Source organism: Dromiciops gliroides, chromosome 1 (genome assembly GCF_019393635.1).
Source record: "Dromiciops gliroides isolate mDroGli1 chromosome 1, mDroGli1.pri, whole genome shotgun sequence".
In the NCBI taxonomy this organism is placed as follows: Eukaryota; Metazoa; Chordata; class Mammalia; order Microbiotheria; family Microbiotheriidae; genus Dromiciops; species Dromiciops gliroides.
Genome location: NC_057861.1, coordinates 412,650,401 through 412,780,330, shown reverse-complemented (window position 1 = coordinate 412,780,330; position 129,930 = coordinate 412,650,401). Strand labels below are relative to the sequence as shown.

Genomic DNA, 129,930 nt, shown 5'->3' with positions numbered 1-129,930 from the left:
GTCTTTCCTGCATTACCCTCATTTCTCTTTCCATTTTTTCCTCTACCTCTCTAACTTTATCTTCAAAGTCCTTTTTGAGTGTTTTTTTGGAGGTTTTAGCTATAGGGGCCCTGACATTGACATGTTCCTCTGAGGGTGCACCTCGATCTTCCTTGTTACTAAAGAAACTTTCTATGGTCCTCACCTTTCTCTGTCTGCTCACCTTGCCTTTCTTTTACTTACTTTTTGCTCCTTAAAGTGGGGAACTGTTTCCAGGCTGCAGTATCCCAAGCTTAAGAAGTCCCAGGTGAGGGGCAGCTAGATGTCACAGTGGATAAAGCACTGGCCCTGGATTCAGGAGGACCTGAGTTCAAATCCGGCCTCAGACACTTAATGCTTACTAGCTGTGTGACCCTGGGCAAGTCACTTAACGCCAGTTGCCTCACCAAAAAAAAAAAAAAAAATTAAAAAAAAAAGAAGTCCCAGGTGGTATGATTTAAGGAGGATCAGGTTCTTCACTCGCCTGGCATGTTCCCTGGTTCATAGATGACCTCTGACCAACTTGTTAATCAACCAGCTTTGTGTGTTGTGGTTGTCAGTTCCAACGAGTCTATGCCCCTTGCCCATCTGGGCAGGGGTGAAAAACCCAAGTTCTGCTTCAGCAGCAGCATAGACCCCTATAGTCTCCCCCCTGCCAAGGGCTCAGCCCTCTCACCAGACTGAGCTTAATTCCAGATGACACTGGTACTGCCGCTGATTCAGAGGCTTTGGGGGGTCTCTTTCTCTGGCAAGGCCTTCCTGGGACTGGATCTTTGTCAGGGTGACTGTGGGGTTGGGCTTCACTCCTTTCTCAGCACAGTAGCTCCCACCTTCAGAACATTCTTCTGTGGGTTTTGCTGCTTCAGGAATTGTTCTATGGCATTATTTGAATGTTTTTTGTAGTGATCGTGTCATGAGTTCGAGAGCTCACTGCCTATCCTCCTTATTGTTAATTCTTTTTAAAAATAAAAGTATTTTATTATTTTCCAGTTACATGTAGAGACAATTTTCAACATTTGTTTTTATATGATTTCCAATTTCAAATTTTTCTTGCTGTCTCCCCTCCCTCCCCCCTTCCCCTAGCCCATTGTTAATTCTTAAAGAAGACCAAAATGACAACACTGTGTTGGGGTGAAGATACAGTGTGTCCAACTGTGGCTGAGCAGACCATTACAAGCTTAGAAGGCCCTACCACAGGTCAGGCACAAATGGTCCATACAAACATTTGAAATGGACATGTCTCTAAACTTTGCATCTCATGTTTCTTTTGAGCTATTGAAACTCTGCTTTGCTCATAGAGTACAGCATCTTCTTTGATGTGGGCACACCATGTTGGGCAGTCCTGTGCTAGTATCTTCCATGTTTCATAACTGATTCCAAAGTTCTTCAGAAAGACCTTAAGGGTGTCTTTATATCACTTCTTCTGACCTCCATGTGAACACTTGTATAAGTTTTCCATAAAATAATCTTTTAGGCAAATGTACTTTTTTTTTTTTTTTAGTGAGGCAATTGGGGTTAAGTGACTTGCCCAGGGTCACACAGCTAGTAAGTGTTAAGTTTCTGAGGTCATATTTGAACTCAGGTACTCCTGACTCCAGGGCTGGTGCTCTATCCACTGCACCACCTAGCTGCCTCGGCAGCTATACTTTTGGCATTCAAACAACATGACCAGGCCACTGGATTTGGGTTTCCAGTGTCTCAGTGTCCAGTGCCTTATCTTGCCAGGTGATCTTCAGAATCTTCCTAAACAATTCAAATGGAAGTGATTCAGTTTCCTGGCATGGTACTGGTACTGGTGTATACTGTTCAGATTTCATGGGCATACAACAATGAGGTCAGCACAATCGCTCAGTACACTTTCAGTTTTGTAGGTAGCCTCTTCTCTCCCATACTTTCCTTCAGAGCCTCCCACATTGAGCTAGCTTTGGCAATACATGTGTCAACCTCATCAACTATGTACACATCTCTGAAAAGTATATTGCCAATTAAGGTAAGTGGACTTATTCACAGCATTCAAAATTTCTCCATTTGCTGTAACCTATGGTTCCATGTGTGGATGGTATGGTGCTGGCTGGTGGAGAACCCATGGTTTTTTTTTTTTTTTAAGTGAGGCAATTGGGGTTAAGTGACTTGCCCAGGGTCACACAGCTAGTAAGTGTTAAGTGTCTGAGGCCGGATTTGAACTCAGGTACTCCTGACTCCAGGGCCGGTGCTCTATCCACTGCGCCACCTAGCTGCCCCAGAACCCATGTTTTTTTGATGTTATTGGGAGGCCAAAATCCATGCATACATGGTTATATCTCAGCCTAAGAGGCTGCATTGAGTGTAGTCATTTGTGAACAAAAAGTCACACACTTACTTTCCCTCCACTTTAGTCCTTTTCAAGTTAAATAATTTACCAGTAGTATGGTAGCTGACCTTGACACTGTTTTTGTCTTTGCTGAAGGCATCTGATAAAATCACCGAAAACATCATGCCAAAAAGCACGGGAGTAAGCACACATTCCATCGGTGACTGGGAAAGCATGAGAGTGTTATCCATTATCCAGAACCCATGCAAGCATGCCATCATGAAACTGATATACAATATTGATGAACTTCTTTGAGCAACCAAATTTTGCCATAATTTTTCACAAGCCCTCAAGACTAATGTTATCATAGGCCTTGGTTAAATCAACAAATGTTCTGTACATACAGATGTCTGTTCTGCTCCTGGCTTTTCTTCTGGAGTTTTTGAACAGCAAACACCATATCAACCGTTCCTCAGCCCTTTCTGAAGCCACACTGGCTCTCAGGTAGATGACCATCTTCCAGGCAAAGGGTCAGCTTATTAAAGAGGCCTCTGGCAATATCTGGCCAGTAATGAGTAAGAGAGAGACCCCCGCTCCCACCCCGTGATTGTCATAGGACAACCTGTTTCCCTTGATGGAGATGAACATGGAAGCCTCCTTCAACTCCGCTTTCTGTATACCTAGAAAATTTTAGTTAGCTTTTGTATGAGCAGTGAATCTCCTGCTTTGTAAATCTCAGCCTGAATAGAATCAATACCAGGTGCTCTGCTACATGAAAGGATCCTAATAGCATTCAAAACCTCTTCTTCAGTTAGAAGTTTGTCTAGAGAGGGGTTGTTTTAAACCTGAGGTATATGGTCAGTGTTTTTAACATTGACTGATTATGGTCTGTTAAGAACACTATGGAAGTGTTCAGCCCATCTCTCCAGGATTATGTCCATATCACTAATGACGGTGGCTCCATCAGTACTGAATAGCTTAGATGCAGCATAAATAGTCTTTGGCCCATCAGTAGTCTTCAAGGCATCATAAAAATGCTTGGGATTGTTACTATCAGCATAAAATGGAATTTCCTTTTCCTTCTTGCTGAGCTAAGAATCCTACTTCTCTCTAAGCTTTGATGGAGTTAAACACTGCCTTCTTAGAGACAAATGAATTATCCTGCTGGTAAACCCTGTGGAGTTTTAGTTTTTTTTTTTTATGATAAAAATATTTTATTATTTTCTAGTTATGTGTAGAGATAGTTTTCAACATTTGTTTTTATAAGATTTCTAGTTTCAAGTTTTTCTCCCTCCTTCCCCTCCCTCCCTCCTCCCCAAGACAGCAAGCAATCTGATATAGGTTATATATGTACAATCACATTAAACATATTTCTGCATTAGTCATGCTGTGAAAGAAGAATCAGAGTGTACGGGGGTAAAATTCTAGCTAGTCTGTCTAAAATATCTAATGAGTGGTCGCCAATAAATTATAACCTTTAGCAAGAGTTAGATTTTAAGCATTTATTAAGGAGAATAAGAATTTGGTGAAAAGAAAGAGAAAGGCCTAGATTCATCTATCTATTAAAGGGAGAGTGCATTTCTAGCTCCCTTCTCCACCCGAGTCCTGAGGAAAGAGAGCAAGAGAGCCAGCCTCACCCCCCTCTTCCTCCCACAAGCAAACGTCACTTCCTGACACCAAAGAAAAGCTGCATGGCCTTGCCCTCAGAGGCCTTTTCCTCATGATGGAGCTTTTCTACAGTAAGTCTCCATCAGGTGGCATCATTCCAATCATTCCAAGAGCAAAAGGGAAAAACTTCAAAAAAAGAAAAACAAAAAAAGTAGAAACAGTATGGTTCAATCTGCATCTAGATTTCACAGTTCTTTTTTTTTTTTTCCTTCTGGATTTGTAGAGCATTTTCCTTCATGAGTCCTTTGGAATTATCTTGGACCATTGTATTGCTGAGAAGAGTCAAAGTTTATCATAGTTCATCAACACACAATGTTGTTGATACTGTGTATGATGTTCTGGTTCTGCTCATCTCAGCGTCAGTTCTTGTAAGTCCTTCCAGGTTTCTCTGAAATCTGCCTGCTGGAGTTCTAGTTTTTTTACTTAGCAGCTTCTGAATTTCCCCATCATTTTCATCAAACCAATATTTTTTTCTTAGTGTTCTGGCCCAGATACATAAATGCAATGCTGTACACCAAATTCTGAAAGCTGCCTACTCCTTTTCTGCTCTACTGCTGCTAACCATGTATTGATTCGGTTTTCCCTCCAAGTTAGCAACAAATTGTTCCCACTCTGAGATGTGCTCTAATCTGTTGAAGCTTCTGGTAGTTGTCTTGCCTTGGGGCTGCTGCTTTTGTTGAATGCAAATGTTTAGTTTGGAGAGGATAAGTCTGTGATCAGTACAGCATTGTACTACATATCACCATCACTCTCACATCTGGTCTGTCTCTTTTTACAATGTTATAGTTTATTAAATGCCAATGTTTGCTTTGAGGGTGCATCCATCAAGTTTTATTGCATTTAGGAAAATGGAAGACAATGTTGGTGATGAGAAAATTGGGAGATGCACGTTTTCAGTAGTAAGTGGACCATTGCTGTTCCTGTTTCTGACTCCATTCCTCCCAAGGACTCCCTGTCATGTCTGATAATCTGCCATTAAAGTCACGTAGAAGTATGAGCATGTCCTCTTCTGGAACATTCATGATGAGGGTCTCTAGGTTTTCATAAATTTTTTCTTTGACCTCATCAGGGTTTGTCATGGTGGGAGCATATGCACTGGCGATGGCGGCAGGGTGCTTTCCTGGAAGAGGCAATCATGTTGTCATGAGCCTGTCATTCACTCCTTTTGATAGGCATACAAGCTTGTTGACTAGATGAGTTTTGATTGCAAAACCTATGTCAGCCTCATGGTGCTCCCCTTCACTGTGGCCACTCCAGAAAAACATGTATCCAGCTCTGACTCCAGCAAGCTGGCCTTCATTTGCCAGCCTTGTTTCATTCCAGGCTGCTATTTGAATGCAATACCTGCTGAGTTCTCTTGCAACAAGAGCTGTTAGTCTTTCAGGTCTACTGTATTTTGTGTTGTCCATAAGCACATGCAGATTTCATGTACCTGATGGTGAATGGGATCATCTTTGCAAAGCTTGTTTTACTTTTTTTGTGTTTCAATTACAGGGTGGTTTCCCTGCCTGGCTTGGCAAGCAGGCTCCAGTTGGGTGAAGCAGACAATTTAAGGGCATCTTTTCTTATTCATTCATTAATTTCTTTCTTTCTTTCTTCATTCATTTATTTGTTTGTCTATTCATTTATTTATTCATCCATTTATTTATCTATTTGTTCATTTATTCATCCATCCATCCATCCATCCATCTATTTATTTATTTAGAATTTTCCCCAAGTTACAAGTATAAACAAATTTTCACATCAGTGTTTAAAACTTTGTGTTCCAAATTCTCTTCCTCCCTCCCCCCCAAGCCCTTTAAGAACTCAGGCAATTCAATACAAGTCATACATGTGTAGTCATGAAAAACATTTTCACATTAGTCAGGTTGTGAAAGAAAACAGACAAAAAACTTTAGAAGGCATTACTAACAAAAAAAATTATACTTCACTTTGTATTCATCTACCATCAGTTCTTTCTCTGTAGAGGGGTTATATTTTTCATAAGTCCATCTGATAGCATCCTGCTCATCATCTCTTACAGCACAATAGTGTTCCATCCTAATCTCATCCCAAAATTTGTTCAGCCATTCTCCAATTGACGGTCATCACCCCAATTTCGAATTCAACTTTTTAAAAAATCTCTTAGGATACCAACCTAGTAGTGGTATTTCTAGGTCAAAGACTATGCATGGTTATATATCCCTTTGGCCGTAGTTCCAAATTGCTCTACAGCATGTTTGAATCAGTTTACAACTTTAACAAGAGCATATTAATGTCTCATTTCCCCCATATCCCCCACAACATTTGTCATTTTCCTAAGGGCATCTTTTCTGACCCCTTCCTCACACCAGAAGGTAAGCTGTTCAGACACCCAGGGAGGCTGCTTCAATCCAATGAGAACATGATCCTATGGCCTGAGCCACCTTTGTGCAGGGCTATGACTACAGCTCTCAGTGTATCTACACCTGCTGCTTCATTACTTTCTTGTCACTATAGGACTTTGAGGTAGGTAAAAATGGTAAGATGGTATGGATGATGTCTTTTGTCTCACATAAATTGGATTTAAGTGAGGCAGAGTTGCTTAAAATTGTCAGCTTCATTCTCTTTTCCAAAGTCATTGGAGTCCCGTGGCAAGACAAAAGTCAAGATGACTGGTGATGGCTCAGGATGCTGTGGATGGTTTTGGTGTCTTTGATGTCTGACCAAGCTCTTAGTGCTCCACAGCACCTGCTTCAGCTGCCTTGATGGTCATTGGAACAAAATGTTCTCATCTGCTCATTCTGCCAAGGGAAGTCTTCATGTGCTCCCTAACTCACTGACAGATCTGAGACTCCTTAGTTACCCTCAACCTGATTTAGCCCATTTGTTGAAATGATTTATTGGGGTGTGGCTCCTATGGCTGCTACAGCTTCTTGGAATCACAAGTGGGAGTGAATCAGGTGAACACCAAAGTTTGAAAGCAGCTCTAACACAGTTGACAGAAAGCAGCACAAGTGATGCCTATTATCTTTTGGTGAATTTTTCAGCTTTACTAGTACAAGCCATCCATACCAAAGAATGCGAATATCTCTATTCTAGAGAGTTGGATATTCTGGTATCTATTTGTATCTTGCCCAGTGTAGTAAAGTGAAAAGATCACTGAGTCAGAGGACCTCAGTTCAAATCCCTCTTCTGTGGTTTATTAAGCTATGTGACGTTGGGCAAGTCACCTGAACTTGAGTCCTAGTTTTCTCATTTGTATAGATGACATTTGAGGTCCTTTCTAGCTCTAGATCTGTGATCCCAGGCTGTCTGGCCCTTATTAGATTAGGAGAGGCAGATTTTATTACAACAAATACACAAATAACAGCCAAATCTACAAATAACTCTCTGCGACCTACAAGTCCACGGGATCATCAAATGAATGTCTCCAAAAGTTAAAATATTAGCATAGGGGCAACTAGGTGGCACAGTGAATAAAGCACCCACCCTGGATTCAGGAAGACCTCAGTTCAAATCTGACCTCAGACACTTGACATTTACTAGCTGGGTGACCCTGGGCAAGTCACAACCCTCATTGCCCTGCCCCCCCAAATATTAGCACAGACTCCAGCATACTGCAGACCCCTGTTCTCTGCTTTCAAGGACTTTGCTCAGCTATTATTTGATCCTCTCTGACCACTGCTCTCTTCCTCTGACCACATTTTCCTAAAAGGTGTTACCTTCCCTTTATCCTTAAGCCTTTCCTCTTTCCTTACTTTCCTCTCCCCTGCTATCCCCTTATAGCTTTATCTCTTTGTTGATGCCTTATTGTGACTCTCATTATGGTTTTTTGTTTGTTTTTGGGGCAATGAGGGTTAAGTGACTTGCCCAGGGTCACACAGGTAGTAAGTGTCAAGTGTCTGAGGCCGGATTGGAACTCAGGTCCTCCTGAATCCAGGGTTGGTGCTTTATCCACTGTGCGACCTAGCTGCCCCTCTCATTATGTTTTGACAAACTGAGCATATAGCAAAGAGAGGGACGGGAACTGGACCTGTGATTTTATTGGTATAGGGAACTTCCTGGTAATGTGCCTTCTCTTCAATTTAAAAATCTTGAGAGTCTTCAATAGTAGAGCAAAGTTAAGTGACTTGTCCAGGGTCACACAGCCAAGTATGTATTGGAGGCAGAACTTAAACTTAGATCTTCCTGGCTTTGAGACCAGTTCTCTGTCCACTAAAGCAGGCTGACTTATGTGGGACATGGAAATTAGGTGGATAGGTGCATTTATTTACTATGTACATTTTGTTTAAAAAAGTTGAATGACTTAGCACTCATCTTCCCTCTCCTGCCTTCTTCTTCTTCTTCTTCTTCTTCTTCTTCTTCTTCTTCTTCTTCTTCTTCTTCTTCTTCTTTTCCTTTGTGAGGCAATGAAGGTTAAGTGACTTGCCCAGGGTCACACGGTTAGTAAGTGTCAAGTATCTGAGGCTGGATTTGAACTCAGGTCCTCCTGAATCCAGGGCTGGTGCTTTATCCACTGTGCCACCTAGCTGCCCCTCCTGCCTTCTTATTTTTATTTTTTTTTGGTGAGGCACTTGGGGTTAAGTGACTTGCCTAGGGTCACACAGCTAGTAATTATTAAGTGTCTGAGGCCAGATTCGAACTCAGGTCCTCCTGAATCCAGGGCTGATGCTCTATCCACTGTGCCACCTAGCTGCCCCTCCTGCCTTCTTATTAACCATACAAAAACATTGTTTTGATCATGCAATTTTCTCCTTTGAAATCTTTTAGACCTTCCTTCCCCCCACTTTTTTTTTTTTTTTGCGGGGCAATGGGGGTTAAGTGACTTGCCCAGGGTCACACAGCTAGTAAGTGTCAAGTGTCTGAGGCCGGATTTGAACTCAGGTACTCCTGAATCCAGGGCCCGTGCTTTATCCACTGCGCCACCTAGCCGCCCCCCTTCCCCCTTTTAAAGCAAAAGTCCATAGTCTTTAGCCTGACACTTTTAACCCTTCACTGTTGGGCTTTGACCTTCCCTTCTTATCCTCTTTACTACTGTTCTTTTAAATGAACCCTGTTCTTCCATAAGGGATCACTTGGACTCTGCATTTCTGCCTTTACTGACATAGTCTCTCCATTTCTTTCCAATCCTGCCCCCCCACTGCAAATGTCTTCTTCCTTTCTTTTGTATTGAAATCTTTTTCATACTTCATGTGCAGCTCAAATATCACCTTCTACGTGAAGACTTCCTGAACAGCTCAGCTAGAAATGTTCTTTGTTTCTGATCTCTCTGGGACCATTAGCTTGAAAGCAACCTTTACTGCCTTTCATTCTTAGTTACCTCTTCATATAATTGGACGTGTATTTAAAAAAAAATTTTTTTTTTCTAAACTTAACCCCAAATTAAAGGACATTTCTTTAATTATAATAGAACAGGAGAGGACTGCACATGAAACTGCAAATTTCTACTGTGTAAAGCTTGCTTTTATGAGCATGTTTTATTTGCCCAACTATGGTTAGATATGGTTAGATGTTTTTTTGCTGGGCAATGAGGGTTAAGTGACTTGCCCAGGGTTACGTGTCAAGTGTCTGAGGCCGGATTTGAACTCAGGTCCTCCTGAATCCAGGGCTGGTGCTTTATCCACTGTGCCACTTAGCTGCCCCTATGGTTAGATATTTTGTTCCCTTCACACATAGTAGGTGCTAAATAAACATTTATTGATAAACCTAGTCTACCTTTGAGTAGCTTATTTATGACTAATTTATTCATCCCCCCCCTTTTTTTTTTTTGGTGAGGCAGTTGGGGTTAAGTTACTTGCCCAGGGTCACACAGCTAGTAAGTTGTTAAGTATCTGAGGCTGGATTTGAACTCAAGTCCTCCTGACTCCAGGGTTGGTGCTCTATCCACTGCGCCACCTAGCTGCCCCAGCCACCCTTGTTATCTTTTCATATTTTTAAGAAAGTTTGGCAAAAAGGAAAAGACAAATCATGGACATCTTAAACTATTTAAAATTGTCAGTTTAAGGAAATGCATTTTTCCCTCAAGAAAAAGTGTTATTCTACTGCCACCTTCTGGACAATTTAAATAACTACACAATAGTAAACTAATAAGGAATTATTTAGGAAAATTTGTTATTTATAAAATTTATTTATAATCGATCTATATACCTTCTTAATGTAGTACTTACTTTGATACTGTGGTAGAATATTGATTTCTTGGGTGGTCCTCCTGCCGGTGAAAACTCTTTTACATTGCTTCATCTTAGATAAACAGATAAAGCACTTATCAAATCTGTAGCTAGGCACTGTGTTAAGCAATGGGTAAAACAAACACGAGCAAGCAGAACTCTCCCTGCCTTCAAGGAATTTATAGTCTAATTGGAGAACATCTCATAACAAGTTTGCTGAACAGTGGGGAGGAGCTATATTGTGTCGAGATATCTCAGAAGTATCTAGAGGCCTATTCAGGGCAAGATAAGGTGAAGTACACCTGTCAGAGTTGGACTTATGTTTCTTGTTAATTTCTTTCCATTTCTATTATTCATTTATTATTATTTATTATTCATTTCTATGAAAAGTTATCTGTTCATAGAAGAGCTAACTAACATGACTCTTTTTTTTTACTAGAGATTACCAGAATGCCATTTGTTGCTACTTCTCTGCTTCTTATAACAGTCAGACCATCTCCTTTTCCAGACATTTATATACATCCTTAGTCTTTCATGTCTCTTCTAGAGGCATTGATTGTAGCACACTTCAACTTTTTTTATTCCTACCGTGAATTTTTGTTTTTGTTTTTTGTTTTTGTGGGGCAATGGGGGTTAAGTGACTTGCCCAGGGTCACACAGCTAGTGTCAAGTATCTGAGGCCCGGTTTGAACTCATGTCCTCCTGAATCCAGGGCCAGTGCTCTATCCACTGTGACACCTAGCTGCCCACCCCCATCATGAATGTTTCCATTATTCCTCAGTTTATTTGTTATTTTGTTTCTTTCAAGAATGTCATCTGTGATTTCTAGCTGTATAGCACTACCTGGTTAAAAAGGCAGTGTAGGAAAAGGTGTTCTTAACCTGAACTACTGCCGTATCTCTGCCAAGAAAACTCCAAATAGGGTCAAAGAGTCAGACATGCCTAAAAAAACAACTGAAAAAAAGGGGTGTGGGGATGTTGGGAACTTCAGAAGTATAAAGAAGCTTTGCAGTAGTCAGTTGTGGGTATGTGGGTGAAGGGAGTGCTAAGGAATCAACAATAGAAATAAAGTTTCTCAGAATTGGAGAGTTGGGAGGGATTTCAGAGTCCATCTAGTTTAAACTTAATAAACTTAACAGGAATTTCCTCTCTAAAATTCTGGATGAGTGGTCAAGCCGCCTTTTGGAAACCTCCGAAGAGGGGTACCTACTACTTCCAAAAGAAGCCTGTTTCACTTACATGTAGCTCAGATTGTTAGGTGGTTTTTCCTTATAAGAAAAATCTTTTCTTTTCTGCAACTTCCACTTCATTGCTTCTTGTTCATAGGATCATAGCCTAGAATTATAAGGCAGCTGAGAGGTCATCTAACCCAATGCCCCTGTTTTACAGGTGAGGAAATTGAGGCTCATAGAGATGAAGTAGCTTGCCTAAGGCCAAACAGGGAGTTCTGCCCTTTGAATAATAATAACTATCATTTACATAATACTTCAAAGTTTCCAAAGTGCTGTAACATGTTACATTTGTTCCTCAAAACAACCCTGTGAGGAAGGCGTTAATACTATTCCAATTTTACAGATAGGAAAATTGAAGCTGAGAGAAGTTAAATGACTTACCCATGGTCACACAGCTGGTGAGATGGGATTTGAACTCAGGTCTTCCAAGTCTAGTGCTCTTACTGTACCACCTAGAGGTCAACTTAAAGACTTTTCCAAGGTCACATAAGTCAGTGTCAAAGGGAAGATTTGAACCCAGGTCCACTGACTTCAGAGCCAGTACTCTTACTATTTTAATAGAAATTTATTTTCCAAAATATATGTAAAAACAAATTTTGATATCAATTTTTAAAAAACGTTGTGTTCCAACTTCTCTTCCTCCCTTCCTTCCCACCCCTTACCCACAAGAACTCAAGCAATTCAAAATGTTATACATGAGTGGTCCTGGAAATCATTCCCACATTAGGTAGGTTGTGAGAGAAAACAGTTAAAAAACCCTTCAGATTAAGGAATTGTCAAAGAAAAAACAATTTTAAAATGTGTTTCCATCTGTTTTCAGATACCATCAGTTCTTTCTCTGTAGATGGATTGCCAGTACTCTTTCTACTCTGTTAAAGTCTAACCCTTCTTCCACGTAATATCCCTTGTAATATTTGAAGAGAGCTATAATGTCCCAAGTATTTACTTCCTTAAGCTAAATATCCTCATTTTCTGCAATTGGTTCACACATGACAGGTTTCTAATCCCCCTCTCCACCTCCTGGTCATTCTTCTCTAAATGCCCTCTTGCCTGTCAGTGTCAATAGGCCAGATGTAGCCTGTGTAGGGCAGGGGACTTTGAGACAATCACATCTTAGTTCCAAACCCTTTGCCTCTCAACACAGGCTAAGATTGAGTCAACTTTTTTGGCAGTACACTATCGACTCATTTTGGGCATGTAGTTTGAATGAACTATTGTCTTCCTAAAGTTTCCCTGTGGTATATTTATTTATGAACCTGACTTTTTGAATCTAAATACAAGACTTTACATTTGCTCAAGTACACAAGTGGGTCTGTGATCTTGTTGCTTTGGTTGTTTTCCCCACTGGAGAATTTACATTTATTCCTATTAAATATTAGCTTATTAGATTTATCCTGTTGTTCTAGCCTTTTTCATGATCTTTTTGGATTCTGACTGTCACCCAATGTATTAATTAGCTGTTCAAGCTTCATGTCATTTGAAAATTTTGATAAGCATGAAATTTATATTTTCATCCAAGGTATTGATTAAAAAAGGTTGAATAACGCATGGCCAAGGAAGGATTCCGGGAGAAGGACAGACCTCTCTACAAGGTGACAGGCAACATGGTATAATGGATAGACTTGAAATTAGGAAGACCTGTGTTAAAATCCCACTTTGACACTTATGACTATAGGTAAGTCACCTGAGGAAGACAACAGTTCTTCCTCTTACTATGTGCCAGGCTGGAATACAAATAAGAAAAAGATAGTCCCTGCCTTTGAGGAACTTACAATGGGAAAAGACAATATACAAAAGGAAGCTGAAAAAGGGATGGCATCCCAGAGGGTATCCTGTGAGGGAGATGTTATTATTATCCCCATTTTATGTTGAAGAAACTGAGGCTCACCAGGAGTAAGTGACTTGAGCAGGGTTACACAGTGTGAGAAAATAATGGGATTTGGCAGCTATGCAAAGGCTCACCTGGAGATTAATCTAAACTGATGAATTAAGTGAGAGTGATTGACTTTGCTGATTAGCCTACTTCAAGTTAATTAGATTGTAACCACACTTGGCTGGCCCTTAAGGAGGTATTGTTCTCAGAAGCTAAGGACTTTGAACTCAACTCAAGACCACCTTCAAGTCCAGTGAACCAATGGATTTGGATGATGCCTGCCAATCAGCTTGAAGCTGTGTGTAAGGACCGCCTCTGCTCCAGACCTATAAAAAGCCTCCACACTCAGTTTGAGAAGAGTTCATGGTTGAAGCTGACTAGTGGCAGAGGACTTGAGGAAGAACCAGACTAGGATGGAACTCTAGGCTAGATAGACCTTTTCTTAACTCCTTGTGTTCTTTTTTCCTAAAACCTAGTATGCTTTAATAAATGCTTAATGCCCAAAGACTGGTGCTAAAGCTTCTAATTTAAGTCTACCATACATTAGATTATTTTAGAAAACAGATTTAGATTTTAAACATCACAACAGCTAATAAGTGTCTGAGGCTGGATTTGGACTCAAGACCCACTGGTCTATCCATTGGGACACAAAGCTACCTCTTATACCTTAACCTTCAGTTTCCTTATCACAGGGCTGTTTTGAGGCATAAATAAGATAATGCATATAAAAGGTTTTTCAAAATGTTTAAAGTGCTCTATTGCTTATTATTATTATTAATAGAACTAATTGTGAATCCACCAAACTCCACTTCATTACTATTAAAAGGAGAGTGGTGGTAGAAAAACTGGAGCTGCTCCACTTTACTTGTCACTGGGGTTGTTTTGATCAGCTATATCTTAATTCCAAGCCATTTGTGGGTTCATTTTTTTCCTTGGCAATTGGGTAGAGTACAACTTCATTTATGTATCTTTTTTTTTTTTAAGTGAGGCAATTGGGGTTAAGTGACTTGCCCAGGGTCACACAGCTAGTAAAGTGTTAAGTGTCTGAGGCTGGATTTGAACTCAGGTACTCCTGACTCTAGGGCAGGTGCTCTATCCACTGAGTACAACTTCATTTTTATGAAGCAATCTAGCTTATAGTTTTCCATCACTCTCACTGTCCATTGTAGTGCCATTCCTATGTAATGCCAATGGTCCAGACTATGACACACTCTTGGATGACTAGTCCATCTGGGGAAAGCATTGCAGATGGATAATGGGTTGGACCCATAATTAAAGAGGAGGAAGAGAAGGGCTGGATTTCATTTGGGAAATTGAATAGGTCTTTTAAGGATCCCCAAGCTACTCTCTGGCACAAAACTGTCTTTTAAATGCAGATGTTCTGGCAATGGTATACAGCTGTGGATTTTGGAATACCACATTCTTTGAGGAATCAGAGTTGCAGTTGATACAAAGGCCAACACAGATACATGGTGGGTGAAAGTAGGTTGTACTGTATTTCCAATGATGACCTATGATCAAGAAGTGGCATAAGGAATATTCATTTAGGGAATAAGACTGGAAAAGGAGGTGGGCCTTTCTAAGATAGGAGTGAGAGATAACTCTTACATGGTAAGATGGTAAGAGTACTCAGTGGTAAGAATGAGGGATAATAGATAACCAAAGTGCTGGCATACCCAAGAAATGTGGAAAGACTAAAAGAACACCCCCAAAATGTTGGGCAAATTCTTTGTGGAATATGTATGGGAGAAGATGAATGACAAATGCACAGGTTGAGAAGGCATGAATGGGTTGTAATTTGCACCAATGGAAGGAATAACCATATTTATGATACAGTGAAGAAATTTTTCATCATTCTTTCTATCATCATGATGTCATCTAGTACCAAGATTTGACAGTTTGGTGGAACTTATCAACCTTTTCATATAATTTCACTACTTATTCCTTTGTGATGGTTGTCTATTTATATTTGTTTTAAAATTTAAAACATTATATGCTTTTTCAATTGTCAAAAATCTGTCTTCTCATCCTTCCAATTCACCCTGCATTTTATTTGAGAGCTAAAAGAAAACTAAACACCATTACAAACATGTATAGTCAATTATATTGATCCTGCCCTATTTTTTGTTTTGTTTTGTTATGCAGTTTTAGTCCTTCAAATCTGTTTTAGGAGGCATCATTAGTCCTCTGGAATCATGGTTGGTAATTAGGCTGACCAGAGTATGTAATTCTTTCAAATTTGTTTGCCTTTACCATATTGCTGTGCCTTTACCATATTGCTATCATTGTATAAATTACTCTGATCACTTCACTCAGCATCATTCACTCAAGTCTTCCCAGGTTTCATTAAAACAATCCCCTTCATAATTTCTTACAATAGTATTCCTTCACACTGATATACCATAACTTGTTTGTCAATTCTCTAAAGGAATATTTCCTTAGACTCCCATTCTTTGCCAGCTCAAAAGAGCTATAGATATTTTTCCTACATCCTTAGTATTTGTTTTATTTAGGACTAATCCCTCCCTTAATTTACCTTACATCTAATTTCCCCTTCCCCTTTTCCTCTTTCCCTCCTGTTTCTGTATTGAATGAAATATATTTACTTACTCAACTGGGTATGTTCACATTCTTCCTTTAACAAGTTCAGATAAGAGTGAAATTGAAGTGTCAGCAGCTCCCTCCACCACTTCTTCCTTGTTTGTATAGATGCTTACTTGTACAACCTAATTATGTGACATGCTTTTTCTTATACTTCCTTTCCCATACCCTCCTCCCCAACCCCAGTGTATTCTTAATCCCTTCTCTTACTGTTCTTTTCTTAAGATAATAAAGACAAAACAGAACTACAACCTTGCCTTGCTTAATTAGACTCCTTCACTGACCCCTGATGATTATACAGTTAAGAGGGAACACAAGTATTATCTCCCCATAATTGAATGTAAGAAATTTATCCTTGTCTAGTCCTTTATTACTGTTCATGCATGTTTACTTTTTATATTTCTCTTTACCCCTGTGTTTGAACTTCAAAATTTCTATACAGCTCTGGTCTTTTCACAAGGAATAATTGGAAACTCTGTATTTCCTTAAAGGTTCATTTTTTTTTTTTTACCCTGTAACTTTACACTCAGTTTTCCTGGTAAGTTATTCTTGATTGTAAGCTCATATCCTTGGCTTTCTGGAATATCATATTCCAAGTTTTCCACTCCTTTACAGGGGTGTTTGCTAAATTGTGTGTGATCTTGTAGCTCCTCAGTACTTGAATTCTTTCTTTCTTTCTTTCTTTTTTTGTGGGGCAATGAGGGTTAAGTGACTTGCCCAGCTAGTAAATGTCAAGTGTCTGAGGCCAGATTTGAACTCATATCCTCCTGAATCCAGGGTCGGTGCTTTATTCACTGTGCCACCTAGCTATCCCCTGATCATTATTTCTTTCTTTTTTTTTTTTTAGACTTTTTTTTTTAGTGAGGCAATTGGGGTTAAGTGACTTGCCCAGGGTCACACAGCTAGTGTTAAGTGTCTGAGGCCGGATTTGAACTCAGGTACTCCTGACTCCAGGGCCGGTGCTTTATCCACTGCGCCACCTAGCTGCCCCTGATCATTATTTCTTATAGCACAGTAGTAAATTGAATTAATTTTTAAAGACAATCTAAGAACTGCATGGTCCTTAGCACCCTCTACCCCTGTTTCTGACATTTTGTTACCCAAATTTTAGAAATGGTAGGGGACAACACAAGACTGAGGGTGTTTTTTCTCTCCTTTGACTTGGCATGCCTAAAAAAAGAAAAAATTTCGAATCTAGTGGTCAACCCTTTGGAGATTATCTTCTCTTTGTGTAAGTAGAATGGTCCTCAGACAATAGGCACACAGTTTATTGCACATAGTTTATCTGTTTTAATGGGTGGAGTAGTCAATAGTGAACCATGACGTAAATTATGGAGACCTAAATAATTTGTAGATAATTTAAAACTATTTAAATGATTAATAACATAATGTTAACTTTATTTAATTAATTTTATACTATCTATATTTAAATATTGTTATTTTTAAAAGTAAACACAGTTTCTCTGTTGACCTTTGATTGACTTTCCACCTAGGATGGTAGGAGGAAGACCCCATGCTTTAGATTTTTTGGACCAGTCAAAATCATCATTATTATTTTTAAAAAGCACTTACTTATTGATTTAAAGGACTTCTTTAGGAATAAATAGGAATACCACCCCACTCCCACCCTGTTGTATGGACTCAATTTTTGTTTTAAGGGGAAATTGCTATTAGTGAATCAAGGATAATGATGCTTGGCATTTTGAGGTTTTCATAATGTGTTCAATAATGTGTTATTTGACCTATAATTAGAAAGATGATGTCAAAACTGCTTAAATACCATTCTCATATATTTGAGCAACTTTCTCCCAAATGGATTAAATCTTGACAGGGAAAAGGAAACAAGATCCTAAAATCCCTAGTTTAGCATGCAAATAAATTTGAACAAAAACAAAGGGTAAACTAAAGAGCCCAAATCATTGTTCTTTACCCACCTAACATAGATTCCTGCCTTCATTATGCACATCTGTCAGCAATAAAGCCTGATTATTTTGGTGCTAGAATAAACCTTTAGTTTCATTATATTGGGTTTTTTTTGTTTGTTTTTGTGGGGCAATGAGAGTTAAGTGACTTGCCCAAGGTTACACAGCTAGTAAGTGTCAAGTGTCTGAGGTCAGATTTGAGCTCAGGTCCTCCTGAATCCAGGGCAGGTGCTTTTATCCACTGTGCCACCTAGATGCCCCAATTTCATATTGGAATGAGAAAACCAGTTGGGGTAATGAGAGGGAGGGAGAGAAAGGTAGAGTGATATGGATTTGGAAACATGTATAATTGAAGGGGTAATTCACTGTGATTTCTTTCTTTTTTTTTTTTGTTTGTTTTTTTTTTAGTGAGGCAGTTGGGGTTAAGTCTTTCTTTCTTTTTTTAAAAAGCATTTTATTTTATTTTGTTACACTTACATGTGAAGATAGTTTTCAACATTCATTTTTGTAAAATTTTGAGTTCCAAATTTTTCTCCATCTCTCCCTTTCCTCCATCCTCTCTAAGACAGCAAACAGTCTGATATAGGTTATATAGTATAATCATGTTAAACACATTTCCACATTAGTCATATTGTGAGAGAAGAATCAGGACAAAAGGAAAGAACCACAAGAAAGAAGAGACAAAACAAAACAACAAAAAAGTGAAACTAGTATGTGTAGATCTGCACTCTCACTGCATAGTTCTTTTTCTGGATGTGGATAGCATTTTCCATCATGAATCTTTTGGAATTGTCTTGTATCATTGTATTGCTGAGAAAAACTAAGTCTATCACAGTAGATCATCACACAACTCTGTTGTTACTATGTACAATGCTCTTTTGGTTTGTGATGAAATAATGAGATTTAGCAGATACTCAAAGACCCACCTGAAGATTAATCTAGACTGATTGACTCAAGTGAGAGTGATTAACTGCTGATTAGCCTACTTCAAGTTAACTGGTTGTAATCACATCTTGAGAACACCTTCAGAACCAATGGATTTGGATGATGCCAACCAATCAGCTTGAAGCAGTGTGTAAGGACTGCCTCTGTTCCAGACCTATAAAAAGCTTCCACAATCAGTTTGCTAGAGAGAGTTTGTGATTGAAGCAGGCTTGTGGCAGAGGACTTGAGGAAGAACCAGACCAGGCTGGAACTCTAAGCTAAATAGGCTTTTTTTCTTAACTTTCTGAACTCCATGGGAATATCTGTATGCTTTAATAAATGTTTAATGCCCAAGGACTGGTGCTAAAGCTTCTAATTTAAGGTGACCACAATTTAGATTTTAAACATCACAGTTTGGCAACCACGAAGGGATTTGAACCCTCAATCTTCTGATCTTCACATTGGGTAAGAAATTTTATGTTTATAAGTATGTTAATGCTTCATTTTTGTGGACTTTCTGTTTTGATTTATCTTTACCTGCTTTTGCCTTTAACTAATAACTTTATAATGCATTGGTATTATGAAAGAGAAAATAAAGGGGTTGAAGAAAAACAAGAGAAACTTTATCATCATCATATTTCAAGAATCTGCCTCTATTGCCATTAACTGGCACATATTTTGCCGAAATGTAGAAGTAGACAGCAAGGTATTAATATGAGATGTGGAGATTTTAGATATCGAAATAAAAAATGCTCTAAATTCACTCAGAGAAATAATGTCAGTTCAAATATTACATAAAGATTTCCTTTTTATGCCATTGTATCTACATTTTGAAATTAATAGTATGAGTTTGTTTTCATAAAGATTTTCATTCTTTTAAGATTGGGTTTTGTTTTTCCAACTGATTATTTGATCAAATTATATAAAGTATTTCCTTGGTAAATTGATTACTATGACAAATATAAATTAATTCTAGAAATACTATTTTTGCAAAAAAAATATTATTTGGAATCATTGTACATTGTAACTTATATTCTGACTCAAAGCAAAATCACAGTTTTTGTGATCATTTCACATTTTTTGCTATCATTATTATTCTCAAATTTTAAAATCCATATGAGACTTGGATTATGGGAATTTACCATTTAAGAAATTAATTGCCTTTACCCATGAGAGGAATACATAAAAGAGCAGGCATTGAACTCTCACAGAAGGGGAGACACTTATGAAGTCCAGGTACTGCACAGATGGCTGGAAGTTTTCATCCCACCCATCTCATTCTACACCTGGCTTCTATTCCCCTACAATATGCCTGATGTCTCATTCCCATGCATCTCATTAAGCCTGACTCAGTTTCCTCCAATATGTTCGGTGGCATGGACGTATATCCCATCCACCTATTTTAAGCCTGGCATACTGCATGTGCTGTATATATTGCTCAATGGTAATCCCCATAATTATCTCAGATGTCATGATAAATACAGTGTTGGATTTGGCCTTGACATCTGTTACCAATTATATTAGATTTAAAATTTCTCATAATGGCATGAGGATAATTAGGCAGATGATACAAAAGGTGATGAAATGAAGATTAAAAAAATTCTTGTCTTCCCAATTCATGTTTTTAAGAACTTTCATTGTTTGATTTGATTACTGGCAAAGCTATTTTTTACTGTTTCATCAAGGAACACCTGTTCCTAGGAGAAACAAAGGGGGGAATGTGATGAAATAATGAGATTTAGCAGATACTCAAAGACCCACCTGAAGATTAATCTAGACTGATTGACTCAAGTGAGAGTGATTAACTGCTGATTAGCCTACTTCAAGTTAACTGGTTGTAATCACACCTTGAGAACACCTTCAGAACCAATGGATTTGGATGATGCCAACCAATCAGCTTGAAGCAGTGTGTAAGGACTGCCTCTGTTCCAGACCTATAAAAAGCTTCCACAATCAGTTTGCTAGAGAGAGTTTGTGATTGAAGCAGGCTTGTGGCAGAGGACTTGAGGAAGAACCAGACCAGGCTGGAACTCTAGGCTAAATAGGCTTTTTTCTTAACTTTCTGAACTCCATGGGAATATCTATATGCTTTAATAAATGTTTAATGCCCAAGGACTGGTGCTAAAGCTTCTAATTTAAGGTGACCACAATTTAGATTTTAAACATCACAATCCACTTAACATCAATCCACTTAAGTCTTTCCAGGTTTTTCTGAAATCTGACTGCTCATCATTTCTTATAGCACAATAGTATTCCATTACATTCAGATATCACAACTTGTTCAGCCATTCCCCAGTTGATGGGCATTGCCATAATTTTCAATTCTTTGCCATCACAAAAAGAGCAGCTATAAATATTTTTGTACATGTGGGTCCTTTCCCCCTTTTTTATGATCTCTTAGTGATGGAGACCTAGTAGAAGTATCACTGAGTCAAAGGGTATGCACAATTTTATAGCCTTTTGGGTATAGTTCCAAATTGCTCTCCAGAATGGTAGGATCAGTTCACAACAGTTCTAATTTTCCCACCTTTCCCAACATTTATCATTTTCCTTTTTTGTCACATTAGCGAATCTGATAGGTTTCACTGTAATTCCTAAAGTAGCATAGGCACAAGGTCTGGAATAGCATGGGGATCAGATAGGGAAGAGCCCCATATGGAAACAAGGAAAGGTAAGAGGTAGGGAAAATTAGTTTTCTAGATTCATGCTCAACAGACCTATATTTATTGAATTGAATTTAATAAGGATTGAATTAGAAAGGGCTTCAGGGGACCAACATCTATTCTAAGCCTTATATTTCTATACCAGGAGCTTAGGGGTAAGGGAAACAGATTCTGGAAGGCTGAAGCACCATTAAATCTTGCCAACTCTACCAGAAGAACTAGAAATAAACTAATACCAAGGACAAGACCTGACAGAGGATCAGTAAGAAGGAAAGAAGGAGCTAAAGAAAGAGCAAGTTTTAGGATTCTATAGTATAGAAGAGTGGGATTAAAGTTCAAGAACCTTTGTAAATCATAGAATTTATTCTTTCTATCTCTTATTACCTCTTCTTAGAGGTAGCCAAGTGGCACAAAAGGCCTGGAGTCAGTAAAACCCAAGTCCAAATCTAGCCTTGGACACCTACTACTTGTGTGACCCTGGGCAAGTCACTTCATCTCTGTCTGCCTTGGTTTCTTCAACTGTTACACGGAGATAATAATATTACTTACCTCTTAGGGTTGTTATGAGGATTAAATAAAATCTTTTCTTATTGTACTTTCCTTTTGTCAAGATTTCTGTAACAAATCTCTCTAAAACACTAGAGGGCAGTCATGTACAACTTTTGGGGTGCAGGTACAGGAACTTGGAGGAAAATGTCGCTAAAAGAGGAGGGTGTTAGGGAAAAATAGGAAGTAGGGGCAGTAAAACTGCACCAGGTTAGCTAGCACCAGAGGATGCCAGGAAGCCAGGTCTTGGGGCTACTAAAATAGGGGCAATGGAGAGATTAGCAGCAGTGAGTCCCACTTCTTATAGCAAGTAAAAAAATAGTAACAGTAATTCCCATATTTATAGCATTTTAGTCTTGCAAAAGATCTTGATTTTATCAGTATTAGGGAACTCTCTCTACCAAGCCATCTATGATTTAGTTGAGAAGTCTTAGAAAGTTGCTTAAAGCATACAGCACATCTAGAGATCAAGAAAAGGTTAATTATAGTTAACATTTAAAGAGCACTTGAAAATTTGCAAAATGCCTTACATATATTCTTTCATTTATCTTATCTGCTCAGGGTCACTTAGTTGGGAAGTGTCAAGAGATAAGATGTTTCCTTAGTTCTGCTTTATTTGTTTTCATTAGTTTGTATATGTTTTCCCAAATATCTCTGAATTTCTCATATCTATTGTTTTGTACAGGGCAATACTATTTCATTACATTATATATACTAAAAATATTTCATTACATTCATATATACCACTCTTTATACAGCTATCCCCCTATGGGTACTCGCTTTCCTTTTTTTTGCTACTACAAAAATGTTGCTATGAATATTTTAATATAAACAAGGCCTTTCCCACTATCTTGGATATTTTTTTGGGGGGTGGTATCTATATCTCTTTAATAAGTCTTCAATTTATTTCCCTCTAGTGGTTCCTTTCCTTTTGCCTAAAATTTAATTCCATCTGGGGGCAGCTAGGTGGCACAGTGGATAAAGCACCAGCCCTGGATTCAGGAGGACTTGAATTCAAATCTGATCTCAGGCAGTTGACACTTAACCCTCATTGCCCCAGGGGGAAAAAATTTAATTCCATCCAACAAACATTTATTTAGCTTCCTGACATAAAGCATATTTTAGTTGGGAGCTACAACATGAACACAAATAAGTAAATGTAATATAGTTTGAAGACAGAGAGGTCATGAAATACTGGGAAGATCAGGGAAGGCTTCTAGGAGGAGGTAGCACTTGGAGAAAAATAAGGACTTTGAGAGACAAAATTGAGGGACTCATGATTTCCCCTCCTTATTTCAGTTGTGGATACCACCATCCTCCTACTCACCCAGGATTATAAGCTTGGGATCATCCTTGAACCTTTACTTTCCTTCAATCCCCAAGTCAAATCCATTGCTCAGCCTTTCATTGCTATCTCTGCAACATGTCCTGCTTTTGTGCCTTTGCAAGGGTTGTCTCTGATGTCTAGATTGTATTCACACTTCATTCACCCTTTGCCTCTTAGAATCCTTGGCTTCCTTCAAGTTTATCCTGTTCTGAACCCCCTAGCTGTTAATGGTCTCTCACTTCTCCAATAAAGGTATATATATTTCAATCCTCTAAGTAGAAAGTAAGCTCTGAGAGAGAGAGAGAGAGAGAGAGAGAGAGAGAGAGAGAGACAGAGACAGACAGAGACAGAGACAGAGAGAGAGACAGAGACAGAGACAGACAGAGACAGAGACAGAGAGAGAGAGAGAGACAGAGAGAGACAGAGCCAGAGACAGAGAGAGACAGAGAGACAGAGAGAGCCAGAGAGCCAGAGAGCCAGAGACAGAGCCAGAGCCAGAGCCAGAGCCAGAGAGCGAGCCAGAGAGAGAGCCAGAGAGAGAGAGAGAGAGAGAGAGAGAGAGAGAGCACCAGAACCAGAGCCAGAGAGACAGAGAGAGGGAGACTTTTTTTTTTTTTGGTATGCCTAGCACGGAACCTTGAATGTAATATGCACTTAATAAAGACTTCTTGGATTGATCAGATTGGTGTACCAGGGGGCAGGTAAATGATACAGATGTTTGGAGGGCAGAACTGCAATGTCAAATTTAAGTTAATACTACGGTTCAGTTAGAATTTACAAGAAGGGGAATAATGTGAAATGTCAAGAAATGTAAATCCAATCTAGGAGAGTATCTTAAACATTAGGCTAAGTTTGTCAGAGCTCTCCTTTAAAAAGACCCTTCCCTTCACCCTTCATATCATCCTCTCAAGGTATTGTCTTATTTCTCTTCCCAACTTCTTATTGGACTTCTACTTCCTTACTACTCACGCCATACTCTCTCTATTTCTGTAGATAGAATAATCATTCTCCCAGTTACTTAGACTGGAATTCTCTGAGTCATTTATGTTTTTCCCCCATCAATCAGTTGCTAATTTCTCTTGAATCAATATCCATAGTACTTATCCCATACATTATCTTCTTTGTTCCCACTGTCACCCTCCTAGTTCTGGTCTTTCTCTCCTCTTGCTTAAAATATTGTAATAACTTTCTAACTGATCTTTGTGCCTCTAGTCAGTGCCTTTTCTTTTTTTTTTTTGTTTTTTTTTGGTGAGGCAATTGGGGTTAAGTGACTTGCCCAGGGTCACACAGCCAGCAAGTGTTAAGTGTCTGAGGTCGGATCCGAACTCAGGTACTCTTGAATCCAGGGCCGGTGCTTATCCACTGTGCCATCCAGCTGCCCCATCAGTGCCTTTTCCATTCCAATCTTTTTAAAAAATAATAAACATTTTTATTTAAAGTTTTGAGTTCTAAATTCTATCCTTTCTTCCCTCCCTCCCCTCCCTCCCCCCGAGGCAGAAAGCAATCAGATATAGTTTGTACATGTACAGTTATGTAAAACACCATATTAATCATTTTGTTTAAGAAAGCCTGAATAAAAGAAAAAAAACAAAAGTGAAAAATAGCATGTTTCAGTCTGTGTTCAATCAATATCAGTTCTTTCTTTGGAGGTGATAACAAATAAGGCAGATTTTGAAAAAAAATCTCAATAAGCAAAGATTGAGGGAGAGAGGCTAGGGCAGCACATTTCAGGTCCAGAGAACAACATGAGCTAAAAAGACCTCTATATGTATTGTCTCCCCATTAAAATATAAGCTCCTTGAGGGCAGGAACTGTTTCTTTTGTATTTGAACCCCCAGTTATTAGTGCAGTGTTTAGTGCATAGTAAACATTTAATAAATGCTTTTCATCCCTTCACTTCTCTAAGACTGTTTCCTCATTCATAAAAGGAGCAGGAATCCACTATATAATGCTCAAGATCCTTTCCAGCCTTAAACTTCTCTGTAAGCAGAGGGTAGATTGGAACTATACTGTGGAATTCCTTGAATGTCAATCTAAGGACTTCAACTTTATAAATAATGGGTAGCCACTGAGGTTTTGGAGTAGAGGAGTGAGGTGATCAGAATGCAGTGTTTGGAAAATTAATCTTTCAGCTCTATGAAGAATGGAATGGGGGAAAAAGAGAAAAAGACTATTTTGTACAAAAAAAAATTTATTACAAAATTTTATAGATGAAAAAACTAAGGTCAAGAGAGGTTAAAGGGTCTCCCCAAGATCACCCAGCTGGTCAATGGCAGGGCTAGGATTTTAGCTCAGGTTTCCTGACCCTAAGTTCAGAACTCTTCAACCTAACTTTTATTGAACTACAGTTTCTTCATCTCTAAAATGGGAATAATCATACTTGTATGATTTCAATAGTGATACTCAAATGAGGCAATGTATGTTAGACTCTGTGACCAGGAGGTCTGGGTTACATAAATGGGGCAATGGAGGAAACTTTTGGTGCAGTTTCTTATATTAGAATTCCAATTCACCTTAATTGGCCAATTCCTTACCTTCTTTTCTTAAGAGTATTTTATTTTCCAATAACATTTAAAGATAGATTTCAGCATTCATTTTTGTAGTTAATTTTTTTTTGTGGGACAATGGGAATTAAGTGACTTGCCCAGGGTCACACAGGTAGTAAGTGTCAAGTGTCTAAGGCCAGATTTGAACTCAGGTCCTCCTGAATCCAGGGCCGGTGCTTTATCCACTGTGCCACCTAGCCGCCCCCTTCAGCATTCATTTTTATAAGATTTTGAGTTCCAAAATTTCTCCCTCTCTTCCTTCCCTTCCCCTTCCCCAAGACAGTAAGCAATCTGATATAGGTTATATATATAGTACAATCGTGTTAAACATATTAAACATATTAGTCGTATTGTGAAAGGAAAATCAGAGCAAAAGGGAAAAATCACAAGGAAGATAAAACAAAAAACCCAATAAAAATGTGAAAATAGTATGTTTTGATCTGCATCCAGACTCCATAGTTCTTTTTCTGGATGTGGAGAGCATTTTCCATCATGAATCTTTTGGAATTGTCTTGTATCATTGTCTTGCTGAGAAGAGCAAAGTCTATAACAGTTGATCATCACACAATGTTGCTGTTATTGTGTACAATGTTCTTCTGGTTCTGTTCACTTCACTCAGCATCAGTTCATGTAAGTCTTTCCAGGTTTTTCTGAAATCTGCCTGCTCATCATTTCTTACACCACAATAGTATTCCATTACATCATGTATCACAACTTGTTCAGCCATTCCCCAATTGATGGGCATTCCCTAAATTTCCAATTTTTTTTTTGCCATAATTCCTTATCTTCTTAATCAACTCTCAAAGTGCAAATTAGGCATTCAGCATCAATTACTTATAGCCACATGGGTACTATTTATTGTGGCATCTTCTTCAATTCAATGTTTCTCAGCCTTTTTAAAAAAAAGTCTAACATATACTTTTCATATGTACTGGGGGCGAGAGGGGGGAAAGAAATTGGGAAAAACAGAGAGTCTGCATTTGAACAGGGACAACCTTCTGTAGTGTAATTAACTACAACAACAACAATGATATCTAGAATTTATATAGGACTTTAAGGTTTTCAAAATGCTTTACAAATATCATCTCATTTTATCATTACAATGACCCTGGAAGGTAGGTGCTATTATCTCCATTTTACAGATCACTACAATGAGACTCAACAACACAACAAGAAGGCAGTTAGAGATGTGTCTTGCCCAGAATCACATAGCTAGTAGATGTCTGAGGCAGTATTTGAACTCAGGTCTTCCTGGCTCCAAATCCAGCACTCTATCCACTGAACGATTTTGTTGTCTTTCCCTACTATGAAGTCCTTTTGTTTCCTTGCCTCCTTTTTCTGAGCTCTTTGCTCACTTTCTGGAATCCTTCCTTTACCCCTCTCAGCACTCTCACCCCCTTGAGCATCTAGGCTCATTTTGCCTGGAGAGAAGTTACTTAACTGCAAGAAATACAGGACTACTAAGAATAGTGTTATGGGAAGATTATGGGCCCCGTCACCCCAACAGTTCTCTGGGGAGGTCAAGGAACTTTTTCCTTGAAACCTCAGGAGTTTTCCCTTGAAATCAAATAGGCCTCTCCTTGAGCTCAATCAAGGACATACACACCCAAAAGAGATAAGCGGCATCAGATTGAACTGATCATGCTCCAGGACCACCACCCCACATTCCAGTCCTCCTGAGCACCTGGATGAGGTAATCTGTTGGGAGAGGCTACCCCAGGAGAAGACCACCTGGAACCCCCCACCAGCAGACTGCTTAGACCCATCAGGACAAAGTTAACGCCCATCACCAGATTGCTCACAAGTGATCTCTCCTACCCCAGTGCAAAGCCAGAGAACCCCCAGCCCCTCATGCAATAAGGGACACTCTTACCCCCGCCATCTAAACCCTATAAAAGGGTGCTCCTGGAGCGCTCCTGGAGGAAAGCATTTTGTTTCTCCAAAACCTTCCTCCCAGCCAGTTTCTCTTGTACCCCAATAAACCTGTTCTTTTATTCCTAATTAGGTCTTGTGCGAGAGAGTAATTCTTTACAGAGGAATCCTAAGGACCCATGTGCTTTCTCCCCATATCAATAGAATGCCAGGTTTTAAGAAGTTGGGGGTGGTCTTAGATGTAGAGGAAATTAATCAATCAACAAACGCTTATTAACTATCACCAAGTAAGTGCCTGGGTTTGAATTGAACATCAGATCAGAAAAATACAGTGTAATAGCAAAAAAAAAAAAAATTAATGTAGCAGGAGGTTCAAAGGCCATTTGCATAGAATTCTCATCATTGGTAGAAGTTGATTACTCAATGCTCTATGCAAGCAGGAAGGTTGAAGTTGGTAAGCAATTTGGAGAAGAGAGATCACGGTCTTCTGGATTTTAGCTTTGAGAGAGAAAACACATTGTTTCAGATTTTCTTCAGGTCCCTAAAGGGAGAGAAAGACTCTGGGAATAAGCCTATATGTAGTGGAGCCATCACTTGGATCATGTCCCAATTCTCAGCTTACTACATGATAGACCTTGGAAATTTCTACTTGCGTAAGATCTGAGACTCACCTGGTTGATCTGAGTTATCTTATTCCCAGTGAAAGACCTCATTTACTCTGTGCATTTGCTCTGTCTGGTGTATCTTGTGGATACTTTCTGGCTATTGACTTGGATATTCTCAATTTGGTAAACACGTTGATTGTGAAACTGGCATTTGGCAGGAGGGGAATTAAGCTTTGGATAGATAGCTTGGGACACTCCCCATTAAATGACAGTGAAAAGAAGCAGAACTTGAAACTAAAAATGATTTCCCCTAGATGAACAATATATAAAGGAGCAAACAGTTAGGCCAATACCCTCTCTCCCTTTCTGAGGAGAGCAGAATGGCCAGCTTCTGGCCCCAACCTTCTGCATCCTCTCCGGGAAGTTATCAAATTTACCTTGGAGAAGGGGGGTGCAGGGGCAGCTAGGTGGTGCAGTGGTTAGAGCACCGGCCCTGGAGTCAGGAGGACCTGAGTTCAAATTTGGCCTCAGACACTTGACACTTACTAGCTGTGTGACCCTGGGCAAGTCACTTAACCCCCATTGTCCCGCAAAAAAAAAAAAAAAGAGAAGGGGGGCAGCGAGGAGACTCTAGAGATAGCTATTTTTGCGTCTCTTTGAGCAACATCTAGATAGACCCATATAGACACACATAATCCTTTAGATGAGCCACACAATGCAATAGATGACTCACCTCCTTAAATTAAAGATGTTGGAGAATGATTAAATGGGCAACTCACACTTCTAGTAGCATGGGGAGATCTGGAAAAAACTCTTCAACATGGCCTTTTTTATGGGGATCTTCTAGCATCATTGGCTCAGTCTGGATGGAGGCCTTCATGAGTTAATTAGGGCTTTGCCTTTTATTTACATTACTCATTGGTATGCAACCTAGAGAGTCACATAGATCAGGTAAGCTTTTTGTTTGTTTTTTTTTAAACAGAGTCATTCTGTTGGTCAGTCTCTGGCTGAGCAAGTGTTACATATGGTTCTGATAATTAGATTCAGACAGTGGCCATTATCATAGCTGAAACCAAGAAACCCTTTTTTCACTATTTCTTTCCTTTTATTATTTTTTTTTGCAAGTTTCCTGTTTCTACAAATGCCCGCTATGTGCCAGGTATGATGTCAGGTACTGGGGATACAAAGACAAAAGTGAAACAGTCCTCAAGGAGTTTATATTCTACTGCAATGAGATTCCTTAAGCTATTTAACATCATGCCTATCTTAATTGCTTTAAGGTAGGTGGACCTCATCCAGGATCAAGAAGTCTCCCACTTAGGGAGGTGTAGGAGGCAGCATGTGCTGGGAAGGTCAAACAAGCACTATCTCCTTGAAAATCTTCTCCCCTTAGACCTTGATGTAGATAGCTCTGGATCCTGAGACCAAGAGCCTTGGGAATAGCATTGTCCCCCAAGCCACTAGCCTTGTATCCTGCTAGGCCATGCAGCCATCATTGAAGGGAGAAATCATTGTGGAGAAGGAGCCTGCCTTCCTTATTATTATTATTTTTTGTTGTTGTTTTTTTGTGAGGTAGTTGAAGTTAAGTGACTTGCCCAGAGTCACACAGCTAGTAAGTGTTAAGTGTCTGAGGTCGGATTTGAACTCAGGTCCTCCTGAATCCAGGGCCACTGCTCTATCCACTGCACCACCTAGCTGCCCCCCCCCACCTGCCTTATTACTACCAGCAACGACTACCATGAGTTGGCAGATGAGAATAAGAGTCCTGGGAGGGGCACTACTCCCCAGAACCCCTGTTCTGCTTCCTGTCCAGCCCTCATGGCTTTCATCTGAGGAAACATCCTGTGGAGAAGGGTCCCCACTGACTGCCAACCAATTGCCACTCAAAGGGCTGGTGGGCCAGACAAGCCGAAGCAGGGGAGCAATAAAAAGCTCAAGCAAGTCAAACCACTACTGTCATCCATCATCTTGACTATCATCTCCCCTCAGACACTGATGAATGCATCCAGGAGTCTTTGGAATAGCAACACTTCAATTCTAGTACCTATAGCCATCATCCTGGGATGTCACTCCTACAGAGATGCAGTTTGGCAACAGCTCTTGCATGTACTATACCTACATCTGTTGAAGACATAGAAAAGAATAGGGTTTTTTTCTGACCAAAGTCTTTGGCATTGTTAAATGATTCAGCACCAGAAATTGTTGTTTTTCTCAGTGGAAATGTCAGGCTTTGTTGCTGCACTCTAAAGATCATGAAATTTTTCCGTCTGATTTGCCGCTGAAATCTTCCATGTATGTTCTCTTCTCCATTAGAATATGAACTCTTTGAGAGTAGAAACTAACTTTTTTATTTGTCTTTCCAGTACCTAACATGGTGCTTTTCACATAGTAATCACTTAAATGCTTGCTTGCTTGCTTCATTCATCATTCATTCATTCATGAAAACTGGTGTAGGGCATCGAACTGGTGGAAAGAGAGAAGAGACAGAGGAGGAAAGAGGTAGTAAAGAGAATATAGGAGACACCCGTGAAAATGTTGCAATGCACTCATTCGGGGTCTGCATCTGGCCCATTGGGAAGCCCTGTTTTCTTTACAATCCTAAATTGGGCCTGAAAGAATCAGGCTTCCATCTTCTTTCATTACTTATAGCATAAGCTGCATTTTCTGCTTTTTTTTTCTATTTCAAAGACTGTTTACACAGGACATTTTGGTCTCATTGAAGTTTATTCAGGCCAATATAAGGAATGTAAACTATGTTTAAGAAGCTCAATTCTATTTTGGTCCACAGCTACATTCCTATTGCATGGAGTGAATAGATGGATGGGTGATTTTTATCTTTTTATACCTAAAGGACACACACAGCAGAATACCTACAAGTTATGTGAATGGCAATAATAATAATAATAATAATAATAAAATATCTTTCTCTGCTGCGTGGAAATGACTGGTTTAAGAAATTGTAATGTACTTTCTTCCCTGGGAACAACCCCAATCAATATTATTATTATAGTTCCTTACTGGCAGCATTCATTAATTATAGATCAAACACTTGGGAGAGATTTTTTGAGTGCTGGAGAATATTTTTTTTCCAGATGCAACACCGTGACCTTGTGCTATATCTAATAATGCCTCAAATCCTGTGCAATATTATTTTCTTTTGATATAGTATTCAGATGGTAACTCATTGGTTGCACAGTGGTCTGGCTGGATGCTTCATTGCAAAGGGATCCAGGGGAAGGTGGAACAGAGAGCAGAACTGTTTTGGTGCTAGAATTTCTATTTAAAATAACAAATATTAAAAAATTATAATTTAAAAAAGAAATTAAAATATTTTTATTGATATCTTTTGTTTCTTACATCATCTTGTTATCCCCAGCATCCTTCCATCTCCATCTCCCAGAGAGGTATCCCTTATAAAAATAGTATTTTTTTATAAAGAAGAAAAAACCTCAGAACTGATTGATCATTGAAAAAGCCCTTAAACATATGCAATGGGTCATATCTGTGGACCTCCAGCCTCTATAAAGGAGAGAGTTGGGGTTGTCTTCTTATATGTCTTCATCCAGTTCATAGCTGATTTTTATAATTTTGTTACATTCACTTTTGATTTTTTTTTTTTGCTGTGAGGTTCTTTCCATTTACATTGCTGTAGTTATTGTGTATAGTTTTCTTGGCCCTGCATACATGCATCTGTTCATGTAAATCTTCCTATGCTTCTGTGTAGGTATTATGTACATAATTTTTTGAAGCATAGTAATATTCCGTTATGTTCACATGCTACATTTGTTTAGCTATTCCTCAATGTATGGACATCTACTTGGTTTCTACTTATTTATTATCACAAAAATGGTGCTATAAATATTTTGGTTGTATGTGGAAACTTTCCTCTTATCAATAGCTTTCTTGGGATATAAGTCTAATACTGGTGGTTCTGGCTCAAAAGGTATGGACATCTTAGTCATTTTATTTACATAATTCCAAATTGCTTTCCAAAATGGTTGTACCATTTCACACCTCCACCAACAATGCATTATTTATTATGCCTGTCATTCTGAAACTTCTCTAACATTGAGTATTACTTCTTTGGGTCATCTTAACTAATTTGTAAGGTGTGTTGTAAAAACTCATTTGTTTTGTTGTGCAGTTCTCTTATTATTGGTGATTTGGAGCATTTATCTATGAGATTATGAAGACTTTGCAATTCTTCTTTTAAGAACTGTTTGTTCATATCCTCTGACTACTGTGATGTTTAAAAAGCTTGAGAGACATAGTTTTTTTGGTAATTTAATAATTTTATTAATAGGACAAGCATGTTTATTAAAAAGATGATCATTTGGCCATTTCTCTTAGACTAAAGACCCCTCATGGTGGCCGGCTCAGTTTACATGGCCTTGGAAGAGCAGGTGTTCCTGAGGGTGGTAATCAACCTGATTGGTTAACAGTTAATGAGAAAATAAATATAACAATGAGAGGCTGGGCCATAGAACAATAAGGGTATTGGGGCAAGTGACTTGGATCATCTAAATCTTGGTCAAAGAGACTTATCAATGTCCATATCACCTGTCTGACAAAAGGGAGAATCAACATCTTCCCAGACCTGTCTGGATAAATACAATGACTAGCCATGTGCCCATTAGCCTAAACTTAGAATTCCTTTTACTGTCTGATCAGATCTTGGCCTGGCTAAATCTCTGAGAAGGATTTCCCACACTGGTTGATTTCTGGATGAGGAAGTAAAAAAGGGGAAAAACTTTGGTCCTACTACAATAATTTGTTATTAATACAAGAGAGAATTATTTCTCTACTTACATATTGAGGAATGGCTATTGGTCTCAGGCATATTTATTAATTGATTATGTATGTTAGGTACAAAACTCTTATCAGAGAAATTTGATACACTCAATCCTCAACTTTTGCTGGAGTAAGGTTCCTAGAAAACAGCAGGAAAGTTAAAAATGGGATGTTGATATATTGAATGCATCTATGGGAAACAGGGGGTTAGGTTCTTGTGACCACCCAAAACTGTAATCTTTCATGACATTGCTGAAAATTTTGCTTACAATTCTTTTTTTTTTTAAGTGAGGCAATTGGGGTTAAGTGACTTGCCCAGGGTCACACAGCTAGTTAAGTATTAAGTGCCTGAGGCTGGATTTGAACTCAGGTACTCCTGACTCCAGGGCCGGTGCTCTATCCACTGAGCCATTTAGCTGCCCCTACAATTCTTTATAATAAAACATTAATTCTGATAATATGCACTTTTTCTTTTATATATATATATATATATATATATTTTTTTTTTTGCGGGGCAATGGGGGTTAAGTTACTTGCCCAGGGTCACACAGCTAGTAAGCATCAAGTGTCTGGGGTCGGATTTGAACTCAGGAACTCCTGAATCCAGGGCAGGTACTTTATCCACTGCGTCACCTAGCAGCCCAATATGCACTTTTTCTAATGCAGTTACCATGAAAAAACTCACACAGGGGAGAGGCGGGGCAACATTGATGGGAGGGGTAAGAACAGGAATAGTGATGTTAGAAGAGCCCTGAGGTGAAAAAAGGAAAGGGGTAACCTACTGTGTCTAATCTCCCTTTTGGCACTGTTCCTGGATGAAAAGCACACACCTTGGACTTGGCCCCTTGTCTTAACTTGGATCTCTTGCCTGCACTGGCCTGGGATGTCTGGCACACCAGTGCACTTGAGAATTTAGTACTTTTTGGAGCAGATTCATGAACTTTTCCCCCTCTTTTTTATGACTACTTACTTTCCTCTTTTTTGTGTGTATATAGACTTGTGCATTTATTTCACCTCATTTTTTCCCTCTCTAATGGGTGCAGTTGCCAAAAGGAAAGTGAAAATGAGGTTACTAATAAAATTACTTGCATGCTCGAAGTCACAAAAGTTAAAAAAAGGTGAATGTTCAGGATTGACTGTAAAAAGATTTTTTCCTCATTCAACAACTTCCCTTCTTATTCCAAGTTCATTAATATTGTCTGTGCAGAAGCTTTCAGGTTTTTTTTTTTGTGATCCAAATTATTTAGTTTATCTTTTGTAATTGCCTCCATCTCTTGTTTGGTTAAAATTCAACTCCTATCCATAGTCATGAGAGGTATATGATTTGTTTCTCCTCTAATTTTTTAAAGAATATAACCTTTAATCTTAGGGTCACATAGCCATTTAGAATGGATTGTGGAATATGGTCTAAGTCTAATTTCTGCCAGACTGCTTTTTCATTTTCCCAGCAGTTTTGACTGAGGAGTTTTTCCCTAGGTAATTAATGTTTTCCATTATACCAAACACAGGTTATTGAGTTCCGTTCCCCACACCCCCCCCCCCATTCTCCCTTGTATAGTCTGTTTTATTGACCTATATCTATTTTTAAAATTAGTATCAGATTGTTTTGATGATAGATGCTTTATAATATAGTTTGAAGTGATATTAATCTCCACTCAACCCTATTTTTTTTAACTTTTGCCTTGATATACTAGAATTTTTGTTTTTTTCTAATGAATTTTGTCATTATTTTATTAAATTCTGTAAAGTCTTCCCTTAGTAATTTTATTGACATAGCATTAAAAATGAAAATTAAGTTTGGAAACACTGCCATTTTTATTATATTGGCACAGGCTAACTATGAGCATTGCATTTTCCTCTATTTGAGTTGTTTTTTCTTTAAGGAGCACTTTGAAATTGAATCTATACAAGTCTTTTGTGTGCATTGGTAGGCTAATCCCCAGATATTTTATGCATTTTATAGTCATTTGGAATGGGATTCCCCTTTCTGTTTTTGCTTCTTGGGTTTCACAGAGGTAGCTAGGACCCACAGTAGATAGAGTACCAGATATGGAAGCAGAAATGCCTGAGTTCAAATACAATCTCAAACATGTACTAGCTGTGTGGCCATAGGAAGTTAGTTAATTTTGTTTGCCTCAGTTTCCCCATCAATAAAATTAGGATAATAGCAGCAGCTATCTCCTAGTACTGTTATGAAGATCAAATGAAATAATACATATAAAGTGCTTGGCACATAGTAGATACCATATAAATGTTAGTTATTATAATATTATTATTAATTATATAAATAGTCAATTTTGAGGGTTTATTTTGCAGCCTGCAATTTTACTGAAGCTATTAATGGTTTCAGTATCTTTGCTGATTCCCTAGAATTTTCTGAGTATTCTTTCATAGCTAGTAGGGATAGTTTTATCTTCTCCTTATGCTTTTAATTTCTTTCTTTTCTTATTACTGTTGCTAGCATATCCAGAACTATATAAAATAATAGTGGGGAGTATGGGCATCCTGACTTCACTCCTGTACTTATTGGTATGGGGACCAATTTGTAATTGGGGAGTGCTAGGTAAGCGGCTCGCCGCAATATTGGGGCAAGGAAGGAGACTGGCAGCCTCCCTCAAAACAGAACAAGATTTATTTTAACAAGAACGAACTTAAAAAAAAACAAAACAAAACCACAAACAGGATCAGTAGGATCAAGGGAAAGGAAATAAAATGGGGAAAGGGAAATTATAATACCTGAAAAAATACCACTGCCCAGGAATCAGCTGAAAATGCGCAGCAGAATGCCTGTCGCTTTCCAGCTTCCACCTAGAATGCCCAATTCTCCTCCCCCAAACCTAGAAACACCCCACACAGTCCCAGCCATTGGGATGGCCGCTCTGACAGTCACATGACTGCCCTCACTAGGCTTCCAATCATTATAATTTTGCCAGGCCCATGTAGGCGTCAGCGAGTGGTGATGACGTGAGGTGCCAGAGCCCTGGCAATGGCTACAACCAGTGGGTGGAGCACCGTGCGGTTTGCCGAGCCCCTGGCCAGTGCGTGCGGAGGCATAAAAACCTCAAATAACAATTAATTCTTTACATTGGGAAAGGGTCCAGTGTATCCCCATTGCATATGATGCTTGCTTTTGGCTTTAGATAAATGCTTTTTATAATATTAATGAAGGTCCCTCTATGCCTATACTTTGTAATATTTTTTAAGCATAAAAGAGTGCTGTGCTTTGTTGAAGGCTTTTTAGGGGATATTTACTGAGATGGCTATGTGGTTTTGGATGTTTGGTTTTTACAGGATTGTGTTATTAGTTTTCCTAATGTTGAATCATCCATGTGTAGCAAGTCCCACCATATGTTGTGAGGACTGTCTGTTAGCATATAGTATGGGGGGTGTCATGTAGGGCTCAAAGGGAAGCAGAATAGGCATCTTTAGTCTCTGCTCCCCCTACCTTTCTCAAGGAAGAATTTAATTCCAGCTAGAAGGGGAAGCAGGAAGTTGGGGTCAGCAGCTACCACTCTGTTCTTCTCAGAGAGAGGAGATACTTGGCTAGATTTATCTCTCTCTGTTCCCTTAAATATTATTAGTCTAGAAAGTATCACCCTTGGGTTAAATCTAACTTCTGATCACTCTTTCATTATTGGAAGAAAGGAGGACCCCAAGCTTTATGTTCAAGGCTAAAAGCCTTTCCCACCAAACAGAAGTCAGAGAAGGTATTTATAGGGGAATATGTACTGAACAATATACAGTAAAGGAGTTCTCCCATTGGGAGCAAGGTAACTCAACCCAATGGAGAGAGTCCCAGGTTTCACCTAATGGGAAATTCCTTGAAGTCTCTTGTGTAGCAAGCTGGAAACAGGGACATGATGGAGACTATCAGCTGTTCTCATGTCTTTCTAGAGTCTTCTCCTTCAACAACCTGAAGTGGGATTGGCTCTGGCCATCTGGCCTTTTAAAGCTGGAAGCCAGAAGTACCCAGAGTGAGTGAACAGCCCAAAGTGACTCAAAACTTGAAGAGAATTTGAAGAAGACTGAAAGAAAATGGAAAAGAACTCTTGCTCCCATTCTTGCCAATCCTATCTTGCTGGCGGGGGATTCTACTCCACCAATGAGGAGAGAGTCCCGTAACAATGGACTTTGAGAATGGAGTTACACTTGCATTCTTGGTATTCTTGATCATAATGAATGATTTCTTGGATAAGTCACTGTAATTTGACAGGGTTTTGTTGGAACATTCTGAGTCAATGTTCATTAATGATATTGGCCTGTAGTTTTTCTTCTGTGCTTTTTCCTTTCCTGATTTAGGTATTAGGACTACATTTGTCTCATAAAAGGATTCTATTTGGATACTTTCCCAGTTTTTGAGATTAATTTATGAAGTATGGGTACCAGGTGTTTTTGAAAGGTTTGATAGAATTTTCCTATGAATCTATCAGGACCAGGAGTTTTCTGTTGTCTTGGGTATTCACAAAGCAAATTACCTCTTCAGGTCTTATTTTCATTATAAAAATATTTCAAATGTCTCTGCTATTGAACATCCATCTTTTTTCATTTGATTAAGCTCAGATTTGCAAAGTAGGTCATCCTGGGCTGCTTCCTGAGCTCTATTGCTATTCTGAACATACTGTTCCATTCCCTCCTGCATCTTCTGGTGGGTGCAGAATAGTCTTATGTTATTCAAATTTCCTTTCCTTTTAATTTTTAGGTCTTTCTTCTGATGCCTTGCAAAACTTGTTTCTGAATTAAATTTCTAAATTTAACCACTTTTTAGAACCACTTAAAACTTTTTTTTTTTAGTGAAGCAATTGGGGTTAAGTGACTTGCCCATGGTCACATAGCTAGTTAAGTGTTAAGTGTCTGAGGCCGGATTTGAACTCAGGTACTCCTGACTCCAGGGCCGGTGCTCTATCCACTGCGCCATCTAGCTGCCCCCACTTAAAACTTTTTAAACCACATTTTAAAAATATTTTGGATTTTTCAAATTTTTTTTTGTAGGTGATCTATGAATTTTTTCAATTGGTATTTCATTTTCTATTTTAAGAAATTCTGGGCAGTTCTTTTATAATTATTTCCTGCATTATCGTGTTAAGGCTTTTTGTCTCATCCTGTTCTTTTGGGAAACCTATGATCCTTAGGTTGTCTCTATGCATCCTTTCTTTGAGATAACTATGTTTTCCTGGATTAGTGAGAATATTTTCTTTTAATGTTATTGTTTTTTGCTTCTTTTCTTCTATATTGTCTTTCATTTCTATTTATTTGTATAACCAATCTATTGTTTTCTCTTTGTTTCTTTGGAATTGCCACTGCAGATTTCAGTTTTTCTATGTAGCCTCTTATATTTGCTGTGCAGGCCATGATTTCTCATCTCATAATTTCTTTTTTAAACCTCTCAGGAATAGCATGTTGTGGTTCCATATTCTCCTCACATTCCATATAGGCCTCTGACTCATCAATTGCAATTTTCTTTTTTTTTTGTGGGGCAATGGGGGTTAAGTGACTTGCCCAGGGTCACACAGCTAATAAGTGTCAAGTGTCTGAGGCAGGATTTGAACTCAGGTCCTCCTGAATCCAGCGCTGGTGCTTTATCTACTGCACCACCTAGCTGCCCCTGCAATTTTCTTTTGCAAAATGGATTCATGGAGTCCTGAACTCATTTGCTAGATCTGGAAACCATATTTGTTTCAGTTATTATTTTCCCCATAGATTTATCTGCTTATGTTCAAGGTCTTTGAGTTTTCTCTTTCCTTAAATCCTTGGTGATTTCAGTCTTTTTCCCCCTCTTATTTTCCCCTATTGCTCACTTTCTGACTTCTTCTCCTCTGATTGTGGCTTTCCTAGGGGCTGCATCTCAAAGCATTTCAGGCTTTCCCCTTACTAGACATGATTTACCAAGTGACATGTGAATGGATAGAACTGATTTCATCTGTATGCTGAGATCTTCCCCTCAAACTTAGTGGAGTGCCGCATTGTTGTTGTTCAGGGGTTCAGTTGTGTCTGACTCTTCATGACTCTGTATGGGATTTTCTTGGCAAAGATACTGCTGTGGTTTGCCATTTCCTTCTCCAGTGGATTAAAGCAAATAGAGGTTAAGTGACTTGCCCAGGGTTACACAGCTAGTGAATATTTGAGGTCACATTTGAACTCAGGTCCTCCTGAATCCAGGGTTGGTGCTCTATCCACTTTGCCACCTAGCTGCCCCCAGAATTTTTAACAAGTTAAACTTGGTCTTAAGAAGCCTGTGAAAGGGAGGTAGGGGAGAATGGACAGGTGACAAATAAAGGCAACAATGTAATATAAGTAAAAAAGAAATCCAGAATAAAGGATTCAAAGGGAGGAGGTTAGGGAATGTTTTTACTCTTCAATTCCATCTCTTAGACCCCCTGCCCCCTACTTTTTTCAAAGACTAGCTCAAGAGCTACTTCTGTAATGAGGCCTTTTCTGAAAATAGTCCTCAATAAATTACTTTGTACATATCTCATATTTACTTGTAATGTACAATAGCGAATAAGCTTCTTCTTCTTTTTTTTTTTTTAGTGAGGCAATTGGGGTTAAGTGACTTGTCCAAGGTCACACAGCTAGTAAGTGTTAAGTGTCTGAGGATGGATTTGAACTCAGGTACTCCTGACTCCAGGGCCGGTGCTTTATCCACTGTGCAACCTAGCCGCCCCAAGAAGAGGCCTTTCTTTCTTTTTTTTTTTTTGGCAGGGCAATGGGGGTTAAGTGACTTGCCCAGGGTCACACAGCTGGTAAGTGTCAAGTGTCTGAGGCCGAATTTGAACTCAGGTATTCCTGAATCCAGGGCTGGTGCTTTATCCACTGCGCCACCTAGCTGCCCCCGCGAATAAGCTTCTTGAAGGCAGGGACAGTTTAGTTTTTGTCTTTGAATTCCCAGCATTTTAGACAGTGGCTGGCACAGAATAGATGCTTAATAAGTGTTTGCTGCCTGAATGAAAAAGTGAATGCCTAGGGTTTTAGGGCTATTCTGAATACTCAGAAGTCCTATAAACACTCCTACTTTAAGCTTCTACTTTTAAGAATTTCCTCTTCCCTTCTGTACTGGGAGAAATGAGGTCAGTCTTAGCAATAGCTGCTGAGATTCTGAGAAGGGGGGATGAATGTGGAAGATAATAATACAAAGGGCTCAATCTGGGGTGTTTGAGGAAATGAATGTGAAATTTGATATTCTCTCTACAAAGCTACCTGGGATTAATACTCAACCTTGTGCTTTATTTTAATGGCAAATCTTTGGGCTGAACAAAGTGAAATCTGTAGTGTATGTGACAGAAGATATATTTCTACAGATGTTGAAAAATCCAGGGAAAGATTGTGTAATAAATTAGCAAACACTCTTAAGATTTATTTAGATGGGTAGGTACTCTATGTACCCATACTATTTTCATTACTCTGGCTTTTTCATATGAATGATATGGCTTGGTTTTCTAAAACTATAAGAATCATCTCTTAAAAGGAACAGGAACCTTTTAAAATTTATCTTTCTATCCATTTATATTAATTCAATTTTATTTTCAGTTAGAATTCTCTCCCTCTTTTTCCATTCAAGTCAAGGAAATCAAAGCCCATTACAAATATGTATAGTGATGCAAAACAATTCCCACATCAGCTATGTCCAAAAAAGGGAAAGGAAGGAAGGAAGGAAGGAAAGGAGAGAGAGAGAGAGAGAGAGAGAGAGAGAGAGAGAGAGAGAGGAAGGAGGAGGAGGAGGGGGAGGAGGAGGAGGAGGAGGAGGAGGAGGAGGAGGAGGAGGAGGAGGAGGAGAAGAAGAAGAAGAAGAAGAAGAAGAAGAAGAAGAAGAAGAAGAAGAAAATGCTTTGACTTGTACTCTCTCTCTTTTTTTTTTTTGGTTGGCGGGGCAACGGGGTTTAAGTGACTTGCCCAGGGTCACACAGCTAGTAAGTGTCAAATGTCTGAGGCTGGATTTGAACTCAGGTCTTCCTGAATCTAGGGCCGGTGCTTTATCCACTGTACCACCTAGCTGCCCCCCTTGACTTGTACTCTTGAGTCTATTACTTCTCTACCTGGAGTTAGCATATATAATCATGAATTAGGGTTAGGGTTAGCCTTTCTAATCTATATTGCTATCTTCTTCCATTTTATGGGTGAGTTCATCCCATTTACATGCACAGTTAGGATTGCTAACTGTATATTTCCCTTCACCATATTCTATTGTATTTATTATTCTCTTTTTTTATCCTGTCCCTTTCTCAAGAGTTTGTTTTGCTTCTGAACACCACCATCTTTAATCTGCTTTCCCTTTTATTCCCCCTCTTTCCCTTACCTCTTTTCCTTTTATTTCCCTGTTACATAAGAAATTTTTTTGGGTACCTAACTGTTTATGTATCTGTCTTCTTTCCTTCTTTAACCAGTTCAAATGAGAATAAGGTTCAAGTATTATTCTCTCATCCCCAATGCTTCCTCCACGGTAGAAAATCCTTTTTGTGCACATCATTTATGTGAGATAATTTCCTCCATTCTTTTCCTCCTTCCCTCTTTTTCCCATGCATTCCTCTTCCCTACCCTTACATTAGTCTTTTTTTTTTGGTGGGTCAGTGAGGGTTAAGTGACTTTCCCAGGGTCACACAGCTAGGAAGTATCAAGTGTCTGAGGCTGGATTTGAATTCAGGTCCTCCTGAATCCAGGGCTGATATTGTGCCTCCTAGCTGCCCCCCCCCATTATTCTTTTGAGAACTTTCAAACATAACAGAACCACATCTAGACCCTCTAATTAGACCTCTGTTGATGATAATGTTCTGAGGGGTTTTATATATATATAATATATATAAATATATATATATATAATCACCTTCCCATATAAGAATGTAAACAATTCAACCTCATGTAGTCCTGTATGATTTTTTGCTCATGTTTACCTTTATATACTTCTCTTAACTTGAATTTGTATATGAAATTTTCTACTCATCTCTGGTCTTTTCTTCAGAAATGCTTGGAAATCCCATATTTCATTAAAGTTCCATTTTCCCCCCTGTAGAATTATACTAAATTTTGCTGAGTAAGTTATCATGATTTGAAAACAGATTCTCCAAAGTCTCTGCTCCTTTATAGTGGTGACTGTCAAATTTTGTGTGATCCTGACTGTAGCTCCTCAGTGCTTGAATTCTTTCTGTCTTCTTGCAGTATTTTTTCCCCCCTTGAACTGGTAACTCTGGATTTTGCCCCTTCCATGTGGTTTAAAAAATATTTTTGCTCTTTTTTTTAAAGCTCTTGCTTTAATTCTTCTGAACATTCTTGTTGGGTTTATGTTCAAGTTGCATTTTTTTGAGGCTTTGCATGTAGATGCTTTCAAGTCATCCTCATATGTTTATGTCTTGTGCTTTAATGTTATCATAGTAGCTTTTTATGGTAGGGTTCTTTTTTTGTTTGTTTATTCTTTGAGTCTACATCTTGACTTTGGACTATATGTTAATGCTATGTAGATTCTACACACAACTGTGGGGGATCTATGGCTTGAAATTCTATCCTTTTTATGTCCTTTTGCTGCTTTTACAACTCAGTTTTGGGGCATGTAAACTTTAAGTGCTCCAAAAGCATGTGATCTAGAGAGAGAATTCTATTTATCTCCTTCCTGTTATGACCTCAGCAATTTCCTGACCCAGGTTTGGGTCTTGTGTGAGATTGAGGATTTCAGTAGATTGCTCCTAGACTAAGTCTTTATTAACCTGCTGGGAAGCTCTGCAGATTCAGAGTGATTAAACTGCTGGCTCCTCCCTTGGTAAGGAACTCCTGCCTTAGTTATTCCACTGCAGGGTTAGATACTGGGCTAAAGACTAGAACTGAATTACCATTCTGCTCCTGTGATCAAAGCTACATAGCTATATTTCAAGAACTTATTCCTTGTTTATTATGCTGTTGGGTCCCACACTTATAGCCACTCCTCTCCACTTTGCATCTATGACGCAGAACTGGGTAATGGGTGACAGAGCTTCTGAATGTACTCATTCCATCATCCAGAAATAGTTCAGGGATTCCATGAAATCTTTTTCTTCTCTGGTCCTTTGTGCCTCAAGTCCTTTCTCATCCCCCTTTTCAACCCTGGGCAATAGAATGCTCTTCACCAAGTCTACTCCTGTCTAGACCTCATCTCTATAGTCTGTAGACTTCTCTGTATGTCTCTCTAAGTTGAAAGAGGCTGGAAAATTTATTGTTATTTTTTCTTGGCTTTTCTGATTAGAATTCAGATTGACATGATTTTTAGATCATGGTGGAGAAGGGATAGTGGTGAGCTAGGCTCAATTGTTTCCTCTCACTCTGAAATCTTGAGGGAAGCTTTTTGAAGGTGTAGTCAAGACCTTAATCAAATCAGGAATTTAGAAGTGTTATTCTATTAAGGGACACACTGGCTGTAGGTATAAGTCCTAGATCTTCCTTCTAAATTAACCCATTCATCAATAAAACAATCCATAAGCTTTTATTAAGTGCTCATTATGTGCCAGGTACTGTGCTAGTTGCTAGGGATACAAATATAACAGTGATATTATAATCCTTGTTCTTAAAGAGCTTAGATTCTACTAGATTCTGAGGCCATATCATTGTCTAATGCCACCTGAGCATTCCAGAATGGTGACTTTTTTTTAATCTTTAGATTACTGTTTTGGTCTTCTCCTTAAGTTTTCAATCCTTAGAGGTGGGGGCAATGAGGTCTGGCATTCTGCAGTATTCTTATACATCTCTTGATTGACTGAGCTTTTGGTCAGCTTGCCAATTAAATCAGGCTAGCGAGGTTACCAATTAAAACCAATTTTGGCTAAATTGTTGCTGACTGGCAAATTATAAGATAGTTACTTTCATACTCTTGAATTTTAAGGTACCCCATAACTTGTTTCAGGGCTATATATTCATTATAAATTCCCACATATAGTCCTGGTAGAAATACTTAAACACACTGAGCATCTTTTATAGTTCTGGATTTTATCTAAGTGGAGTAAAAACTGGCTTTTTTCTAGTGGTTAAAAATTAAGAAATACAAGGTTGCAACTCAGTAAATATAGAAAAGGTATTTTTTTCTCAATTGATTTTTAAAATCCTTTTTGAGCTCTTCCAGGAAGGCTTTTTGTTCTTGAGACCAATTCACCTTCCTTTGTGAGGCTTCACATGTAGGCAATTTGAGGCTATTGTCCTCATCTGAGTTTGTGTTGGCTTCTTCCCTATTGATACAGAAGCTCTCAATAGAGAGGGCTCTTTTTTGCTTCTTACTCATTATTGCAGCTTGTTTATTTATTTTTTAAGTTGAGGTCTGCTCTGGGGGCACCAGGGTCCCTGTTTTGGGCTTCTTGTGCAGGGGTATAGGTGCTGTGTGACCGGCTTTTTACTCTGAGACCTTTATAGTGTGTGCAGTTCGACCCCCTGCACTTCCTGTCTGAGTGCGCTTGGCCAGGCGCCCGATCCTGCCTGCCCCGTTCGTGGCCCTATAGCCCACCCTCCCGGCCGGTGCAGGTAAGTTTTTCCACTGTCCTTCTTGGCCACCAGATTTTTGAGCCAGGTTCCAGGGGCCTCAGTTGTTCGGCTGTGGCCCGCAGCTCCTGTTGACTTTCCCCGACCCCCTCGGCGCTGGGCTGCTGCCCTGCGCTGGGCCTCCCTTTTGCCCGAGTCAGACCGACCTTTTCCTGAAGTCTTCTATATTATCTCTGGTTGGAAGACTGTGTCTCTCTGCCTCTTTGCAGGTTCTGTAGTTTCAGAATCTGTCCAGAGGCTTGATTTAATGTTCTTTTTGAGGGAATGGAAGGAGAGCTCAGGCAGCTTGCTGCTTCTTCTCCGCCATCTTCGAAAAGGTATTTTTTTAAAAAAAGAACTAAATTACATGTAAAGAAACCAAATGATTGACCTAAACTTGTTCTTTTCTAGAAAGGTTTGCCAATTCTCATAATACCTAACAGAAAAAATTAAAAGCTATTTTCTCAATCCACATTTATCCAAAGGTTGATGGGATTATTATTTGGAAGTTTATTTCTTTTAAAAAATGTTTAAAGCACCATCCCTGGATTTAGGAGGACCCGAGTTCAAATCTGGCCTCAGACACTTGATACTTACTAGCTGTGTGACCCTGGGGAAGTGCCTCACCAAAAAACCAAAAACAAAACAAAAAATAAAATGTTTAACAATTACATTTTCTTCATCAAATGTTTTCAGAGAAGTCATATGAATTAGTGCATGGGTAGAGTTGTTCAAAGACTGGAGGGCCATATTTTTATGTGGAAGACAGTAATTTATAACCAGAATTGGAGGTGAAGGGTGAAATTTTCAGAGGCAACTTAGCCATTTTGGTTCTTCACTTTCTACACCCTTTAATTTACATAGAAATATGAAAAGAATGATGGATATATCAAATGTTGAGAAATCAAAGTATCTCAAATGCACATAGCTGTGTTGAGAAGCATTCTTTGAAATTATTTGTAGTTGGGGGATATAGGATGACAATTAAGAATTGATTTGAGATAAAGAAGATATTCTAACCCCAAGACAGAAAAAAATTTGAGACAATAAAGTGTATCTTATAATCAGGAAAAAGTGAGTTAAAGAAAAAACTTAATCTTGATCTTGTGGTATTTTTGTTTGTTTGTTTTGTCCTTAGCTAAGTGTAGTGGATAATAACTAAAGAACTGTAATTTAGATTTCTAGTTCCCACAGGAGCTGAAATAGCCAGCAGTTGGTCCTGGAAATCTTAAGCTTAGCCACTAGGCTCTAAACTAAAATAAAGAGCAGAATCCACCCCAGAAAAAGCCAAGAATCTGGTAGTCAAGAGATGTGGAGAGCTGCAGATATGTTACCTAATACTATCCTATGAATGAATGAATGAATGAATGAATGTCCTTATCTTAACAACGTAGGATCATTGAACTAGAACTGGAAGGGACTTCAGAGGCCATCTAGTTCAATCACTTGTATAGATGAAGGAACTGGAGCAGGGATATCCACTTTTTTTTTTCTGATTGGTGATGTGAATTTTGTATAGACATAACAAAAGTAAAAACCACCAATTTTATCTTTCTGTATCACTCATTCCTTAGCAAAGATTTTTTTAGCCTGACGGATCCTTCAAAGATCAACTTGATTAAAACCACTTAGCCCTTTAAAGGATAAATATAACAAATAGAATTTACATGAAAGTTTCCCTGGAAATGAATCAGATTTTTTTTAAAGCATGGCTTCACATCTCTTTGTGCATTTTGTGCCTCTGCTACAGTCTTGCTTTGATTACAGTCAGAAGCTTGGCAAGAATGTGTGTGTGTGTGTGTGTGTGTGTGTGTGTGTGTGTGTGACACATACCTATACCTATACATATATATAATATACATCCATATACATATGTATATATATTCTCTCTCTCCCTATATGTGTGTGTATGTGATTAGTGAACCTTACAGCAGGGTGGTAACTGTGTATGTGTACATAATGTATACGCATATATACCAGCTTGGCAAGATTTTTTTTGTGTGTGTATAAAATATCTCTCTCTCCATCTCCATCTCCATGCATACACATACATGTTTGTATATGTATAAATATATGTACACATATGTGTTAAGGGCTAAAATTCTAGCTAGTCTGTCTAAAATATCTAATGAGTGGTCGCCAATAAATTATAAGCTTTAGCAAGAGTTAGACTTTTAAGCATTTATTAAGGAGAATAAGAATTTGGTAAAGAGAGAGAAAAAGGCCTAGATTCCTATCTATTAAAGGGAGAGCACATTTCTAGCTCCCTTCTCCGCCAGAGTCCAGAGGCAAGAGAGCGAGACTGAACGCCAGTCTCTTCCTTCCTCCTCCCACTAGTCCGCGTCACTTCCTGACTCCTGAAGAAAAGACTCCTGGTCTTGCCCTCAAAGACCTTCCCTTCATGGGCAGAACTCTTCTACAGTTAGTATCCAGCAGGTGGCGTTATTCCAATCGTTACATATGTATGTTTGTATATATGTATACACACATTATTGAACCTTATAGCAGGGAGGGAGCTTTGCGTGAGTATGTCTCTCTGTGTGTATATTCAATAATCCTTTTTTCCCCAGAAATATGTGTAATATGGAACTAGCATTGAGAGGTATGACTATGCCCTTTGTATTAGCCCACACAAGTTGTTGCTCCGTCATTTCAGTCATTTCTGACTCTTTGCGGCCCCATTTGTGGTTTTCTTGACAAAGATGCTGAAGTAGTTTGCCATTTCCTTCTTCAGCTAATTTTATAGATGAAGAAACCGAGGCAAACAAGGTTAAATGTCTTGTCCAGTGTCACGCAGCTCGTATGTATCTGAGGCTAGTTTTAAACTCAGGAAGATGAATCTTCCTGACTTTAGGCCCGGCCCCGTATCCACTATACTAGCTTGTTGCTTATGTATCGATGCATAATTATTAATCATGCTATGGAAAAGATGTTGGGTTTTTAAAGGCACTATTACTTGAACCCAAGCCCTGGCAGGTTCTGTCAAGATGAAAAGGCTTCAAGTATGGGTCTTTGATGGAATTTATGTCTATTGTCCAAGGTCCAATTTAACTAAGCTTGGGAAAGTTTATCACAGGAGGTTGACATCATATAATTAGGTCTCAATTAGTACAAATGATATATTTTTATTTTCTCCCAATTACATGTTAAAACAACTTTTAAACATTTGTGGTTTTTTTAAAGTTTGAGTTCCAAATTCTATCCCTTTCTCCCTTCCCCCCTCCCAGATGTTAAGCAATCAGATGTAGGTTATACATGTACAATCATGTAAAACATTTCCATATTAGTTATTTGGTACAAGAAGACTCAAATGAAAGAAAAAGAATGAAAGAAAAAAGCGAAAAGTAACATGCTTCAGTTTGTATTCAAACAATGTCAGTTTTTTTTTTTCCTCTGGAGGCAGATAGTATGCCCATAATGAGTCCTTTGGGATTGTCTTGGATCATTGTATTACTGAGAATAGCTAAGTCATTCACAATTCTTCACTGAAGGACATTGCTGTTACTATTTACAATGTTCTCCTTGTTCTGTTCACTTCACTTTGCATCAGTTCATGTAACTCTTTCTTTTTTTTTTTTGCAGGGCAATGAGAGTTAAGTGACTTGCTCAGGGTCACCCAGCTAGTAAGTGTCAAATGTCTGAGGCCAGATTTGAACTCTGGTCTTCCTGAATCCAGGGCTGGTGCTTTATCCATCATATAACTCTTTCTGGGTTTTCTGAAATTATGCTGTTTACCATTCTTTATAGCACAATAAAGCAACCCATATGTCTTATCGGAAAACTGGCCATGTACTGGTCAATGTTATTGTTTCTGCATTCCTTTGATTGAATACAGACACTTGGGAAAAGTGGGATACTTCTTTTTCTAATTTCAGGGATAGCACCTGTTTACTCTTCCCCTCCAAATTTGTAAAGTCCCTGATCTTTCCTCCAATTAGAAATTATATTACCTAATTTTATATCTTGGTTAATTTAAAAAATTAATTGATCTTATTTGATTAATTATTTTTAATAGATAAAAATCTGTCCCACTCTATTCAGGGTATTTGGACTGACTGGGGAATCCATTGACCTGTTTATTATACCTGTTTTTCTAATAAATTATATAGCTCAGATTGTTTCCTCAGTTAGCAAGGGGTTAAATTTTTTTTGGGGGGTGAGGCAATTGGGGTTAAGTGACTTGCCCAGGGTCACACAGCTAGTAAGTAGTAAGTGTCTGAGGTCGGATTTGAACTCAGGTACTCCTGAATCCACTGCCAGTGCTCTATCCACTACACTATCTATCTGCCCCAGATGTTAAATATTTAAAGTCCAATAAGAATAATAGGATTGTGATCTGTGCTAATGGAGTGTGTTAATGAGCGAATTAAATCGCAGACCCATAAAGCAATGAAGTATATGTATTTAAGTCATAGCAAGATGGAAAGCCCCACAATTCACTGGTGTTGATGTGATGTTAAAAGACCTAAATGGATGTATCTCTTTTGGAAACTAATGAGAGGATGTTCACTAGAGATACACAGGATGAGACTCTGGGGTGAGGGGGAGGGAGGGTTGAGTTCTACTAGATTGGAGGGCATACCTACAATGATGAGATCATGGATGCGTTGAGGTATAAAAGTGTACATTATATACCAAGCCTTATTAATGAAGAAAACATCCACAGTAGGTGATGGAATCATGTACATGTGTGAATATTATAAATAATGGCAAATTAGGGTTGATGCATCTAATATGGCATTTTATTATGCAGAGTTGACATGGGGACCTGACTAATGACTGCAATGCTATCCAAGAATATAAATCTAATAAAGCCCCCTCTTTTTTTGTACCAGTGAGGCTTTTATTTTACATGCACAATTCAATCAGTATCTTCTTTGTCTTGATGTAAAATGCTAATCATAAGGAGAATCTCTAGGTCTTTTTTTTTTTTTTTTTTGCGGGGCCCTTGGGGTTAAGTGACTTGCCCAGGGTCACACAGCTAGTAAGTGTTAAGTGTCTGAGGCTGGATTTGAACTCAGGTCCTCCTGAATCCAGGGCTGGTGCTCTATCCACTGTGCCACCTAGCTGCCCCTCTCTAGGTCTTTTAATGGTAAATTAGCATTTGATCTAAAACTGTCCTGCTCCAGACTTTCAGATTTTTATACTATTTCAGTGGTCCTATAAGTCTTTGAAATTTTACCTTCATAGGATCATACATCTAGAGCTAGAGAGGATCTTGCATAGGGGAGAAAGCACTGGGCCTGGAGTTAGGAAGATCTCAGTGAAAATCTGGTCTCAGACACTTGCTGGCTGTGTGACTTTGGTCAAGTCACTTAACCTCTATCTGCCTCTATTTTCCTCCATTATAAAAAAAAGGGCTGTTGTGAGTATCAAAATGACATAATATTTGTGGGGTTTTGTTTGTTTGTTTGTTTTTTGCTTTTTTATGGGGCAGTGGTGGTTAAGTGACTTGCCCAGGGTCACACAGCTGGTTAGTGTCAAGTGTCTGAGAAAGGACTTGAACTCGGGTCCTTCTGAATCCAGGGCCGGTGCTTTATCCACTGCGCCACCTAGCTGCCCCAGTATTTGTTTTTTAATGACATAATATTTGTAAAGCAGCTAGCAAATGTCTGACGTATATTAGGTGCTTAATAAATGCTTACTTTCTCCCTTCCATCTAGTTCAACTCTCTTATAAATGAGAAAACTGAGTAACAGTTAAGTGACTTGCCTGGAGTCACACAGGGTATAAATATTAGAGTTAGGATTTAAACTCAGGTCTCTGATACACCATGTTTCTTTTCTTTTCTTTTTTTTTCATATAAGGTATTTTATTTTTCTGTTACATGTAAAGATAGTTCTCAACTTTCGTTTATACAAGCTTTACAATTTCAGATTTTTCTCCCTCCCTCCCCTCCCTCCCCCCTCCCCTAGACAGCAGGTAATCTGATATAGGTTATATCTATATATCTATATATCCATATCCATATCCATATCCATATAGATATATATACACACACATAATAACATTAATCCTATTTACACCATGTTTCTTAGCAAGTATTTTTTCACTAAGGTACCCTGAAAAGATTAACAATATTAAAACATGCAATTCTTCAAGATAGGTAAATAAAATGGAGCTTACACAAAAGATTTCTTAAAGAAGTATCTGACTTTTCTTGAAAATGCGACTGATTTTTTTGTTTTGGGGATATTATAGACTGAGCCCTTGTCCTATAAATATGAATGCCACTGCCCAGGCTTCACAACTGTAGTATTCTTTGCCTAAATGAACCTCTCTTGGGAATCCGTGAGTCCTTTGAAAGACCTTCAGTATTGCAGTTATGGGAAAACTACCAGTAAACTCTTTTCACTTCAAATCTTTCATCTCACAGCATTGACATCCAAATTTAAACCGAATGAAATGTATTGTAGGCCTAGAGAGTACTGTAGCAAAGTGAGTACTTTGGTGACAGCAAGACAACCCAGGTGACATTCCGGAAGCACAAGCCAATCTAGAATTTCCCCTAAATTTAGAGCATGTATATCCTAATCAAGAACTCCGAGACAAAATGTTCAAACTCCAACTGATTGTAATCTGATCTTTGCCATCTGCAGCAATCAGTCGTTGCCAGAGGGAAGATTTATCTAATATAGTAAAGGGTAGTGAAGTCATTCAGAATGGAAGGTACTGGGCCATTTATATAATTTTTATCCCACTTAAACTTCAAAATCATTCTTCTGAAGGGCTGAATGACCTTAGTTTAAATTCTAGTCCAAATCACATCACTTTATGCAATTCTATTAGCAGACATGGACAGAATCATCATTAGGCTTAATAATAAAGCATTTTAGCTTTCATCCTTGTGCTGAAATGCTCAGTCTGGGGGAGGCTTTGCCTGGCAGGCCCCCCTTTTCATTTCAAAAGCTGTTCACGCAGTGACACTTTAACAGAAAAGTAGATGCCACCCAGAGTACTTATTAGTTTAACAAGCTCTTGACAGAACTCCTGGGAAGAGCCAATGTATCTCCTCACTTCTGTTTGAGCTAATGCCACATGCTATTCTTGAATCTACCACCAAAATCTATCAGAATACTGCTCCAGGTATAGGAGACAGAAGTATACCTGCTGTGGAGTGCTGCTTTTTCCTTACTCCATCTCTTCATAATTTTGACTGGGGCAGCTGGGTGGGGCAGTGGATAGAGCACTGGGCCTAGAGTTAGGAAGACTCATCTTCCTGAGTTCAAATCTGGCCTCAGACACTTAGCTGTCACTTAACTCTGTTTGCCTCAGTTTCCTCATCTGTAAAGTGAGCTGGAGAAGGAAATGGCAAACCAGTCCAGTATCTCTGCCAAGAGAACCCTGTATGGGGTCATGGAGAATCTGATATGACTGAAACTACTCAACAAAATTTCTGACCAATTGGGTATTAAAGTATGACAGAGTTAGCTCTTACTTTGTTCTAGCCTAGCCCCTTTCAGTTATCCAGATTCACCTGAGATTTTTGTAACAATTCAAGTAGAAATTAAAGGAACACAGTATAATGAAGGCTTGCAAATAATTTGGAAACATTTCCCTATGGTGGGCCAGTGTACATTTGTGCCTTCCTTAGTGACATGATCTAGTTAGGTTAGAAGGAGAAAAGACTAATAGTGGTGCAGACAATAGGAAAAGTGAAAGGTGTGTGTGTGTGTGTGTGTGTGTGTGTGTGTGTGTGGTGAAGGTGGAGAGTGAGAAACAAGGGTGTGTAGTAATAGTAGCAGCAGAAAGGGAGGGGAATGATTCACAAGGTAGGCCTTGTTGACTATGTGCCCAACATGAGGACCCTAGTCAATGTGCCCACATGCTGACCCCTACATAACACCCTCCAAACTTAACTCTGAATAACCTTCAGAATGACCATACCAACCTCCCTGTTTCTTACACTGTTGATGTATGGCCAAAAAAAGACCACAATACAATAGAAATGATCAGTACTAACTTTAATAGTTAATATTATTGGGGCAGTTAGGGGCCACAGTGGATAGAGTGCCAGGCCTGGAGTCAGGAAGACTTATCTTCCTGAGTTTAAAAGCAGCCTTAGATACTTACTAGCTGTGTGACCCTGAGTAATTCATTCAATCCTGTTTACCTCAATTTCTTCATCTGTAAAATGAGCTGGAGTAGGAAATGGCAAACCACTCCAACATCTTTTCCAAGAAAATCCCAAATGGAATGACAAAGAGTGACACAACTGAACAACTTTAATAGGCTTCTTGATACAACTTGACACAAGTCCCCTCCATCTCTAATATTTTATGACTCTAAAAACATGCAAGTAAAATATAAACCATCATTCAAAGACTGGGGGAACAGAAAACATTGAGACATTGAAATAGAAAGAAAGGAGTAGCTGTCTGGAGTTTCATCAGGGGAAAGAAGAGAAAGGAAAAGGTAAGACTTGGATAGGAGATGTATTTTTGCTTAAGACCTTCTTAATGGAACAAAAAAGCATGGAGATCCTAATTATAGATCAAAGGCAGCAGAGCAAATGAATGTTGGATTGTAACAAAAAGTGGGGAAAGCCCAGAAAAAAAAGCAACAAGCTCACTATAAATAAAATCATGCTTAGGAGTTCCCATTGTAACTGACAGGAATTATACACAGGAAATTTGTCATGGCTTTTGGTCATGTCAAAAGCGTAAGAGCTATACTGACAAGATTGACAGATTTGGGAATCTCACTTCTGGAAAATATAGAGTGATCTATAGAGTGAATCCATTTCTTCTAGTAACAAGTGACACTTTTGGTTGCACAAAATGAAGATTGGTCATCCTCCTTAAGAAGTAGATAAAAGGAAAGGAAGAATGTTTAACACTAGGTGGTGGTATTAGCCATTAATTGGAATCCTGAAAAGATCTATCCACAATTCAGATAGCTTTGAGCCTCCTCCATCAGCTGGAAATCTTTATCTCCTCCCTGATTTGCTCCATTTCATTCAGCCCCAATAGCATTAGGAGTTGGTACATCATGGGAATAGACAAAGATACTTGAATGTGCATAGGCTTTCACTCTTTTCAGAGAACTGATATGAAAAATAAATAAATACAAAATAGAACTACCACGTGGCTGTTTACCCACAGTTTTTCCTAGACCCAAGTTATCACCAGACAGTATATATAGGCATCCTCCTAAGAGTTTTAGCAAGTCACCAAACCTCGTGGGTGGGTGATTAGTTCTCACAGTGGAATGGGTTTACTTCTTTACCACAATTGGATTCTGATTTCATGCTAAAACTCTTAAAGCCTTTTGGGCATGGTTCCAAATTGCTCTCCAGAATGGTTGGATCAGTTCACAGCTCCTCCAACAGTGCATTAGTCTTCCAATTTTCCTACATCTTCTCTAATATTTATCATTTTCCCTTTTTGTCATATTAGCCAGTTGGATAGGTGTGAGGTGCTATCTCAGAGTAGTTTTAATTTGCATTTCTCTAATGAGTATTGTCAGTCCATCAGCTTTCTATCTAGAGGTAGGGAGTATGTTCCATCATGAGACCTTTGGAATTATGGTTGGTCATTGTATTAATCAGAATTTCAAAGTCTTTCAAAGAAGATTATCTTTATAATAGTATTGATACATGGTTCTGATTCTACTCACTTTGCTTTGCAACAATTCATACAATTATTCTCAGGTTTTTCTGAAACCATTATCTTCATCATTTCTTACAGCATAATAGTATTCCATTATATTCATATAATAACTTATTCAGCCATTTCCCAGCTGATAGGCAATCCCTTCATTTCTAATTCTTTGCCACCACAAAAAGAGCTGCTATAAATATTTTTGTACATATAGGCCTTTCTTCATTTCTTACCTAGACTTAATCACTGAGTAGATGTTGCCTTAAGCAAATTGAAACCTGTAAAAGGCCTTAGCTTTAAAGGCCAAGGTCTCCTACTGAATTCTGGGCCATCTTCAGTCATTCTGATACATATCTTACAATCTGGACCCAGATGGCACTGGAGGAAAGAGTGAGGCTGGTGACTTTGCACAGCCCTCTGTCACTTAAATCCAATTCACTGCATGTCATGACATCACCTTTTGATGTCATGGTCCTCTTTAAGAATAGATAACAAACTACTGCAACAACAACCAACTATATAGAGAGAGGCAGTGTAACCAGGGCATAAATAACTATACATCATCTGACAAATTCAGATATCTACTTCAGGTCATTCTGAACCATAAAACCAAAAAGCCAGGCATTTAGGGGTGAGGGGTACCAATGGGACTATTTGGTACTGGCTAAGAAATAGAGTGACGGATTCTTCTTTATAATATAGTTTTACATCTGGTACAGCTAGGCCACCTTCCTTTGAATTTTTTCCCCCATTAATTCCCTTGATATTCTTGACCTTTTGTTCTTCCATGTGAATGTTATTCCTTTGGCATTTTCAATGGGTGGTGGAAGAAGAGAAAGGGAAAGAATTTGGAACTAAAAATAAAGTAAAATTGAGTTATTGGAAGAGAAAGAACAATACAATGACCAACCATGATTCCAGAGGATGGATGATAAAGAATACTACTAAACTCCTTTTTTTTTTTTTTTTTTTGGTGGGGCAATGAGGGTTAAGTGACTTGCCCAGGGTGACACAGCTAGTAAGTGTCAAGTGTCTGAGGCCGGATTTGAACTTAGGTTCTCCTGAATCCAGGGCCAGTGCTTTATCCACTGCACCACCTAGCTGCCCCTGCTCTCTCAACTTTTAACAGAGATATAATAGACAATACATTCTAACTAAGATACACAGTTTAAGACATGATCAATGTGAGAATTTGCTGTGCTTTACTATCCATATAGATATTTTCTACATTGGGGTGGGGAGAGGAGGTGGGAGGGAAAGAAAATAAATGTTCATTAATTGAAAATAATAAAATTCAATTAAATATCATTGTTATTCAGATGACAAAAGTCTATGCATCCAATTTTAGTATCTTTTCTGAGTTCTATTCTCTTCCCTGAGCCCTAAGCTCAAATCACTGTTCTTAGTTTTTAACCTCTGTAAGGAAAGGAAGAAGGCGTATTTCTTATCTCTTCTTTGTGCCCATATCATGGGTATTATAATTGCACAGTATTTTTTGTTTTGTTTTGTTTTGACACTAGATCTCTAGATCTCATTTAGGTAGGCTCAAAGTGCAGTGGCCACTTATGGTCTCAATTTTACTTTTTACTGGCATGGAAATTTGACCTATTCCATTTCTAACCTGGGATGGTTAACCCCTGTTTAGTCAGCATTTTTAGGAGTTTTCAGCATCATGTCAGATGGAAAGGCCTCATGGTCTTTAGTTTTCAGTGGCAAAGCAGATGGTAATGCATTGTCTCCTTTTTTTTCTTCTTCAGGGCAATGAGGGTTAAGTGACTTGCCCATCACTCAACTAGTAAGTGTCAAGTGTCTGAGCCCCTAATATATCTCCTTTAATGTCATTTCTGATAAAATCTTTTTTTTTTGTTTGTTTGGTTGGTTTTTTTGGTGGGGCAATGAGGGTTAAGTGACTTGCCCAAGGTCACATAGCTAGTAAGTGTCTGAGGCCAGATTTGAACTCAGGTCCTCTTGAATCCAAAGCTGGCACTTTATCCACTGCGCCACCTAGCTGCCCCCTGATAAAATCTTATTTTTTTCTGATCTTAAATCATTTGACAGGGCCAGAGACGTTTGTGTCCATAACTTTGGGTCTTTGGTAGTTGTGCGTGCTGGGGGTACAGTGGAGGATGTGGAGATGTGGTGTGACTTCAGAACAAGCAGAATCAGTTGCTAGGTCACATGTTCAAAGGGATTGCTTACCCAGATGATGACTGTGAGGTTGGACTAGAAGCAGAACTAGTGATCTGGGAAGGAGGCCACTGCAATTGTGGGAGCTCTTGGCCTTGTTCTTTGGTAACAGTTGGTTCTAGGTTGGTGTTAGTGATGGTGAGGAAGGTGGACTCCTTTGCCATGGAGACTTCTCACCTCAATGAAGACTGTGTTCCATCTGGAAGCATGTACTGTTCATGTGGTCCCTTTTTCTTATGGGGTGGTTCCTCCTAAAACATCCATTTAAAGGAGGTTACCCAAAGCCACCCATGCCTCCCTTCTCCAAGTTCTACTCCTGACTCTACTATATCCCCCATGTCCTTTTAGATGTTGTTTCCCCCAATAGAGTGCAAGCTTCTTGAGGGCAGATATTGTCTTTTTTCAGCTTGTGTTTTTATTCTCGATGCTTCCACAGTGACTGGCACATAGTTAATGATTAATAGATGCTTGTTGGTATAACTTGATTGTAAGCCTATGCCAGAAGTAGGACAGGTAGTCTGGGGGTGGTGGCAGTGGAGGCAGTATGGGCACTGTTATGCCCAAGACTTTTGGGCTTTAGGGCCCTGGAATATCTCCAAAAGCGTCTGAGAGAGAGAGAGATATTGGTGGTTTCCCCTGACCCATTCCTCTGTTTCTGAAGATCTTACTGCTTTGCTGCTTCAACTAGTCTGGTTTTTATGCCCCAACGATCTAGAGCAGTTGGGTATGATGGAGAAAAACTGTTTCTAACATAGATTTATTCTCAAACAACTTACTTGCAAGATTCATTCTCCTCTCACCTAAAATTCTCATGAGTAGTTTCTGTAAAGGTTTAGAGAGCCCGGGTGGAGACTTTTGTCTCCAGGAGGCAGTTCAGTCTACCAGACTTTTCTCATCACTGTTTAGTTTATCTGGTCAGTGGGTTAATCCCACAGGTGACTGAAGGGATGTGAAAACTGAGAGGTAAATTCCTTTTTAAAAAAAATTACATTTTTATTGATATCTTTTTTTTAAAACCAGAATTTCTCCCAGTACTCCTCTTGCCTTTTCCCAGAGAACCATCCCACACAACAAATACTATTTTTAAAGTAAAATAAGAAAAAGAGGGAGGAAAGGAAAAAAAAATCAGCAAAACTAATCAATAGGCAAAAAATCTGAAAATCTATGCAATGTTCTACTCTTCCCACCTCTTCAAGGGAATGGAGTGTCTCTTCGTGTTTCTTCTTTGAGGCCATGTTTATTTGTAATTTTGTACCATTCATGTATGGTGCTTGTTTTGAGGTTGTCCTTCTTCCCATTTACATTGTAGAAATTGTGTATTGTTTTCTTGGATCTTCTTCCTTCACTATGTATCAGATCATGTAAATCTTTTCGTGCTGAGAGATACATTTCAATGGGAAGAATGTAAAAATGGCATAAGCTGCATGGATGGGAAAGTTTGAAGGATCCTTGGAAGAAAGAGGAGGTCAGAACTAATGGCTATTACTGAGTGAAAATGGATAGTGGAAGGGAAGAGGGGTGGACTCTCAGTACAAAACTTCATGTACAACACGATTTTCCCTGATGACTTGCCCTAATGATCTATGGATCTTGGAATTGTTTTTCTAAAGATGTTGTGAATTGCCTGGTAGCCATGACACTTGAATAGCCTCTGCATCATGATTTAAGTTTCCCTTATATTTTGTAGAAAGAGAAAACCATACTTGAAACTTTACCCTCCTGCCTGTTCTGGATAGTGTTTAATATCAAACTCTGCTGTTATAATACCCTTTAAGCACATATGCCATTTAGCAGCTTTTCTCCATGGAAGGGAGAGGAGACTCATCCCTTGGCTTACATGACATTTCCTCCCTTGGAAAGTACTTAAAAGTACATGAATGAGAATGCTCATTGCCCTTCCTGATCAACAAATACCATTTCTCAGAATAACTGTTCCAGGCAGCCCCAGCTGGCTGCAGCCAAGACTTGTTTAAAGGATAAGATGTATCTGGCTTTAAGACATGGGATCAGTGCAAGGGCAGACTATGTCTCTGGAGAATCCAGATGGGTTAAGAGTTAAAGTCCTCAGGATCATTCACTTTATATGTGAGTGAGTGCTAAGTAAAACAACAGCCAGGCAGAGACAGTGAAGGAGGCAGACTGGCTGACTCTTTCTTGCTCTTGAGTAGTCCCAACTTGACTCTCCCTGGAGGTGAATCCCTTCTCTGCAGATGCTGTGAGTGTTTTTTCCAAACATGAAGGTAAGATATGCATGCCTTTTATTTGTGCCAATGAAATAATCCTTAATGGGAAACTATTTAGCTGAAAGAACAGGAAAGGCATACCTGGTCGGCTATAGGTTGGGCTAGATGACCTCTGGAGTCACTTCCAACTCTGAGAATCTATGAAAAGAGAGAGGAAGGAAATATGGGCTGGTGACTACCAAGAGTGATTTAAAAATCATTAGTACTTTGAAAGACTTGGGAACTCTGATCAAGGCACTGACTCACGAGGATTCTAGAGGACTGATGAAGTAATAAGCAACCCACCTACTGCCCAAGTGGTGAGGGACATGACATGCAGAATGAGCATGCCTAGTGTAGGAATTAGTTTTGCTTGATTATGTATATTTATTACAGGGACTTCCCCCTTTTTCTATTCTTCCTATGAGGATGATAGGAGGGAAAAATAGAATAGAAATAAGGTATTACAAAAGAAAAAAGAAGGAAAAGAGGGTGATCGGCATCTTTTTAGGACTATGCATATATAAGAGGATAAAAGGAAGGCCAGAGAGAATCACAGAGTAGTAAGACAGCTTTGAAAGTTACTTGTTGAAGGGGGCAGCTAGGTGGTGAAGTGGATAAAGCACCAGCCCTGGATTCAGGAGGACCTGAATTCAAATCTGGCCTCAGACACTTGACACCAGCTATGTGACCCTGGGCAAGTCACTTAACACTCATTGCCCCACAAAAAAGTTACATGTTGAGTTTATTTTTATAAATATATATTTAAAAGAAAAGTAAGCTATATAAAGATCCACAGTTTTATATGAATCCTCTTCTTCTGTTATACTGTGTATACAGAAACGCCCATTTTATTTGGTGTTTAAGTTCAGAATAAAAAACACCATTAATGTTACTGAACCTACTTCAGTTAGGTAGATAAATTTAAATATCCCTCTGAAGAGAATTCCCTGTAAACTATAAGTTCCTTGAAGGCAGGGACTTTTTTTTTGTATTTCTAGGACTTAACATAGTTTATGGCACCTAGAAAGTATGAATAATGGTTGTTGATTGAATGTATGAGTGACTTAATGAATTCAGGTCTGAACATGTTAGGAACTGAAATAGAGGCAATATTTAGGAAACTGAAATGAATCAGATTCAGACTCACACTTCAAAGATTTCATCCTTATAGGTATTCCCTTGTCAATGTTGAATTAGATAATTTTCATTTCCACAATAGAAAGTGTTATGAAGGGGCAGCTAGGTGGTGCAGTGGATGAAACAGCAGCCCTGGATTCAGGAAGACCTGAGTTCAAATCCGGCCTCAAACTCTTGACACTAGCTGTATGACCCTGGATAAGTCACTTAACCCTCATTCCCCCCGCCCCAAACAAAACAAAACAAAAAACAAAAACAAAAGTGTTATGGATTGCTGTGGCCAATATCTATCTATCCATCCATCCTTATTATATGCTATATAATAAATAAGTATATGAGAACACATATTGTTGGTTGTTGTTCAGTCTTTTCAGTTGTCTTAGTCTTCATGATCCCATTTGGGGTTTTCTTGGCAAAGATATTTCAGTGGTTTGCCACTTCCTTCTTCAGCTCATTTTACAGATGAGGAAATGAGGCAAACAGGGTTAAGTGACCACCCACCTAGTAAGTGTTTGAGGTCAGATTTGAACTCAGGAAGATGAATCTTCCTGACTTCAAGCCTGGCACTTTAACCACTGTACCACCTAGCTGACCCCAAGATAACATGTAAAAATGAGCTAAAAAGCTGAGATTAGGAGGGAGAGAAGGTACCAGCTGGGATGTGACCAGGAAGTCCCAATAGTTGTAAGCATAGGTAGGAGGAGAATGAAACATGGCTGCCCTGAATCTGTCCCCAAAATGGAGGCCACAGGAGGAACTCATGAGTGAGGTCCAACGGCCGGCATGGCAGATGCCCCAGAGTGAGAAGGCCCTGAGAGAGTTTGGACTCTGCCATGATAGTTTTGGAATGGAGGTTTTAGCTTTGGGGAAGTTGCAGGTGGTTACAGAAAATGGATGAAATAAAAGATAACATGAAGCCCTTTTCCTGTTTTGTTTTTTGCAGGTGTTAATGTTCATTTTGGTGTTGTTTATGGAAAGTTTTCAAGCTTATTCCAGGTGAGAATTTGGAAAGAGGGTACAAAAAAGGTATTTGAAGAAAATTCCTTTAATTGTACTTTGTATAGTCTATACTTTATGTTTTATCCTAGCTATGGCCTTCTTCCCTGCATGCCTTCTTCTTCATTTCTAGAGAAGCTAATGGAAAAAACCCAACCAAAACAAATCAGTAGGAGAGGAAACTGGAGACTGAACAAACATCAGTCACTCTTAACTTGGCTCAATTATGTGGCTTAGTGAAGAATTTGATCTTTAAATTCCATCCACTGAGAAATCTTTTAGATGTTGAACAATTGAGTTTTGCCAGAAAGTAGATTTAAATGTCTGTGAGACCCAGAAAAATATAATCTACCTGTAAGCTTTTGCTACTTTATCTGTCTACCTAATTGTGCATGACTAGAACTTCTGTTTCCTTTTGGGGAACAAGAACCCAATAACAGCAAGTCCCCTTCATTTTGAGGAGCAATAAGAAACTTATAAAAGTGCTTGGACTCTCCAGTAATAGGAACTTTATCAGAGATATTGCAGAGTTTAACACACATATGTTTGTGTGTATATACATATATATGTATATGTATATCTATATATATGTTTGTGTATATATCTATATAGTTTACTAGGGCCGCAAGAAAAATATTGATTACGCAAATATACTGATGGTTCCTAGGAACTATAGAGTTTTACCTCATAGTGATACATCCAAGATCAATCCTTCCCAGGGTCCATCCCCACCTTATTAACTTTATATTGTCCTGGAAATCATGGGTCCTGGTTCCATTATTTGCTTGATGAGAGCCTAATGTAGGCACTTTCTTTTAATCTTTTTAAAGTAGCAATAATACACTGATGATTTCTCGTGACTATATTGCCCATAGTAGGACTTAAAAAGCTATTGTTCAAAAGATGGATTTAATATAATTATTTATATACACATGCTTAATTCTGGATAACTTTGTGACTTTTTTCTATGGCAGATTTTTGTCTCAGGTTGGCTTTTCCTTGTTACCCAGCAAACCCCTGAACTGTCATTCCCTTGCTACTACATGTGTTAAGTTGGACAAGTTGTTAAAATCCTAGAGCTTTAAGGGGTCTAAGTCAGAGATGTCAAGCATTAGCATGCAGTATGCAGTGGGAAACATTCTGGGGTGTGTGTGTGTGTGTGTGTGTGTGTGTGTGTGTGTATGTGTGAACCAGATTAAAATGGAATTGGGAAATATTTAACAAAATAGATAATAATACAATAGAATGTAGATGATAATATGTGGTTTTCTAAGTTGATATCCAGCCCACAGGGATTTCTTATATACAGTTTAGTGACCTCTTTCTATTTGTTCTTAAACCATAGGTTTAAGTAAATATTCAGTCCATCTTTCTCATTTTAAATATAGCCCTGACTTTGGCTACCCATACAAAGGGCAGAGAGACACAAGGGAGAGGAACTAGTCCACTGAACCTTCTTCTACATGGATTTTCAAGTTCCTCCTAAGTTTTCCTAATTTGGGAAGCAGGCTGGTGGGAAGACCTTATAGTAACTGTCCCTGGTACCCGTTCTTCAGTATCTCCCATGAGACTTCCTCCTTTCCATCAATCTATTTGCCATATCAAGATCAAGGGCAAAAGCTGAAAATCCATCAGGTCACTTCCCTCCCCTAACTCTCTTTGCTTTTTTTGACTTTGGCCAAATATGAGATTACATACAGATGAGAAAACTGAACAGTAAGTGTTAAGTGTCTGAGGCCGGATTTGAACTCAGGTACTCCTGACTCCAGGGCCGGTGCTCTATCCACTGCGCCACCTAACTGCCCCCTCACCTTATATATTCTAATTAGCTTTATTGCTACAAGTGAAGATTCTTAACCCTGGAGTTAATCACACATTATAGGACCCCTTTCTAACACTTTTAGATAATTTAAAAGGAAGGTCTAGGGTAGTCATGAAGAAGCAAAGAATGAAGAGAAACAATACAAAAAAGTATTAGACAGCCTGAGGAGTGCATATGAAGAGGAAAGAAGGAATTACTTGAGTGTTCAGAGCCCCATCCCTCTTGTCAGGAGATTTGTCTGTTCAGGGATGGGGGAATACCTTTACTCAGTATCATCCTTTTCCCTTTTCCTTCATCCTCACTTCAGCTTTAACTAATCATTGTTTGAGGGAAGAGAAACCCTAAGCTTTAAACTCAGGGCAGCCAATCATAATCATTTACCTGTTCCCATATACCCTGGCCTATGGTTCAAGTTATAGAAGGATATATTCATATACAGAGGGGATCAGGCTTAATTTAATTGAATTCACATATAGTGCATGTTAAATACCTTTTACATTCAAAACATTGTGCCAGGAGCTGGTGATCTAAAGATAGATGCCATACTTGTGCTCAGAAAACTTACAATCTATACAATGTTCGCAGAAGCAACAACAGACCTTAAAGAAGATTTCCATTAAAGTGATTTTGCCAACTCCAGTGGTCTTTCCTTTCCTTTCCTTTTTCCTTTTTTATTTTTTGGTGAGGCAATGAGGGTTAAGTAATTTGTCCAGGGTCACATTGCTAGTAAGTGTCAAGTGTTTGAGGCCAGATTTGGACTCAGGTCCTCCTGAATCCAGGGCCAGTGCTTTATCCACTGTGCCACCTAGCTGCCCCACCAGTGGTCTTTTTTTAATCTTTATCAATTGTTTGATAATGTTGGTCGCCTTCTCTTCCTGGATGCTCTCTTCTTTCTAGCTTTTCAACACACTATTCTCTCCTGATCTTCCTCTTATCCAATTGCTCCTTAATCTTTTGTTGGATTTTAATCCATGTCATTCCTACTCATTTTGCATGTCCCCCAAGGTGCCACCCTGAGCTCCCTTCTCTTCTACTTCTATAGTCTCTCACTTGATGATTTCATCAGCTTCCATGGATTGAATGGTCATCTCTATGTAGATGATTACCAGATTGATCTATCATCTATCTCTCTCTCTCTCTATCTGCATATATATGTAGATAGATTTTATATCTATATCTATATATAGATATAAATATAGATATATCCAGTACTAATCTCTCTCCTGAGATCCAGTCCTGAATCACTAATTTCTTTTGGGCATCTCAAGCCAGAAGACCTGTAGGCATCTCAAACTCATCAGTGAATGCTACACATATATAAGGGGGTAAATATTTTAATAAAGATAAAAATACTTAATAAATGTGGCAATCTGGCCATTGCAATTTTCAAATACTGTCCATAAGTAACTATGAACTATAAGAATAGTCATAGGTATCTTTTCCAGTATTTGTACACTTTTTCATGAACAGAGGGAACATTTCAAAAAGAGTTTCTTTTCTTATCATAATCTTTCCTTATCACAACCACTCCTTCTTCCCCTATTTCCCCAGCCTTCTCCAGTTCAATATAGTGAAATTTTAGATCTTCTTTTCTTTATAACTTCTCCTATATTCTAGAGATATCTCAGATAATCTATCCATTGTTTTTCCCAAAAGTTTTGCATTCCCCAAACTAGGGCATGTCTGAACTAGGAATCAGGACATGGGTTTGAGTCCTAGCTCTTCCACTAATTAGCTCTGTGACCTTGGTGAAGTCATTCATTCACTTTGTGCTTTAGTTTCCTCATCTGTATAAAGGGGTTGGACTAGAAGACCATAAAGTTTCCATTTAGGTCTGAGATTTTATGCCTAAGTTCTATGTTAATTAAGAATGCTCAATGACAATTCTTTCCTTTCCATTAATTTTGTAATCGATGATTGTATACATGGCAGTCCTTTCCAAGAGGTTAATTGCCTTTGGCATCCCTATGGTTCCTGGTCAGAATGTGATGGCTGCACAAAGACTCAGGTAGGACGTCATCATGTTTTTATTTATACATGTATAGAATGCCACTTGTGGAAATTAGGTCAGGCAGCATTAATTTTTAAATTCTTTGTGTTTTTTTTACTTTCCTGGCAATAATGTTTTTTTGTTAGGAACACTAGCAGATGTTAACTTTGAGGGCAGCTGAACATGCTGAATTGTGTTCCTTTTACATGTCTGTTGTAAGGACTTCTTTTCTTTCTTTCTTTCTTTTTTTGATAAAAGACATTTTTATTTAAAGTTTTGAGTTTCAAATTTTATCTCTTTGTCCCTCTTTCCCCTCCCTCCTCTCTTAGGCAGTAAGCAATCAGATATGTTATACATGTGCAATTATGTAAAATATTACCATGTTTTAAAGACTTCTTATGATGGAGATTAGAGGGAGCCAATGTGCAAAGAGGGATCATGGAAGATCCCTTTCAATTTTTAGTAATATTAAGGAATAGGGAGATCATGAAAAAATCAATTAATGGTTGGCCAATTTGAAATTTACATCTTTTTTTCTTTCTCTTTTACTTTCTAATGGAGATATGCTGTTTTCTTGTCAACACTGAAATAACCAAAAGGCCAGTAATGAAGCAAAGGGCATGGGCATTTCACAAACTAGATAATCAATGCCTAAGTAATTTAGAATTGATTGTAGGAGCTATCTTCCCTGTTTTCTTGCTCTCATTGAACTGGAAAAGGAATTTAATATACATGTAGATGAGAGAGGGGAGCTCTGGGAATTAATTTCAGACTTTTTAATCAGCTCTTGGGTCAGTGGCTGGAAATAATATTGAGAAATGTGTTACATCATCTTATAAATTTTCAGTGAGAAGAAGCCTGACTGAAGAATATTGTCAGGATGTCAAAATTGGAGTCCATCTTGAGATTGCAGAATGCTTTTCAAGGCTATTAAAATTTTTCATTTTAAAAGACAGTACAATTAACATTATGCTCATAATCACCATCATGATCATCTTGATCATCATTATATGATTGTGTTGTACAAAGAGCAAGAAAAATGGCTTCAGAGTCTGACTTCTAGAAGTATAGAATTGAAGACAAACACAGACAGCAGTGAGTTGGATTAAATGATGACCACTGAGGTGTCTCCTAACTTTAAAATTCAATGGTTCTTTGACTGAAATCAGGCAAATGAAATACAGAGTCATATGGGACACTGAAAATAAAATAAAAACCACATTTGAATATTTATAGTCACAAAAAAGATTGAGTAGGAAACTAAAATCAGGACCTAGAGGGCTTCTTGGATGTCAAAAATGATTTCTTTTGACAATCAACAGAGGGAAGGCACTAGCATTAAGGGGGATGGGCAAGGTTTCTTGTAGAAGGAGGGGACTTTAACTGAGACTTGAAAGAAGCCAGAAGGAGGTGGAGATAAGGAGGTAGAGTGCCAGGCATGGGAGGGACAGCCAGTGAGATACATGGAGTTGGGAGATGTGGTGTCTTGTGTGAGTAACAACAAGGAGGCCAGTGTCTTTGGATTGCAGGATATATCGTGTGAGAGTGTCGGGTAGAGGAATAAGGTATAAGAAGACTAGAAGAGTAGGAGGGGGCAAGGTTATAAAGGGCTTTTTTGTGTGGGGCAGTGAGGGTTAAGTGACTTGCCCAGGGTCACACAGCTAGTAAGTGTCAAGAGTCTGAGGCTGCATTTGAACTCAGGTCCTCCTGAATTCAGGGCTAGAGCTTTATCCACTGCACCACCTAGCTGCCTCCTATAAAGGGCTTTGAATGATTAACAGAGAATTTTACAGTTGATATTGAAGGTAATTGGAAGCTACTTGAGTTTTTTGAATTAGTGGTCAGGGAGGGTGATGTAGCTAGACTTGTGCTTTAGGAAGATCACTTTGGCAGCTTAGTGAAGTGAATTGTAGTGGGAAGAGACTAGAGGCAGAGAGGCTAACCATCAAGTTATTGCAATAGTACAGGTGTGAGTTGATAAGGGCCTGCACAGGGTGGTGGCCATGAGAATGGAGAAAAAGAGATGTTATGAAAATAGAAATTAAGAGACCTGGCAACACATTGGATATGTAAGATGAGTGCCATTGAGGACTTGAAGATGATGACACTGAGATTTTGAGTCCAAGTGATTGGGAAGATGGTGGTACCTTCTACAGTAATGGGAAACTTATGAAAAGGGGAGGAAAGTTAAGGAATTCAGTGTTGGACATTTTGTATTTGAGATGTTTATGGGGGGCAGCTAGGTGGCGCAGTGGGTAAAGCAACCGCCCTGGATTCAGGAGGACCTGAGCTCAAATCTGGTCTCAGACACTTGACACTTACTAGCTGTAAGACCCTGGTCAAGTCACTTAAATTTTCTCAATCTTAGCTCATCTGTGAAATAGAGATAATAATAGCATCTACTTTATAGGGTCAAAGTTTACTTGGCCATTGGGAAGAAGGGGACACGAGAAACTTTTCTTTTTTCTTTAAAGTATTAGATCCTTGCTATTCTGCCAATGAGGATTAACAACTATTTTGCCCAATTATTATCAAGATTTAGGTGAGAGGTTCTTGCATTGGCCTGATAGGGCTACATTTAATTTTAAAGCCTAATAATGTGTTTTTTTAAAAAAACATCTTGCAACTAACATATTTCCTATTTATACTACTGGATTGGCTTTTTTTGTCTTTAAAAATTCATCTCAGCAGCTTTAATTTTGTTTATCACTTTATCTTTGGGTTATACTTTCTACCTTCTCTTCTGTTTTGTACAGGCATACCTTATTTTATTACACTTGGTTTTATTGCACTTTCAGATATTGTGTGTGGGTTTTTTTATTTTTAAACACATTGAAGGTTTATGGCAACCCTGCTTTGAACAAGTTTATTGGTGGCATTTTTCCAACAGCATTTGTTCACATTGTGTTTCTGTGTCACGTTTTGGTAATTCTTGCAATATTTCAAACCTTGTCATTATTATTATATTTGTTATGGTAATCTGTGATCAGCAATCTTTGATGTTACTATTGTTATTGTTTTGGGGTGCCACAAACTATGTCCATATAAGATGGAGAACTTAACTGACAATTGTGTTTCCTGACTGCTCTACTGACCTGTTTTCCTTAGATTTCCCTGTTCCCCAAAATACAACAATATCGAAATTAGGCTGATTAATAACCCTGCAATGACCTTTAAGTGTTCAAGTGAAAGGAAGAGTTAACTGATGTGGCAAACTTCATTGTCGTCTTATTTTAAGAAATTGCCACAGACATCCCAACCTTCAGCAATTACTGCCCTGATTAGTCAGAAGCCATCAACACTAAGGCAAGACCCTCCACCAGCAAAAAAATTATGACTTGCTACAGGCTCAGATTTTTTAGCAATAAAATATTTTAAACTTAAGGGATGTACTTTGGGTTTTTTAGACATAATACTTGCACACTTAATAGACTATAGTAGTGTAAACATAACTTTTATAGGCTCTGGGAAAAAAAATCGTGACTCACTGTATTGTGATATTTACTTTGTTGTGGTGGTTTAGAAACAAACACACAATCCTATGATCTGTGCCTGTATATTCATCCTTTTAATGGATATCTTATAAGATTCTATGCTGTCTTGGCCATTGTCTTAGTACTTGGGAACAGTATTCCTTTATGCTTCTTTGTCTCATCCCATAACTAATACTAGAGGGATCACTGAATGTGTTCTGCTCTCATGCTTGACACTGTAGTTAATGTGTGACTAAAGGCTCCCTTTGATCTATATACCTCCAGTGAAGACCAGGACAACAAGGGGATTATTATTTTCAGTGTTTCTTTTTTTGAGATCATCAACAGCCCTTTGCTGACCCATCTACTTTGTGCATTTCTTATATATACTTCATTGTTTATATGTTGCTTCGTCCATTAGCTGATAAACTCCTGGAGGGCAAGGTCTGTTTTTGCTTTCTTTGTATCACAAAGACCCAAGACAACACCTGGCATAGAGCAAGTACTTAATAAATGCCTGTTGACCACCTGACTGCTGGGTTAGTTGTGTCTCTAACTATATTTGTTTCTCTCATGTTTCAGTCTCCAGAAAAAGTGAAATGTTGGGAAATATTTTAAAATCATTCTGTCCCTTTACTTTCAGATACGAAGGCGGGTCATAGCAGTTTATGGGCAATATGGTGGCCAGCCGTGTGTTGGGAATGCTTTTGAAATACAAGCATGTGTACCTACAAGGGGATGCCCAGCAGAAGATGGCTGTGGGGAGCTTTTCAGGTGTTCCTCAGGTAACTCATTAGAATGTGGATAGTAAATTTAAAGGACTCCTAATAATGGAATGATGGGATACCACCGTTTCCTTTTTTTTTTTCAGGGCAATGAGGGTTAAGTGACTTACCCAGGGTCACACAGCTAGTATGTGTCAAGTGTGAAGGCCAAACATTAACAGAATTTTGATTGACTTACTGTGTACACCCTCCTGTCTGAGGTCCCCTAAATCTAAAGAGATCTACCTTGTAAAAAGTGGTGACACAGGGTAGAAATATGGAGAGACCCCTGGCTATGGAGGGAACTCTGATTCTAACATCAGTGAAGCTAACAGAGAGAAAGCAATGAGACCTTTTGAGGTGATACCTTTAGGTTTCACCACTGGATCAGAATAATTTCTTCAGTGATATGCTTACCTAGGAGCAGTGAGGTTTTAGAACATTCTCAGTCTCCTAGCATAGCACCATAGATTTAGAGCTAGTTGGGACCTTAGAGATCATTTTATCATCAAAACACAAAATATCAGATTTGGAAGGCTAATCGGAGACCACATAGTTCAATCAGTAACTGGAAAATTATTCCCTTTGCAAGAGAGCTTCTTAATCTTTTTGTGTCATGGATCTCTTTTGCAGTCTGGTGAGACCTATGGACCCCTTCTCAGAATCATGTTCTGTTGCCTATATTCATATGAGAACAAAATGCTAAATTTTGGCTCGTGCTTAGTGAAAATAAAGGTACATACATATATACACATTTTTATTTTCACATTACAAATACATATGTATATATAATTTTTTTCTCTTCCAAGTTTGTAAAAAACCCCAAATCTATCCACAAGACCACTTGGGAGACCCAAAGACCTCAGATTAAGAACCCTTGCTCTACAACACAAATGAAAAATACTATGTGATAGTGGTTAAAATTCTGGGCCTGGAATTAGGAATACTGGGGTTCTAATTATTATTTCTTTCTCTTAGCTGTTTGACTTTTGACAAGTTACTTGGCTTTTCTGAGGGTCAGTTTCCTCATCTATAAAAGGAAGGGGGTTGGGTTGGATGATGTCTCAGGTCTCCTCCTTGTCTAAATCTCTGGTGCTGTGGTCCTCATGATCTACAGGTGATCATCCAGTCTATTCTTGGAGACTTCCAGTGAGGGGAAATTGATAATCTTCTGAGGAAGCCTGTTTCACTTTTGGACAGTTCTCTATGTTAGGGATGATTCTGTAGGTTCCTTACATCAAACTCGAAATGGTCTGCTATCAGCCTTGTTGTTTGGTTGTTTCAGTCATGTCTGACTCTTTGTGACCCCATTTGTTATTGTTATTTTTGGCAAAGATACTGGAGTGGTTTGCCATTTCCTTCTCCAGCTCATTTTACAGATGAGGAAACTGAGGTATATAGGGTTAAGTGACTTGGTAAGGATCACACAGCTAGGATGTGTCTGAGGTGAAATTTGTTCTTTTTTCTTTTCTTCTTTTTCTTTTTTTGCTGGGCAATGAGGGTTAAGTGACTTGCCCAAGGTCACACAGCTAATATGTGTCAAGTGTCTTATGCCAGATTTGAACTCAGATCTTTCCGAATCCAGGGTTGGTGCTTTATCCACTATGCCACCTAGCTGCCCTGTGAGGTGGAATTTGAACTCAGGAGGATGAATCTTTTGGGTTCCAAGTTCAGTGCTCTATCCACTGTACCACCTAGCTGTCACCCTTTTTGGTTCCTAGTTCTGACCTTTGTCACCAAACAGGACAAATCTAAATCCTCCTTTTTCCAGGTGAAAGCCCTTCAGATATTTGAAGACAGTTGATTAGAGGTGAAAGGACCATAGGCTGATAAGAAGTCTTCTAGTCTAATCCCCTCATTTTACAGAAGAGGAAGATGAGGCCCAGGGAGAAGGCTAAGTAATTCATCCAAAGTCATATGGGCAATAAGTGTCAGAATTGGTATTCAAACCCGAATCCTCTGACGCCAAATCCAGCCTTCTTTCCACTGTGCCATACCTCTAGGAAAACAAACAAACAAGCAAACAGACAAACGTACATCAAGAGTCTGGAATTCTGAACTCCATTGTATCATGTAGCCAAGGATCAGTGAAATTCGTCTGTAATTAGCTTCTCTTCTGCAAAATAGGGATGATAAAGACTCAGCCTTCACTTCGCCACTGGAGAGACTTGAATCATATTCACATTATACTGCCAGTGAAATTCATGCATAAGGAAACTTGACATAATTCAGAAAGTGGAGCAATCGATTTTTCCTCTTCTATTCCCTTTGTTTTCTGCATTTAGGTCAGTGTCTTAGCAACTCATTGGTTTGTAACAGAGACCGAGATTGTGAAGATGGCAGTGATGAAGATGTATGTGAGATCCCTGAAGGCAAGCCTTTGTGTGATGTTGATAGACCTCCTCCTCATGTAGAATATACTGGAGCAGGGTAAGATGCTGGGCCCCTCCTGATATCCAGTGGCTCCATTCTCCTATTAGTTCCACGGGTCTAAAGTAAATACTGTTCTCTTTTCTGGTCTTATCCATTTGCTCATAAGAATTTGATTACTTCTTAAAGGAAAGGTATCTCAAACTTTTTCCTTTGTCCTTGTTTCCACTGATGAAAATGGGGCAACAGACTAGAGAATCAGAAAAGATGAAGCAGACAAACACAAACCTATACACACACACATATATACATACATACATATATATATATATATATATATATATATATATATATATATATATATATATATATAGAGAGAGAGAGAGAGAGAGAGAGAGAGAGAGAGAGAGAGAGAGAGAGAGAGAGAGAGAGAACAAGTTCAGGCAAGTGAAGAAACCAATGTGTTGTGCCACACTGGTTGGAAAATGTTTTCTTGAGGTATATGTGTTCAAAATATTCTTTTTCCTGGGACATTTTAATTTTCAAATAAAAGTTGGAGAAAACTACAATGTTAGAATTATTGAATACTCAGGGACCTTCAAGTTCATCTAGTTTAATGATTTCATTTTACAAATGGCAAAGCTGTGTCCAGAAAGTGATGTATTTTGCCCCAAGTCAAACTAATTTAGCTTCAAGTTTTCCTATTTCATGGAAATTCTGAAGACCACTAATAGCTTCCCATTCTTATACCAAACCATGAAGGCTTTTAAATGATCCATATAAAAATGATAGCTTGTAACATTGAGTTTTGTTACTTTTTAAACATAGTATACACGAAGGCCTGGGTTGGGCTCGTTTTAGGAGTCAAATTGCCAAAATGTAATTAGTTTCAATAGGTTTTAGGGAACCATTCCTCCTCAAGAGCCACCTTAGCTCTGGTACAATGGAGAGTGGCTCATTGGTTGGTCTTTTAACTGAGCTAATTTTAGCTATAGATATAGCTGTAAACTGTTGCCATAGATACCACTGCGCTGCAGCTGGTGTAGCAAATATGCCCTTAATCTGTTTTATTTTCCATACATTAGCATTAGTGACTACACAGAGCATAGACATGTGGAAAATGCTTCAGAGAAGGTTTACATTAGTGGTCTGTCCTCTCTATCTGAGCTCAATTGAACAGATGCTTAGTTGTAATGAGTTTTAGAGCTTAAAGACTTCTCTAACTTGTGCTTTTCCAGCAATTGCTATTTCAGTTTAAAAGAGTCTCCTCTCTCATTATAGGTTTAATGTATTAACTGGCCAGATAAAGGACACAGTTATCAACACAAAAAGTTTTGGAGGTCAGTGTAGAAAGGTGTTCAGTGGTGATCAGAAAGACTACTACCGGCTGAGTGCGAGTGTCCTCTCCTACACATTTCAGGTATATGATTTAACTATTGAGTTTCTGTCTCCCCTCTGTTCTTTAAGGAACACAGCAATGTTGATCACTTTGGATCTCTCTTGTTTGATTACTCTATGTTGACATTCATTATGGTTCAGGCAGGGCTATTTGAAGGATTAGTGTGGTACAATGCACAACTAGGTGGCAGCATGGTGCACAGAGTGCTGGACCTGGAGTCAGGATGACTCATCTTCTGGAGTTCGAATCTGGCCTCAGACACTTACTAGGTAGGTGGTTACTTAACCCTGTTTGCCTGTGTTTCCTCATCTATAAAATTAGCAAGAGAAGGAAATGGCAAACCCCTGCAGTATCTTTGCCAAGAAAACCTCAAATGGGGTCACAAAGAGTCAAATGTAATTAGAAAATTGACAAAACAAAATGGTACAATGGAAAGACTACTACTGGCTCTAGACTTAGAAGACTTCGATTCAAATTTTACCTATGATTTTTACTACCTGTATGACCTTGGACTTAACCTCTTTGAGCCTCAGTTTCCTTATCTCTGAAGTGATAGGATGGGGCTAGAGGTTACTTCTAACTTTAGATGGGTAATACTATAATCCTTCCCTATTTGAGAAGCTTAGTGGTAAAGTGAGCCTGGAATTAGGAAGACCTGAGTTCCAACTGGGCTTTAGAATTGCCTGAGTTTCCTCATCTGTAAAATGGGGATAATAATAGCATGCATCTCATGGAGTTGTGGGAAGATCAAATGATCAGTATTTATAAAGTACTATATAAATACTAGCTAACTAAGAACCAGCATATTTAAAAGCCCAGTGACAGGAATTCTTTGAAACTAAGTTAGAAGAGCAACTAGTAGCATAGTAGAAAGAATGCTGGGCCTCGAGTCAGGAAGACTCATCTTCCCGAGCTCAAATCTGGCCTTGGACACCTTCTAGCTGCATGACCCTGGGCAAGTCACATAACCCTGTTTGCCTCAGTTTCCTCATCTGTAAAATGAGTGGCAGAAGGAAATGGTAAACCACTCCAGTATCTTTGCCAAGAAAACCCTGAATGGGGCCACAAACAGTCAGATATGACTGAAATGATGGAACAATAACATTAACAACAAAGTTAGAAGTGAAATAGTATCAAACCTGGAAGTCCAAGTGCAGTAAATGAGAGCTGAGTGGGATGCACTGTGCCAAGGAGAATGCTGCTTCCTTATGTCTGCATGGTTTCAGGTCAGGCATAGGTGTGTATAGGGAAAACTCTGGAGTCACATGGCTTTTCTTGATTGTCCTCATGCATACTATTTAAAAAAAATTAAATTACTTCCTTTTTTTTAGTTTTCAATATTCATTTTTGTAAGATTTTAAGTACCAAAATTGTTTCCCTCCCTCCCTTCTCTTTCTCCTCCCCAAGACAGCAAGAAATCTGATATAGGTTATACAGTACAATCATGTTAAACATATTTCCACATTAGTTATGTTGTGAAAGAAAAATCAGAATGAAAGGGAAAAAACACGAGAAAGAAAAGAAAAAAAAACCCAAAAAGTGAAACTAGTATGCCTCGATCTGAATTCAGACTCCATAGCTTTTCCTTTGAACGTGGAGAGCATTTTCCATCATGAATCTTTTGGAATTGTCTTGGATCATTGTACTGCTGAGAAGAGCTAAGTCTATCCTAGTTGATCATTGCACAATGCTGCTGTTACTGTGTATAATGTTATTCTGGTTCTGCTCACTTCACTCAGCATCAGTTCATGTAAGTTTTTCAGGTTTTTCTGAAATTTGCCTGCTCATCATTTTTTACAGCACAATAGTATCCCATTACATTCATATACCACAATTTATTCAGCCATTCTCCAATTGGTGGGCATCCCCTCAATTTCCCATTTTTTGACACTGCAAAAAGAGCTGTGCATATTATTCTATCACAGAAGAATCCATTTATCTATTCACTCAGTTGTTGTTGTTTGTCCTTCGTTCCCAAAGGGGACCATGCATGACATCAGGGTAATGTCATGACTTGCAGTGAATTGAATTTAAGTGCGAGAGGGCTGTGCAAGGTCACCAACCTCACTCTCTCCTCCAGAGCCATCTGGGTCCAGTGGCAAGATATATATGAGGACAACTGGAGATGCCCCTGGATGTTTAAGGCAATTGGAGTTAAGTGACTTGCCCAGGATCACAAAACTATTAAGTGTCTTAGGGGAGATTTGAAATCAGGTACTCCCAAATTCAGGGTCAGTGCTTTATCTACTGCACCACTTAGCTTCCCCTATTCACCCAGTAAACATTTGTTGAACACATAAAATGTTCAAGGTCTACCTTTCTAAAGTTGTTTTGTGTTATTCCCCTCTTTGCCTTTTCCATTGCAGACAGAAGGAATGTCAGGCCTGCCTGATGTTTCTCATGCACAACATTCCATCTCTTCCTTCTGCTTTTGCACAGTCCCATGGCTGGAATGCACCCTCTCCTCAATTCCACCTTTTAAAATCTAGATTTCTGGGGGCATCTAGGTGGCACAGTGGATAAAGCACTGGCCCTGGATTCAGGAGGACCTGAGTTCAAATCTGACCTCAGACACTTGACACTTTTTAGCTGTGTGACCCTGGGCAAGTCACTTAACCCTTATTGCCCTGTAAAAAAAAAATAGAGGTTTCTTCAGGGTTCAGCTAAGAACCACCTGTTACATGGGTCTTTCATAAGTCCTCTACCTTTTGCTGTCCTTGCAAGGAGATTGCCTTTTATTTGTTTTGTATACCTACTATATTTACTTATAGGTTTGCTTGTTGTTTATATTGGTCCTTGTTTTCTGGTAGTTGGTGGCACGGCGGCTAGAACCCTGGGTCTGGAATCAGGAAGACCCGAGTTCCAGTCTGTCCTCAGACACTTACTAGTTGTGTAACCCTGGGCAAGTCACTTAACCCTTGTGTGCCTCTGTTTCCTGATCTATAAAATAATAGAACCTACCTCCCAAGGTTGTTGTGGAGATGACAACAGAATAAGAAATTCTCCTCTTAAAAAAAGAAAAGGGGCAGCTAGATGGTGCAGTGGATAGAACACCAGCCTTGGATTCAGGAGTACCTGAGTTCAAATCCGGCCTCAGACACTTAACACTTACTAGCTGTGTGACCCTGGGCAAGTCACTTAACCCCAATTGCCTTACTAAAAAAAAAAAAGAAATTCTCCTCTTTGTTATTTTTTCCTCCTCTTGCAACTTTTCTGTTCCACTTTCTTCAATTATAAAACGGAGAATAATAATAGAACCTGCTTCCAAGGTTGTTGTGAGGCCAAGATGAGATTTGTAAAACACTTTTTAGCAGTGGACAGCACATAGCAGGTCCAAAATGAAAGCTTCTTCTCCCCTCTTTCATCCCCCCCTTAGAATTTAAGCTCTTTGGGGGCAGCTAGGTGGCACAGTGGATAGAGCACCGACCCTGGAGTCAGGAGGACCTGAGTTCAAATACTAGCTGTGTGATCCTGGGCAAGTTACTTGACCCCAATTGCCTCGCGACCCCACCCCCCCAAAAAAAACCCCAAATGCTTAGAATTTAAGCTCTTTGAGGTGTGTTTGGTTCGTTTGTTTTCCTATCCTGTTGGGTGCAAAATGATCACACACAGGCACAATGATTGACAAACAGTGAGCACTTCATAAAGGATTGCTGATTGATTGACAGAAGCCACTCTGCTAGCTGCTCTGAGATGGAACATGAACAGAAACGATCGTTGATCTCAAGAAGTTTGTAATCTAGTGTAGGGGATAATATGTGCCTACATAAAACTATTAAATATAGAAGATGATAGGTAACATTGAGACATCTGAATAAAGTGGCCATGGAGTTCCTGTGTCCAGTCTGCTACCAAATCCTGTGGATTCTATTTTGCTGCATCTTTCATTTATCTACCCTACTCTCCTCAGGTACTGCTATCACTCTGGTATGGGCCCTCATCATCACCATATGCCTGGATTATTGCAATAGCCTGCTGGTGGGTCTGCATGCCTTGAGTCCATCTTCCATTCAGCTGTCAAACTGATCTTCCTCAAGAGTGTGTCTGGCCATTCACCCTCTTCCGTCCTAACTCAAGTCAATAAACTCCAGTGATTCCCTCTCACCCCCAAGATCAGATCTAATCTGGCCCCCTCCTACCTTTCTGGTTTTCTTGTATCTTTCTCCACTCCATATACTCTGTTATCCAGGGATACAACATCCTTATTATTCTTCAGAAAAGGCACTCCTTCTGACTCTGCCTTTTTTTCTTTCTTTTTCTTCCTTCCTTCCTTGCTTCCTTCCTTCCTACCTTTCTCCTTCCTTCCTTCCTTCCTTCCTTCCTTCCTTCCTTCCTTCCTTCCTTCCTTCCTTCCTTCCTTCCTTCCTTCCTTCCTTTCTTTCGCGGGGCAACGAGGGTTAAGTGACTTGCCCAGGGTCACACAGCTAGTAAGTGTCAAGTGTCTGAGGCTGGATTTGAAACCATGTCCTCCTGACTTCAGGACCCATGCTTCATCCACTGTGCCACCTAGCTGCCCAACTTTGTGCTTTTTACTGGCTCTCTCCCTACCCCTTCCCATGTTTGTACTGATTTCCCTCCTCATCTCCACCTCCTGCCTTCCCTGGCTGCCTTCAAGTCTCAAATAAAGTTCTATTTTCTGCAAAAAACTTTCTCAGGTCTCCTTAATGCTAATGCCTTTCCTAAGATGACCCCCTGTATCCTATGTATACATAGATATTTTAATGTTGTTTCCCCCATAGAAATGTAAGCTTCTTAAGAGCAATGATCATATTTTTGCCTTTCTTGGCATCTGCATCACTTAGCAACTAACTCCTAGCACATAGTAGGTGCTTAATAAATGCTTATTGACTTTGTTTCAGAGGGACCTTACAACTCTGATATTCTGTGATTGTGTAATCAGCTTTATTTCAGTTCTTCCTCTCATGATGGGAAGTTAGATATCTTGTTATTTGATCTCCGAAAATTTTGGAGTCTCAGTAGACATCATTATGAGAAAGAAAGGACACAGGAAAGTTTACAGGATAGGTTTAGAATCAGAGTTTTCCCCTACCTTTTCCCAGGAGTATTCCTTGCTAGCACCTTCTTAAGGCACTTTGAGAATGACCCATGCTATTTTATAAATTCAGAGAAGTTGCAAGAAGAGGAAAAATAGCAATGAGGAGAATTTCCAACTGTTGGAAAGTACCAGCTGAAGAGGAGGAATAATTCTGTTAACAGTATGCAGCCTGGCTTCTGTTTCCCACTGTATTGCATGGTTTTTGGATTGGCATCTAAAATGACTTTCAAGTCACTGAATTTGAAGGAATTTTACAGAAGTGAGGAGAAATTCAGCTTGTGGTAGAATAGGGAAAAGGGCTAATCTGAGGATCCTAGTCTGGGGAAAAGTGAGGTGGATGGTTGGAAGAAACTCTTTGAAATAACCCAAACTCAAATGTATCTTTGAGCTAGGGAAGATTCAGGAAAGTGTAACTCAGTTTGCACTGGTTCTGAGAAAAACTGTTAAGGATAGCCTTTGATGTGTTAATTGTTAGGAAGTTTTCCCTTACATTGAGCTAAATTTTTAAAAATAAAATTATTTAAAAATTTTAAAATATTTTATCAAATTTATTAATTTTTTTGAGAACAGACTCACAGAGTGGATCCTCTAGACAAGACTACCTACCCCAATGTTCAAGGTACACTATGGCTGCATATTCACTTAAAACCATAGAAGGATGAGTCAGTAATAGAAGTGCCCATATCTGCCTATGTAGATATAGTAGGAGGCAAAGATTTCTAGATAATCAAAAAGCATCTACTGAGCATCTAGGCAGGATATAGTAGATAGGTAAATATCTCTATAGTAAGTAGTTGGTACACTTCCTTCCTTCCTTCCTTCCTTCCTTCCTTCCTTCCTTCCTTCCTTCCTTCCTTCCTTCCTTCCTTCCTTCTGTGAGATTTAAAATTGGATATTAGATCATAAATCTCCCCTACTTAACCTTTCCCTTAATTTATCTCCCAAACTAGTAAATGGAAGAAGCTTTTGGTTTTCTAGATAGACCTTTTATTTATTGTTATGGTAGTCACAAGGTGATGTTGATTAGAAGGATAGGAAAGTAGAAACACAATACAAATCGTCTTAAGTCTAGGCTTAGTCTATATTCCTTATAAAAACTCACCAAACCGAAAAGGCCACCTTTGGAGAGAGACCGTCTATGCCGTGCCATCAGGAGTCCCGCCAAGCAGGCAAAAGCCCTACTTCCGTTCTCTCCACCCCGGAAGTCGAGTCCCTGCAGGCAGTCTGACGTGTGCAGCAGGCGGACTGTTCGTCTCCTCCCCAAAAGGGTGGTCCTTGAAAAACTGGCGTCTTTCAGTTATCCTAACCGACTGTTAAAAACTTTCATATTTTACCACACTTCCTTCCTTCCTTTCTTTTTCTTTCTTGTCTGCACTTGTAATTCCATTGGGATAGGAAACTTCGACTATTGAGTAAACACCCTCTACCAGTTTGGATCAGCACCTGTTATATAATTTATAATCTTGGTGAGGTGCCTGGGGACACTGAGAGGCTGAGTGAATTGACTCTGGTCACATAGCTAATAGGTGTCTGAAGCTGGAATTGAACCTAGATCTTATTGACTTTCAGGCCAGCTCTCTCTGTTCACTATGCCCTGGCTGCCTTTTGGAAGTATGTGTATGTACAGCTTAAAAGAAAGTTGGTCAATTATATTAGTGTAGGTAGATCATGTGTGTTGTGGTTTATTTAGAGAAAATCTAGTGTTCAAATCTATTGAGTATAAATACCTACTTTAATATGATTTAATTACTTGATGGGCTGTCAATGTACATTCTATTACTCATACTTTTTGCTTATTTCTGCTTTAAAATATTTTATTAATGTTTTCTTCTACTTTTTGGATTCTAGCAATTTTTCTGGTCCCCATACCTCCCAAAGACCCCCCTACTTTTTTGCAAAGAAACAGTTAAGTAAAACCAACTAGCTAAGATAATATGTTTGTTGTATATGCAGCAGTCAGTATTCATCCTCCCATGCTTCTACTGAGAGGAAGGAGGCTAGTTTCACCATCTCTCCTCCAGAACCAATATTCTGTTTTTCATATCTTGCAGGTAGGTATAGGAAGACCTTTGCAACCTTAATACTCACTTATGTTCTTGAGTCAGGGAAGGTTTAGCAGAGGGCAACTCAGCTTACCAGTTGGTGCTGAGAGCAACCTAAATGATTTGGCAATGTTAATTGAAAGGGAATTTCCCCTCATATTGAGCTAAACTGTGTGAGACACTGAATGTAGCACCTGGTGTGGGGGGTTAAATGACCTGCTCAGGAGCACACAGCTAAGTAAGTGTCTGAGGTCAAATTTGAACTCACATCCTCCTGACTCCAGGGCTGGTGCTCTATCCACTGTACTACCTAGCTGCCCCTATACGTTTTAGAAGTGCAGAGATGGTCTCATCCTTTTTATATTTCTCACAGTGTCTCACACAAAGTAGGTACTCATGCATATATTGAATGAATGAATATGTCTGTTATTGTAGTCAGTCTACTCTTGATTATCTATGTATGGGCTACATGCAATTTTAAATCTGGGATGACTTTTTTCCCCCCCTACTACTTAGCACATACCTCATAGTGAGGTATTCTCTTTTCTGCTCAGATAAAATATACCATTAAGGAAATTAAACTACTATGAGTGTTTACTTAAGCAAGTAAAATGTAACTCAAGGCTTTGGTTTGTTACAAAATAATTTAATACATCTGCATTCCAAATAGAATTTTTTTGCTCCTTTGCTTATCCTACCCCTCCTCTCCACTCATTATCTCAGATCCTTAAGAAACTAAATGTATTACTGAGTACACTTGCCCCAAAACATTGTTATGTTCAGTATTACGTAAATGTTGTCACTAAGAGAAATGGAAAACATTTTGTCCAGAATTGTACACTTGGTTGGTTCATTTTGGAAATGCTTTTATTGATATTATGTTCCTTGCTTAACAGATCACTTTCTTGTTACTACCTTTCTTCTTATAGTCTTACGACATAGCCTTAGTTATTTAATGTTGCAAAGTGAAGATCTTTGTTTTTCATTTTGTACACAAGGAAAAGAAGCCTCTGGAGAAATGGGCAAAAATCTTTCCAGGGATAGAAATGGTAACAGCGATTCTTTGTTACTTCCAAGGTCAGATTTAGCCATGAATAAAAATTTCTGTTTTCCTTCCAGGTGAAAGTAGACAATGATTTCAGTTATGAATTTTACAATAGTAGTTGGTCTTATATCAAGCATCAGGAGACTCATTTTACATCAAATAGTGGATACAAGCATGACTCACGTAAAAATGAAAATCAAAATGAAAAGGTTAGTATAAATTGGTAGAATATATAGAAGTCAATGGGTGAGAACAATTTCTTTTAGTAACAATCAACTGGTGCCATTAGCAAAAGGTACTTTCTTGTTAATTGAAATATGTTTCTGATGGATCATTAACTTTATATTTAGCAACAGCTAATTTAATAAAAGGGTGAGTTTTCATTTTTTTTTTTAAATGAATGTATCCTACTATGGAGACAAAGATAATCTATTCTTTGAACATTCATATTGTTAAATTGTACTGATGAGGAATTTACTTATAATTTGATTCTCTTTTAAAGATTCTATTCTTGTTCCATCTCTTGGATTTTTTTTGACAGAAAATTGATGCATTTGAAAAAGTTTCCTACTAGAGAAAGCTCCTTAACTTTATAGTTGAAGCTACTAAGATTCTCCTAGCCCTTATAAAGTGAAGGGATTTATGGTCACTCAATGTACCTTTTTAAGTCACTTCCATGAGAAAAGTGTAATTAGTTTCTAACTGGTATGTGCATCAACGAAACCGGATGATGTTGATTGTATTGGACAAAATAAAGTTTGAGGGTAAAGAGTTTTTTTTTTTTTTAAGTCTAGGATTTGGATTTTTCCTCAGAAATCTGAAGCACCTGAGTTCTCAAGGGGGAGGGTTGGGGAGGGAGGGAGGAAGAAAATTCGGAATATGAAGTTTTAAAAATGGATGTTAAAAATTGTTTTTACATGTAATTAGGGAAAAATTCTAAATAAATGAGAAAAAAAAAGAAATCTGAAGCACCACTAAAACACTTGATAATTGAGTGTTCCTGAGTCTCTTAGGCATTTATCTTGGGAAAAATAAAGAGTTGAAATGAATTGAGCTAATAACTATGTGCTTGTTTGCTTAGGCATTTTAGGGGGTTATTATTATTCATAATGTTCATATTTTATATCATGTTTGCGTATTGCCACTTCCCTAATAATGCAAGCCAAAAGAGAGCATTTACTCCCTGAGTATGTGATGGTGGGATGGATGAATGAATTGGCAAAATGGTTTATTTTTTTGTGGACTACTAAAAATTTTAGGAGAGGCAGCTGGTGGCTCAGTAGATAGAGCACTGGGCCTGGACTCAGGACAGACCTGGGTTCAAATTCAGCCTCAGACACTTCCTAGCTGTGTGACCCTGGGCATATCACTTAATCTTTGAGTGACAAAATGATCCACTGGAGAAATAAATAGCAAACCATTCCCCAGATAAGGTCATGAAAGGTCAAACACAACTGAATAACAAAAAATTTTAAACTTTGGTGGATCACTATTAGTTGCAAAGGGAATTCAGTATAGGGTAGATTTACCTTCAACCCCATCTGAAGGGATTTAATTACTGAAGTACCAAAAGGACCTTTTTATTTTACCTCTAGAACATTCTGACCCCCTAAGGCACAACATTAGTGTAAATGTTTTTAAGATTGTTTTGATATTCATTGAGTTTGGTCTATACACATTAGCTGAGTGACTCAGTGTTTCCCTTCTAAGCTTGAGAAGGAATACAATTTATATTCCAAGGTAAATTGAAGGTCATTTAAGGAAAAAGACATTGTTCCTATTCCACTCATGGATTCTTTCTGGAGGCTAGGATGCCAGAAGACTACTTGATTACAGTATCCAGAAGGAATATCTGAGGAATGCAACAGGGGATGATGAACAAAGCTGATAGAGGTTGGGGGTGGGGAGTGAGGTGCATATTGGGTATGGATCATTCTAATTAATTTTTGTTCTTCCTTTAGAGTTATCAACTGATGGTTATCCAGAACAGTGTTGAAGTAGCTCAGTTCATTAATAACCAACCAGAATTTTTAACTCTTGCTGAGTTCTTTTGGAAAGATCTCTTTCGCCTCCCTTCTCTATATGACTATAGTTCATACCGAAGAATAATTGAATTGTATGGGACTCATTATCTGCAGTCTGGGTCTCTAGGAGGAGAGTACAAAGTTCTCTTTTATGTGGACACAGACAGAATGAAGCAACAAGGTATGATTAGATAAATTGAGCTGTTATCCTGTACAGTTGTATATTACTCTTGCTCCTGCACTCTGTGAACTAGCCAAAACTGGTATTTTCTTTGTTCATCACATACAATACTTTAGTTCCCATTTCTGTGTCTTTGTATGAACTGTCTCCCATACCCAGAATGCTGTCTTTTCTTTTTTCTTTTTTTATTATGAAAGTATTTTATTATTTTCCAGTTACATGTAGAGATAGTTTTCAACATTTGTTTTTATAAGATTTCTAGTCTCAAATTTTTTTCCCTCCCTCACCTGCCTCTCTCCTCCCCAAGACAGCAAGTAATCTGATATAGGTTATATATGTACAATAACATCAAACATTTCTGCATTAGTCATGATATAAGAGAAGAATCAGAGCAAAAAGGAAAAACCTCAAAAAAGTAAAACGACAGCACCAAAAACAAAAGAAATAGTATGGTTCAATCTGCATCCATATTCCACAGTTCTTTTTTTTTCTTTTTCTGGATTTGGAGAGCCTTTTCAATCATGTTTCCTTTGGAACTATCTTATATTGTTGTATTGCTGAGAAGAATCAAGTCTATCACAGTTGATCAACACGTAATGTTGATGATACTGTGTACAATGTTCTCCTGGTTCTGCTTATCTTACTCATCATCAGTTCATGCAAGTCCTTCCAGGTTTCTCTGAAATCTCCCTGCTCATCGTTTCTTATAGCAAAATAGAATTCCATTACATTCAGAATGCTGTCTTTTCTGATGAACCAACATTCCACAGAGTAATGTTACATGAAAAATACAGCTAGTGCTCAAGGTCTTCTCTTCATGAACCTAAGATTTTCAGGGTCAATCAATTTCTATCTCTTCTAGGACCAAGTTATACTCATCGCAAATCACAAACACAAGTGTTTTCTTTGGAGACATGTGAGAACTTGTGCACTACAGGGTCTGAATTCTTTCCACACAGACAAGAGAAAGTTATATTAGCTACCTCAAGTTAAAGTCATCCTACCAGGAGCAATTAAGGGAGAAACCACATTTTATACTACTCTACTATATTAACCCTATACTTTCTAAACTGACTTCCTCTTTCTTCATGCTTTCTTTCCCACCTCTGCTCCTTTAATCACAGTTTTTCCTGCCAGGGATGCCCTTACCTTTCCTCTTTATCAAGATAATTCTACAAATTTTATAGGCCAAGATTATTCCCATTGTCTTCGTGAAGCCTTCTCTGGCTACCTTAGCTAGAAACAAATTCTTCATCCTCAGGGTTTCTATGAAACGTGTCATTTATTCCTTGACACTTACTTAGCACCTGATATGATTGGTTGTATTTGTCTTCTCTCCCTAGCTAATCTGGAACCTTCTTCAGGGTGGGGATAATTTCTCACATTTTTATACAACCTCCACATTTCATGGTTGTAGGTATTCCAGGAATATTTATTTATATCAATTTATATTTACCTTATCGAACAAGACTGACTCTGCAATCGCAGTATTAACTCTGCTTTACCTACCCCTCTCTTCTTCATGACTGACACTTGCCCTAGATTTTTACCCATTCAAGAATGTTGTTTTATCCTCTCCTAGTTAATGATACCCTCACTTATTGATACTAGTTTACTGCTTGTCCTCTGGAATATAAAGATCAACTCCTATAGTTATGAAGCAACAGTGAACTTACAGGAAGGGTGTGAAACCTGGTCAGATTTTCATTGGATCTTGTCACTCTTCAGATGAAATGAATTCTGAGACATTTATCTATTCTTGCAATGTACTTTTTTTTTTTTGGCGGGGCAATGAGGGTTAAGTTACTTGTCCAGGGTCACACAGCTAGTAAGTGTCAAGTGTCTGAGGCTGGATTTGAACTCAGGTTCTCCTGAATCCAGGGCCAGTGCTTTATCAACTGTTCCACCTAGCTGCCCCTGCAATGTGCTTTTAACATTTCACAATGCCAAAGTTGGCACAGAAACAAAACAATTTCTACTAAGGCTACTACATTTCACTTAAAATTTCCTTAAAAAACTCACTCTCAGATTGTTCTCAGTTTTCAGAGGTCATTTTCTTCTCCATTTAAAAAATAATGAAAACCAAACCAAAACAAAAAACCCAAAGGGGGCAGCTAGGTGGTGCAGTGGCTAAAGCACTGGCCCTGGATTCAGGAGGACCTGAGTTCAAATCTGACCTTAGACACTTGACACTTACTAGCTGTGTGACCCTGGGCAAGTCACTTAACCCTCTTTGCCCTGCAAAAAAACCCCCAAAAAACAAAACCCAAAACAAAAAGTAATGAAAAGTACTTGTTTTTCAGCCTCACAACTGAATGACAATATTCCAAGATTAACCATTTTGCTCTCTTTAAATTCATTTTTTAAAGTATAGATTTAAAAAATATTTTCTGAATTCTAAATTTTTTTGCTCCCTCTCCCCCACTTATGGAGAAGACAAGAAAAGAAAACCCATTACAAATATGCATAGTTGTGCAAAACAAATTTCTGCATTAGCCATTTAAAAAAATAAAATCAAGAAAAAGAAATATGCCTAAATTTGTACTTGGAATCCATCAGCTCTCTATTTGGAGGTGGATAGCATATTCCAATGAGTGTTTTGGAATTGTGGTGGGTCATTGTGTTGATCAGAGTTACTAAGCTTTTCAAACTTGTATATCTACAATATTACTGTTACTGTGTATATTATTCTCCGAATTCTGCTCACTTCACTTTGCATCAGTTTATATATATCTTCCTAGTCTTTTCTGAAACCATCTCTTTCATCATTTCTTATAACACAATAGTATTCTATCACATTCATATACCACAACTTGTTCAGCTACTCCCCAGTTGGTGGGCATTCCCTCATTTTCCAGTTCTTTGCCACCACAAAAATCACTGCTATACATACAGGTCTTTCCCCTCTTTTATCTCTTTGGGGGCATAAACCTAGTAGCAGTATAACTTAGCCAGAGAACACATACAACTTAATAGCTTTTGGGGCATAGTTTCAAAATGCTTTCCAGAATAGTTGGACTAACTGCGGAGCTTGTAGCTCTACCAACACTGCATTTTAGTGTACCTGTTTTTTTTCCACATTCCCTCCAGCAATGGTCATTTTTCCTTTTTTTTGTCATCTCAGACAACCTGAGTTAGTACCTCACAGTTGCTTTAATTTGCATTTTTATAATTATTAGTGATTTAGATATTTTTTTCAAACGACTACTGATAGCTTTGATCTCTTCCTCTGAAAACTGCCTATTCATATCCTTTGACCATTTATTAATTGGGTAATATTAGCCATTTTACTTCTAAAAAAAGACTTCCATATAAATAAATGAGTATAACATTTTTACTGTTTTAAGAAATTACAGAAATTAGGAGTATTGGGTTCTTTAGTTACTGAAAAGAAAAAAAAGGAACATTCAGATTGCTTTTTGGTTTCTCATCTGAGGGTGCCCAGTGGTTTTTTTCTTTTTTGAGATGCTTCAGGAAAATCTCTATGAACAAGAATTAGTCATTCAATCAATAAGTATCTACTTTGTACCAGGCATCCCACTAAATGCTGGGGATACAAGAGGAACAGCCCCTCCCCTTAAGGAACTTATGTGTTATCACAGAAACACCTTGTATATAAGTATAAACAGCATGCATGTAAGTGAATACAACATCATTTTGTAAATATAAAGTAATTTGAATAAAGAATAGGAGTTGACCCATCTAGAGGTACTGGGAGAGACTGTTAATGAATCAAAGAATTTTAAAACTAGAAGAACTGAGTTAAAAAAGTTGAATGACAGCCAAGGTTACATGTCTTCTTAGAGGGAAGGATAAAACCATGCCTCTTCTCCCATTGAACCACTCTTAGGCACTGGAGCTAGGGCATGTTTTTAGTATTATCCCCTACCAGACTACCAACCCCAGTTGATACTGAAACTAGGTTGCACAGTGTATAAAGTGCTGGGCCAGGGGTCAGGGTAGACCTGAGTTCAAATTTGCCCCCAGACACTTACCAGCTGTATGAGTCTGGGCAAGCCATTTTTACCTTTGTTTGTCCCAATTTCATCACCTGTAAAATGGGAATAATAATACCAACTACCTGCCAGGGTTGTGAGGATCAAATGAAACAATAAAGTGCTTAGCACTAGTATGTAGTAAACACATTATTATTATTATTATTATTATTATTTATTATATTACTCTGACCCTCTGGTTTCATTGCTACAGTGATGTGGAAAACCCTTCTTCTGTCATAAAGCATCCACTCAGTTGACTACAAATTCTCTTATAGTCTTCAAGACTGTAAGCCTATAATGTATAGTCTTGGAGATTGCCTGGACCAACAAAGAGGTTAAGTGAACTGCTAATGGTCATATAGCATATGCTTCTAAGAGTCAGGATATGAACTTCATACCCTCCCATCTCCAAGGCTCTCCCTTGATCTATTCTCCCTTATTGCCACTTGTTATTGTCCGACCACAGTTTAATGGATGGGATTGAGGGATCATGGCTCTTCCCTGCTTCTCCTGGTAACTCAGTCATGACCAATACTGCTGTTTCTGTTGCAGCTGACCTCACAGAGCTAATGGAGAATTAACAGCAGGAAGAATAGTAGTTATAATGCCAGTAATTTGGATATTTGAACATTGCTTTACACTTTACATTTGAATATTGCTTTATAGTTTACAAAATGTTTTTTATGCATATTATTTGATTAGTTGAGATGTCCCAAGTAGTAATGGCCATAAACTAAGGGAAAACAAAACAAAACAAAACAAAACAGTTGAGGTCTTAAGGTAATCCCCAAAGTTAATTATGTATTTTTTCTTTCAGATTTTAGCTTACTAGCCATGCGGGAATGTACCTCAAAAAATTACAATTTTATTTTTGTTAAAGTATCTAAGCAGAAATGCAAGGAACTTATTGAGTTATTAAAGTTGGCTTCAGGTGAGTTCAATGCTTTCATCAATTTGCTTATGAATTTTTAAATACATTTTATAATGTGATCAATGTTTATGAAAGTGCAAAGGTGAGAAGTATATCTCCTTTTTATAATTCATATTCAGTAATTGCCAGAGATCTGTCATACCTAACTTTTCTGACTGAAGGTAAGCAGTGCTTTCTGTCTGTCTCTGTCCTTCATTCTTAATGTTTATTTCCTATTTGAAATCTTTTAACTTTTGAAGGAATATTAAATTTGGTAGAGCTAAAGAAAAGCATTAGCTACTCTATAACCAATGAACAGGAACAATCTGGGACCCCAATATAGGCCAGAGTGATGGAGAAGTATTTAATTCCAGTGTATGAGGGCCCACACCCATAAGCTTCTTCAGTTACTCTTTCCCCTACTATTCTTTCTTGAATAATCTACTTTATTAGATTAACTTTGATAGCAAGGGTTTGCTAGGTAACAATGGCAAATATATTGGGTCAGAAGATTCCAGAGGACCACTCATTTCTTTCTCTCTTCTATAACACAAGTAAATGAAGGCAGATTAATAATTGCAATAATTCTTTATGTCTATAAGTTAAAATATAATTCAAGCTGAAACAATAAACTCAGGAGCTTTTAATTTTGTTCCTGTTAAGAGGTCCCATCCCTGAGGACTTGACACATTCCTTCTTCTGCTGAATGTTTTCCTTTGAAGATAGTATATTCTTGTCCTCTGTTCTGAACTTATTTTTTTTTCTTGTAGAATTGCTCTAGTTCAGGGCTTCTTAAACTTTTTTCACTTGTGACCCCTTTTCCTGGAAAAATTTTTATGTGACCCCAGGTATATAGGTATATAAAATAGATTTACATAATCTTTTACTGTTACCAGTTTTTTTTTGTGACCCCCATATTCAGTTACATGACCCAGCTTTGCTCTAGTTCAGACAGATCTGGTTTGTCATTTTGATATCCGGGAGAACACTGGGCCATAGAAGGCAAGACCCATCACTTGTGCCAGCTACAACTCAGTGTTTCTCCTTTGTATAGTGTCTTAAGCTGTAGCATCCTATGATCTCCTTCCCTTCATGGGGATGATTCCTCAGTCTGAATCCCTACACACCAGTTATAGGTCTGCCTCTTGTTCTTACCCTGGGCCCCTTCCAACAAGGGATTTTAAATAGATTTTCATACATGTTTTTCCTTTTTTGCTTTTCATCCATTCAGATACATCCTTTCTGTTTCTAGTGAGAGACAGTGTGGCTTAGTGGATAAAGAACTGGCTTTGGATCAAAAAAGATTTGGATTCAAGTCTCACTTCTTGTGTATATTGGCCCTGTGACCCTCCCCAACACCCACTTCCAAAGCTGGGGAAGTTAAAGGAAATCTCCCTTCTTTGTCTAGAAGGCTAGATTCCCAGATGACGCTGCTTAAGGAATATAAAATTTCTCTTCCTTTCCAGGAGTTTGGGGTACATGAATATTATCTATGGGCTAATCTCTTGGGCTAAGTAGGCATGCACAAATCTTCCTCTACCATATACCATTTTTTTGTTTGTTTTTTTTTGCAGGGCAATGAGGGTTAAGTGACTTGCCCAGGGTCACACAGCTAGTAAGTGTCAAGTGTCTGAGGCTGGCTTTGAACTCTACCATATACCTTTTAAAAAAATTTAACTTTTTCAATGAACAAAATCTGTTTTCTCTACCTCCTATCTCTTATCCCTGCTCTCACTGAAAAAAAGGGAAACAAAATCCTTGTAGTAAATAAACATGGTCAAGTAAAACAAATTCCCACATTGTCTATGTCCAAAAAATGTGAGTCTCATTCTGTCCCCTGAATCCTTTGCTTCTCTATCAATAGGTTGGCAGCATGTCTCATTATTGGTCTTCTGCATTTTGGTTGGTTATTGTGTTGATCAGAGTTCTTGAGTCTTTCAAAGTTATCATTACAATGTTGTTATTGAATAAATTGTTCTTTAAATTCTTTTTACTTTACTGTGAATCATTTCAGATCTTCTGAAACTATCCTTTTAATAGTTTCTTATGGTATAATAGTGTTCTATTAAATTCATATCCCATAATTTGTTTGCTTACTACCCAATTGATGGAAACCCCTTTAGTGTTCAATTCTTTGCTACTTATCAAAGAGTCGCTCTAAATATTTATGTACTGATAGGTCCTTTTCTTCTTTCTGTGATGTCTTTGGGAGTATAGGCCTAGTACTTGTATCACAGAATTAAAGAGCATTCTCAGTTTAGTTTCACATCTAAGAATGTATGGAAGGATGTATCAAATTGTGTCTTGTGCTTTTGCTGTGATCTGCTCCTTGAAGAACAAAACTGTGCATGGGTACAGGTAACCTAAACCCCTCAGAGCGCAGATTTTCTCTATTCCATTCTGGTCTGTCTTTCAAAGTATGAGTGAGAGTGAGAGACAGAGAGATGAATTCTCACAGTTTGATTAGTCCATACAGTATGATAGCTCTCTGACAAGAGTTTTTTCTCTGAGTTTCAGTCAGCCAATCATCAAAAGTTCCTTGTGCTCTTTTAGCAAGGTGCCAATGGGTATATCTATTATCCAAATTGAAGGGGCCTTTAGATGCCTCCTAATTAAAATCTATGACCTATGATTTCAAACTGATTTGGGAACAGGAACTCCTTTGATCAATTCCCTTACACCAGAAATAGTTTGAATAACTGATATGGGTACTTTCTTCAAAGGTTCAGATCACAGTCCATTTTGTGTTAATTAAGATCTTACCGGGGCAGCTAGATGGCGCAGTGGATAGAGCACTGGCCCTGGATTCAGGAGTACCTGAGTTCAAATTCGGCCTCAGACACTTAACACTTACTAGCTGTGTGACCCTGGGCAAGTCACTTAACCCCAATTGCCTTAGGAAAAAAAAAAGAAAAAAAAGATCTTACCTATACTTATTTTTTGTACTTTATGCTTTTGTTATTCTGAGTGCTGTGTACTGTTTGTGAATGCTTGTGGGAATTTTCATTTTATATGCATTTACATATTCTTACTTGATATTTTAAATTCCTTCTTATATAGGAGCGAAAAACAACTTGCTCCGTGGTAATGCAGTTGTCAAGGGAGGAAGTCCAGCTTTGGTAGCTGGTCTTAGTTATATAAATATAGATGATCCTGCTGGAAATAAAGCCCGGTATGCTTCATGGGCTGCAACTGTGGGGCAGTATCCCCAAATAATAAAACAAAAGGTAGGTGATGTTGTACTTAAGGCAGCAGGGAGCAGATACATTTATTTATACAAGTAAAATGAGATGGTTGAACAAAGACTAGTCTAATTAGCATTTCCTGCAGTCAAATTCTGCTTCATATAGTAAAATGTGTATACAATAATAAGGAATTGTAGATATGTTGTCAGGTGTGCTCCTATATTATCGGAAAAGTTTAATGCTAAATACAGGGCAAGGGAAATTAGTTGCAAAATTTCTAATTATTAGCTATTTCTGTTTGGGTTTTTCCTTGAACCTATACTCAACACCAAAACCTCAGAGAACAGGTCACTTGGTCTTGCCTCCTTCCTCCAAATGGTCTAAATCTAATATATCTATGGCAGACTAATGTCTATTTCTATTTTTTAAGGCTCTCCAGATACAGAGATTCCGTACCCTTTATGGACTGTTCATTCTTGAGTTAAACCAATTCTTTTTTTTTTTTTTTACTCTTTTTTGGCTGGGCAGTGGGGGTTAAGTGACTTGCTCAGGGTCACACAGCTAGTAAGTGTTAAGTGTCTGAGGCCAGATTTGAACTCAGGTACTCCTGAATCCAGGGCCGGTGCTTTATCCACTGTGCCACCTAGCTGCCTGAGTTAAACCAATTCTAAGTCAAGCTATTTATTCTGCTGACTAATTGAAGTCTTGAGAGATAGTGGAAAAATACTGGGTCTGGAGTCAAGCAAACCTAGGTTGGAATCCTGGAATCTCCCACTTGCTACCTGTTTGACCCATGCTAATCTTCTACTTGTTCAAGTAACCCCATTCCATCCCGTTTCCTCCAACAGATCGCTCCCTCTGTCATCCCCATTCTCACTTATTTTCAGCATTTCCCTTTCAGCTAGCTCATTTCCTACTGCCTACAAGCATGCCCACATCTCCTCTATCTTGAAAAAACCCTCACTTGATCCTTCCATTATGTCTAACTATTGTCCTTCATCTCACCTGTCATTTGTAACTAAAATCCTCCTAAAAACTGACAGCAGTAGGTCCTTCCACTTTCTCTCCTCTCACTCTCTTACTAACCCCTTACAATCTGGCTTCTGATCTTATCATTCCACTGAAGTTGCTCTCTCCAAATTTACTAATGATTTCTTAGTTGCTGAATCCAGTGACCTTTTCTTAATCTTCATTCTGTTTGATTTCTCTGCAGCCTTTGACACTGTTGGTCCCTATCTCTTTCTTGATACTTTCTTCCCTGAAGATTTTTGGGATACCACTCTCTCCCACTTTTCCTTTTATCCACTGAGGAATCCTTCTTTGTCTTGTTTGCTGAATCCTCTTCCAGATCACACCCTCTAACCAGAGGTGTCCCTGAGTATTCTGTCCTGGGTGCTCTTTTCTTCTCCCTTTATACTACTTTACTTGGTGATCTCATCAGCTCCAATGGATTTAATGAACATCTTTATGCTGATTCTCAAATTGACCTTTCCTTCCCCAAACTCTTTTCTGACTTCCAAATGCGCATCTCCAACTACTTTTCAGACATCTTGAACTGAATGTCTAGTAGACATGTGGGGCTCAATATATCCAAAACTGAATTTACGTTTTCCTCTAAACCCTTCCCTACTCCTACTTTCCCTTTTACTGTAAAGGACAATCCCATTCTTCCAGTCCCTTAGGCTCAGGAGTCATCCTGAATTCTTCACTATCGCTCACCCTCCATATCCAAGCTACTGCCAAGGCCTGCTAATTTCACCTTTGCAGCATTTCCTGAAAACACCCCTCCTCTACATTGTCACCACTCTGGTGCAGACCCTCATAACCTTGATTACTGTAATAGCCTACTGGTGGGTCTTCCTGCCTCAATTTTCTCTCTACTCCAAACCATTCTCCATTTAGTTGCTAAAGTGATTTTCATAAAACACAAGTCTGATCATGTCACCTCTCTACTCAATAAACTCCAGTGGTTCCCTAATAATGCCTCTAGAATCAAATACAAAATGCTAGTCCACTTATACCTTTCCAGGCTTCTTACACCTTACTCCCCAATGCATACTCTTCAGTTCAGGGACAATGTATATTGTTGATCATTAGACAAAGATTCTCTCTCTCTATCTGTATATATGTATCTCCCATTTGTAAGGGGCTAAAATTCTAGCTAGTCTGTCTAAAATATCTAATGAGTGGTCGCCAATAAATTATAAGCTTTAACAAGAGTTTAGACTTTTAAGCATTTATTAAGGAGAATAAGAATTTGGTGAAGAAAGAGAAAGAGGCCTAGATGCCTACATCTATCTATCTCAGGGAGCGCTCATTTTAACTCCACTCTCCATGAGAGTCCTGACAAAAGAGAGCAAGCCACACCTCCTTCATCCCACAAGCCTCCTGTGAAACTGGCAACATCCCACCCACATGCACACACATCTCCAAGCTAATTGGCTGGTAGTCTTGATTGACAGCACCCACAAGCAAACGGTACTTCCTGATGCCAAGGAAAGCTGCATGGCTTTCCCTCAGATCCCTTCTTCTCATGGCGGAGCTTTCCTACAGTAACTCTCCAGCAGGTGGCATCATTCCAATCGTTTCACATTTAAATCAATACTTACAATTAGTCTAAAACAGTATAAATCTCAAGACCACCTTCCTACTGTCTCTGTGAATGGAATAGGGGTTACATAAGACCAAGGACCATTTCCTTTTTGTATTTTATCTATTTCATATGTTGCTACAGAGGGGAGAAAAATATCATTATCCGGTGTAATCTACTAGTTTAACTAGGCTGTTCCTCAGACAATAGGCACTGCCTGCCACTGTGATCACACTAAGAGTCTTTTCAGACTTAGAGCATCTGATTGTGGTTGTGTTCCATTGGCAGAGTACTTTGAGCACCCAGGGTTGCTGATACATCATGATGAGGCATCAGAATAGGTCCTTGGTAGTACTGTACTCTATAGATGCTCACTAAACTTGAAGGGATTATCTTAATTAACCAAGTTGCATTCTGGTCAGAATTGCTCACCCTCCTGGATGACAAGAATGAAGTCTCCTCAGATTCACTTGCTAGAATTTTCCCCTGCATAATCATAGTTGACATTTCTATAGCACTACAACACACACACACACACACACACACACACACACACACACACACACACACACACACACACTGAAGGTAGTTAGGGAGTGAACATTATTAAGGACAGTGAATTGGCACATGTTTAGGCCATTAATAGTTATTGAACTGAATTGAATTGAATTTTTCTTTTTGAGTCTGTTTTCCCCTCTTATGAAATAGTGATAAATACCTTCACAGGATGAAACCAGATAATGTCATCTCAAGGTGTTAAATGGGTGTCAGGTATTACTCTTCTTCTACATTTCAAGTCCATTTTCTCTTGTTCTTCCCTTGGTAGAGGCAGAGAGCTACTGGATCACAGCTTCCTTATAATCCTTCATCTACTTGAAGGCATTCTTCTCTCTTTCTTCTTATAGAGGACCCACCTTCTCTGGGCTCATCTTGACTTGCCTGAGTTCTCAGTAAAATTTTTAAAAAATGAATTGCTATCTTTTAGATTTAGAAAAAGGACAAAATAGAATGAGCAGAATTTGATTCAGAGGCATTACTCCATGGGCCACAGGCAGAAGCTGTTTCCTAAAATAATCCGTGTTTTTAACTTGCTTTGACCCTTATAGCTCGCACCTCTGTATGAGCTCGTGAAGGAGGTTCCCTGTGCATCAGTCAAAAGGTTATATCTGAAGAGAGCCATTGAGGAGTATCTGGCAGAATTTGACTCTTGCCATTGCAGACCTTGTAAAAATGGTGGCTTGGCAGCAGTTGTGGGAACCCAGTGTCAATGCTACTGCAAACCATACACATTTGGTGTAGCATGCGAGTACGGATTGCTTGCCGAAGGTCAAGAAGGTCAGTACTCATTCTATTTGCTAATGTTATTTTTGGTACTTAGACATATGACTGTTGCATTGGCGGTACTTGGTGGAGATTAATTGATTACTCAGTTCCTATGGAGAAGAGAGATCTTGGTCTTCTTGCTTCTGGTTTCAAGAGAGAAGGCATGTCTACTTTTCAGAGTCTTTCCCTTCAGGGGTGTGTCCCTGGAGAGAATTTAATGCATAATGTCACCTCTCTTCAAGATGGTAGGCAGAAGAACAAGATCTTTCCTTTTTTTAGGCTCTCACCAACTCCACCCCTCGGGCAAATGAGCTTTGAGGGTCCAGTGACATTCTTCCAGTGTTAATGAGACTCAGTGTGTGTGTGTGTGTGTGTGTGTGTGTGTGTGTGTGTGTGTAATGTTAAGAGCATGACTAAGAATATGGGGATTTGGATTCTAGTTCATTCTCTACCCCCACCCCCATCCCCAATCACTTACTGGCTAAATGACCTCAAACAAGTCTCTTAAACTCTCTAAGCCCCAGTTTTCTTACCCGGACAGCATGGCATGGTGCAGAGACCTGGATTTGGAGTCAGATGTTTTGAATTCTGGCTCAGATGTGGAATATTGTATATGATGTGGAATATTTTATATGACATGAGACTTCAGTTGATGTGTTGGTTGGTTTTGCTGAATTACTTTTTTCTTTCTTTTTTCTTCTTTATTACACAAAATAGTGCTTTGGGTCATGGTTGGTGATTAATAAAATCTTGTTGATTGATTCATTGCTTACAAGAAATGTCTTACTGGGTAGGGGAGGAGGTAGTGATATATTTGGAAATGAAAGTAATTTAAGAACAGAAAACATCAATTGAAACTTGAAGTTAAAAAGATCAAATGAAAGCACTATGTACTTAATGTATCTTACTCTATTTGCTGCTGGAGTAAAGTGAGCCCCACTGTAGCTCTTCCTAACCAGTGTGAAGGACCATATTGGTTTGTCTGGAAAATTTCTTCTCAATGCATCACACACAGAAGAATGATTTGGGATGATTGAAAGTCTTCAATTGTATTTTCCCTCCCTGCCCCAAGTAAACACATAAAATAGGGATATAAGCTTAAGTTCTGAAGAATTAACCCCCAAATTCAGAAAGCCTTTACCCTTATTGAGGTATCACACTCTTACCCTACATGTCTCTTGACCAATAGGAATTGTTGATGGAGGATGGAGTTGCTGGTCTCCTTGGAGTGCTGTATGGCAGGGAGGAAAGAAAGGAGACGAAGCTGTGATAATCCACGTCCTAGTGGAGGTGGCAAATCATGTATTGGAGAAGCATTTGAAACACAGCCCTGCGAAAATGAAGAGTTAGAGCATTTTCGGTAAAATGAAAACAAATCTTTTGAATAATCTTTGTGTAGGATGCAGTACCACAAACACAATGTTCATTCAAATAGTATTTTCTTGTTTATTATTTTTTATGATCATTATAGTAATAGTGCATAGGGTACTGGACTTGGAATTGGGAAGACCTCAGTTCAAATCCCTCCTCAGACATTTACTAGCCATAGGACTTTGGGGAAGTCATGTAACTTTTCTTTGCTTCACTTTCCTCATTTGTAAAATGTGTGGAAGGGATTGTATTTGATGGTCTCCAAGGTCCTTTCCATCTCAAAACTTTTGCTATGATCCTACGATCTTGTCTGGCCCTTTCCTGTTATTGCACCCTTGCATACAGTTATCCCCATGCCTGGAATGGTTACCTCTCACATTTTTGTTTGTTTTGTTTTTGTGGGCAATGGGGGTTAAGTGACTTGCCCAGGGTCACACAGCTAGTAAGTGTTAAGTGTCTGAGGCCGGATTTGAATTCAGGTCTTCCTGAATCCAGGGCTGGTGCTTTATCCACTGCCCCACCTAGCTGCCCCTTCACATTTTTTGATGATTAAAATCTTTCTTTTCCTTCAAGATCCTATCCAGGAGCCACCTCTATGAAACTTTCTCTGGTTCCCCATTACAAGTGAGCCTTTCCCCTTTGAAACTCTCACATGTCTCTCTTTAGATTGCTCCTGTGTCCTCATATCATAACATTTATTTGTGGATTTCTCTGAATTCCCCTTTAAGATTGAAAACTCATTGAGGGAAGTAACTGTGTCTTGTTTCATCTTTATATTCCCCTGGTAAGGCAAGTACAGTTCATTGTCCTTAATAATGTTCCTTCCCTAACTACCCTCAGAGTGTGAGTGTGAGTGTGAGTGTGAGTGTGAGTGTGAGTGTGTGTGTGTGTGTGAGTGTGTGTGTGTGTGTGTGTAAAGTGCACTGGAAACCTTGCAGTGCTATAGAAATGTCAACTATGATTATGGAGGGGAAAATTCTAGCAAGCGAATCTGAGGAGACTTCATTCTTGTCATCCAGGAGGGCGAGCAATTCTGACTAGAATGCAACTTCGTTAATTGAAATAATCTATTCATATTTAGTGAGCATCTATGGAGTACAGTACTACCAAGGACCTATTCTAATGCCTCATCATGATATATCAGTGACCCTGGGTGCTCAAAGTACTCTTCCAGTGGAATACAGCCACCATCAGATCCTCTAAGGCTGAAAAGACTCTTAGTGTGACCTCAGTGACAGGCAGTGCCTATTGTCTGAGGAACAGCCTAGCTAAATATGGAAAGGTTCAATACTAGTAGATTGGACCTGATGATGATTTTTTCTCCCCTCTGTAGCAACATATGAAAGAGATAAAATATAAAAAAGAAATGGTCCTTGGTCTTGTGTAACGCTATTTCATTTCCACAGAGATAGTGGGAGGGTGGTCTTGAGACTTATATTGTTTTAGACTAATTGGAAGTATTGAGATATGTATGGGAGAGAGAGAGAGAGAGAGAGAGAGAGAGAGAGAGAGAGAGAGAGAGAGAGAGAGAGAGAGAGAGAGAATCTTTGTCTAATGACCAATTACATCAATTGATGTAATACTGGAGAAAAAGAATCATATAAATATTGACATTCTTATGATAAATGAATCCAGAAGGCATAAGGAAGTTTCTGAAAAATGGAAAGCTGTCTGTCTTATAGATTTTCCTTCAAGAGGAAAATACAGTGCCTTGGGCACTCCTTGAGTTAACAGAGGTGATTTCACCATGTGACCAAAAACAATAAAAACATAATTTCTTGGGACACTTGGTTACCTTGCCTTACATGACCATATGGTAAACATAAGCAAAAGACCACTATGGAGACAATGGCCTCTGGTGCTCCAACAATTGTTTCATTACACAAAGTATCCAAGTTTATGAAGAAGTTTAACATGATTCTCCAAACCAAGTTAATATGTACCTAATATTTAGTTACTATAATGTGAATGCTGACAGAAGTGAAAAACATGTTAAAAATATGGTTCAGGATTAAGAAATAAAAGAGGTCAAAGATTTATAAGCTACTCAGAATTTTCATGTCTAAATACATGAATACTTTATTTTGAGAAGAGAATTATAGGGAACTGGAAATAGCAAGTGCTGACCAAGACATTAAAAACGAAATTTACTCTATCTTAACATACAGGAAATGGCCAGTTACTGGCGTGGGAGCAATTTCTAAATTAGCTGTTTGGAGGCAGGCAAACCATGATTAGAAAGAGTCAAGGTCAAAATTAGTACCAAATTAGAAGAAAGGATATAGATGAGAAGACACTGAACATAATTACAATGATGACTTTACCTAGTTAAACTATGTGAAAAAAGGAGGAAATAGGGCATTTAGTTGTATTATCACCATTTCTTCAAGAACTGAATAGAATGAAGAGAATAAACTGGGTTGCACAGTGATCCTCATCTGCTCCATTGCAGAAAACTCCATTTAGCATTAACATTATTCTCGAGATGCTCCGTGGCTGCCAATCATTGAAGACCATAATTTCTTGAGAATCAAAATTGGACAATTGAGAGACTTATATGTAGGTATGAATAGGGTGCATATTTCTGATGATGACTGGTGTACAAGAAATGTTTGAAAATCATCACCTAGCATGCACCCTTGGAAAGAAAGTAGGGCTGGTCAGTTCATGAGAAGGAGGAATAACAGATTACAGTCTAAGCAAGGGCTGCACTGGTACCCCATAGTACGTCAGTTCTAGTTAACAAATATTTGTTAAGAGTTTACTGTGTTCCAGGAAATGTGTTATATTTTTAGGGATTTAAAGAAAGGCAACAACAATCCCTGCCTTCAAGGAGCTTACATTCTGGGAGATAAGAGCCAGAGGAAGGTAATCTGTAAATCGAGTAGATTGTCCATTGATAGAGAATTTATGGGGTGATATAGACAAGATTGAATATGATTAGAAGGATGCCGTCAGTTCTGATATATATTATGGGAGTTAGTAACCATATAACTGACATCACAGATTCACCAAAATATTGAAGTATCAATTATATAACAACTGTGTCAGGAGTTGGGTTAGTTGATAATGAAGCACTAGACTTTTTTTACTACTTTGATCCAGTCACAAAATATCAGACTTGTAAGTGATGTCAGAGGTTGTGGTATGTTTTATTTATTTTTAAAATCTAATAGTCATTTTTTCAATTTTAACAAAAAATTATTTTTCTCTCTCCCATCTGCCTCATCCAAGAAAAAGAAAGAAAGAAAAGAAAAGAAAAACCCTTGTAACCAAAATGCATAGTCAAGATCATATCCAAAAAATAAAAATGTGTGTGTCATTTTGTACCATGAGTCCATAGTTTCTCTTTCAGGAGGTGGGTAGCTTTGCTTCATCCTTGGTCCTCTGAAACTGTGGTTGGTCATTGTAGTTGATCAGAGGTTTTTTTTTGTTTGTTTGTTTCAAAGTTGTTTGAAATATTTCTTGTACATTTGAGGCCTGAAGGGACTATTCTAATAAATCTTCTTTTATTTCCTGGCTTAGTTGGTTGAAATCTCAGCATACTTGTATTTTGATTTTGTCTTGTTAGTCATCATATTGCCGTACATACACAAACATATCCCCTTAACAAAAACAAAAGAATGGGTCAGTATATATAACGTACCAAATCTTTGCAGTTCCCTAAATAATGATAAAGACCTTTTCTGTTTTGCTTTCTAGCTTGATAGAACCGCATTGTTTTGATATGTCTGGAGTCTTCGTAGCTTCCTGCCCACCACCACCTTCCTTGGAAAATGGATTTGTTCAAGTAGGTTTTCAGTGTTTTCCTTACATTCAGTTTTTTCTTTATATTCAGTCTATGCTGCTTTAGCTGTAATTCAGTTGCATAGAATCATAGAATTTTTGAGTTGAAGAAGACCTTGGAGATCATGTAATTTAACCCCTCTTTTTACAAATCTGGCCTCAGATACGTAAATCTGCCTGCTTCAGTTTCCTCAACTGTAAAAATGGGGATAATATTAACACCTTCTACCCAGGATTGTTGTGAGGATCAAATAAGATCATATTTGTAAAGTGCTTAGCATAGTGTCTGGCACACAGTAGACACAATAAATGCTTGTTATTTCCCCTAATTTCCTTCTTCCTTGCTACATGATTGACTCTTCCAATCATACATTTTCTGAGTGATAATATTTATGCCAATTCTTGCCATAAGGCTTTATTGAAAACCTGCTGCAGCCTACTTGTATCCATCATGTACTCATGTACAGATATGCATAGACATACATATTATGTATTATGTATGTAATATATCTATCAACAATATATAGACAACCTATCTTTTCCCTTAAAAACATGGTTCTCTTCCCCTTCCTCATTCATTCTATCTGTCCTGCTGTTTCATGTTCTGAGTTATCCTCATTTTGTTCAGGATACAGGTCCATCATTTCCAGTTGGAAGAACTGTGGTTTATACATGCCAGGAGGGATATGCTCTTGTTGGGGACCCTGTTGCCAAATGTGGAGAGGATTTAACTTGGCTTGTTGGGGAAAAGCATTGCCAGAGTATGTACTCTTTTTTTTTTTTTTTTTTTTTTTTTTAGTGAGGCAATTGGGGTTAAGTGACTTGCCCAGGGTCACACAGCTAGTAAGTGTTAAGTGTCTGAGGCTGGATTTGAACTCAGGTACTCCTGACTCCAGGGCCGGTGCTCTATCCACTGCGCCATCTAGCTGCCCCATGTACTCTTAATTATAATGTCCTACTTACACCTGGAAGTTGCAGTTGGGGCATGTTGTAAAAAGTGTTTTGGGGCAAGTGGCTGCTTATTCTAGGTCCTAACATCATTTACTTGGGAAACTGATTTGGTCCTGACCCAATTTTAGAGGTACTCTGAGTAATTCTCTTGGGGATATTCTGCATTCAGTGGATGCTGCTAGGTGGTGAGGTGGATAGAGTGCTGGACTTGAAATGAACGAGATCCAAAGGGGGCAGCTAGGTGGTGCAGTGGATAAAGCACTGGCCCTGGATTCCGGAGGACCTGAGTTCAAATCCGGCCTCAGACACTTGACACTTACTAGCTGTGTGACCCTTGGCAAGTTACTTAACCCCATTGCCCCACCAAAACCCCCAAACCCCCAAAAAACCCAAACCAAAAACAAGACCTGAGTCTGAATTATTCTTTAACCACTAGGTGTATGAACCTGGGCAAGTCTCAGTTTCTTCATCTATAAAATGGGGATAATTATAGTGCCTTTCTTACAGGGCTGTTGAGAAGATCAACTAAGATAATATATGTAAAGAACTTTGCAAACCTTAAAGTGCTATGTAAATGTTAGTTATTATTATTTGTTATTACTCAGTCCTTGGGGAATTCTTTAACTTGTTAGAATACTACCCAAACGTTTACTTAGGGTTCCATCTCAGCTGCTAGCTTTTTCACAAAGTCAGGTTAGTAAAATAGAAAGAAAATTTAGTGAATTGGCTAATAGGCAGTGAAATGTGTGAGGTATTAATCTCTTACAAAAACACAGGAAACAAAACAAAATTTTCCAAACTATGGCTCACTGACTATTAGTGATTCAGTAAAACTTTTTTATGGTCTTTATCATTCTTTTTCATGCTTTTTCTAGCTATGTGTTTCCTCTCTTTCTATGTGATATATTTGCACCTCAAGGACCTGGGCTAACAATGGTAAGTAGGTTATAAGGGATAGAAACAGAAGAAAATGAATACTTGACAGCCTTAAGAGTTATGAGGATCAAACTGTCAGCTGAAAATTTCCAGAGACTAGAGTTACGATGATCTGCAAATATACCAGAATATAGTATTAGGCAAAATCTCTGTGGTAGATCAGTCAACTGGAGAGCTGAGGTTTAGCTAAATTTGCCTTTAATGGCAGACTGACTTTAGGCCTCTGCATTCATCAGTCTTATTTAATTAAAATTTCATTTTACTTCTAGAGGAAGAATATCTCTCTTGGTCTTTCAGAAAGTTCTCAAGTGTGAGTTTCTCAATCATACTCTTTCCTCCACTCATGAGCAAGAACAAATTAAAAATATCCATGCAACAGAGGACTGTGATAGTTTGGAAATTTAAAGACCTTTACATTTTGCAACTTTATGTTATCTTTAGAAATAGGCTGTGTCTTGCCAGCCTTGGAAGAAGGTCTGCAAAGTGATTCCCAGAAACCTTTCTATGAGGTTGGAGATAAGGTAACCTTGGCCTGCTCAGGGGGCATGATATTGGAAGGCCCATCTCTATTCTCATGTGGCTCCAGTCTAAAGTGGTGGCCCGATATGAATTCACATTGCAGATTAAAAGGTAAGTTGTTCCATGACTAATGCAGAAATACGTTTAATGTGATTGTACATATATAACCTATATCAGGTTGCTTTCTGTCTTGGGGAGGGGGGGAGGGAGAAAAATTTGGAATTAAAAATCTTATGAAAAATAAATGTTGAAAACTATCTTTACATGTAAGTGAAAAATAATAAAATACTTTAATGATTTAAAAAAAGAAAGAAACAAACAAAATAATCTAACCCTGAATTCATAGTATAAACCAATACATTTCTTTTCTTTTCTTTTTTGGTGGGGCAGTGAAGGTTAAGTGACTTGCCCAGCGTCACACAGCTAGTAAGTGTCAAGTGTCTGAATCCAGGGCTGGTACGCCACCTAGCTGCCCAACCTATGCATTTCTACAAATAAAAAAATGTAAAAAATCCACCCCCCCCCAAAACCTCTAAAAACAAACAAAAAAAGGTAAGTTGTTCTATGTTTTCAGTGATTTCTAGTTCAGCAATTTAACTAAATGCAACGAAATTATTCAGGGCCTACTATGTGGCAGGCTCTGTGCCAGGGGCTGGAAACACAAAAGAGACAAATGAAATCCTCTCTATCATCAAGAAGCTTATGTGACCATCACCTCTAAAGCAAGAAGAATCCATTTTTCCTACATCTTTTGGTTCATGTTCAAACTACCTAAACTGCAGTCATTTTTTTTTGCACTGGTAACAGTGGAACCAATTTGCATTCAAGACTTTGTAACATGATACAGATGTATATCAGAATTTTAAAGTCACAGGAAAACAGAGCAACTTCGGACAGACTAACAGTCGTGCCTACAAATGTCCCATGGAAAAGGATCATGAATGCTTTGAAAACCTCAGAGAAATAGAGGGAAATGGGATTTTTGAAAGGAGGACTGAGATTCTTTGGGATTTTCCCCCATCCTTTCACTTCATGTAGGGCCCAGATGGCAGCTGATGTCAAAATCCCATTTTTCTTTCCCTAGTGCTTCTTATTTTATTTGTTGACATTATTGAAATTGCAAGTTAAATCAAAAGAGAATTTCAAGAAGGCAAAGACAGCCGTCATCAATGTTGCTATTCTTGAAAACTGGCAAATAAGGAACCTAGAATTCTGAATACTTAACAGACAGCTCTTCTTTTTATTGGGTTCATCAGATGGGAAGTCATTTAGAAAAGTCCAAGTATTTCTTTTTTTTTTTTAGTCCAAGTATTTCTACAAATCCTAGGATGCATGGGATGGAGAATAGAAGGGACCTTAGGGATGATATGGTACAAATTTTCTCCACCTTCTCTATTTTAGAGATGAGAAAACTTAGGTCCAAATAGACCAAAGATATATGAGAAAGGATGCATTTGGTTGAAAATGAACTCAGTCTTCTTTCCTTTGAAAACCTCAAATGAAATTAAAATAACATAGTTTTGCAGGTATAGGCACAAAAGAACCAAATTGCCACTGCATGCTTTACATATTCAATTAACTTAACAAGGATTTATCAAGTATGACTACAAAGGGGTCTTATTTTTATCCGTGTTTGCCTCTTCAAGACTATTAATTTATCTTTCATTATCACTATGTAGGATTAGATTCAATTCAAGTTAACATTTGTTAAATGCCAATGTGTGTGCTATGCCCCATGATGGGTGCTAGAGATGCAGAGACAAAAATGAAACATCTTTGCTCTCACAAAACTGAGATTCTGTATTGCAAGGGGCAAGGGAGGAGGTCACTTCACTAACTGACATTGTCACATGGACTCAAATTTTGTTTGGAAGAGGAAGGATTGTAAAGAACTATGTTACATGTGGACCTTGGTTGTGAAATTAAAACCCCACAGAACTGGAGTGATGGAAATGCTAGATTGTATCCTCTTCAGGACAAATTGTGATGTCCTCTTTAGTTATCAAAGACCATTATTAATCGAGAATAGCTTTATTTCACATGTACGCTGAAGCCAGAATTACCATGGATTTATTTGGTATATTGAAAATAATGCACCTGGATAAAGATTTCTAAAAGGAAAGGAGACAATATGGTACTAATGAGGTTGCACTTTTGTTCTGAAAGGAGATTAAATATTTATTTGTCTTTCTAAAACTTCTGTTTTCAAGCACTTTCTAACATGTTCAAAAAAGATACTTTGGGTTGATATTTCTCCCACTCAGGAGAAAATTATCTGGGAATGATGATTTCAAGCAAAAATATAATGTATTTTTTAGGAACCAAGAATCAATTGATTTTTTAAAAACCAAGATAAGTACAAAATAGCAAGATTCAGCCTTCATTCAACTTTTTGCTTTCTACAGTTCTGATAGGTTTGAGTCCTTGACTTGATTGGAAGAAATTTGGTTTTCAATGAGCAGTGTTTTAGAAATGATGATATCTTGAATGGTACTGAATTTCTAGAAGTTCCAAAAACACATACAATTTCTAAATGGACCTTGAAACCACTGTGGTTTTTGTTTGTTTGTGTTTTGGCTGACTAATCATATGAAGAAAGCAAAAGGCCTTTCTTTGTTTTATTTATTTTGATTCTGACTCTTCAGAAAAAGCAAATTATTTTTTAAAAAGATTTTATTTATTGCCTTCACTCATGCCCAACCTGCATAGCTCACAACAGAATTTATAGAATTGGTTTTCCCTGGTCACAAACAACAAGTTATTGGCTTATTGAATATTTAAAACCTGTCCAATTCTAAATTTTTTTGGATGAGTATAGATTTGCAGTCAATGGTTTGCAAAATATCTGCTAATCATTTCTTTTACTTTTTTCCTTTGGGGTTCCTTTAATTAAAAGACCTGTCTGCCTTAATTTTTTTTTTTTAGTGAGGCAATTGGGGTTAAGTGACTTGCCCAGGGTCACACAGCTAGTAAGTGTTAAGTGTCTGAGGCCGGATTTGAACTCAGGTACTCCTGACTCCAGGACCGGTACTCTATCCACTGCGCCACCTAGCTGCCCCTGCCTTAATTTTAAAATAGTATTATTTTAAAATAGTTTTATTTTAATAGATGTTTTTTACTTCAATATCACTTTCCTTCATGGATTCTTTCCCCTCTGTATAACAAAGCCATCCCTTGTAACAGAGTTAAAAAGAAAGAAAAAGAACTAGTTTGTGATTACCTATTATTGAGTTTTCTTTTTCATTTGTAAAGAGGAGTGTTCTAAACAGCCCAAACATGCACAAGTTTGTAAGTTATCTTGTCACTAGTCTTTATTGGCTTGCTTTCTGATGGTATAGAAGTCATCTCAAGCCTTCTTGGGATGTGACTAATATTTCTGTATACATCATTTATAAAGACTTAAGGAAGTCTTCCTACTTAAGGAAGGGTTTTGTTGCTGCTATTGCTGCTGATCTGAACCACTGCCATTTCATTTGTGTAAGAAACTTCTGCTATGAAAACTTTCTCAGCTGATGCAGATCAGCAACTCATTTGTAGGATAGTGAGTTGCTGGAGCAATCTTAAGTGACTTTCCTACAGTTCCCACAACTAGTATGTGTCAGAGTCAAACAAGACTTGAACCCATGACTTTCTGAATTCAAAACCTGGTCCCTCTTCACTACTGTATACTATTTCTCCAGGTAGTTTAATTCAGTCAGTCAACAAGCATTTATTAAACACTTACTGTGTACCAGGTACTTTGAGGAGTGTTGGAGATAAGAAGGGCAGCTAGATGACACAGTAGATAGAGCACTAGACTTGGGGTTAGGAAGACTTGAGTTCAAATCCTTTCTCAGACATATAATAGCTGTGTGATCCTGGAAAAATAATTTAACCCTCTTTGCCTCAGTTTCCTCATCTGTAAAATGAGCTGGAGAAGGAAATAGCAAAACCACTCCAGTATCCTTACCAAAAAAACCCCAAATGGGGTCACAATAAGTTGGACATGACTGAAATGACTAAACAACAACAATGGCGATTAAAAATAAAGACAAATGCAGAGTCCTTGAATTCAAGGGATTCACCTTTGATTGGCAAAAAGAACCTGAGGCTGATTCCTTCAACAAACTCTTGTCCTCTGTTTCTCTGTTTGTCCTAAATGAGAAATATGGTGATCAGGGTCAACACTGGTTAAGAATTTAAATTTATTTGTAAAATCTTACAGAGATGAATGGTACAAGATTTTGAGCAGTAGCATCTTATAAAACATCAAGAAAAGGGTAAGGAAAAAACACACCTAGTTTGGCAAAAAAAAGTCTGGTAAAAGACTAAACCAAAGCATCTCAGACACTTGCTAGCTGTGTGACTCTTGACAAGTCACTTAACTCCATTTGCCTTAGTTTCCTCATCTGTAAAATGATCAGGAGAAGGAAATGGCAAACCACTCCAGTATCACTGCCAGGAAAACCCTGAATGGAGTCACAAAGAGTAATATATTACTGAAATGACTGAACAATAACTGATCATCCCAAGAACGTCTTAGGTTGAAAATGGAAGGAGGACAAAAAACAGATACAAATAGAAAATATATGTCAAAATTATAACAAATATTCTATCAATGACAATTGGTCTATAATAATAATAAAAATAGGTAACATTTATGTGTCCTTTAAGGTTTGCAAAACCTTTAAGGTTTTTTATTTACTTTTATTTGATCCTCACAACAACCTTTTGATTGTGTTTAGGTACTATTAATATCCCAATTGTGCAGTTGAGGAAACCTTTCTCCGGATCACAGACAGCCAATAAGCCTGAGATTTCAACTTGGGTTTTCCTGACTCCAAAGCCAGAAATGTATCTACTTTGCCACCTCATAATGACATTTGGACTCTTAAAAATCATAGTTCCTGCTGAGTTCTAAGAGAAATTAGAAATGATATTAAAAAGCTGGGAAGAGCAGATGTGAATAATGCACAGAGGAAGTCCATGTTGGAGGTGCTGGAATATTGAAGGCAAGGAGGGATTGATGATGCACAGAGGAAGTCCCTATAGGAAGTGATGTAGTATTGAAAGCAATGAGGGATTGATTCTCAAGATACTAGAAACACTTTAAATTTCAACTATTGTCTCTATGTATTCTATATTCAGCTCTGACCTCTCCAGATCCCCCCCCAGGTCTAAATCTCTGTCTACAAGATATAGCCCCCTGAATATACTCCTAGCACCTCAAACTTACTATGCCCCAAGCCAAGGTCATTATCTTTCTCCTTAAGTCTGCTCTTGGAGACTTTCTGTCAGTGGCACTGCCATCCAACAAGCTTCCCCAGTTAAAAACCTTGGTGCTATTTCTGGCTCCATCCCCTTTCAGCTCTTGCATCTAATCAGTTGCCACATCCTGTCAATTCTTCCTCCAAAATATCCCTTGCACCTGTCTTCTTCCATATACTTCCAATGCCACTGCCCCAGTATGGGATCTCATTACCATTGGTTTGTTGCATTGCAACCACCTCCTAAGAGGTCTTTCTGTCTCCACACATTCCTCTCTCTGATCAGTCCCTAATAATGCTGCTAGGAAAATTTGGCTTCAAGGATTTTCATGTTATTCCCCTACTCAGAAACCTTCAGGGGCTTCATAATTGCCTGGCATTTTAGGTTCCCACAGGTTTGATGCCATGCTACCATTCTAGTCTCATCTCATATAACTCCCTGCCACGGAAGCTATGTTCCAGTCAAACTGGATTACCCACAGTTCCCCCCAACACACCCTATGTTTTCCTGCTTTTGCTCACATTGTCTCCAATGCCTGGACTGCCCTCCCTCCTCCTTCATCTATTAATTTCTCCATGTCCTTTAAAGCTCAGCTCAAATGCCTCATCCTCCACGAAGACTTTCCTGATCCCTTTTGTCATTAATGACCTTCCCTACCTCCATTTCAGTTCTCCCACGACACATTATTCTCTGTGCTTCTAATTTATTTACGGTAATTATTCTTTTGTATTATGGTTATCTGGACATATGTCTTATGCTCTTACTAGTCTGCAAGTTTCACGAAGGCAGGAAGTATGTTTAAACCCTTAGGCTAAACCTAAACCTTGTTTCTAAACCCCATGTGAATGTCACAATCATCATTAATTAGGGGTAGCTAGGTGGCGTAGTGGGTAAAGCACTGGCCCTTGATTCAGGAGGACCTGAGTTCAAATCCAACCTCAGACACTTGATACTTACTAGCTGTGTGACCCTGGGTAAATCACTTAACCCTCATTGCCCTGCAAAAAAAAAAAAAAGAATGTCACAGTCTTGAGGGCAGAGATGGTTCTGCCTTTGTCTTTGTGTTTTCATTTCTTAGTGCAAGAGCAGGAGCTCATTTTATTGTTTGTTAAATTTACTTCCCCACACAATACTTACTTAACAATGATTATTTGAATCAATATGATGAAAAACCATCTTGCAGTGAAAAATCCTGAAAAACTCAGGTGTTTCCAACTGTAAGTTATTTCACAGGGTATTTAGGCTTTACTAAGGTACTTTGGAGCTCTATAAGACATTATTGTGGTTGTTCTTAAGGTGCCAAGCCATGGTCACAAAGAGGAATGAGGAAGACCATATCATCAACATTTTCCATCTATTGCAAAAATTATTCTAAGCCCATCCTCTGGGTCAGGAGGGTTTTGCTTGTATATAAAGTGTATTTGTAGGGGTCAGCTAGGTGATACAGTAGGTAGAGCAACTGGCCCTGGCATCAGGAGGACCTGAGTTCAAATTAGACCACAGGCACTTACTAGCTGTGTGACCCTGGGCAAGTCATTAACCCCTTGCCTCCAAAGAAGAAAAACAACAACAAAAGTAGTGTATTGTTATTAGATCTTGAAGATCATGATTGTCTAAACATCTCCTTTTACAAATGAGGAAACTGAGACCCAGGAGGATTAGGGTCCTAGTTTGACTGCTAATGGAATTAAGTCTTATACATCATATAATTAGATATGGAAGGGACCTTAAAGGCTATCTAGCACAAATCTTTTGTTTTATAAATGGGGAAACTGAGGCAAATGGTGGTTAAATGAGTTGCCCAAAGTCACGCACATAATAAGTAAGAAAGATTTTGGACCCAGGTCACCTTGGGACACTTGTATGTTACATCCCTGGTGAGTTCTTTCATAGTATCTCTGGAGATGAGACATATGTAATGGAATTAAACGACCCATTGCATTTCTGAATGATAAAGTTATTGGTAAGAGGTTCAAGGTGATACATTTCAAGCACATGAGCAGTTTGTTTAAGTATGCTTGGTGGATGTGAATTTCCATGTGGAAGAGGCTTGGGTGCCTGGGAATGTGCCTGAAACCAGTCACAAATGATAAAGTATTTGGAGCAGTTTTTAAATAGGCTTCCAAGTCCATGATCCCTTGCAGTTTAAGAACTTTTTAATCAATTAACTTTTTTTTAGTGTGTTTTTTTTTTTTTTTAGTGAGGCAATTGGGGTTAAGTGACTTGCCCAGGGTCACACAGCTAGTAAGTGTTAAGTGTCTGAGGCCGGATTTGAACTCAGGTACTCCTGACTCCAGGGCCAGTGCTCTATCCACTGTGCCACCTAGCCACCCCTAATCAATTAACTTTAACCCTGAAAATGATAAACTCATTCATAACTGAAATTTTTTCTTTCCTAACCCAGTGATATCTCCTATATTATTTCCCTTTATAAGCCACTGAGAAACCAGCATTGATGGCGCAACCATGCCAACCCTGGGAGAAGCTGCAGAACTCTAGATGTGTTTGTAAAATGCCTTATGAATGTGGGTAAGCTGTACCTCTGTTCATCTCTAATGGTTTTGATTAACTAAAAGTCAGATAACATTGGAAAGACCAGTCTGTGTTAGATAAGACAGCTTTGCCTTCATGGGTCTAAGTTGCCAGTTATTTACATTACAATGCAGTCTGCAGAGTTTGCCTGGGTCACCAGGCAATCAGTAGTCATTTAGCTCTCATGAAATTTGGTTAAGGGAGTACGACTGAGAAGTAGCTGGCCAGCCTCCTGCTTGGGAAAATTGAGCCACATGACAAAATGATCATCTGAGGATTTAGAGATTTAAGGGATAATTAAAACTGCATTTCCCTTGGGATGTGAACTCTCAAAACAATAGTCATAGAAAATTTGTTTTGTTTTGTTTTGGTGGGGCAATGAAGGTTAAGTGACTTGCCTAGGGTCACACAGCTAGTAAATGTCAAATATTTGAGTCTGGATTTGAACTCAGGTCCTCCTGAATCCAGGGCTGGTGCTTTATCTGCTGTGCTACCTAGCTGCCTCAGTCATAGAAAATTGAGTGGAGGCTTTTCTATTTTGTTTTTATGGTCACTCTTTTAATATAAAATGCCACCCAGCTGGAAAGCTTGAACTGTTTTATATAAAATTAAAGAGTTAGATAGCTTACATAGTGAAAAAGATAATTAAATCCAATGATTACATTCCTATTGTGTACAAGTTATTGTACAAGATGGTGGTGGTTGTTGTTGTTGGTGGGTGGGGAGATAACAAAGTTTATAATTATAGTAGTGAAAATAAGACAAATTCACCATTAACTAGAATATGAACAAAATTATAACAATTACATAGGAGAGGCACATGGAGCCGTGAGAAATCACAGCTGACATTTGCAATATTGCTCATAAGTTTCTTTACGTGGATAACAACCCTGTGAAGTAGCTGCTGTTACTATATGGGTTTTAACATAGGAAGAAACTGAAGCTGAGAAGATTGGGTGATTTGCACAGGGTCACATAGCTAGTAAATTGCTGTGGGGTTGAGACTCAAGTCCAGTGTTCTATCCATTATTCCATGCTGCCTCTCTGAGGAATAAGAATAGATAACATTTATATAACTCTTCAAGGTCTGCAAGGTGCTTTGCCTATATTATATTGTCTGATCCTTAAAAACGACCTTTGTGAGGTAGGTGTTATTATTATTCCCTATTTACAGATAAGGAAATTGAATATGGCTTCACCAGGGTCACACAGGTAAGAAGGATCCGAAGCAGGGTTGAAGACAGGTCTTCTTGAACCCACTATCCACCATGCCACCTGTCTGCTTCAAAAAAAGTTTACTTCTGAAAGGGAAGTTTTCATGGAGGAGGAGACTTCAAGTCGGGATACATGGGTACTAGATTGGCTTTCAGTTCTTCCTTGGGTGATCAGCTTCTGCTAACTGGTTCATGTTAGCCAAGCTCAAAAGAGACATTTTGGTAATTAAAATGCCAATTTATTAATTTACAAGAAGAAATAGAATTGTCTGGTGTCTAGCACACTGTCTTGTACATAGTAGGTGCTTAATACATATGTGCTAAATGGGATTGAAAAGTGGTCCACATGTTTATGTTAAATGGACAGTGCATTTTCTTTCCAGTAAAGAAATCCACTTAGTAACGATTGACTGCTAAAATTTTTTTACCACTTTAAATCTTACAAAGAACTTTACATATATTTATCCTTTTTTATTTTTTTCACAACAACGCATGAGGCATGCCCTGAAAACAAAGTATCTTTGTTTTATAGCTGAAGAAACTGAGGCTCATAGAATGAAGAGACTTGCCCACGGCAAGTGATACAGTTAGAATTTGAATCTGAATCTAAATCTTTTTTTAAAAAATGGGGCAATGAGGGTTAAGTGACTTGCCCAAGGTCACACAGCTAGTAAGTGTCAAGTGTCTGAGGTCAGATTTGAACTCAGGTCCTCTTGGATCCAGGGCCAGTGCTTTATCCACTGTGCCACCTAGCTGCCCTGCCTGAACCTAAATCTAATGTTTCTTCTACTCCACCACAGCTACTTGGGAAACTGAATTAAGATCATAAAATTGCTTAGCAATTATAGAACCACAGTGAATGTCACCTAATCATCTTTTTAAAAAAAAATTTTTTTTTCTTTTTCTTTTTGTGGGGCAATGAGGGTTAAGTGACTTGCCCAGGGTCACACAGCTAGTAAATGACAAGTATCTGAGGCAGGATCTGAACTCAGGTCCTCCTGAATCCAGGGCCAGTGCTTTATCCACTGCCCCACCTAGCTGCCCCACCTAATCATCTTAAAGAACACTTTCTTCTAGCTGGGGTTGTCTGGTGAGCTACCTGTATCTACTTATGGATTCTATCTGCCAAGTAGACTAAGCTATTCCTGCTATCTGCTCAGGGCAACATCTTAGTAGCTTGTTACTTCCCTGCTACAGAAAGAACATTGTCTACTCAGGCTGAATCTTAGGACACTAAAGTACCCTGAAACATAATGGGAATTTATTTAAGAGAGGATATGATATAAATAATTAAATAGATAAGGTCATATTGCATGCATTTAAAATCTATACACAATGATTTTATGGCCTTATGGACAGCAGGTAATGAATAAACAATTTTAGGTGAAACTCATCCCTGCCTCCTTTTTTTTTCTTCTTTCCCTTTTGTTTAGGAAGTGTAAGGCTTGGAAAAGAAGGGCTCATTATCTTTTTCTACTGATGAATATTTTTTTCCATCTTTTTTAAGAGATCTGGTGTGTGGAGAGGGGGGGCACCATTTTTATTAATAGATCATATTGTTATAGTTTAAGCACTTTCTTCTAACTCTAACCTAGTGCAAGAATTATTTTTTCAATCTTAATAGTATTTTATTGTTTTCCAGTTACATGTAAAGATAGTTTTCAACATTCATTTTTTATAAAATTTGTGCAAGAATTTTTTTCTTTTTTCTGTTTTGGCAATGAGGGTTAAGTTACTTGCCCAGGGTCACACAGTTAGTAAGTGTCAAGTGTCTGAGGCCAGACTTGAACTCAGGTACTCCTGAATCCAGGGCTGATGCTCTATCCACTGTGCCACCTAGCTGCCTCCTCTCCCTTACTCTTAACATTTTGTATCCTATTTTTCTCAAGAGCAGAGTCTCTCTGTATACAATATAAGGATATATATAGGATATAGCATGGCTCAAGGAGAGTGGAATCTGTGCGAAAGCCATGGGTGAATTCCCTGGTATCTCCCTAGTTTTACCCACTCAGGTGATATCCCAGTTCTGCTAATTGTTACCTATCTCAGGGCTTCCACTTATGACCCTTTTTCACTCAAGAAATTTTTATGTAACCCCAGGTATATAGGTATGTAAAACAGGTATACATAACCTTTCATGGTTGCCAAATTTTTCATGCTCTCCACATTTGGTAACATGACCCCATATGAGGTTGTGACCCACAGTTTAAGAAACTTTGACCTATCTGACCTTGGTTAAATAATTTATATGCTCTGGGCCTCAGTTTCCTCATTTATAAAAAAACAAGATGTTGGACTAGAAGGCCTCTAGCTTCTTCCTTCAGGCTACTTTATTTTTATTTATTTATTTATTTTTTGCGGGGCAATGGGGGTTAAGTGACTTGTCCAGGGCCACACAGCTGGTAAGTGTCAAGTGTCTGAAGCCGGATTTGAACTCAGGTACTCTTGAATCCAGGGCCGGCGCTTTATCCACTGTGCCACCTAGCCACCCACTTTCAGGGTACTTTAAATCTAGTGATCCTGAGTTATTGAAACAACTGGACTTGATAGTTCTTTTGTTCTCTAAGATAATTCTTAGAGAACACTCATTCATTTACTGATTGATTGCATGACATTATTAATTGACCACACTGACAATGGAAAATATAAAACCAATTTCCAATAGTTGAATTGGCGATGCCAGATATACAAGGTTTTGTGTCTTATGAAGATCTCAGGAATGGGGACTGGATCTGTGATTTCATTGGCATAAGAATTCCTCTTACCGATTTCAGTCAGTCCTTCTCTGTAATTTTCAAGTTTCCTACAGTACTGGAGACATCTAGGTGGCTCAGTGAACAAGGCACTGGACTTCAAAACAAAAAGATTTGAAGCTGAATCTTACCTCAAATGCTTACCAGCTGTGTGACCCTGAAGAAGATACAATTTTTCTCATTTTCTGTTTCCTCATCTGCAAAATAAGGATAATCAGAGCATGGACCTCACAGGGTTGTGGGGAGAATGAAATAATATAGGTAAAGTCCCATATAAATGTTAGTTATCCTCAATAGCTATTATTATTAAGTGACTTGCTCAGGAGTCACATAGCCAGTATGTTTCAGAGGCAGGATTTGAAGCTTTCTCCAAATTTTTGTTCCAAAATGCCAAACTGCTTATCCTATACTGGGGAGAATATGGCTTAATATAATTAAGTAGTATGGTGATCTTCAATGTATCCCAAAAAAGTATATCAATTCCAGCTTTATTCAGCATTTAATCATGGTTTGCTTTGATTGATTTTGCTCCTTGCTGCCGATCCCCCTTCCCAATTCATTTAGATTATCTGCAGCCTTTTATTTATAGACATGATGTGAGTTTTCATATAATTTCAACATGACACTCAGATGCTGATAACAAAGCAGCTTTGCAAAATCCAGGCCTTTTCAGCAGAGCTGAGTAGTTCTATTTAATATGTTTAATAAACAGATTAAAGGTCAGATACTAAGACTTGTTTCTGTCATTCAAAGAACTCCAAGTGAATTTTGCTTCCAGGTAAAAAAAAGAAAGTATTTGAACTAAATTAAAACACACACAAACCATGAATTTAGTCTCTTCCCATATCCTTGGGTGTGAAAAGTGCTTTAGAAACTGTAGTTTCATGAATAAATTGAGTATTTCTATAGCCCTGTCTGAAATACCTTATTTATTCAGCTTCGTCAGGGAAGAAGATGCTCTACATAAATGAATTTTCCAGGTGACCCTTTAAGTATCCAAGCTATTTTGTAGTAGTTGTTTTGAATGTAAGTCCTTCTAAACAATATTGCCTACTTCCCTAATTTCTTTAATGGAGAATCCTGTACCTTGATCTTTTCATGTTGATTTATGGCTATCCTCATTACTTACTATCTATTACAATGCTATACTGTAATAGAGGTACTCTCAAAGTATCTAGAGAGGGCTGCTTTCTCCTATACTAAAGGGTACCAGCCTGCTTTGTCTCTACTTGTTTGTTGTCAGGCTATACAAGTTGTTATTTTTTGTTATTATTTGTTTCCTACATGCTTGCCTCTAGGAGCTGCTTCTGTATCCCCAGTGTTCTTCCCTCCCCTTAATTTGATTCTAACTCTCTGTTTACAGGGAGACTAATTAACCACACTTAAAAAAAACTGCATAGGGCAGCTAGGTGGCTCAGTGGCTAAAGCATTGGCCCTGGATTCAGGAGGACCTGAGTTCAAATCCAGTCTCAGACACTTATCACTTACTAGCTGTGTGAACCTGGGCAAGTCACTTAACCTTCATTGCCCTGCAAAAAAAAGAAAAAGAAAAAGAAACAAAATAGGGCAGCTAGGTGGCACAGTGGATAAAGCATTGGCCCTGGATTCAAGAGGACCTGAGTTCAAATCCAGCCTCAGACACTTGAAAGTTACTAGCTGTGTGACTCTGGGAAAGTCACTTAGCCCTCATTGCCCCACGAAAAACCAAACAAATAAACACAAAAAAACTGTATAAAGTATGAATAAATGTGTTCAGATTAAGACACCCCTCCTCCCTAAATAAGCGCACACATATAGACATACTACAGAAAGTCAGTTCTCCTTGAGAAACTTTATCAAATCTCATCTGAGACAAACTCAAGGGAACAAAAGGAATGAAGATAAATTCTTTTGTCTAGATGGTTAAAGGACTAAACCACCATGAGATTAAACCACACTTTGATGGATGGATTTTGGGTCAGGGGTCTTATGCTCTCTGATGCCATCCCTGGGCTTCATTTTTTTTGGTGGGGCAATGAGGGTTAAGTGACTTGCCTAGGGTCACACAGCTACTAAGTGTCAAGTGTCTGAGGCCGGATTTGAACTCAGGTACTCCTGACTCCAGGGCTGGTACTCTATCCACTGCATCACCTAGCTGCTCCACCTGGGCTTCATTTTAATATAGCCACTTCCAAATCATGTCAACAAATAGAGTTGAATGATGCTAATTAGATTTGTTTGATGTATAATGACCCAATTAGCATTGATCAATGTATAATGACTCACCTCTATGAAAAGAGGATAAAAAAAAATCTCTTGGAAGACCCACTTAGGAGGTCTTCTAGGGCTTCAGGGTGTCTGGGGTGTTTTCAGGGTCTCTCTTGGTTCTCTAAGACCACATGGTCTCTGTCTCACTCTTGCTGGCTCCCTTGGCTCTCTGAGACCATATGGTTTCTCTCTTTCTTGGGTTTCCTTGAGACCACAAGGATCTTTGGGGGCTTTTCTCCTGTTCATTATAACCGGCATGCTGAAGCTCTCCCCCTGCTTTCTCTACCACATGGCCTGAGACCATGAGAAGGTAGGGAGACGTAGTCAACCCTGTATTGGTATAATATTGATAAATTAATATATGCTTACCCCAAATTGGTATCTATAATTTATTATATTTTAAACAACACAGAAAAAAAGAAAGCCCTTATAAGAAATATGACTAGTCAAGACAAACTAATTCCTACATTGGCCATGTCCAAATAGATATCAATATAGATATGAATACCCACATACATACATGCATACACACATATATTGGTGTGAATATATATATATTTGGGTGTGAATAGATATCTTTATATATCTTTATGTATATATGTAATGTCTTAATTTGCACAATGAGTCTATCACTTTTCTATCTGGAAATGGGTAACATTTCACTTCAAGTCCTCTGAAATTGTGGTTGGTCAAGGCTTTAATCAAAATTGTTTGTTTTTACAATATTGTTGCTATTGTGTAAATTATTCTCTTTGTTCTGCTCACTTCTCTCTGCATCAGTTCATATAAGTCTTTTCAGGTTTCTCTGAAACTATCCTCTTCATCATTTTTTACAGCATACTATTCTATTACAGTCTTAAACCTTATCTTGTTCAGCTATTTCCCTATGATGTATATCCTCAGTTTTCAATTCTTTATCAATAGTTTTGCACATATGGATCCTTTCCCCCACCTCTTTTAAAATCTATTTGAGGGTACAGACTTAGTATTGGTATTACTAGGTCAAAGGGTATATGCAGCTTAATAACTTTTTTGGGCATAGTTCCAAACTGTCTTCCAGAATGACTGGAATAATTAATAGTACAATTCACGTGTACCTGTTTTTCCACAACCCCTCCAATCTTTGTAATTTTCTTTTTTTGTCAACTTTTCCAATCTGAGGGATGTGAGGTGAAATTTCAGAAATATATGTGAATATTTAATGTAAATTCCATATTTTCATATGACCTTTGGTTACCAGGTTAATTCTCAAACTGATATTCCAGTATCCTTTTTTTTAATGAGGCAATTGGGGCTAAGTTACTTGCCTAAGGTCACACAGCTAGTAAGTGACAAGTGTCTGAGGCCGGATTTGAACTCAGGTTCCTCCTGAATCTAGGGTCGGTGCTCTATCCACTGCGCCACCTAGCTGCTCCCCAGTATCCTTCTTTATAATTGTTGTCAATGAAGTTAAAAATAACTTATTTAGCATTGCAACATCCTTGCATCCTTGGAAAGTCTCAAAGATGGGCATGACACATACATGGGAAAAGCTAAAAATGGCAACACAATGTATGATGAGTCTAGAGTGTCCAGCTTTGGGGAAGCTGTTTGGGTTATCTTTGGGAGTTAGAAAGTATTTGTATTCATTTTGGAGAAAATCCTTTCATATTTGCTTTGTTTAATTCTCTGAAGATTTCTTCCTATTCTGATAATTGTGAATTTTATCCATTTAACTCTTAAGAAACATCAGGGCTACCAGGGTATATATATATATAGTCTATAGATCTGTGAGAGTTCTAAAATCTCAGATGTTAAAGTTGTTGAGGTTTATACTGATAGGGATGTTGCTTGTTGTGCCATTTGTGCTGTGAAGTACAGTATTTTGCAAGTGACTGTTTTACTCTTAAGTCATCATATTTGGCCTAGACTGACTATGCTCAGAGACTTTTATGGAAAGAAATTCCACAATTTTGGTTTAAAAACCTTTAAGAGAAGCAACATAGTACAGGGGATAGAGAGCTGTCTTCTGAGTCAAGAAGACCTTGTTCAAATCCTGCTTTTGACACATATTAGCTCTTTCACCAAGTCATTCTGTGTGACCAGTTACTTAACCTCTCATCTAAGTTCCAGAACAGGTCGTCTTCACCCTGGAGATGCCTCTGCTTTGCAGCCCTCCCTTCTGATTGGTGAGTCCCTGACTTGGACCACCATTTCATGTGGTGTTCACTCCTTTGGACTTCTCACTCCTTCCTCCTTCCTACCAATCTTTCCCCTTTCTCATTTCCTTTCCAGTTCTTTTTTAATTGTTATCTTCTATTAGAATGTAAGTTCCATGAAGGTAGAGATTGTCTTTTTAGTTTGCATTTGTATCTCCAGCACTTAGCACAAAGTTCAGCCTTGCATATAACAGGCCCTTCATAAATGCCTTTCCCCTTTCTCCACTAGGTAGAAGGAGTTAGTTCTTTGTATTTTTAGCCCTTGAATTTAGCACGGTGCTTGGAACATACTTGAAACAGTACTTAATAAATGCTTCTGGATGTATGGAAATGGTATAATTAATTCCATTTATTTTTCAGACCTTCTTTGGATATCTGTGCCCAAGATGGGAGAACAAAAAGGATTGTAGCCTTGACGGTTTGCAAGCTGCATGTACTTGAGTGTATGGGGAGAAGTTATACTCTTACTAATAGTGGGAGCTGCACTCTACCTGCTCTAGCTGAGAAAACATGTGGGACATGTTCTCTATGGGAAAAATGCAATGGTAAGAGATATGCCACGTGTAATTGTAAGAATAATTACTAGTAATGATCACTTTTTTTGTCATTGTATCCCTTGGGCCTGATATTATGCCTGGCACATAGTAGATACTTAATAAATTGGTCAACATTTAGTAAGTGCCTACTATGTTGCAGCAACTGCTAAGCAATTGGGGAGGGAGGGAACAGCAAAACATGGCCCTTGATTTCAAAGAGCTAACAGTCTGATGGGGAAACAACATGCAAACCACTATGGATAAACAAGGTATCTCTTTCTACATATCTCTATCTCTATCTCTATCTCTCTCTATTTCTATATGTTATAGGGAAATCGATGGGATTTGGGGTAGGGGTTCTTAGGAATTCCTCTTTAAAGAATTACACCCTCTTGCACACAAATTCAATTAGAATAAAATAATAGTTTATTTAGGGTGTTAGGGAAAGGAAACCAAGAGAGAAATCCTTGGACCTCTCATGGGGAGAAGGCATGGCACAGAGGAATGGCTCTGAGATACTAATCTCCTCGTGCAGGAGACAGGCAGATACTTTTATAGAGGACTGATGGGGGTGATCATCTGACTGTGGAAAGTTCCCTTATTGGGGGAGGACCATCCCCTAGTGGTGGTGGCTGGGGGAAGTTGGGTGAGGGGCAACTCTGGATTTCTCAAGCCATCTCTGTCCTCATGCCACAAAGGCAGCAGCCACACCTAATCTTATCTCCCCGAGGGGTGGGGGAGACTGGAATGAAGGGTGGTGGTCCTGGAGCTAGCTCAGTCCCAATCCGGTGCCACTTATCTCTTTAGGTATGTTTGTCCTTTGGTTTAGTTTCTCAAGGAGAAGGTTCTTTGATTTACCCCAGAGAACTTCTGGGGTATGCTAGGCCCATAACATTTATCTACATCTACATCTATCTACATGTCACATATATGTTATATGCAATAAATTGTAGATTATCAATGGAAGAAAGGCATTAATATTAAACGAGATCAAGAAAGGCTTCTTCCAGAAAGTGAGACTTTAGCTAAGACTTGAAGGAAGTCAGTGAAGTCAGGATATGGAGAATAAGAAGGGAGAGAATTCTAGGCATGAAGGACAGTCAGTGAAAATGCCCCAAATTGGGAGATGGAGGGCCCTGTTTGAGGAAAAGCAGGGAGGTCAGTGTCTCTCCATCACAGAGTACATGGTGGTAGGGGGCGTGACACTAGTATAAACACTAAGAATACTGGAAAGCTCAGAAGGAGCTAGGTTTTAGAGGGTGTTCAAAACCCAACATTGGCTTTATATTTATTCCTGGCACAATAGAAAGCCACTAGAATTGATTAAATAGGGTCAAAACTGTGCCTTTGGAAGATCCATTTGACAGCTGAGTGGAAGATAAATTGGAGGGGCAGGGGGAGACGAAGTGGGGAGACCAACCAGAAAGCTATTCAGTAGTGGAGGTATAAGATGATGAAGGTCTGTATTATTTTGGGGTCAGTGTCAGAGGAGGGAAGAGGGGTGTATACAGGAAATATTACAAAGGTTTAAAAACAGCAGGACTTGGCAACTGATTGGATGTAGGGAATAAATGCTTGTAATGGATGATATTCACATGAACACAATGTAAAATCCCAGTGTTTTCTAGGTTTTTACAGTAGACGTACAAAGTGCCTTCCTTAGGATTTGGGAGACCATTGTCAGTATTTTCTCAGTTTGAGCTGTCTTTTGGTCCAGCCTGGCTCTCCTATCTCCTATTATCACAAATTTAACCTGAGATTGATATGTTGAACTTCAGCCACATGTACTTTATGTTGTGCTCCCAAAGTCACTACAGCTGATGTGTTAATTTTTCCATCCCCCAAGCTCTGTTTATGAGGTAGGGGATCAGTCTCTCTCCTACTTAAGACCCCTTTCAGGAAGACTCGGTCTTTCTTGGGCTTTACTAGGGGAAGCCCAAATCATCTGCCTCTGGTTTGGACCATTATGGGAAATGTAGACCATTTCCCCAAATGTGGTGACTTCTTTTGTATTTCCCTCTGGACCTTTATTACCTCAGTTTTATAGGATCCTGTGTCATAGACTAGATGTGATGGTAGAAGTGGATCTATTTAGTGTTCTGGTTCCCTCTTCTATCACTATTTGAATATGAATGGTAGAGAACTGGAAAGACTATCAGCAGGGGATTCCAACCAATAAAAGAGCCGGCATTGGCCCCACTGCACATTTAATCTTGGTAGAGTAAAGGAACAGTAATTCTCTGGTGGTTGGTACAGGAGCAAACCTCTAAATCACCAAATCTGTGTCTTTTCAAGACCAATGCTTCCAAGTCGTGATTAACCCCTTCCTTCTGTTTTCCAGTTCAGATAAATAAATGTGTGTGCCGAGAATCAGCAGCAAATTGTGTGGAAGGAGGACTCAACATTTGCGTGGAAGTGGATGGGAGTGAGCAGACCATGACTGAATGTGAAGCTGGTGTCCTTAGATGCCAAGGCCATAGCATCTCAGTTATCAGCATAAGGCCCTGTGGTGCATAGAGCAAACAGGTGCCATTGACTTGCTCAGTACTTAACCGGGAGACCTCTCCAAATCTTTCCTGTAGCCATTTGGGCAACCTTTTAGACTTAGAGCTATGTTCCTGCCTCTCTCACTCATTCTCTCTCCCTGCTATGCCACCCAACAATGCAGCCATAAATATAGCATAAATATTTCATTCTCCAAAATATACTTCAGGGATTCTTCGTTTTCACTTTACAACAGACCACATCAATTAATCAATCAAATAAGCATTATTAAACACTTATTATATACCAGATACTATGCTAAGTTCTGGGAAATCAAAACAGGTGAAACCAGTCCCTGACCCAAGTAGCTTACATCCTAACGGGGAGACAAATTTATATAAGTAGGTACATACAAAACATATACATGGAGAAGGAAATTAATCTTAGAGGGGAAATAAAGAATCATTCCATTCTCTGCCACCCAGGAATTTATGTTCTACTGGGGACAAATTGTTTACAAACCACTGATAAAACACATTATGCAAATTGTCAGGAAAACAACAACCCACAACTGCTTGATTTAGACAAGTGGAGGCTGATGGAGGCCTGTGAATGCCCCCCTCCCCCGTCCCCCCAAAAGTATAATTACTGCTCTTCAATGCAGTAAACTTGCTTCCAATTTACCTTATTTAATCAACCCTAGACTCTCTTCTTGTCAGGAGCCTAAAGTGTTGAAAGGTCAGGGTATTATATATTTTATCATAGTGAAAGGAGCTATCTTTCAGTTTTTTAAATGAATCAATCCTTCATGTCAATCCTTAAAAAAGAGTATTTTACTAATCACTTCTTATGTTCCAGGATTTCTTTCAAGCATCAAAGACACAAAGACAAAAGCAAGAAGGTGCCTGTCCTCAAGGAGTTATAATAACTATATTATATGTAATAACTGTATTATAACTAAAAGTTGTAATAGAGACAAAATGTGCATATATGAATATATTTAAATTGCATATAAGTGAGATGCAAAGTAACCTTGAATTTGTTGTTCAGTCACATCCTACTCTTTGTGACCCTATTTGGGGTTTTCTTGGCAAACATACTGGAATGATTTGTCATTTCCTTCTCAAGCTCATTTTACAGATGTAGAAATTGAAGCAAAGAGGGCTAAGTGACTTGCTCAGGGTCACATAGCTAGTAAGTTATCTGAGGCCTGATTTGAACTCAGGAAGATGAGTCTTCCTTACTTGAGGCCTGGCATTTTCCTCACTTTGCCACTTAGGTACCCCTAGATTCCTCTTTTTTCTTTTGGTGAGGCAATTGGGGTTAAGTGATCTGCACAGGGTCACACAGCTAGTAAGTTTCAAGTGTCTGAGGCTGGATTTGAACTCAGGTCCTCTTGACTCCAGGGCAGGCGTTCCTTCCACTGTACCACCCAGCTCCCCCCCCCCCCCCAGATTCCTCTTGAAGGGGAAGGTACTAACAGCTTGGTGGACCCAGCAGGGCTTCATTAAGGTCTTTCTCATAAAGTTGTTTCTTTATTACTCTTCTCTTGATATGGATCAAAGGGAGCCCCTTTATTCATAGTTTTGAGGAAATTCATGCACATTGGAAAGACTGAATAAGTTTCACAAAGTAACATGTTCCCAACTGATTTTTTTTTATTCTGATGTATGCATATCCATATCCTTTTCATAGGATTTGAGGCAAAGTTGTTGGAAGATTTGGCTCTATCCATCTCTTTCTATTTTTTTCTTTCTCACCTTCAACATGGAAACAGAAAAAGCAGGTGTGGGTAGTAGATTGAGTGGGATTAAAACAATATGAAATGGATTTTTATATACATACAACTCTATTCTTTTGTTCTTGATAAAGAAATTGCAATGAAATTGCCACAGTTCTTAACTATAATTGTTTTAAAACTTGTATAAAAGAGAATATTCTTAAATTCTAAATAAATGAGAAAAAAAGAATATTCTTTAGCATTGTTTAATTAGTGCTCGGAAAGGTTTACCTTTAGAGAAACTTCACAAGGTTATATGTGTGTGCATGTACGTATAATTAATGCATTCTTCTTATCTTAAATTTTATATGAAACCTAATCATGTTTATATTTTTTTTTAAAGAGAGGGAGTACTTAAAAACTTTTATTGATACCTTTTTTCTTTTTACATTTGAGTAATTTCTGTGTACACTCCTTTTCCTGCCAGTCTCCCCTCTCCCTTAGACCTCTTTTGAAACAAAGAAAAAACAGCTAAGCAAAATGTATCTGAAAGCGTGGGTGACATTTCACGACTGTTCATTTAAAGGTGGAGAGGAGGCTATATTTCCTCATTTTTTCTCTGAGGTCAAGATTGGTCATTATAATAATTATATTCAACTTGGTTTTATTGTTACTTTAATTTACATTGTAATCATAGTGTATCTTGTTTTCCTGATTCTACTTACTTTGCCCTACCTTAGTTCATGTCTTTTTATATTTCTCTGAATTACTTATTTAGTCTTTTTATTATAATATTACATCATATTCACATTCAATCTATTTTTTAGATATTCCCAAATCAATGGATACCCACTTTAATTCTAATGCTTTGCTCTCACAAAAGTGATGATACCTATTGTTTGATATATTTGAGACTGTTTCTGTCTTTAACCTTTGGTAGGAGTATTAGGATAACACTTCTTTCCATACAGGCTAGATTGAGGTAGACTAAAAGGTATTAAGACATTCCCTGAGACTTGCTTGGCACAGGGGACTAAGAGCTCAGACAGTAGATAACACTTCCTCATCACCAGGGTATGAAGCAGTCATAAGGAGTTAGAAGGGCTAAGATGCTTGGGTAGTGAATGATAATGAGAGCTTCATTCAGCTCAGTTAACCCAAAGGATTCTCAATTTCTATTCTCATCGAATATTCTTATCCTACTATTGTTAAATAAATCTGATAAATAACCTACAAGTGTCTCATTTTGTTACAGAATCAAACTTAAATTACCAGGCTCAGCACAGAACAATCAAGTTGGAGGTTTTTATTCCCAAGAGCGGGATCTTTGGGGGGAAAGTTATGAAGAATTAATTCACTTTTCTTACATAAGTTCAATTTGTTTTCCAGAATGGTTGGACCAGCTATAAACAGTTCACTAATAGTTTGCCTGCATTCACATAGCCTCTCCAACATTGATTTGTCTTTTGTCGCCTTTTTTTTTTTTTTTTGGGTGGGGCCATTGGGGTTAAGTAACTTGCCCAGGGTCACACAGCTGGTAAGTGTTAAGTGTCTGAGGTCGGATTTGAACTCAGGTCCTCCTGACTGCAGGGCCATACTCTATCCACTGCGCCACCTAGCTGCCCCTTTTTGTCATCTTTTGCTAGTTTGCTGGGTATTAAGTAAAATCTTAGAGATGTTTGTTTTTCATTATTCTTAGTATTATTGATTTGGAATAACCTGTCAATGAATGTTTAGTAGTTTGCAATTATTTTGAGAACTCTGTTCCTATCCTTAGACCAATTGCTGATTTTTTGAAAGCCTTTTAAAAGTTTTTCTGAGGTTGAGCTTTTCTTCCCCACAGGAATTGTGCTAAGTCACCTTGGTTTTAAATGTCCATCTTTTGTCATTGAAAAGCATGTATAGTTATGCTAAAAACTTATTTCGACCATCAAGTCATATTTCTTGTCTTTTTTTTTTTGGTGAGGCAACTGGGGTTAAGTGACTTGCCCAGGGTCACACAGCTAGTAAGTGTCAAGTGTCCGAGGCCAGATTTGAACTCAGGTCCTCCTGACTCCAGGGCTGGTGCTCTATCCACTGTGCCACCTAGCTGACCCAAGTCATACATCTTAACTCTGGATGTAGCCTATTCAAGTTTATGCCATTTCTTAATTTTATAGAAACTTTGTTAAATATGATTTAATGGTGATATTTTTTCTTGGCTGCTCATAGAATCATCTCTTTGTCTTTATCATTTAGGAGTTTGAAAATGATATGCCTTCATGAATTTATTTATTTTTTATTTTTTTATTTTTTTGCTGGGCATTAATGGTTAAATGACTTGCCCAAGGTCACACAGCTAGTACATGTCAAGTGTCTGAGGCCATATTTAAACTCAGGTCCTCCTGAATCCAGGGCTGGTGCTTTTATCCACTGCACCATCTAGCTGCCCTGCCTTCATGAATTTAATTTTGAGTTCTTTTGCACAGAGTTGCCAAACTGATATTCCTAAAACACCAACCTTTCCATTTCCTTCCCCTTATCAAAATGGTTTGTACCTATAACAAGAACAAGGGGTAACCTAAGGTCTTCTTTTTGGATGTGCTTCATTGGTATCAACCACTTATTTATGAAGCACATGCTATTTATTAGGCACTGGAGATTGAAATAAAAAGAATGAAGCAATCTCTGCCCTTAAGTTTATATTTTAACAGGGGAGATGAAGCACATGTATTAATATATAAAGAATAAATGTAAAGAGATTAAATATAAATAAATACAAAGAACTTAAATATATGATAAGGAGAGAGGGTACTAGCAGGTAAGAAGATAAGGAAAGACTTTATGATAAAGGCAGTGTTTGAGTGGCATCTTGAAAGAAGAATGGGATTTCATTAAGCATATATGAGGAAAGAGTTTCTTCCAGTCAGAGGGGATGGCCAATGTAAAGATTTTGAAGTATCAAGGAAATGAGAAGGCCACTGGTCCACTGGGTGGACTTCCTTTAGTAGATTTACAGAAAAGATACAAAGGCTAAGTAGATAAAAGATAGAAAAGATAGGTAGACATGAATGGGTTGCCATCTGCCTTATTGGAGGAAATAGCAACATTGATGAGATTACAAATCTATTGGAGTATTGGAACATCTTTAAAGGAATATTATGTTTTAAAATTAGTGTGCCACTAACCAGTTTAAGTAATTCAGCTCATCCCTCCCCTCACTTCATTTTCTTCTTTTATAAGGGAAAGAGTTTCTCTCCTCACCTAATTGATATATTCCCTAAAAGCCTAAAATGTAAAATGTAATAACAAAGTACAAAGGAGGTATTAAGAAGGTTTTCTACAACTCCAAAACAATTTGTGATTGTTTCACAATCAATCTAAGAGGATTTTTTGGACTTGGTCATTAGATGAAGGCAACTGACACTATACAGGAAACTTTAGATTGTATGAGAGGATCAGTCATTTTATTTATTTATTTTTTTTTTGGAGGGGGAGGGCAATGAGGATTAAGTGACTTGCCCAAGGTCACACAGCTAGTAAGTGTCAAGTGTCTGAGGTAAAATTTGAACTCAGATCGTCCTGAATCCAGGGCCAGTGCTTTCTTCACTACACCACTTAGCTGCTCCTGAGAGGATCAGTCATATCCCTTGGGACTGTATATAAAAGAAGCAATTCATTCTGGTGTTGAGGAGTATAGACTAAGGAGAAATTTGTAGAGGTGAGGGAGAGGGAAACTTCATTGTCTTTCTCCCCCTTATCCAATCAGCCATTTCATCACATCTACTGGTGCAGGAGGAAACAGTATATCCAGCTGGGAGTAGAGATACACACTTAAGGATAGACATGATTACAAAAGATGACACCAGAAAGAAGCATCTTCAATTAGTCAATAAGCATTTATTAAGGGTCTACTATGTGCTAGGCCCAAGTGCTGGGGATACAAAAAAGATAAAAGACAGTTACTGCCCTCCAGAAGTTTGTAATCTAACAGAGAAGAGACCAAGAAAACAAATATCTAAAATATGCAGAATAATTAGGAAATAATTAACACAGAGAAAGCACTAGAATGAAGAGGCTTTCTCCCCCAAGAAGGATTGGGAAAGGTTTCTTGTAGATGAGATTTTAGTTGGAATTTGAAGTCAGGGGAGCCGAGAGACAGAGATGAGGAAGGAGAATATTCCAGGTATGGGCGATAGGCAGAGAAAATTGCCAGAGCCTAGTTCTTGTTTATGGAACAGGGAGGATGTCAGTGTCATTGGATCAAATAGTATGTGTTGGGGAGTAAGGTATGAGAAGACTGGAAAGGTGAGGTAGAGGGGAAGTCTAGGTTATGAAGGGATTTGAAAGACAGACAGAGGATTTTTTTATTTGATCAAGGTGATGATAGGGAGCTACTGGAGTTTACTAAGGCAGAAGGAGACGCACTTTAGGAAAGCCACTTTGATGATTTTCACTTAGCTGAATAGAGGATGGATAGGAGTAGGGAGAGACTTGAGGCAGATTCATTCACCAGTAGGCTATTGTAACAGTGCAAGCATGAGGTGATAAAGGCCTGTACCAAAATGGTATCAGTGTCAAAGGAGACAAGGGACCATATTGGAGAGATGTTCCAAAGGTGAACATGATAGACCTTGCCAACAGATCAGACATAGGTGGTAAGAGATAATGAGAAGTTAAGAATGACACTTAGATTGCAGGCCTCAGGGATTAGAAGCTGGTGTGGTTGATAGTAATTGAGATATTTGGAGGGGAAGAGTGTTTAGGGAGAAAGATAATGAGTTTGGTTTTGGACTTGTTAATATCTACTGGACATTCAGTTTGAGATATCTGAAAGTCAGTTGGAGATACAAGATAGGAGGTCAGCAGACAAATTGGGTCAAAAAAGGTAGATTTGAGAACCATCACCCTAGAGATAATTAAATCCATGGGAGCTGATGAGACCTCTAAGTGATAGAGGGAGAAGAGAAGAGGGTTCAGGACAGAATCTTGTGGGAGATCTAGAGTTAGAAGAGGTCAACTAGATGAGGATCCAGCAAAGGAAGTGCAAGAGAGGGCAGGTAAGTAGAAGGAGAACCAGGAGAAAGTGGTATCTCAAAAAAACAGAGAAAAGAGAGCCTCAAGGAGAAAAGGGTGATTAACACTGTCAAAGTCTGCAGAGACGTCAAGAAGGATAAAAATGGAGAAAAGACTACAGATCTGGCATGTGAAAGATCACTGGTAACTCTGGAGAGAGGAATTTTGGTGGAAGGATGAGATCAGAAGCCAGATTGTAAAGGGTGAAGAACAGAGTTAGTGAAAAGGAATTCAAGGCATCTATTGTAGATAGCCTCAAGGAGTTCAGCCATAAAGAGCAGAAGAAATATATGACAATGGTGGGTATGAAAGAATCAAGTGAGGGTCTTTTTCAGGATGGAGGAGACATGGGCATATTTGTAGGCATTAGGGAAGGAATCAGGTAGACAGGGTGGTCAACAGAGACAGGGAGAGATTGAAGATAAATTATAAAATTGGGATGACAAATATGTTGGAGACAAGATAGAATAAGATCATTTGGGCACATAGAAGGCTTTGCCTTGGTAAGGAATAAGGCAACCTCTTTGTGTGAGACAGGAGTGAATGAAGAGATTGTGGTTTTAGGAGTGTGACCTCTTGTAGCACAGAAGAAGGCTGACTAAGGAAATATAAGAAAGTAGCAAATCCTGAGAACTCAGCTCAGTGGCTTGCCCAGAAGAGACATTGAACCTAAAGGGAACTGCATGAGGACTCTGTAAAGAAAGAAAGGAGTTTTAAACACTGCTAATCCAGGAGATGTGAGTTATGCCTTGCCATAGGTATATCCTATATGGATGCCTCACTGCAATTTGTTTCTCCTGTTTGTGTTTACTCTTCCTAGGCATATTATATGTAATTGTGATATTGTGAGCCCCTGATTTTTTTTGGGGAATGTTTTGTACCATCTGGTCTTTCTATATCATAGTAGTAAATGCTTTTATTAAGAACTAATTGGGGCAGCTAGGTGGTGCAGTGGATAGAGCACCAGCCCTGGATTCAGGAGGACCCAAGTTCAAATCTGGCCTAAGACACTTGACACTAGCTGTGTGACCCTGGGCAAGTCACTTAACCCTCACTGCCCCCCCCCAGCCCCCCCAAAACAAACAAACAAACAAAAAAAGAACTAATTACATCTACTATCTGATTGTTAATGGGAAGTATACTGATAGGGGCTTAGGAACTACAGTCATAGGAATAGCTACTCATAGGGTCCCACCTAGCACCCAAGGTAGTAGCCACTTTCTGGGGTCCTAACCCACCAGAACAAGTGAGAGTTACAGGAGTACTCCATTATAGTTATCATAGTAGACATAAAACAAACGAAATAAATGTCTTATGTGAATTCATGACAACCATAATTATATTAATTGTCATAATAATAAGGTCAGAAAAATTGGCTATTGAAATAAATATGACTTATTTTTATAATGAAAATTTCCCTTTAGATCAAAACTTAAAACATTGACTCTTTTATCCGAAGACTTGAGTTTGGTTTGGCTCTTCCATGAAGTTATTCTGGGATACTCTAACTTGATACAGGAAATATAAATCTAAGTTGTTATTGCTGAATTTCCCACAGCTTATTCCATTTGCCAATTTCCTCTCAGATACAAATAT

The 129,930-nt window shown here is 38.5% G+C and overlaps 1 protein-coding gene across 1 annotated transcript; it reads left to right on the top strand.

Annotated features, from left to right (window-relative positions):
- The first annotated feature begins 58,278 nt into the window (after positions 1-58,278).
- C7 (complement C7) lies at positions 58,279-124,512 on the top strand. The gene is given in 19 exon segments (XM_043978051.1): positions 58,279-58,495; positions 60,561-60,613; positions 64,368-64,443; positions 68,542-68,683; positions 70,948-71,092; positions 72,314-72,452; positions 80,649-80,783; positions 82,536-82,779; positions 87,595-87,708; positions 90,748-90,914; positions 94,569-94,797; positions 95,975-96,013; positions 96,016-96,145; positions 99,859-99,946; positions 100,571-100,703; positions 102,271-102,459; positions 110,031-110,124; positions 118,900-119,084; positions 121,417-124,512. Coding segments are annotated over 19 exon segments (2,484 nt in total). The 5' UTR covers positions 58,279-58,489; the 3' UTR covers positions 121,593-124,512.
- Positions 124,513-129,930: the final 5,418 nt, after the last annotated feature.